Source organism: Arvicanthis niloticus, chromosome 3, assembly GCF_011762505.2.
Source record: "Arvicanthis niloticus isolate mArvNil1 chromosome 3, mArvNil1.pat.X, whole genome shotgun sequence".
Lineage (NCBI taxonomy): Eukaryota > Metazoa > Chordata > Mammalia > Rodentia > Muridae > Arvicanthis > Arvicanthis niloticus.
In genome coordinates, this window is record NC_047660.1 from 108,423,908 (window position 1) to 108,525,055 (window position 101,148).

The following is a 101,148-nucleotide window of genomic DNA, read 5'->3' on the forward strand; positions in this document are numbered from 1 at the left end:
CAGGACAGAACCTGAAGGATTTCCCAGGGAACCTCTTCATAGCCCAGGGACTCCCCCAAAGGGAGCTTTTTCTGTTCTTTCCTGTCCTATGAGGGCTCCTGACTCCCCTGGCTGGCTGGCTATCTTCATAAACTACACAACCTTTGAACTCCTAAGGAGTATTCTATAGATCGAGTCCCCAGCCTCCAGATCCCAAGGGACACCTCCTTGACACCCGCCCCAGCTCAGAATTCTGGACCTGGTGCTGACTAGGGGGTGGGAAGCGTGTGGGACATACGTGGGCGAGAAGGGACAAGGATGGGGCGGGAGCGGGGGGGGGGGGTGTCTCTGGCCTGGCCTGGCTGGCGAGCGAGCAGCAGTGACAAACGGGCTGTGCGGGGCCGAGGGGCGGGGGGCGGACGGCGGCTGATTTATCTGGGTTATTTATGCCACGGACGAGGCAGGAGAAGCGGTTAATGAGAGTCCCGGAGAAGGGGGATGGGAAGGACCGGACGTGATCTGAGACAACTGAAGAGGGTTAGCGTCCCACCGCCAGGCCCTGCCCCCACTGTCACCAGTACTCTCTGCACCCCCACAGGGCCCTTCCTGGGCTATCCCAGAGAGGCATCCGCTCCTCTGCCTTACACTCACACCATCTATCCCTAGTTGGGTATTCTCAAGTGGAGGTCATTGGTCATTGGAATGGAGAGGGTGGGATTCAAGTTTAGGGAAATCCTGAAGGAACTAGGGGAGGGGATGTGGAAAAGGAGGGCAGGAAGAGAAAGATACACATCCTGACTGACTAGAAACAGATGAAGTTTGAGGGGTCAGTTGAGAGGGCTGAGGTAGAAGAGGGAGGGTGGGAGTAGGTGGGCAGCCCACAGACCCTGAGCAGACGCTAGAGAGAGGGTAAGACAGGGAGCCCCGAGATGGGGGTCTGAGTGACAGAGAGGCTAGGCAGGAGGTGGCGCTGGTCAGAGAGCAGGAAGGAGGGAGAGAAGATCCCGAGAAGGAGGGGGAGAGGGCTTTGCAGCAGCGAAAGCTGCTGGGAGCAGATAAGGCTGCACGGCAGCAGGAGGGATTAAAGCTCCGAGGGGCATGGTGGTGGGGGGGTGCCGAGTGGGATGATGGGAGGGGGCAGGGAGGAGAGGGTTGAGGGCAAGACACCCGGCCACAGAGACGAACAGGGAAAGGAGATCTTTGAGGAGGCAGGTTCAATCAGGGGCTATTAACTAGGAGAGGAGAAAGAAGGAAACTCTTGGTCATCCGTTCTGGGAAGGAGGACTTTCGTGTCATGAACAGTCCTACACCCCACACATGCCCGGGGTGGCAAAGCTAAGTCAAGCGATGAACTGGGGAGGATAGAGGACTGCCGAATAATAGGGTTGGCAGAGGCTGGCCCCAGGAGCTGTTCAGAACGGATCTGGAGATACTGAGGGCACGCAGCGCCTCCTTGCGGTGGCTAGTGGAACACAGGAGAGTCAAAGGAATAGGTCATTGATGCTCTGTCCACTGGCATAGACACCCCACCTGAATAGCGCTAGGCCTCTTTATGAGGAGTACAGCCTTAGAAAAAGAGTACGTTGCTACCCAGGGTGGGCTACCAAGGCGTCCCTTGTCATCCCTTGACCTACTAGAAAGGTGTTCTTGGTGCCAATAAAACCCTTTGCTTTGCTTCCCTAAACCTAGCCTAGGACAATTCAGAGATGGCTTGGTGATAGAAGGCAGCCTTAGTGGGAAGAAAGGGAAGGAGAGGGGGGTGCGGGAGGGGAGCGGAGGTGGCAGGCGGGGCTGGGTAATTGCGTGTTTGCCAGTTCTCAGTCTCTGCACACAGGGAGCGTGTGTTGGTGGGTGTTGCTTCCCTTTGAGGAGTGTCTGTTGGCAGAGGTGTCAGTGTGTCTATCTCAGGGGTCTGGGCTCTCCTTGGTTCCCACCCCCTTTTTGTTTTGGGGATCATGGCTCTGGGCACACCCAGCTGTGTTCTGTGCTGATGCGGCAGATGTGGCAGGGCCCCAGCTGTGCCTGCTTCCCAGAGAGGGGGAGGAGGCTGCAATCTGCTCCCCCATAATGGCTGCTAAGTGCCAGGGGGAGGGGCTAAGAGAGAGGTAGGATTGGGACCTGGGCAACCCCAGTAGGACATGAGAGAGGGTACTGCTTCCCCCAGCCCCACTCTGACCTGTCCTCCCCAACCCTAGCCAGCGTTCTTGGCTGTCTGTCTCTCTCTCTCTCTTTCTCCTGAAGTCCATCCAATTTTTTCTCCATACTCAGTCCCTGTCCTTAGCTCTCACCCCATCCAGTTTGATGCCAGGGATCCGCCCCCCCCCCCTCCCCGGCCCCCAGCTCGCTCCCCTTAGCTGATTTTACAGAATAATCTTTTTATGGAAACTGGGGGAAAAAAAGCACTAACGGCAGGGAGCACACCCCTCCCCCGCATCCCTCCCCCTGCTCACCCCCCCCCACTCCCACCCCAGTTCCTTCTGGCTTCTCCCTTCTCAAACCCACCCCTGAACCAGTATCCTCCTACACCTCTACCTCCATGAGGCTAATGAAGGTTGGATGCAGGTCCCCAGAGGAGCAGAGAAGGGGCTCCCTGCTGCCCCTCTTGAGGCAGAGTGCTCCCACATCATGGGCTGCGAGCTGCCCCCTTGGACAGTTGGGGCTTTGGCTTCTTCCAGTGCAGAAAGAGTGCTTGGAAGGACCGAGGGCATCGCCCCTCACCCTTGAGACACTTTGCACCTGCGACCCCCTCAGCCTAGGCAATGCTTTGAAGGTTTCCCTATGCCATGCCACCTTCAAACAGTGACCCTTTCCCCTTCCAGAGCCTCTTGCCATCATGTCTCCACCCCCACTGGGTCTAGGAGGGGGGTCCCGGGGGCCAGGGCCTGACACAGACTTATTGGATTTCACGGTGTTTTGCTGAGAAAATAATTAAATTATCATATTTATGATGGAGCGGCCATGGCCTCTGCCAACCACTTGGAACAGAAGGGTCAGGGTAGGGGGAGGAGAAGAAAGGAACCCATAGCTTGGCCTTGTGGTCCAACCCTCTCCTAGACCCTTCCTTAGGGAGGTGACCCCAGGCTGATGGTTGCGGATGTGACAGGTCTGGGTTGGAGGCAGGGCTGGGAAGAAACTAGGGAAAGGGCCTGTGGAGACTCAGGTTACAGGTTAGGATTGCTAAGGCCATCTCCCCCAGCTCTCAGCCCTCATGGCATGGGAGGTCATCTCTTGGGTAGTCCCCAGGTCAGCTTGGTCCAGTTCCCATATATCTTTCTAACTGCCTGCCTGGAAGGCTATGAAATCCTGAGATCTGTCCCAGACCTGGTGCTGACAAGGTCCCGACACCAACACCCTGCTGCCTGCCACCCAAGCCGGCTGCCAGGACCCCCTCCTGTCTCCCACCCAAACCCTGCCCCCCTATTCTCTTCGGGTAATTAGATTCCTCTCAATTAGCAGATTACGATCATTACCAGCTCATCTGGCAACTAAACTCAGCACCCACAGCTGTGGAAAGGGGGGTGCCAAGAGGGGCACACTGGGGTCATGGGCAAACAGAGAGAACAGGGCTATGACCTGCTAAAAGGTATCAGACTGCCAAGAGGTAAAGGGACCTCTTCTAAATCAGACCTCTGCCAGAGGAGTTGGGGGACCGGGACGGATCCTGGAAGACCCTTGGGTAGGGGCAAATCCCCCAACTCCCCAGAGCCAGCCTGGGAGCAGATGGAGCTGGCAAAGCGTTAAACAGGCCAGGGCTGGGTCTTGGCATGGAGCTGAGGAGAGCAGGCTGCTGGGTGTTCAGCCTGCGTCCAAGCCTCCCAGCAAGTGTGCCCACTGAAAATCCTTCAGCTTTCAGCATTCGGGGAAAGCCAGGCCCAGGGAGGCAGACAAGCAAGCAGGGTTGAAGGTCGTGGGGGCCAGGAGGCCAGGAGCCTGGAGGGCCTTCCTCTCAAGCAGCTAGTGCAGAAAGCTGAGGCAGTGGGAGGGGGAGATTTACCAAGACTCCGAATTCATTATTCATGAGCCAGCAGCAACGACTCCAATTTAAATGCTAATGTGGGGGGGCCTGACTCAGCTGCCCCTCTTGTACCTCCACCCCCAGCCCAGGCACAAGCAGAGTCCAAGATGGCTCCAAGGTTCACTGGGGTTTATTTGGGAGTGGGGAGGGAGGCCAGGTGTCCCTGGCCACACACATGGCTCCCTACAAGGTGGCTTCCTCAGGTCCTTTCTGGACAGAGCTGGCCAGGCAGGCAGCAGCCCAAAGGAGAGTGGGCGGGAGTCCTGGGGGCCTTTTGGCAGTGTCCTCACAGGATGATTTGGTTGGTGAAGCTTCGACTTAGCTCCTTATGTGGTAGAACAATGGAGTTCAGGATGAGCACCTCAGCAGGGATCCGTACTCGGCAGCCTGAAGCATGGATGAGGGCACCAGGAACAGGTCGTCAGAGGTGATGAGGCAGAGCTGGCGCCATGGCTAGGCCTGCCCATCTGTGCTCCAGGCCTCACCCCCCAGTGATTCACCCAGGCTGGGTACATGGCATGATCTTGGTAAATGTTTGCTTAAGGAGTACACACACACACACACACACACACACACTCTCTCTCTCTCTCTCTCTCTCTCTCTCTCTCTCTCTCTCTCTCTCTCTCTCTCTCTCTCTCGTGTGTACACGCACACAATACGTACAAGAACAAACGTTCCCTCTAGCCATCACCTGTGGAGCTTCCTAACCTCACCCCCAGACCCCAACAAACCATACCCAGGATAGTGATGGCAGGAAGCAGCTTTCCATCTTTGAAGAGGCTCTCACTGTCCATGCGAGCTCGGGGGTCATTGGGATTGGGGTCATTGGGAGTCCCCTCTACGCGGGCCCAGCGCCCCACAGTGCTCCCCCAGCCCACAATGCTGTGAAGGACACAGGTGTGTTCCTGTTAAATAGAATGGCTCAGGGTGGGTAGAGAAGGAGGCAGGCACAGGAAGGTAGATGCAGAGCCTGGGGGCGGGGCTCAGCCCTCTTGTTCTGGAAGGCATACCTGAGCCTCTCCCTCAGCCTCTTGGGTACCACACACTGTGTGTGCCTGGTTCCTACCTGCAAAGTGGCTCCGTGGAGGACAATGCTCTCTCGCAGACGCACACCCTCGCCTATGGTCACCCCCTTCCCAATGGAGACATTGGGGCCCAGCTGTGGAGAAGATCGTCATACTTTGAGGGACTTGGGAACGCAACAGGGTTTCCAAAGCAGGGAGACATGCCAGCACCTGAGCTTAGTCCCTAAGTATCCCCACGAATCCCAACAGCCTTTCCCTGAAGTTGGGGCCACGGCTTACTTACCACAGCTGATGGGGCCACTTTAGCAGTTGGATGGATGTAAACATTTCCTAGAAACAGAAGAAACAACCTAGGGGCAGATACCCCAAAACACATCTGGATAGGGATGGGAGGAGACTGAACCTTCACTTCCACACCTGGAGTGAAGAGTGTAGGCCCAAGGGTGTGGGGGAATAAAGGGGAATAATGGGATGGGGTGGGTACCTCTGATTCGTGGGCCCCCTGGAGTGTGTCTGGCTAGCCGTTCTGGGTGAGTGATCTGGTATCGCCCCAGATAGAGGCGTGAGGCATAAAGGGCTGAGCTGGGGACCAAAAGTGGGAGGGGCACTCAGGTTCCAGTAGGGCCTGTGCCTACCACCCCAATGCCACACTCCTGAGTCTCAAGATCTGTGGCACAGGCTCTTCCCCAGCCTCCCCCCCTCCCGACCCCCCACATACCCTGCAGACTTGATCTGGCTCCAGATACCATCAGTGAGGTGCACATAGATTTGGCCCTGCCCAGCCAGGGCCGAGAATACATCCTGCTCTAGTCGGATGGTCCCTGCACCAGGCCATGAGCCTGAAGACTCCTCCCTGGTGGAGAAAGGAAGAGACATCAGTTCCCTAGGTGAGTTTGAATACGGAGTCCCTCCAGGAAGGAATAGAAGGGGCTTTTGCCACTCTCCAAGCCCTCCTCTAACTTGGCTCCTTTACCAAGGTCTATTCAAATCTTAGGCACCTCTTCTACTACCCTTGATTGACTGCTTTCACTGGGGAGCCCCAGGCCTAGACCCCATTCCTCCCATCTCCGCTTATGCCCACCCTCCCCCCATTCACCCATCTAGTTCTCCTCCCTCACTAGATGGCACACACACACACATACACAAAAACCAAAAACCAAAACCAAAACAAAAAAAAAAAACTCACCCCAGAGCAAGGCAGCTGGTGAGGGCAGAGACAGTCACAGAGAGAGGGGGGAAAGAGATGGTAGGTAGAGATGCCAGCTCAGCGGAAACAGAGATAGAGAGGCCAGGAGAGATGGAGAGAAGCAGAGACATGGTGGAGTGAGAAATGTTGTCAGCAGATGAATGAGGCGTGAGATGGGAGCTGGGTGGGGAGGGGGAGACCTAGTAGCCAGCTTTCAGGCTTGGGAGGGACAAACCTAATATTAGCGGACAAGGCTCTGGGCAGCCTGATCGAGTGTGTGTGTGCGCGCGCGCGGGCACGCGGGCGCGCGTGTCTGCACTCGAGTGCATGTGCACCCAAGTGTGTGTTGCCGTCTGTTCTCAAAGATGTCTCTGGGACAACCAGGGCTGGGGAGAAGTGGACCAGAAGCGGAATGGGCAGGCAGTGACAGAGGAGGAGCTGGGGTGTATAAGGAAGAGGGACAGAATGAGGTTAGAAGGGGAAGGGCTTAAGGAGGCAGGCTACAGATGACAGTGGGAAAGGGCGAAGGGAGAGAGCCGGGGAGCAGGGTGACATGGAACCTGCAGAGCCTGGCAGGGGGCACGGGTCTGGGACAGGGATGCTTGGGGTTGGGTCACAGGGTCATGGAGCCTGCCTCACAGTTGCCCATCCTGCTGATTACGCTGGAAAACATCCCGGAGAGGCTTCAGGGCTTCTGGGGAGAAAAGGTAGATGCCACAGTTGATGATGTCACTGATAAAGGTGCTGGGTTTCTCCACATAGTGCAGGACCTGAGGAAGTGAAGGCAGAGTTCATAGTGGAGGGCGGACCTCCACACCACCACCTCGCATTACATCACCCCCAGGCCCCTCTACTGCCAGAGCAACTCCTGAAGCTGACACCTTGGCTCTACCTGGCTTCACATCCCGGGGGTGGGGTGGGGTGGGGTGGGGTGTGTTACCTGTGCTCCATCCTCCCTAACCACTGGTATTTCAGGGAAATAACTGGAAAATAACCAGCCTCTGGGACATCCTTCTCTGCCTCTTCCTCTGGAAAACCTCCGTTTGGAACCCAGTTGACATTGTTATTCCTTGTCACTCTGCTGCCAACTCCACTTAGCTCTTCAGACCTGACACCCCTAACCTGTGGTCATACCTCACCCAGGCCACTGTGCCAAGGACTGGCTTTTGACTGTCTATCCTGATAGACTGAGGTTTCCTGAGAGGTGGAGAATGTGGTCTGTGGTTCTGTTTCCTTCATGTCTAGCTGGTGCCTGCCACGAAACTGCACACACATGTACATTCCATGGAGATTTAGCTATATTAAACTATGAACAGGTAAAATGGTTTGTGTGTCAAAAAGTCCATGAGATTCGGGGGCAGGGATTTTCACACACAGGGACAAGGCTCCTCTGGCCTTAGAGACTATGCTCCCACCTCAGTAATTAGAGGTCACCAAGCTACTTCCTGCCTGTCTTTGCACAAACTGTTCTCTCTGCCTGCAGCCTCCTTCATCTCTGTTTCCTGAAGGAAGCCTTGCCCCCTCATGTCAGGCTCTTACTGGGCCTCTCTCTCTGTGTGCCGTAATGCCCCATGCATGCATTTATTAAAACATCACTCCTACAGAAACGAGCTAGCACCCCTTCCCCTGTCAGTCTCTCTTAAAGAGCTACAAGATGATTTACTAGGGAGGGGTGAGGGGTGGGGATGGCACACAGACTGTCCTATCTGTTTGATATGATGGATTCCTCTTGAAAGTATTCTCAGCATTCCCTAGAGGTGCAGGGTATGGGGTTGATTTTACAGAGAGGTAAGATCATTCCACGCTCACCTCATGCGTCTGTGGGTTCTCAACGATGCAGCCGTAGTTGAGGGATTGTGTCCTGTTAGCCTGAGAGACAGACGTATCCATGACAGCGACCTGCCTCCTCCAGGGCGGCCAAGGCTGTTCCCTCTTCCTTTCCTCCCTTCCCCTCTCGCACCTGGCACGAAGCTCTGACACTGACAGGCCGTCAGCAGGGTTGAGAGCTGACAGCTGCCCGCCCTACTCCAAGACCTACAGTGGCCCCAGTCTCTCTACGGCCTTCAGCCCTCCCAGCCCTCTCACCGTGGTGCCAAGGAGTAAGAAAGGGTGGCGCTGGCGCCTGTGAGCATCCAACATGGCACTCAAGGGGAAGTCAGAGCAGACGTCAGCATTGAGCACGAAGAAGGCCTCAGGCGCCCCAGCTAGGATCTGGTCCCGAAAATGGTAGAGGCCACCCCCTGTGCCAAGGGGAGCAAACTCCTGCAGGTACCTGTCCCCAGGAACCCCAGCCAGCTCAGTGAGATACCATGAGCCAGGGCACCTGACACACCCTCCTCTGATTCCTCCACCCTTGTCAGAAGTACTTCTGGCCTAGGCCTACAAGGAAACCTCATATTAAGCAATTCTGATGCCCAAAATAAGTACCTCTTAGGTATGGCCTGAACCCTGGTGAATAGTACTGACTCAACCCATTCCCAAGAACTTTGAGACTACACACACACACACACACACACACACACACACACACACACGTTCAATAACCTGACTGGAAGGTTAAACTCCTGCTGGGCAGCTTCTAGGAACTGGGTGAGAGCCTCATCAGGCTGGTAGAAGCCAATGAGTAGAATCTCCTGCATCCCAGGGACCTAGAACAAAGGAAGAGGTTGGCAGAGAAACTTCTGATGGGAACTGGGAAGGTCTGGGCACTGGCTAGAAGACACAAGTTGAGCTCTGGTGGGTATCCTGGGTAATCAGCCAGTCTGCCCTGCTTTTCCGTTGAACAGTGAGGAAGTTAGAACACTCAGCACCAATTTTTCCATTTCTTGTATAGTCTCCCATGCACCTGGACTGGAACGACCTTGTCCATGAAGTAATGTATAATCTACTCATCTTTTCTGCCTTTGCTTCTTTGTAACCCCCTCTCAGCACTGGGGATTGAACCCAAGACCTCACACATACTAAATAAATGCTCTGTCTCTGAGTTGTTATCTATAGCTCATGTATGTGTGTCCCCGTGTGTGTGTGTGGGGGTACATATGCCCTTGTGAAAACATCCACACGGAGGTCAAAGGACAATCTCGGATCTCTATATGGATCTGTCTTCAGGAACAGCCCACCTTGGTTTTTTTAAGTCAGGGTCTCTCACTGGGGTCCGGGACCTAATGATTGGGCTAGACTGTGCTGGCCAATAAGTCCAATGATCCCCCTGTCTCTACCTTCTCAGTGCTGAGACTGCAAGTCCATCACAAAGACTGGATCTTTTAAAAGGGTGATGGGGATTGAACTCATGGCCTCACATTTGTGCAAGCAAGCACTTACCAACTGAACCATCTCCCATTATATATTATTCTAAGTTTGATTCCGGCATAAGATGATAGGGTCATTTATCAAGGGTCTGCATGGAATTAGGCATTTTACAGCTTCGACACTCTACACTCTACACGGGAGGTTTAATCTCCTTTACAGTTGAGAAAACTAGAGATGAAAGAAGTTGAAATTTTGCTTGCTCCAGGACTCAGCAGGAGGACCAGACTCAAACTCAAACCTTGTCTATCCCAGTAAGAAAGCAATAAAGAAAAGCAGCTACAGCACAGGGCTCCCCGCTTTATTGTCAATGCCCCTGCTGTGACTCTAACTCACCCTTTAAGATCCCAGCCTGACTAGGTGTGAAACCTGAGCAGCAAGAGGCAGGGAAGTCAACAGGGCTGGCTGCCCGGCACACCTGAAGCACTGCCACTCACACAGACACCTGGGAACGGCAGCCCGTGGAAAAAGACCTCACCTCGGCTGGGAATTGGAAGACAGACACACAGCATGAAAGAGATGAGCAGGAAGCATGGAGTGAGGGGAAGACCTACAGGGTTACCTGGGCACAGGCTTCTATGTGGTGCTGGATCATAGGGACACCTGCCACGGGAAACAGCGGTTTGGGCACCTCAAAAGACAAAGGCCTGAAGCGAGTCCCTGAGAGAGGACAGGAGAACATTTTAGCTTCCTATTTCCTTCTGTCCCAAGCCCATCCACCATTCCAGTCTACCCACCCCCCCATTCCCCATCTCCTCACCCTTCTGGGGGCCTCCAATGAGGATCACAGCTTTAAGCATGATGACCGTTGTTACCTAAACCTCAAACCACAACAGAAGAATTACAACCAGATCTCATACCCCCAAATCACAACACACAGTCCTTTCCTAGGGGGTAAACTCAAAAGTTCAATATAGTCCCTCCTTGGGCACACCACCACCAGTTCATCCCAATCTAGAACTCAGTTGGCTTCAAAAACCTGTACTCCTCCCTTTTATCTCTAATGAATTCTCTTTGGCCATTAACAAATTCTGTAAACTCGGGTATTCAATGGAGCCCCTTCTCTGACTGAAAATCTCAAAAACCTGAAACCTCCAGTCCCAATGCCTTGCAAATGACTGCTTCCTCTTTCTAGATGTTCAGCTCTGAATCCCAGCGGGGAGTATGGAGCCACAAACCTTGAGTGAGCTTAATTTCAATCCTATGAATAAACCCCAAGTACTGAACTAACTAACACTAATCTGCATTTGAAGAGCACCAACCCTAACACCTCTAGGTGTCGAATGTGAATCCTACAGCTACCTACATGTGCTTGAATCAAAAGACAGGTTCCCTTGACATGTTAAATGCTGAGCCTACTACTCCAGCAGTGCGCATACTGACCACTGGTGCGGAATCTCTGGATTCCAAAGATTGATTGCTGACCTTCTGGACCCCACAATTGAGTGGGTCCAATAGACGTCAGTTTCTCGTAGCCACTGGTTATAGAACCAACACAAGTGTGGGCATGAGGAGAGCAAGACAGGCCCTGAGAGCCCTCCCTATGTCTAGGGTCCGTCGCTACCCCTACCATGCCCACCAACCCCCTCCACCATGTAGGTCCTTTTACCACTAGTTCCCTTTACGCCAGCTCTGCCGCCTGCCACTGCTTGCTCCTTCCGCGTACGTGTCTCCTTACAACCCGCGAGAGCTCCTTCGCAGGGGCTGCTGGGAATTGTAGTTTTTAAAACGTCCTCTCTCCAACTCCAGTAAGACAGTTGGGAACCGTGCTGGAAACCTGAAGTTAGGTCAAGGCATCGTGGGGCAAGGCTTAATGAGTAGAGAGAGGAGTGAGGATGAGGCTAAGAAATTAGGCCTGGAAACTAAGATTGAGACCTAAGCTTTTCCAGTATGGGCTCAGGGACAGCAGAGAACTAAGTCAGACTTCGAAGAATCTTCTGGGTGGCCAGCTTTGGAAGGGGCAGGGGCTGGAGTGCCAACGGCCAGGAGGGGCCGCACCTAGACTGAGCAAAAAAAAAAAAAAAAAAAAAAAAAAGGAAGAGTCATAGCTCCAAGGTTTGTGCGGCTGAGAAGTTTGACTCTGAGAGAAATCCTATTCCAGAGTACTACTGTTTGTAAAATCGGACTAGGCGCGCTTTCCAGATTTCCTAATGACGCCAACATTCTCTGACCTTGGCCTTGTGGGTCTTGGAAATAAGTATGGAGCGGGGGCAGGGAGAGTAAATGGCGATGGGAAACAACAACCCGCAGAGGGTCAGAAGGAAAGCAGTTTTATTAAGCAAGGCAGAAGGGGGTTTTGGAGCCCACCAGCACCTGGGCTTGCAGCCAGGGCAAAAGGTCTGATGGTCCCTTTCAGGCTACGTCCACCGGAGCGAAGCACTGGGCCATGTCCAGTGCGGTAGTCCTGGGGAATGATAAGGCACTGGTGGCATTGGTACCAATCTCAACACCCTGGGGAAGGTGTGGAGAGACAGAGGGTGAATCTGTGGGTCAGCTTATCTGTGTAACGAGCTTAGTTAATTATAAAGCTCTGCTCTTTGCAGTCCAGCGACCCTCGTCTTTCTGCAAAGTTTCTGGGAACAATACCACACAGGTTCCAGTCTCACCACTGCCTTTGCTGCAGATCCTAAACCTCCCTGTCATAGTCCTTGATGTCCTATCCGTGCTTGGTCTGGCAGACATGGAGTGGGCAGTCAGTGCTACCATAGTGTCTTTGAGGTCCCTTCTGTACCTTAGCAAGGACTTGATGAAGGGCAGGGGAACCCAACCATGGGACAAGAGCATCACTTCCCCAAGGAATAGCTGGCCCTAAATTCACATGGTGCATTTGAATTCACAGTATGATACTGGGCAGATGACTAGCCTTTAAATTTTATCTCTTTAGCTATTAAACGGGACTTAGCCCTGTCCTTTTTTCTCTGGGTCAAGTGGAAGATCAAAAGAGATACAGCTCTCACAAGTCCTTTGGAGACAGCTTTGTGTAAGGAAAGGACCCTGGGTTGGGTGCCAGAAAACTAGATTTCAAATCTTGGCTCACACTGTGACCTTGAGCCCTGGAATCCTAGGATGGGAGCCCAGGGTTGACTTCTCAGTCTGGGTGGGATCAGGTCCTGAAGTAAGGGAGGAAATTGCTAGGCTCCTCATACCGTCCAGTCACTGTGGAGGCTGGGCTCCTCATCACTGGACTAGGCCCAGCTACAAATGCATTCCCACCTGGACACTACCACTGCAGATGCCCACAGTGTGGCGCTGTTTTGAGTGTAGGGCACGTGAGCCTTGCACAAGGATGCCCATGGCACTGGCTACGCTGATTGCTATCCTGGTCCAGATGGCCAGTTCAGCATCTTGCACTACTAGAGCCACCGCTACATCTGTGTCACTTAGGCAGGATGGCATAGCTCCTTGCATCCTTACTCCAGCAGATAAACAGGCCTGGGAAAGTTGAAATTCATCATGTCAGCTTGGCTGCACTGCCTTCGCCAGAACTGTGTCCTTCAGAGGTCCCAGAAGCCAGAGCAAGCCTTTTTCTCTCAGTTCCTTCTGAAACATCTCCATCCCTCCAGGCTGGGCCAGTATTCGGAGCTCTCAGAACTGAGGCCTGCCCTCAGCCCAGTACATCTCTCCGCCCCTTTCCCTTCCTTACCCCACTGACAACTAACCTGGGAACAGGTAACCCCTGAACTGTTTTCCCCAGAGCTGCTCTCCCATCTTTGTGACAGGACAGGGTCTGGATGGTTAGCGTTATAATTGACTCCTCAACCCCTAGGTCTGCTGAAGTCCTTTGAGGGCATAAACTTGTGCATGGGGTACAGGATCACCTGTGGTAAAGACCATCTCTGGATCTCTGGGGGGAGGGGGGGAGCTTGAGTGGAGTGCTGTCAATGCAGGCTAGGGCACCAGGTGGGAGAGTTGTAGGTGCTAGCTTCCGAGTGTAGGTACTTGGCACCTTTTGATCAGAACAATCTTGATAGCACTCTGCTGACATAAATTACCTTGGCTCCTCCATGTTTGGAATAAGCAGTTCACATGCCATTTCCAATGGAGATGAGAAAGAAACTGCAGATCGAAGGGGGACGGGAGAGGATTTTTTTTTTTTTTTTGCCATTTATCAAGATATGAGTTCAGGCACCTGATTTTGATAGGAACGCATTTGCGATGTGTGAGGGATTGGAGATCCTCGCAGGCAAACTGTGTATCTTCCTAACTGGGCTGATGGGTGGGCGAGGTGTCTCACTCTGCTTTTAACATCTTGTTATTTTATGATGATGAGCTTTGCCTCCTCCTGAGGTCCTGGAAGCCAGGATGGCTGAGGAAGCTTGAGTCAAGGCGTCCTCAAACCAGTGCCAAAGCTCTCTGCTTACAAGCAGAAGTTTGTTCCTTCCATTGTGCCAAGAGTAGAGCTTCAAGGCAGAACATAGGAAACCGAGCTCCTCCTTTTCTTTCTTTCTTTCTTTTTTCTTTTTTTCTTTTTCTTTTCTTTTTTTTTTTTTTGGTTTTTTGAGACAGGGTTTCTCTGTGTAGCCCTGGCTGTCCTGGAACTCACTCTGTAGACCAGGCTAGCCTTGAACTCAGAAATCCGCCTGCCTCTGCCTCCCAAGTGCTGGGATTAAAGGCGTGCGCCACCACCGCCCGGCTAGCTCCTCCTTTTCTTACCTGGGACCTGGTGACCATTCTTTGGTGCTGCATGGGCGTGTCCAGTCATTGCCCAGCAGACTGACTGACTTTCTCTCTCTCTCTCTCTCTCTCTCTCTCTCTCTCTCTCTCTCTCTCTCTCTCCTTTTATTTATTTAATGTATGAGTGCTCTGTTGCATATACGTCCTCTTGCCTGAAGAGGGCAACAGATTCCCCTATAGATGGTTGTGAGCCACCATGTAGTTGCTGGGGAATTGAACTCTGACCTCTGGAGGAGCAGCCAGTGCTCTTAACTGCTAAGCCATCTCACCAGCCCCCTCCCAGCAGACTCTTTAACTTGCCATAGAGACAAGAAGGTCTAGCCTGATGTATCCCTCAACCCTAGAAAAATGCTGGACACGGCTTGTCTTGAGCACTCACAGCTGCTCCACACATTCAGATCTGTGTTTAAACCTCAGAACCTGAGGCCAGGACCCCTCCTAGTTCCTTCTCCAGCTCTTCACGCTGTTTCTTTTACCTAATCACTGAGAAGAAATCTGTTTCTCCCTAAACCTGGAGAAGAACTAGAGTAAAGGAGGCGGAGACGAGCCTGGGATGTGGCTGGTCCATTCTAGAGCCCAACATTCTTCAAATTACAAAGAGAAAGCATAGGAGCAGAGGTGGGTCCTTGGGGTCCAGAGAGAGGGGGGTTATGGGAATTCAGTATGTCTCCCAGCATCCTAGAAACTGCAAAGTGGCTACAGTCTCCCTTCAACTAGCAATGCAAGGGGGTGAGAGGCAAGGGGGGATTGCAAGGCTCCAAGGTGCTTGGTGGTATAGACAGTAGACCACCGGACACATTGTCATTGCCTAGAGAAGGTGACCCTCCACCCAGGACTCACTCCAAGCCACCCAGCCTCCTCCTCATCCCACCCAGAGACCACACATAGGTCCTGCCGCTTGCTGTTTTTTTTTTTTTTTTTTTTTTTTTAAATTTTCCTTGTGACAGACAGACAGACAGAGAGCTGCACAGACAGCTGGATGGCTGAGGGGATGGTTGGGACAACATAGGCAATAGGGACTGGGTAGAAAGGAAACTCCACAAAAGGCAATAAATAAATAAATACAAACGGGAAGAAGGGCAAAGGCCATGGAGGGGCAATGAGGACATTCCGGGCCGGTGGAGAATGCCCAGAACTGCATCGGCTGGGGCAGGAGGCCAACTCGAATGGCCTTTGGCATCTCTTTGCCTTTCTCTCTTTCTAAAGATGCAACTGCTGGCCTGCCCTGCCACCCCTGCACCCACGCCTGTTGCCCTCCACCTTTCTGCCCTCCCTTATGTCTCTGCCCTGGCTCCTGGCACAGTCTCTATGTCCTGTCCTCCTCCTACAACATACTCCCACATCACGGGATCCTTCTTCCTCTTCAGCCATGTCCTCTTCTGGGTTCTCCCTGAGATAGAGCACTTCCGCTCCAGCCCAGAACCTTCCTCAAGCTCCTCCCTTCCTACCTTCCGTCTCGTTCTTCACTTCCCAACTCTCTCCTTGCCTCCTCCTGCTCTCACCCTTGCCCAGCCTGGCCAGTGGGTCTCCTGCTCTGGTTGTGGCCGGGGTGACATCCAGCTGAAACCCCAGGGCCTTGTCCTCTTAGGTCCATGAGGTAATAGCCTAGCCAGATGTTGCTGCTGCTGCTGGTATCTGAAGCCCCTGCCCGCCCAGCTCTGCATGGGCTCTGGAATGTCCCTTGGCAGCGTGAGTGAGAACCCGAGTTGAAGCCCGTGGCCGGGCTGTGGTCCATGCCACCTAGGGGCTGCCAGGGTAGGAGCGGAGCAGCACCTTGTGACGGGTAGCAGCCTCGGCCCGACGTCGCCGCTGCTCGCCCAGGAATTCCTTGAGCCTGTTGGTGGTGAAGGTGAGTGTCTGGCGGCGCAGCTTCATCAGGTAGGCATCTTGCAGCCATGGGTGGGCCAAGCAGTCCTGCAGTGAGGGCCGGCTCCTGCCAGGCACGCCAGGGGTTATGAACCAGGAAGGAAGCTCTGGGAGAAGGCAGGCTGTTCCCTCCCTCGGGCCCTTTACCAATCCCGATTCTGATAGTGAGCAGTTCATGGGCTGTTTCCCAGTCTCTACAATAGGGAGAGATTCTGCCTTTCCCCAGGCTGTTACAATAGGGAGAGATTCTGCCTTTCCCTGGGCTGTTACAGCCTTTAAATGGCAGGCGATGTGACAGCTCCTACTGCTGCTGGTCTATATGGAGGAGTTGGGAGTCTTTGGCCAAGTGAAGCTATGCATTCAGAGATGGGTAACACTGGAGGGTTGGCAGGCTGGGGGCCTACTCACCAGGGATGTACTGAGAGGACTTTTCTCAAGAAGAGGGTGGCACTCTGGGATGTGTTAGGGTACAACTGGAAGGCATCAAAGCGACCCCCAACAATCCGAGCCTCTGTTTCCTGGGGGTCTGGCTCATAGAATGGCGAGTACCCGCTAAGCCTGTTGTGGAAAACAGGTGAGTTGGCATCTCAGATGCCCCTCCTGTTGCCTCTACCTTAGAATAATGTTCAGTTGAAAGGCCTCAGAGACATTTGTGTAGGGCATCTGAGAGGTACACACTATTCATGGACAGTGCCACTTTGCTATTTTTTGTGTGCTGGGGAGACAGGGCATGAAGGATGAGGGGTGGGCAGAAGTAGGCTGAGATCTAGAACAGGTAGAGGGAGGGACCATGGGCAGAGGAAGCACGGGGCTGGACCAGGGTCAGGCCACTCACATGATGTAGGTGAGCACACCTGCTCCCCAGATGTCCGTGGCAGAGCCAATGGGTTCTCCCTTCACCATCTCAGGAGCTGTCAAGAGACAGAGGTCAAATTGACCTAGGTTCCCTGTGGCAGGGGAACAGGGAGAGGCAGTCTGGGTTCGGGGGAGGGTTCTGGGGTCCAGTTACCATAGCATGATTAAAACCAGAACAACAGGCCTTAGAGGTCAGCAGGCAGGACAAAAGTTGGGGGTGATGTGGGCCATGTGCTCACCGAGTAATGGAGATTCCAGAAGACCCAACACACAACTTCACAAGCTGCCCTGGATCAGCTCGGAAGCAGCACCCTCATTCACACAGAGCATGGCCAACACTAAGATTAAGAGCCTTTGAAATCAGCCTGGCTGGCTCTAATCCCAAGCCTGCCCCTTCTAACTATGGGACCTTGGGCAATTTACTAAACCTGCCTGGCTGTCCATTGTCTCATCTCTAAAGTGTGGCTTGTAGAATAACTCTGAGGAATAAGGATAATAAGTATCAGTTAGCAGGTAGCTAAATGACTGGCTTTCCTGCTCTGTAAGGTTGTAATTGATTCTCTCGTCTTTCCAGCTTTTGCAAATCCCATTGCAGTTATTTGTAACTGTCTAATTGGACAAATACTTAATGTCAGGGCGCTTCTCCTTCCTCATCTGTAAAAACAGAGTACTATTGTGCCGAACTCCGGGGCTATTGTACAGATCAATAGAAAAAACTCGCTCATTATTTACATAGCAGTTAATGTATATGAATGGTACATGAGTGGGTGAAGGGGGTGAGCCTGGCATGCCCTTGTGGCAATTCTTCAGCTCTCTACCACGACTGGCTGCTGGTCCTCTTACCCATGAACTCCAGAGTGCCAGTGCGGTGGCCAAGCGGCTTCAGGGCCTGAGGGTTATAAGGCTGAGCACTGCCGAAGTCCACAATCTTAAGGGCATTGTCAGCGGCCAACAGTAGATTGTCCGGCTTGATGTCCAGGTGCAGCACATGATGGCCATGGAGGTAGTCCAGGCCTTGTAGCAGCTGCACCACATAGGTGGCCACATCATCTTCTGAATACCGGAATCTAGCGGGGCAGGGGGTGGAGTGTCACCAGAGGCAGAACAGGTGGTCTTTCAGTTAGCCTTGTCCCCATTTCTGCTACCCGTACCCCAGGAACACCCAGCTACCTGTCGCTGAGCCCACAGAGAAGTTCCCGGTTGCCACAGCTCTCAGCGATAAGCACAAGGTACCGAGGGGTGATGTAGGCCTCGTGCAGGGACATGAGCCGCTCGTGGTGCAGAGTCCGAAGCACCTCGTATTCCTGCAGCACGCGTCGCTTGCCCTCCGCGGCATACGGCACAATCTTGGCGACAAACGTTCGGCCCGTAGCATTCTCCCGGCATGACCGTACAACGCCAAAGCGGCCCCTGTGTGTGTAGGAGAGACACCACACACTCAGGGTGGACACTACCATTGTGGGAGCTAAAATGAGAAGCAGGGATCACGGGAACAAGAACACAGTGGTTTTCACTGTGGGCTTCAGAGTTCAGTTCTAGGAACAAAGATTCTAGCTCTTCTGTCCCTCTACTTTTGGGAGAGCACATGACCTCAGTTTTCTCTTCTGTTAAAGGGGTGATGGTGACAAGGCTGTGCCTTCCTCTTACAGTTGTGAAGATTAAATGATAGCACATGGCTCGAGATCAGAGCGGTAGCTAACCAAACTCAAATGGTCCTAAAGACCAACATCTTAGCATCTTTTTTTTTTTTTTTTTTTTTTTTTTCAAGACAGGGTTTCTCTGTGTAGTTCTGGCTGTCCTGGAACTCACTCTGTAGACCAGGCTGGCCTCGAACTCAGAAATTCAGAAATCCGCCTGCCTCTGCCTACCGAGTGCTGGGATTAAAGGCATGCGCCATCACTTAGCATCTTCTTCTAAGTCTAGCCAGGACAGTCGGCTCTGCTCTCTGAAAGCGCATCCCTTGTTCCCTGTGTCCCATCCACTGTCCCACTTTCCCCTCCCCACCCCTGCTGCTTGCCTGGCCTTCTCCTCTAGGAAGGTGTAGGGTTTCTGAGGAGGGCCCTGTCGAAGAGTGGTGCTTTCAGGTGTTGGGGAGCCTACCACCTCCTTGGCTGGGCTGAGGCCCCGCACAGTCACCTTGGTGGGCTCAGGAGGGGGCTCAGGGGCTGGGGGCTGTGGGGCTGGAGGTGCAGAAACGAAGGAAGTCACCATATACAAGGAAGTTGAGGAAGGTGCTGGCTTAACCCCTTGAGGACTAGAGGTTGGGGTCAGAGTTCCAGTGTCGGGGACAAAAGACTTGGGTTCACTTGGGGTGACCAGGATACTGGGTGGGGATGGCTCTGCTTGCTGGGTGGCCAGAAGCCCCCTGTGCTTTCGTGGAGGGGTTGCGGGTGGTGGACCCACAGCCTTGAGAGAGGACAAGGCCTGGTTGGCAGACATGGAGGAAGTTGATGGGCTGAGAGTGGATGCCTGGGAGGCTGGGGGAGCAAGAGCGGGGGTGGGGGCCAGTGAGGTAGGAGAGTCAGGCGGTGGGGCCCTGGTAGGCCCTGAGGTAACAGGGGCATCTCGGGGAGCAGCAGCCGGCTGAGCTGGAGAATCTAAGAGGAGAGAAAGAAAGTCATCATGTAGTGTCCTGGGAGTGAAGCTGTGGTGGGCCAAGGAGTAGAGAGGTCCTGGGTTTGGACACTACCTCCCTACACCTCCGCTGACCTTGAGTGCCTCGAATGAAGACCTTATCAGAAGGGTTGCTGAAGGGCCCCTGCCCAGCACGATTGGAACAGGCCACACGGAACCTCACAGTCACACCGACAGGCAGCTGAGTCACATTGTAGTAACAGTCGGGGATGCCTGAGCTCACAGGGTGCCAGACAGATTCTCCTGCAGGCAGCACAACAGAGGGTTAAGGCCATAGAATGATGGCCCCAGTTCTCCATGCTATCTATAAAGGGTCCAGAGAAGACGCCTCTATTTAGAGAGGACACTGGCCTCCCCAAGCAGCCCCCCTACACCTGGTCTGCCACTTGCCTCCCCCCTCCCCTTCATCCTGCCTTGCCCTCACCATCTACCCGCCGCTCCAGAGTGTAAGTGCAAGGTGCCCGACTGTCTCCTGGCTTCCACAGCACCAGCGCTGTGTCATGGTAGGTCTGGGGCACCTCTGGAGGAGCTAGCTTTCCTGGGATGCCTGGAAGGAGGAGAGTCCCCAGCTGAGGATTCATCAAGCTGTAACCCATTTCCTCATCCCTGTTACATTGGTCCTGCCCTCGTGCACCTCCACCCCCCACCCCCCCAGCCACTAACTCACGGGCCACAGCCACAGTACAGGAGCTGGTAATGCTGCCCAGGACATTGGTAGCTGAACACTCATAGAGCCCAGCATGCCGCTTGCCAGCCCGGGGTATGCTCAGCAGCTGCCGTCCGTCTTTGCAGGACACAATGACCACTGAGGGCTCTGACCGAAGGGACTGCTTATCTGGGGACAAGAAGGCATAGACGGAGCCGCCGCTGAGTAAATCCAGGTTTCCCTCACTTGCCCTTTATTTCCTTCTGACTCCCTGTGGCCCAGCCTCTCCTATGCCCTTTACTGGGAGCTGCCTGTCACTGCCTCCCCTCTCTATGGAAGATACAATCCATTTACCTTTCATCCAGGAGATGCGGGGTGCTGGGCAGGCTGCCGGTAGGCAGAGCAGGGTGGCTGCTTCCCCCTCCAACAGCACCTGGTCCTTGAGTTTGATGTGGAAGACTGGGGGAAAATCTAAAGGAAAAAAAAAAAAAAAAAAAAAGACAGCTCAGGACCCTGGCTGCTTGCTGCTGAGGGAGAGACACATGCCTGTGAGCTCTGATAAGAAGGGCCAGTCGGGAACCCAGTTAATGACTCCTCCGGGCCAAATGTAGAGGACTAGAACCTGCCCTGAGTGCCTTCAAGGATTTTCTTGCGGTAGGCATCACCTTCTCCAGGCCCTCGGGACATTCAGAACCATCTTCTCCCTGACTGATGACTAGGTGCTTACCTCACGTGTGTAAATCACTTAGAGCTGAAACCAGCACTAAATAAGTGCTCTATGCGCGTTTGTTAAAATAAAAACAAACACAGTTTGAAAAATGACAACAGTTAAGACTCTGCAATTTAAGCTCCCTCTGGGCTACTGCAGGGCAGATGAGAAGGCAAAGGAGACGCAGTGGCCTGAGCTAACAGGAGCTAACATGGACTGTGCGCAGTGTCTGTGATCCAAATGTGCAGTCTTGGGGCCAGTGAGACAGCTCAGCAAGTAAAGGCACCTACCGCCAAGCCTCAGGACCTCAGTTCTGTCCAACAAATCCACACAATGGAAGGAAAAAAATAGACTCCTGAAAGTTGTTCTCTGTCCTCCACACACATGGCATGCCATTCACACAATACATAAGTGTTTTTTGTTTTTTTTTAAAGTCTGCAGTCCACCATGGCGCACACCTTTAATTCCAGCACTTGGCTGGAGGCAGGAGGATCTCTGAATTTGAGGCTAGCCTTGTTTACATAGTGAATTCCAGGACAGCCAGGGTTACACAGAGAAACAGTCTCAAAAACAAGACTCTGCAGTCTCAAGAAAGCTGAAGCCAGCGCCCCCTATGGGCATCCCCTGGAAACGTTCCTGTCTCCTTGGGAGGTAGGGGAGGCCCCCGACATTCCTGCATACTCATTCAGGCCACTAAAAAGAGCAAGAGAGAAGAATAGAGACCCTAAGCAAGTCACGTGCCCCTTCTGAAGCTGCATTTCTAATCTGTGAATGAGAGGCTGAGACCGATCAAGCTTGGGTGGAGAAGGTCAGCTGTGAGAATGAAAGGAGACACCCAGAGTCCACGGGGGAAGTGCTCCCAAACGTAGCCTTTCTTGAGGTCGTTACTGTGATCTCTTTAATGTGCCCAGCAGAAAAGGCAGGAGCTGAACCTGGAAAAAGGGATTGTTTGAGCAAAGCAGAAAAGCTGCCTGGACCCTGGCTGGTGACCTTGCCCAAGGCAAGGGGCTTGGAGTTCTGTGCCAGTTCTGCAGGGCTGAAGCTCCTCAGAGGCACGGTGATTTGAATTTGTGGTCCCTGGGGGGGGGGGGACACCAATCTGGTTTAGGTCACAGGGGGTGGGGCATGTCTTCTTCACCTGGGGAGAGAGAGCTAAAGACCCCTAGGAAACCAGCCTCCTAAGAACCAGGAGGGAGCTGGAATTCAGCGGGAAGTACGTGAACTGTGTCTCTTCTCCCTGTACCCTATTGTTCCCCAAGGAGGGGCCTCAATCTTATCCTCCAGGGAACTGCCTCTTCAGTTGCTGCTAGCAGTCCTAGTGGGGATACTGGGGAGGGAACAAAGCAGGCTAGCATAAGAGGTAAAAGGTGCCCTACTGTCATTAGCCCAGGACCAGCCCCAGTTGATAAAGTGGACATGGGAGGGGCTCCTTCCTGCAGGGGGAGAATGAGGTCAGAGGGCACTCACTGCTCAGCAGGGAATCAGCTGCCCAGAAACTTGGAGGCCCCAGGTGGGAAGGGATTAGCAACCCTGCATTTCTCTGCAGAAGCTCTATCCCCCTACCCTCTGCCAGCCAGCTTGTGCCCCACCCCCTCCCACCAGCCATACAGCCCCACAGCCCTGACCAGGGCTTAGAAACAATCCTCTCAAGTCCAGCTGAGTCAAAAGCAAGTTTAGATCCATTCTACCCCAAACTGAGCCAGGATAGAGTTGATGGCTTTTAAAGAGCATGTGCGCATCCTGGCTTGGTGGCTTCCTCCTGAACATCCTGCTGGCCTAGAATCCTGGCCGCCTTCGGTCATGCTTCTTTTCCAGGTAGGAGGACACCAGGTGGAATACCTCCTTCCCTGCAGCCCCAGGACATTCACACAAGCAATCGACTGTGGGATATTGCAGGCCTCTACTCAAGCAAAAGAAAAGCCTAATGGCCACTTTTCTCTGAAGACTTGCCTTGTGGGTGATGGGGTGGGGGTGGGGCAAGCAGAAGCTCAGAGTTGTAAAGAACGGGAGGGTGCGGTCCAAGCTGGGATACAAGTTGTGTCTTTGAGTGCACGTGGTCTGAGACTCTGGGTGCACCAAAAAAGCAGGATTTTGAGCAGCTTTAAAACTACACTCAGATGCAGAAACCTTCCAAGAGACACAAGGCCAGCCAAACAAAGGCCTCAGTAGAGTGGCCTGGAGATGCTCTAGCTGCTCCCCTTACTAGACCTGAGATTCGGACAAGCTACTCAGCGATGCTTCACTAAGCTATTTCCCCAGCGGTAAAATGGGATTCGGAGGATCATCCTTCTAAAGAATGCTGTGGTGTTAAACAAGACAGCGTTTGTGACATGCTTAATAAGACACTTGCCTTCGCTAATTAATGGCAGCTGCTACTGTAATTATCGTTGTTGTTTTCCTAACTGAGGCCTCTTCCATGGCTGCCCAAGGGCCTCATGGTGGTCCGTTTTTACCCAGCCCTGAGAGCAACCCAAGGCGTCTTACCTGACTCACTGGGCACATACTGGTGACCCAAGTCCTCTTGGACACTGGCGGAGAGGTTTGGCTGCGATAAGCCCTTGTCCTTGCGCAGCCTGGAAAGGCCCCACCGGTGCCGGCTTCGGCTTTCCCCTGGAGCTGTACACACCCAGACTCATGAGCTCTTGTGTAGCCTTTACCACATGGCACCCACATCCCTGTAGCCCCCCCCCCCCAAAAAAAAAAAAACCCAAATCCAAACCAAACCAGCAAAAAACCTTGTCCCTCCTCTTCCTAGCCTCTGCCTCTCCACTGCCCTCTCTACCCACGCCTGTGCCCCCTTCCGGCTTCTAGAGCCCCCTTCTTTCAGAGCCTGTCGCTAGCTCACCACTCCCATTACTCGCCTAGTCCCTCCTTACCTGAGGAACCCGATGTGCCGCTGGCCTCTGAGCCCAGAGACTCAGCGGAAGGTGTGGCGGCACCAGTCTGAGAGGCCAGCTGATTGTGCGGAACACCGAGGCGTCGCAGGCTCTCCCCTTCGGAAGTAGCCCTGCGCAGCCGTCCAAACAGCGGCGTGCTGCGACCCGAGGCGCCCCCGGAGTCCTCGCTGCTGCCGCTGCGCTGCAAACGGCTGGACAGACGCTCCAGTGTGGAGCTGAGTCTCCTGCGAACCGCCAGCACCGGGGAGCCCCGAGCTGAGCTGCCACCCTCGGAGCTCTCCCCGTCTCCACTGCGGGACTCCCAGGCAGGGTGTCGCTGCCCGGGCGGAGTCCGCCGCAGCTTCTGCGACAGGGACAGTGAAAGGCGACGCACAAGGCCCGGCTCTCCCGCTACCCTGAGGTCCTGCACGGAGCGGGAGCGCTCCTGCCGTCGCACCAGCTCTAGAGGCGTTCCCGCCGGGCTGGGCCGGTATATGCCATCGTCCTCCGCCCCACGGAAGGGACCGCGCTCCTCCGAGCGCGAGCGGCTCAGTAGCCTCAGGCCCCGCGACAGTGGCGATTCGCGGCTGCGCTTGAACTTAGCCTCGAACACAGCCTCTGATTCGAGGTTCTCGATACTGCCGCTGAGGCTGCTGCCTGGCCTGGGGGGCACCGTGGCAACTCGGGCTTTCTCAGCTAGCACTGGAGGAGTTCTGGCCGAAGGCACGCGCTTCTCAGAGGCTCCGGGCGGTGGGGAAGCCACCCTGGCAAACACAGCCGCGTGGGGCTTGGGCTCTGATGGGGGCACAGCGGGGTCCTGTGGGGACAGGGTGGGACTGGACAGCTGGAGCGACTGCATGATCTGGGCATAGGGGGTGAGAGGCTGCGCTGGCATTTGCAGAGCCAAAGGGGGTTGTGCTGGTTTGGCAGCTCGGACTGGTTCTGGTTTGGGCTCTGGGACCTTTTCTGGAACAGGCTGAGGTGTTGGAGGCTGGGGAGAGTCTCTGGATGTGGCAGCGGCAGGTTCCGGGGACTTGGTGACACTGGGTTTGGGGACGCTGGGCCTTGCAGGGCTCGGTGGCTGGGTCTCGCTAAGAGCAGATAAGGAGGGAGACTCCTGCAGCCTGCGAGCCCCAAGCCTGGCTACGGGGATTTCGAGGGGTGCCCCCGCGCGGCGGTGCCGACCCCGGGGTTCTGCCTCACCCTGAGAGAAGCTGCTGCTCTTTTGCAGGCCCCGGGACTCGGGAGGGGGCTGGTGGTGGGGAGCAGCCTCGCTGGAGGCAGCCCGCGCCATCCTGGGATCCCGTGCACGACCACCCAGGCTCTCCAGCAGGGGTCCCCTGAGGCCGCTGACCTTGCCATCCTCGGGGCCTCCCCTTAGCAGCCGCTGACGCAGGGCCTGCAGCCTCTGGGCATACTCGCCCTCACCCAGGCCTCCCCGAGTCAGGCGGGTGGCACCCGGGCTGGGGCTCCTGCGCTGCGGCAGCTCCACAGATGCTGCCTTGTGCAGGCTCCGGCCCGGCTCCCGCGACCCGACTCGGGGCAGGGCACTCTCAGCAGAGCTGCCCCTCCGGAGCTCTGGCCGCCTGGGGCTAGGCCCATCAGGGGACTCCTGGCCTGGAGAGGGGAGTGCCTCAAGGCTGGGGGCCTCTTGGTCCTTAGAGGGAGCCCTTCCCTGTTCTTGCCAGTCCATGGGGGTGCCAGACCCAGCTTCCTGGGTCCCCAGAGCCTCATCTTCGGTGGGGATGTCGGTGAGGGATACCCGAGAACCAGAGAACTCAGGCTGCAGGGGGCGGGGTACTGAGGGAAGTTCCTCCAACTCTTCCTCTTCTGAGTCTGAAGAGGATGAGAGTCCCCCACTCGGGGGTTGTCTTCTAGGCATGGCCACCCACACCCGCTCCGGGGGAGCCCGTAGCAGTTCCGGAATGGGGCGCAGCACCAGGTGGCACTTGTAGCTGATTTGAGAGCGCTGTAAACAAGGTTCTACAGTCAGACCAGAAAGGCCCAGAGGCTTAACTGGTTCCCAGGCCCCTTTCAACTCTGGAGAAAGATATAGCAGTGGGAGGGCAGCTCAGGCAGGAATGGCGGGGGTGGGGGTGGGGGGCAGGGAGGCAGATTCACCGTTGAAAAGAAATATTGTGGGAGGAAATTAGTGTGAAAAGGACAGAGGCAGGTCCGGGACAAACTCACCTGCCACCTCCTCCGTGACAGAAAGAGCTTCAGGTGATCTGTGCTCACTTCTGCACCCTTTGCTTCTGTCTGCAAACCCAGGAAAGAAGGCCTGAGGGACAGCACTCTGTCAACCCAGACCTTTGTAAAAGATAACGTCCACTGTGGGGCTTGGAACAAGAAGTACTGATTCCTGAGGGTCTTGTCCAGAGTCAGGCCAGAGCTAGAGCTGAGACAAATTCTTTGACTACAGGAGGAGAGGCAGGTAACAGGCAATGCCTGAGGGCAGCTTTCCTTCTGTAGCCCCCCCTAGCTCCTTCCTGTCTGTCTCTGTGTATGACCAGCATCCCAGACATCTGAAGTCCTAGTGGTCCAGATTCATAAACGCTGCCTGCAGCAGCCCACCCGGGCTCACTCTGATGCTACTTGTTTCTGATCCGAGGAAGGAAACTCTTCAGGAGTTGCTAGCAGAATGGCTTGTCTTTGGCTGACCCAGCACAGTGTTCAGTGACAAGTATTTTATTTTGCAGGATGAAATGCGTTATGTTCAGTGCTTTGTGTGCGAGGCAAGCAGTCTGCCACTGAGCCATATTGGCATCACGCAACGACGAGTGGATTTAGATGCCTTCTCTGGACTCATTTACTGACCACCTTCTTAACAGGGCCTGCCGCTGTGTTCTGGGATGCTGGGGCTTGAAGATGATAAGAACCATTCACATGAAGTTCCTAAGTGAGTGAGCCAGGCCACCCTGTCAACAGTGTGTGGAACAACCCAGGACAGAGATGGCCACACAAAAGGGAGGGAATTAGGCCAGGACTGGTCTTGTGTACCAGTAGGAACCCTGAAGAGGAACCCCCTCCCCAAGGATAGGAAAAGGAGTCCAGGCTTATGCTTAGAGTCTATGCTACTCCAACTTGATCATTGACTTGGGCCTCAGTTTCCTTATCAACAAAATTGGGAGTAATACCACAATCTTTTAGAGATCTACCGTGAGGCTAATAAGTCACACGTATATAAACCGAATATCATAGTTAACATGCACAATAAATGTTTGGACTAGACTCACTTTGAACCAAGGATGTTCCAGTGTCTCTTCTGCAGTAGGTCTCCTGTAAAGGAATAAGAAGTAATACTCTGTCATTCTTTCATTCATGCACAGTTGAGAAAATGGGACCTCTTAAGAACTGGGGATTTGGTGCTAGAGGGATGGCTCAGTGGTTAGGAACAAATGCTGCTCTGCCAAAGGATTGATCAGGTAGATTACAGCTGTCTGTAAATCCATCTGCTGGGGCTCTGGGGCCTCTGGCCTCCACAGATCTCATCACTCATATGCACACAACACTCATGTGCAGACACACACCACACACACAAAACGATAAAAATTAGCTAAGCAGTGGTGGCACACCCCTTTAATCCCAGTATTTCAAAGGCAGAGGCAGATGGATCTCTGTGACTTCAAGGCCAGCTTGGTCTACAGAGAGAGTTCCAGGTCAGCCAGGGCTACACAGAAACATTCTGTCTTGAAAAAAGTCAATCTAGGGGGCTGGAGAGATGGCTCAGTGGTTAAGAACACCAACTGTTCTTCCAGAGGTCCTGAGTTCAATTCCCAGCAACCACATGGTGGCTCACAACCATTTGTAATGGGATCTGATGCCCTCTTCTGGTGTGTCTGGAGACAGCTATAGTGTACTCATATACATTAAATAAATAAATAAGTAAGTAAAAAGTCAATCCATCAATCAATAAAAACAAATCTTTTGAATTTTTTAAAAAAGAGTCAGGGGTTGCCTACCTACGGGCAGGGTTTGGTAGGAGTAGGCAGGTGGTTGGGGGGCAGTCTCTGCAGTTAAGGGCTCTTATACTCACAGTCGATCCTGCACCAGCACTTTGATGAGGAAGCCCCGGGCCTCCCTGCTCAGACTCAGGAACGTAGTCTCCTCAAATGCCACATTGTAGTTTCGGATATTCATGAGTGTTGTCCGGTCATTCTCCCCAACAAATGGGGAGATGCCAGTCAAACTGCAAGGGCAGAGTGGGCTATGGTAAGAGACAGGCAGCGTCTTGAGGTGAAGCACAATGCCTATGGTGAGGGGCCAGGAACAGGTGGAGACCCAAGGCTGTGTGGACACCAGAGGCTGGGCAAATCTGGACAGGAAGTCAGAGTTTTCAGTCTTGTCCTGCTCCCACTTGAGGTCCTTGGATAGGCAGAGAGGCAGTGGTGCCTTGGGAGCCGATTGCCTGTGCTTTGGAGAATAAGTTCTGTCCCTCCTCCAGTGTGGCTTTCCCATGGGGTGGTGTATCCCCCTTTAGCCCAGACTCTGGACCTTCTAGGGTCAGGTTGTTCCCTGCCAAGATGTTGTTCAACCTGCACTGGCCTTTGGATCCAGTGTGCCTACCTCTTGTGGAGCTGAGACATGCCAACCTGAACAACCAGACTGGTGCATGTGAAACCCCTTAAGTATGGAAGTGAAGGGAGAGGGATGTGGCCCTTGTGAGTGTTAGGGGTCAGCCAATCAGGAGACTGCAGAGGGGTCCTTACCAGAGGAAGGCAACGACGCCCACGGGCCTGTGGGAAACCAGAAATACATGTGAGAGGCCAGTCCACTCCAAACAGAAATGAGTAGCTACCACCATGCTGATAAGGATGAGTCCTCCCTGGGAAAACTACATAGGAGTGTCTACTTCCGGTAGGAACTCAACCCAAAGTCAGGGGCCATGGCAAAGTTGGCTGAAGCCCAGAAGTCTGATGACCAATAAGCTTATACCACCAAGGCCCAGAAGGACTGGGTTAGCCTCAAATGATGAAAGATGAAAATCACTTGGGCAGAAGGGAAACTTTAGGAGCCATGCTACCCTCTGACTGTCAGAAGAGGAAACCCAGTTTTCCTGAAGCTCTTCCCAGCCAGTGAGCAAGTCCCCAACGTGACCAGCATGCCAGCATTACCAGATGTCAGTGACTCCAGACACAGGGCTCTGGTTGACAATCTCAGGTGCTACAAACTCCGGTGTGCCATACTGACAGTACTGGGGCTCCCCCGGAGTGAGTTCCTGGGCGTTCCCGAAGTCACAGATGCGCACCTGCTCCTCACCCCCGGCACCATCCCACACCAGCAGGTTCTCCGGCTAAAACCAAGGCATGGGAACTGGTTAAAGAAGAACACCCCAAATGGTAGCCCTACCTCCTGCGTGCTCGCCACACCCCTCCTCACCTTGACATCCAGGTGCAGTACATGGCTCTGATGCAGATAGCATATTCCCTCTAGTACTTGCCGCATATAGGTCCGAGTCTGTGGAAACAGGGAGGTCAGAGTCCGTGGGGGAGGCGGAACACTCTGCTTGATCATCGCCAGAGATGTGGCAAGAGGTCAGGCCATGCCCGGGCGTGGCCTTCAGACGGTTCATGAAAGCTCATCTGTGGCTCACCACACAGGATGAAGGATGCTAAGACTCAGGGTTACCATATGCCGTTGCACAAAGTTGTGCACAGTACACATACAGAGGAGAGTGGTTTGCATTACACTAAATAGAACCATGCAGTATACAGCTCGTACACCATGCAGTGAGATCAAAATCTAGGTAGTTTTCATAGAATGTTTGAGTTAGGAAAATCGGGAAGCAATGGAGTTAGGGCCTGAAATGTGTCTGTTGTTGTTTACAGAGGACAGTCTTGTCTTGTGGAGTGGGGGATTGTGCTGTCTATGTTCTCCACCACCAACCCTGGCTTCCTTGTGGGCACAAATGGCGTGTAAAAGACCCACCCGCCATCCTTAGAGTTCACACAGGTGAAAGACGGTACACAACCTTGCCCCTTCCACCCACTGCCCTCACCTCAGACTCACACACGGTGGGCTTCCTGGCCATGCGTTCTAGAAGCTCTTCTGTGCAGCTGTGTCATAGGTCAAGGAGTAAGGGTCAAGCACTAACTGCCCTGCTCAACCCCAGAACGGAGTCCAGCCCGTGCTCAGAGCTCCTAGGGCCCGCGTTTCCCACAAAGCACATCTGACATGGTCAGACGGGTCAGATGCTGTGTTCTACTTTCCTGGCAGCAGGTTCCACAGATAAGGAGACCTGCTTGAACTCAAACTCTCAGGCAAGTCCCTTACCCATTCATTTCTTCCCCAAAGAGTGAAATGAAGGTGACAGGTCCTCTCCTGGCGTATGAAGCATTTTATAGGGCTGGAATTGTAGTAGAATCTTATTGACTACAGATAGAACCTCTTGGTGCTGTTTGAGAGTAACCCAGAGGTCCTCATAATGAAATCATCTCTCATTTTGCTGAGGTCTGGACTTGAACAGTGAGGCCGTGAGGCTGGTGTGTAGGTCAGAGTCACCCTGCTCCAGGAGGACCACGCCAACCGCCAGCATGGTTAGCTCAATGAGACTTAGTTGAGCCAAAGGTTTTATACAAGAGAAAGGTGTGGCTTTCTGAAAAGAGCCCTGGTGAGTGAAGCAAGGTCTGGGGTCTCATCTGGAGCAGGGTCCTGTCAAATGGGCAGACGCAGTGCACTGCATCCCACGATGGGACACAGAGTTTGCTAGATGCAGGACCTTAGACCACACTAGTTAGCCTCTTTCTGCCTCTTTCATCAGCCATAAAACAAGGATGAAGTTCTTGTACACCAGGTAGACATACATGAGGACTGAGTACGTACTAATTATAAAACCCATACAGCATTGCCAGGAACACACTAAATGCTGTGTAAACTTAAGATTTTTTTTTTTCTTTTTGAGACAAGGTTTCTTATGTAGTCCCTTCCTGTCCAAGAACTCTCTCTGTAGAATAGGCTGGCCTTGAACTCGCAGAGATCCTCTTGTCACTATCTCCTGACAACTGCAATTAAAAGTGTTTGACATAGCCTGGACTGGGTTATGAAGATAAGAATGACCATAAGCTTCTGATCTCCCTCCCCAGCGCTGGGATCAGAGGCCTGTGTCTCCACATGCATTTTTTTATGCAGTGCTGTAAACTGAACCCAGGGCTCTGACCATGCTAAGTGAGCCAGAGCCCCCTCCCAGTTGTGGCCTTAGCTCAAAGGACCACTTTGCAAAGGGTAAAACACATTCCAAATTTGCCTTTACAAAGAACAGTCTTTCATCCCCGTCTTGTCCCAGGATACAGCTCCGTGACAATGACAAGTCCCCTGCGCCTCTCAAAGGCTTCGTGGAAGTAGAGCACACAGTCATGCTGGAGTCGGGCCAGCAACCGGGCCTCACGTCTTGCTGATGCTTTAGGCTTAGCTTGGCTAGGGATGAACTTGGCTGCAAACTCCAGGCCAGAGCTCCGCTCCACTACACGCCGAAGGTAGGAGAAGGCACCCCTGGATGACACAGGAAAGGTAACAAGATACTGCTGTTACTATAGCACTGACCCTCCATCCTTCCTGGCCCTCAGATCCAGCAGCCCCCTCTTGGTCTTTGAAGCCAGCTCTTCCTTGTCCCACACCTGCCGATCTCTTGGTGAATGTCGTAGTAGTCGCTAAGTCTTCTTCCTCGGTGTTCCTCATCCTCTCCAACCCCTTCAACCTCCATGGCTGTTTGAGCTGAGGAGGAGATAGATGTCTCCATGTTGGGAGAAGGTCAAGAAACAGACAAGAGCAGAGATGGGCAATGTGGAACAGATTCAAAAGGACAGAATGCTGGTACAGGGCAGGGTACTGTCTGTCCCCTCTCCCCAGAACACTAACCCACCTGAATGCACAGACAGCTCTGCCTTGCAGGAGACTTCGCCTGCCAGGTTCCGGGCTGTACAGGTATAGACGCCTCCATCCTGGCTTCCTGCACTGAGCACCACCAGGGAACACTCGTTCTCCTCATACACGAAGCTCACATGATTGCTCTCGGCCAGCAGCACCTCATCCTGCGGAGGGTGGAGTCACTTGCAGCCTGAGTCTGGCTTCACTGATACCTGGGCCTAGTTATTCCTCCACACCAAACAACTCTTTCATCTGGACCTGAAGGCCAAGAGCCTGCCTATCAATCCCCACTTCTGTCTCTACATAGTTCCTCTGACCCTGGGACCAGAATCAGCTTCTCCATTATCTCTTGTTAATAGCCCCTTAGCTGTGCCAGGTGATGGTGGCACACACCTTTAATCCCAGCACTCACTTGGGAGGAAGAGGTAGACAGATCTCTTAGTTTGAGTCCAGCCTCATCTACAGAGCAAGCTCCAGGACTGCCAGAGCTACACAGAGAAACTCTGTCTTGGAAAAACCAAAAACCCAAACCAAACCAAACCAACCAACCAAACAAGATCCTTAACCCTTCAGTTGTCCCCCAGAGTCCATCCTCCTCTTCCTCCTCTTCCTCCTCTTCCCTTCTTCTTCCTCCTTCTCCTCTTCCTCTTCCTCCTCCTCCTCCTCCTCCTCCTCCTCCTCCTCCTCCTCCTCCTCCTCCTCCTCCTCCTAACCACTCTCTGCCCAGACACTTTGAAGGCCTTCCAGGACTCCACAAACTCCCCACCAGCTGCCTCAACCTGCATTACCCGCTGACCTTGTACCACATGATGTCCGGCAGTGGTTTCCCCTCAACTACCACAGCAAAGCGAGCGGTTTCTCCAGGCCCCACCTCTACATCTTCCATGATAGATTCAAACCGAGGTGCTTCTGCAACACACAGGGGCAGGAGAGGACCGGATGTCATCACCACAGGGGCCTGCCTTCTCAAGCCCTGTCCTCATCAGCAACTCATAGAGAATCTCAGGCCCTGCCTTCCCAGCTTCCCCCTCCCCTGAGGACTCCAGAGTTCCTAGCTTGGCTCTCACTGTAAATCCTAACAAGACGCTTTTCAAGGCCCTGAAGCACAGTCACTGATACAGGTTTCTTGGTGCGACCCTTAGAATTCATTTGATGGCTTTGAAATAAGGACGTTTTTATACACAAAAGAAATCTGGATGTCATATCTCTCTGGTTTGGCTATTCAGCCCTTCCTTTCTGCAGTAACATGAGGCAGGTGCAATGTGGCTCAGAGCTGCCCCCTATGGGTAACTGCTCTTCTCAACACCCCACCTGGTGGCCTCAGACTGCCTGAACTTGGTTGGTCCCTGCAGGAGGAAGCTGGGGCTGTGACCTAGACTTCAGCTCCTGAAGGGCACAGCCTCTATCTTGAGGCTTCTCTCTCTGATTCTTATTTAAATTGTCTAGGAAGCCCTCTACCTTCTGGGAAATGGCAAGCCAAACAAACAAACAAAAAAAGCACTGCCCAGATATTAACTGGACAGTCTCAGAATGAAGTCTCCACTTAATTCTCTCGCAAACCACACAGCCACACCATCCTCTGCAAAGCTGCCTCTAGTTCTCATGGTAGACTTAAACACGCTTTGCAGTGTGCCTTGTGAAGGCTGTGAATCCCAGGCCCTGTGTTCTGAGTGCATCTCGAGGACCCCAGAGGAATGAAAGTAATCAAGCCCCTAAGGGAAAGAATAGAGCAGCTGAGTATAGATTGCCACCACCATAGGGACCCGCCTGGCTTTATATAGACAACAGGAGAGGCTATTAAGGGGGTAGGGAAGAGGCTGTTATGTGACAGTCAAGAGAAGAGGTTGCCTTTCTACCTACCCTGCCCGGGTCCTGGTGAAGCAGGACAGAGAAGAATGGGGTATCTGCTATAGGACAAAGGTCCCTTTTGGCTCTGGGTCGTTAAGATAGTCTTTCTCCATTATCATCCATGCCATGCTAGGATGCAGGGCTCCTAGGCCTCTCCAAGCCCCAAATTTGGCTACACCTGAAAGGGTGGACAAATCTAGCAGATACTATGTCTGGAGACAGAGTGGTGACTGAGTCAGAAATGCAGGGTAGGAACTGGACAAGAGTAAAACTCCTGAAATGGAAACCCCATCAACACAGGGCCAGGAGGGCCCCAGCTCCTCCTCATCCCCTCTGTGGCTGCTCCATCCCTCTCTGAACTGACTCCCCTGTCTGCTGAGGGAGGAAGCAATTTGTCAAGGTCAAAACTCTAGAGGTTTTTAAGTGAGCTTCAATGATTTTTTTTTAAAGCAACAGAAAATGTCCATTTGCTCATAGATTGTCTGTGCTAACTAAAATGTCACTGTGTTTGCTTTTGGCTGGAACTGTATCCACTCAGCAGGTAACAATAGTTCAGGTGGATCTGAAGTTTAAAAGTGGCGGTTACAGATGCTGGACTTAATTAGCAATCCAAAACACAAAACAGCGGCTCCTCAATGCATGCCATAGCCCCAGAAGCTCTGAGTTTAAAGGAGAAATTCCCCCCCAAAAAGGGGGGACTTTGTTTCTGGACCTTGACATGCTTAAGGTGACAGAGGTGAAATCCGAGTGGCTGTGCTGAAGGGCAGCTGGGAGCCTCGGAGCTGGCGCAGGCGACAGGCTGTTCTTGAGGGCGTTTGCTTTTTAATCAGTTTCTCCTTTCATGCTGTTTTTGCTGAGACACTGTTTCCTTACTGATTTTAGCACAGGAACGAATAGTACTCAGAGCTTTGCAGTCTGGCATGGGGACTTGAACCTAGCTCCTGAACTTAGAGTCTGTGACCTTGGGCCAGGTTACTTAACACTTGACAGTCTTCATCTGCAAAATGGGGATGACAACTAACCCCATCTCACAAGGCTGAGGCATTAAATGAGGTGTGTGAAGTACTTCACGGTGATCCTGGCACTTACAAGACGCTAAACACTATAACATTGTAAACAATGTTGTGTATGCAGGTGGGTGTCAGTGCGAGGGATCCAACCTAGGGCACTCGCCTTTAATCCCAGCACTTGGGAGGCAGAAGCAGGAAGATCTCTGTGAGTGTGAGGCCAGCCTGGTCTACAAAGCAAGTTCCAGGACAGCCAGGGCTGCACAGAGAAACCCTGCCTCAACTAGACCTCCTTCACTTGTAGCCCAGGTTGCCTCAAAATCACAGTCATCCTGGCTCTGCTCCTGAGTATAGTTATAGAACACGTCACCATGCGTGATCAATAAATATTAACATTACTACTGCTGTTATCACTAGAATTGTTACTAGAATGACAGTAACCTGAGTGGGAGGACATGGGATTGAATCTCCAGCAATGGGAACATGCCTCAAAAGGATGAAGAACTTGTCACTTACCTGCCAGCTCCAGGGTGACCGAGCAGGCCTTTGTGCCGTGGCGGTTTCGGGCACTGCAGGTAAGGGGCCCCAGGTCTCGTCGGCTCACCCGGCAGATCCGAAGACAATATTGGTCGTCATCGGGCTGACTTAGTTCATACACACCTGTGCGCGGCTCGAGGAGGGCTCCCCGGCAGCTAAGGGAGATATGAGGAGTGGTCTTGCCAGGTGGGGTTGGGGATGGATGATCCCAGCTAGGGGGCAATGGTGAGTAAGGACTCATACCTCCTCCAGACAACCTGGGCCTCCACATGGTTAAAAGTGACGGTGACACAGGCAGGCTGGCCTTCTACCACATACACAATGTCCTGCTTGTCCAGAACAGCAGGCGCCTCTTCCAGGGGTGGGCCTGGCAGAGGAGAACACAGGCTCTGTGCTGGGCTGGCACTGGGGCTATGGTACCCTTAGCACCATCATCCCCTGGTCCTCTCCCCCCTCCTATACTTCTTTAGAGTTCCAGTTTTACAGATGGAGAAGCTGAGGTTCAGAGAAATGGAACATAGGCAGGAAGCACCCAAAGAAGTAGCTGGACCACTGCCACCACTGATGGGGTGGGGTCCACGCTACAGTTACCGAGTCTAGATAGCCTTTGAGCCTCCACCACTGACCCCGCCCCCACCCCATCCACACAGCATTGGGCTCACCATGTTCTAACAGCTGTATGGGTTCCGACGGTGCTGAGGGCTTGCTGCTGCTCTTGCCACTGGAGCTGAGGACCCGGAAGATGTGCTGGATCCCCTTCTTCAGCCCTGTGGCTGCCCACTCAGGCTTCCGAAGGCCCGTGACCAGTGCTGTCCACTGGTCCGAGCCTAACACCTGGTGCTGCACAGTGTATGTCAGGGAATCTGGATCTAGCGGGAGAAACAGCTAAGATGTTCCTTGATCCCACTTCTAGAGTACTCTCCACTCCTGTCCCCCACTGTATGCTCAAAAGCCTAGAGCTTTCTGTGCCCCTGCCTGAGCATTCTCTGTTCATACTTCATCCCCACCCTGTGACCTGTATGACCTTCACCTACCAATAGCCATGTCCAGACTCCTGGGTGGGTTCCATGACAGTGTGACCATCCTTCCAGTCACAGCCACTACTTGTGGAGCGCCATCTGGAGGGCCTGGAACCACATCTGAAAGCCATGGGTGGAAGGCGGGAGGTGGGAGGGTGCTTTAGAGCCTCACAACTCCACAGGATCACCAACGCTTAGAGAGCTAGGCCAGAGGCTCAGCCACAGGCACAGGAAAAGGCCAGCTCCTCCCTCGGGAGTGGAGAGGGAGCTGGTGTAGAGTACCCTTCCCCCAGCCTCACCCCTAGTTGGCGCCAGTGGACACAGCTACTAGCCAAGATGCTTGCCTCACCTGTGACATAGAGATGGGCATAGCAGGCCGCTTTGCCCAGCTTGTTGGCGATGACACTCTTATAGACGCCAGCGTGCTGAGGCCCCACAGCTGGGAACACCAGGCGATGTATGTCCCTGTCTGTGGGGGAGGAACAACGACACGTGACTGATCAGGAGGATACTTTATGGGACGAGCCTTTGGCAACCTAAGCCTGGCCATACATATGTTACCCACTGAAGAGAGAGGGTGAAGTGGGAAAGGACAGAGCAGCCACCAAGAGGCATGTGCTTCTTGGAGCCAAAGCTAGAACCTGTTGCTTCAGCATTCCAAGCCTAGCCAGTTGGCACCTTCTCCTCATACAGGGTTTGTCTGTGTTTGTATGTCGGTGTGTCTGTGACAGCTCCCTCATTCCTGTACCTCCAAGGGATTACAACTTCCAAGTCATTATTCTGACACAGGTTTCTTCGTGGATCCCGCCTCAGTCTCGTCTCACCCTCATCTCCAGTGGAAATGGAGGAAAGCCCACCGGAGATCAGCTAAACCAGAAGCTCCAATATCCATCTCACCATCTGGCTGTAATTCCTTCCCTACTATCTGTCTATCAGGTCCCTGGACAGGCCTGGACAGGCCACGTGGGTTCCACCTCGGAGTCTGTTCGCCATGCTCCTCCATTTCAGAATGTTCTCAACTCTTACCTGAAGCTTCCTTCTTTAAGACACAGTTCAGGTGCATGACCATGAAGCCTACCCTGCCATGTCCCCACCCTCCTCCTTCCAGTGCCCTGATGCCCTCCCTGGGTCTCCAGTGCCCTCCAGTAATGTTCATTGCTGGGTACCAGTTCCCGGTGACTTTAGATTCCTCCTCCCCACTTCCAGGAGTCACAACTCCTGTCCAGCTCTGCCTGGTCCACCTAGAATGCAATGCCTTGCATGCAATTAAGTGCCAACTATATGTCATATTATAAATTATAGTAAGAGTTGCCTGCTCTGTGTTCATCCGATGCCAGGTACCCTAATCCTTCCAACAACCCTACGAAATGATCCCCATTTACCCAGGAGGTCAGAGACATGAATTGACTTGTCCAAGGTTACACAGCTAGTAAATGATGAAGCAACGGCTTGAACTTGAGTTCCATTTCATCTCAAAGCTCTTGCTTTGCACTCCGCTCTATCAATAGTAAGGATGCTGCCGTCTGGCCGGACATGAAGAAGTGGTGGCCTGTGCTGTTCTCCTTCACACCAGGGCTGTCTCCAAACACTCCTGCCTTCCTTTAGCACTTATCTCACTGGGAATGGCTATCAATTCGTTTATCTCTGCCTACACCATTTAAAGGGGAAGAGATACCAGAGGCTGCCAGTGACCCCAGACACAGGTACAGCAGAGACACCAACTCCAATCCTGAGCCAGACAGACATCTATCCAGGGCCTCCAATGGGGACACAGGAAGGTCTGTGACTAAGCAATGACGGCTTTGGATGCTGCACTGGTAGGGATGAGGTGAGGGTAGAGTTGGGGGAATGAGATGTGAGTGATTAAAAACAATCTAGCTTTCTTCCTTCATTCCTCTCTCTCATACTTCCTTTCCTTCCCTTTCTCCTTCCCTTCCCTTCCCTTCCCTTCCCTTCCCTTCCCTTCCCTTCCCTTCCCTTCCCTTCCCTTCCCTTCCCTTCCCTTTCTTTCCCTTTTCTTTCCTTTGACAGGGTTTCATGTGATCCAGAGCAACCCAGAAATCTCTGTTTAGTTTAGAATGACCTTGAACTTCTGGTCTTCCTTTCTCTACCTCCCAGATGCTGGCATTACAGGTGTATGCCACCATGCCCGGCTTAGACAGTAGTAGAGATCACACCCAGGCCCCCCAAGGATGAGGGTAAGCACCTTACCAACTGAGCTACACGCCCCCCCCCCAGTCAGGAGTCAAGAGCAGTCCTTAAGAGGTGGGCTTGAGTCAGGAGGTCCTTGCTTACCTTTGAGGAAGTGTCTGTACCTCTCTAAGCCTCAGTTTCCCCATCTGTAGACAGGTATAAGAGTACCTGCCTATGGCAGGGTAAGACTGTCCCTGCCAGGTCTTCAGGATTTGGGGTGCATCACATAGAAAGCACCTATTACATTAAGGGGCTCTTAGCTCTAGAAGAGAACCATCATGAATAGGCAGGAGGAGCTCACATGAGATTCATGTTGCTTCAACAACAGAACACAAGTGTTACCTCGGGAAAATAACCAAGCAAGAGGACTCCAACCCAAGTCCTGACTCTCTCTTTCCTGTTTGCTATTTGCCAGTGAGCCTGGGTCAGCTTCCCTTTAGCAAGACCCTGCACATGCCAAGCCTTCCACTGAGATTTCTCAGGCTTGGGGGCAGCTCTGCTCTATCAAAAATGAGAATAGACGTGATTAAAAACTGTAATAAGATAATAATAATTTGCTGACCGATTGTGATCTAACAGGCTCTGCTCTGGGGCAGTGGGAGCGGTGGTGGTGGTTTGCGTGCGTGTGTTAGTGTATGTGTGTGTGTCTGTGTGTGTGTTTGTGTGTGTATCTGTGTGTGTCTGTGTGTGTGTGTCTGTATGTGTGTGTGTCTGTGTGGGTCTCTGTGTGTGTGTGTGTCTGTATGTGTGTGTGTCTGTGTGGGTCTCTGTGTGTGTGTGTATGTTTGTGTGTCTGTGTGGGTCTCTGTGTGGGTCTCTGTGTGTGTCTGTGCGTGTATCTGTGTGTGTGTCTGTGTGTGTGTCTCTGTGTGTGTGTCTGAGTATGTGTCTGTGTGTGTGTCTGTGTGTGTGTCTGTGTGTGTGTCTGTGTGTCTGTGTGTGTATCTGTGTGTGTGTGTCTGTGTGTGTGTCTGTGTCTATGTGGGTCTCTGTGTGTGTGTCTGTGTGTGTGTGTGTCTGTGTGTGTGTGTCTGTGTGTGTGTATGTGTCTGTGTGGGTCTCTCTGTGTGTGTGTGTCTGTGTGGGCCTCTGTCTGTGTCTGTGTATGTGTCTGTGTGTGTCTGTGTGTATCTGTGTGTGTGTTTGTGTGTATCTGTGTGTGTGTCTGTGTGTGTGTGTCTGTGTGGGTCTGTGTGTGTGTGTGTGTCTGTATCTGTATATTGAGCTGATTTCATTCTGATCACAGCACAGTTGCAAATGAGGAAATGCACTCTGGATTCTGTAACCTGCTTGCAGTCCCCATGTTGGTCAGCAGCAGGCTGTGCTGCGTGCCCAGTAAATGCTAACACAGCCACTCGGGGGTGACTCAGCAGATGGCACTGTGGGGACTCAAGAAGAAACAGACTGACCTCAGAGCCCTGAAAGGCTCTGTTCCCCAGACCCTTCCATCTCAAACCAGACTACGAAGAGAAGACTCTGAGAGGGTCCTAGGGGGAGGATTTAAAACGCCGAGAGGTTGCTGGTCTCTTCCTGCTCACATACATTGTGTCATGCGTCGGTCATCACTGCTTTGAATGCGGTGGCCGTTGTGGAACCAGCTGATGGTGGGATAGGGCAGGCCAGTCACTTGGCACTCCAGCATGGCCTCCTTAGCGAGTCCCACTTCCAGATCTTGCAGTGGCCGCAGGAAGTCGGGAATAGACAGCCTCTCTAGGTCTCCGTGCTCTGGCTCCTCAGGGATAGACGGCATCTTCTCCAGCTTCGAGCTGTAAGAACCACATGGCTACCCAGACGTACACAGCTATACCCTCCTAACTCAGAGCAAGGGTCCCTCAGAGGCACTGCAGGCCATGCCTGGGGTCCTAGGTGGTACCTGGGGCCAGAGGCGGCTGTCCGAGGCTCCTCCACGTACAGCTGGGCAGAGCAGTGAGCCTGGCCATGAGTGTTGGTGGCACTGACTTCATAGAGTCCCTCGTCCTCACTGCCCACCCGGGCAATGTGCAGTGAGTGTAGACCCCCATCCTGTCGAAGCCGCAAGTTGTCACCCTCATTCACGGGATGGCCTGGGGGCATAGGACACAGATGCAAATTTACTAAGGCAGAGGGACCTGTCCTCTGGGCAAACCCTGTCGCACCCACGATGTTTTCTCAGCATATTCAGAGTAGGGAACCATACCAAAATGAGTCCAGGTAACAGAGGGAGGCGGGGTACCGCTGATCTTGCAGTCCAAGCGGGCAGCACGGCCTTCTAGCACCTCCACATCTTCCAGCAACCGGGTAAAGAGAGGCGCCAGCGACGGCCGGACCGTCAGCCGGGCACTGCAGGTCAGTTCATCTGGGAGGAAGTGGGCAGCACTGGGTCAGAGAAGGCTGTGGAGGCCCAGACACCTAATCTCAGGTCTAGTCCAACCTTAAGAGTTTGAGCTGAGCCCTAGGAAGGTTCAGCATGAGGGCCAAGGCAGCGGGGACAAGATTCAAAGACCAGGCCTTCCTAGGAGGCAGAGGGATCAACAAGGATGGGCAGCAGCGTGCCAAGGTGGGACGGAGACACTATGGAAGCACAGGACCTGATTAAGCTCCTACCTTACCATGTTCATTCAAGGTGAAACACAGCTTGACTCTGAGAAGGTTTGTGAAGATAAGCCCACTGCCCAGACTTTTCCCTGTGTCTGGCTCATGCCTACACTCTGTCCCACCTGTCACACACCCAGAGCAGATGCCCTCATCTCTGCTCTTCACAGAGAACAGGAGCAGGCCAGAGATGCCATTGATAGTAACAGCAGCTGGCATCCCAGAGTTACCAGCCTTTGACTTGTATGGGGCTTTGTTCTCTGTAGAGGTGATCTCACTAATCCTGCCAATCCCCCCTGCCTGGTAGGTATTAGCACCATCCCTTTTCACAGAGGGATACAGTAAGGCTCACTCAGGGGAAGTGACTTGTCCAAAGACACATGCTTGTCAGCTTGCAGGGCAAGAACAGAGATGCCCTGAGTCAGGTTTGTTTGCTGTAGCTCCGTGGACTTGCTCTGTATGGGTATAGGGAATGTAGAAGCATTTCTGTCCCAGGTATCATTCTAAGTCATTGTTTCTCAACCTGTGGGTTGCAAACCCCTTGGGGTCCAATGGCTCTTTCACAGGAGTCGCACATCAGATATCTACATTACAATTCATGATAGTAGCAAAATTACAGTTATGAAGTAGCGACGAAATAAATTTATGGTTGTGGGTCACCGCAACATGAGGAACTAACTATTAAAGGGTCACAGCATTAGGAAGGTTGAGAACCAGTACTCTTAAGAGCTCATTGTTTGGGCAGCCAGAAGCCCATACTATCTCCTGACCCTAGCAATTAAGAGTTTCATTTCCTGGACACCTATTCTGTACCCAGCTCCTTCAGTCCCCTCCCCAGCCCTGGGGACCACAGTAGCCCTAGCACCTGAGTGAGTAGTTACCTTTGGCTGTGCTCAGCTTGCAGGTGTAGACACCACTGTCGTCCTCATGCACAGAGGTGAGCAGCAGCTTGCATTTGCGGCCATCAAAATGCATCTTGCATTTGAGCAGCGCAGGCTGCAGCAGGCGGCCACGGCACAGCCAGTCCACCTCGACGTCAGCTGGACCTGCCACCAGGCACTCAAACAGCGCCATCTCCCCGGCCCCCACGTCCACGTCCTGCAGGGGGGCCAGCACGGCCAGGGACCGGCTTTCAGGGTGTGCTGAGGGGACGGCAGCCACAGGGGGCACAGACAGAGCAGAGACACACAGGGCAAGGAAGACACACGCATACGCACACACAGAGAGACAGACAGATACAGAGAAAGAGATGCATTTGGTTCCTCTGGAGACTGGGAAAGCCCATCCGCCCCAGGCAAGACAGCAAGGAGCCCCTAGACCTGGCTCTGAGATGGGAACCCACGTTGGACCCCTGGGAGGGAGAAGGGATGAGAGGTGAATTGGAACTGAGGAAGGGGATCCGAAGCAATGGTGGCAACCATGGCGGTGGCGACGGCGGCGGCAAAGAAGACACGGCACACTAGCTGGGTACAAACTGGACTTTATTTGAGCTACGAAATAGTGTTTCCAAACCTCCACCCCCAGTATGACCCTGCTCCTGTGTTCAATCTGGCTACCTCTCTCATTCCCAGACAGAGCATGTCGGGTGTGTCTGTGAAGAAGGGTACCCCACTTGGTCCTAAGCTTGCCAGCAGCCAGGGCTTAATCCCAGACCTCTAACTTTTGGTCTCTTGTGGAATAAAAAATGTTGTGCCATTTAAAACCCATTTCTGGAATGGTCAGTGTCCTGCTCCTTCCCAGAGAGCTTCCTGTCCCACTGTATCAGCCTCTCTGGGCCCCTGCATCTCATTGATGCTGTGTTCTGTCATCTTATTCTGTCTTATCCTACCTCAGTTCAGAGGCTTTCTTCCCTGACTGTCACAGACACACAGACAGACAAACAGATAGACAGACAGTGGCCTGTAGCGGCATAGCACATGCACTCGCTGGGTGCTCCCTATGGGGACACCTGGGGGAGCTTGGCACCCCTCATGGCCGTCCCTTCCCAACATTCAATCCTTCTGGGGGCCTCCTGGTCTGCACAGCCACATATCCACTTGGGGAGGGAGGGGGGGAAGATCCACAGGGGCCCACTGGGTTACCCCAGGGTGCTGTACAGGCTAAGGAGGGAAAGGGTGCATGGGCTAAGTCCGGGCCGGCGAGCCGGCTGGGTCTGTGGGCAGGAGGCAGTGAAACACAGCGAGGTCCGAGAAGTGCCTGAGACAGGGGTGCAGCTCGGAGGGTAGCGGGGGCAGCGTAGGTGGCCCCCTGAGCTCACTCGCCTGTGTACAGACAAAAACCTCAGTCAGCAAGCGGCAGGTTAGTGCGGCACACACACACACACACACGCACACGCACACGCACACGCACGCACCACGTGCACACACACCGCAGACCTCGCTAGGACCCCTCTAGATATCAAGCTGCCTCTACAAAGGTCACTTCTGGCTCTCTATAGATCGGCACTGGGAGGAAAGGCTTAGTAGCTAGCCTGGTCCCTGGGGTTCCTCAGGCAGAGATCCTGAGCAACAAAGGGGAGAAGTGTTCATAGCTATTAGGAGCACCCCAAAGCCTACGGAATGCTGGAAGGAATCCCAAAGAGAGAGAAGCACCAAGACACAGGTTAACACAGAGAAGTGAGGCAGAACCCAACCCCAGAGAAAGAAGAGGGCAGAGGCTAAGAATTTAGAGCTCAAAGAGGTGGCAACCATAGGAACGAGAGGAATGTGGGACAGTGAGGCAGGGAACCTGACCGAGGAACTGAGACTGCAGTTCTGGGTTCTAGCAGGAGCTTAGCAGTGCCTTGGACAGCCCCTAGAGCTGGCCTTTGCCAGGCATGAAGGAATGGTGCCCAGTGAGGGGCAGGGAAGGACAATGGTGGGACAAAGGGTGGAGGAGATGTTCCTAACCCTATGACATCACATGGAAGGGAAGGTCAAATGGGTGGCCAGCCTCTGAGGGGCGACCCAGCAGCTTCCAATGGGCAGCCTAGATAGACCCCGTTATTCCTGCTGCCCCGGGAGCCCTGCCGTGTGTCCCCACCTCTCCATCCTTCAGGGCTCTGTAAACCCTGGCACCCCTGATGTTTCTCCAGGTCCCATGATGATGGTACCCTAAGGGTCCCCTTCGAACGGGTCCAGCCATCAGCCACTCCCCACTGCTTTCCCAACCACAACAGTTTTGCACAACAATCAAATGTGTAGGGAGAGTGAGAGGGCACAAAAGGAGGGCAAGAGAGTCCGGTGAAGCACAGAGCAGGCGGTAAAGGCTTAAGGGTGTGGGAAGGGGGTGGCTGGCTGTAGGATGCAGGGCTTCCAGCTACTGCTGGGAGTTGTCATGATGGACCATGGGGAAAGCAAGTGGGGGGGGCAGCCAAGTATAGGATTATTTTCTGTGTGATCTTGGGCAAGTCACTCCCTTTCTCTGGAATTTCTTCCGTTGAGCCAACTACAATATAAGCAGTGGGACCCAGGGACTTCCATGGCCCTTTCAGTGTGACATCCTATAACTGAGGTTGTATGTGAGCTGTCAGTAGGGTAAGGATGGAAAAAGGTGGGGATTTCATGAGTATACGGTCTCTCACCTCGGACCTCCAGGCGGGCCTCGCACTGCCGAGCGCCATATTCGTTGACTGCCTTGCAAGTGTAGAAACCAGCATCACCCCGCTCAGCAGCCAGGATCCTTAGCCGGCAGAGCCCACCCTCGGCCTCCTCTGCAAAGCGCCGCTGGTCTGGGCGCACGGGCTGCCGATTCCTTAGCCTGTCAAAGAGACAAAGCCAGAAACTGAAGCCCTTACTTTCATTCACAACCACAGAGGGTGGTAGGCTGCAGAGCTGCCACCTCCCTTCCCAACTGGCTTCCTAAATCTATATGGCCGATCACTGTACCCTGGGGAGCCAAAGCCAGGTTTACCCTGACTCTACTTGGATCTCTCCCATCTAGGAACCTGGTTCACCTCTAAACAGTTCTTAAATGTCCCCGTATCTTACTTCCACTTATTTGTAACAGAAACATAGATTCCCACGCCCTAAAAAGATATGAAGAACAATCTTTTTTTTTAAAAAAAATTCTAATTACACTGGAGACCACATAATCATTTAAAAGTGAAGACCAGAACCCCAACCAGTGTAGAGGTGGAGACAGTGACATGCAGAGGAATGGTCTAGCTCAGAAACTGTGTGTGGGGACTGGGTCTACCATAGGCTGGGGACAGCATGGCTTGGCTTCAAAAATCATCCTCCATCAGTTTACGGTGTAAGGAGGATCAGCCTATTACAGGGCAAGAGGTATTACTCAAAGCTGACAGACATGAAACCACTCATCGCTCCAGCAACAGAGGAAGCCCTGGACAGGCAGGGTGATGCTGTTATCGCTGAAATGGGATCCAAGGAAAGGTCTCTAAAATTCTGCTCCCTTCTACCAAAGCCGGCTTAGCCTGGGAAGTGGTGGAGGTTGGAGGTGGGGTATCACTGGTGGGTGGTATAGGTGGTTGTTACTTACCAGGAGACCACAGGCTTGGGTTCCCCCTGCACTCGGATGCTCATAATGACATCTTGACCTTCTCTTACTGATTGGTCCATGAGCGAGACCTGAAGGAGAATCCCAAAGCGTCAGGGGTGACAGAACATAGCACTGGCTGCTGAGAGCTGGGGGACCTGGGACAGAGGTCTCTTCCACACCAGTCTGTGGCTGTCTCTGGGTAACAAGGGTTAACGGGGCGAGGTTCTGTTACGTGTAATGCTTAAGAGTGGACTCAAGAACAAGGGGGTACACATAGGAATGGTGTCCACAGAAGGCTGGATACCAGTCTTAGGAGTCTGACCTTGAAGGTTGGGGGTGCCTTGGAAGAAGAGTCAGAGGAATCACGATCCTGGCTGGGACTGAGCTTCATGGTAGGGGTTCGGGGCCAGGTCTCCCCAGGCTCTGGGAACTCCTCTGGGGGGCTCAGGTACTCCTCATCAGAGGTGATGGGGCTGCTGAAAGGAGAGGTGGACCCACCTGGAAGAGAGATAGAAGGTATCAAGGGAAAGGAAGATGATTCCCCTGAGAATATTGCAAAGAGGAGGCAGCTCCTGCAGGCCCACACCTCCTGGTGACCATGACCACTTCTTCTCCCTGAGTCTGATTCTTTCTCTGTCAAGGCCTGCTAACTGACTCTGATGATACTCTACAGAGAATAGGCTGGAGCAAACGGTTTGGCCAGCAGAAGGGCCACTGATGGCTTTAGGGGCAGTCCTGAATTCTACTCAAGCAGTTAATTTATGTTACTAGCATGAGGCTCCAAAGGAGGCCGTAGAAGCCTCTGGGACCCCCCACAACAGCAGGATGAAGCACTGGTTTCTTAGGTGAGCTGGGCCTGGCACAGAAGGGCGGCACACACCTCAGACAAGCCCCATCTTGACCTCTGTCCCGGGCCAATGAGGCGGCAGTGTCCAGGCAGCCCTTCCCCCTCTCCCTTCTCAGCTTCCCCAGGGGCACCTGTTGGCCCCACCCCTACAGCAGGAACCTCAGATTCTCAGGAAATGGGAAAGCAGAGTTAGATCAACCATAGAAAAGAGTGGTTCAGACTAAGAAAAGAGGAGGGGGACACCTGAGTCTGCTTTGGGGGAGGGGTGTCCCCAGGGCCCTGAAGCTCTCCCATACAACTGGCCAGGGGCCCAGCTTCGCTGAGCTGGCGCTTATCCGACTGCCAAATACAGACATGAATCTGCCACAGCCCCCTGGCCCCTCCTCCTGGTTCCCCCACCCCAAGCCCCCAGCAGTACTGCACCCCAACTCACCCTGAGGCTTTGTACACGGACCCCGGCCTGCACCTTCCTTATGTCTCTGCCCTGGCACCAGGCCCTCTTACCCACTGCCCACTGGCCTTAGCTCCCCAGGGAACAGGCGATCAGCCTGCCCAGCCCCACTCACTCGCTGACCCAGCAGAGGCTCCGCACTGAGCCAGCCCTGGGGGGGAGGGGAAGTGAGCTTAGGAGGGGGGAAGAAGGAGGTGGGGGTGGCCAGCAAGAGGTTGGACAGCAGGCAGGCGCTGGCTGGGAAGGTGGTGCCTGCTGAGACCACAGGGAGCAGCCCCTGGAGTGGTGGAATAGAACAGGGGAGGGGCGGAGCCCAGACCAGCTGAATTTAGCCACTGCTCATTCCAAGCAGCCAGCCGTCTGCCTTTCCTCTCCTTACAGCTTGGGACACTGACAAGAGCTGAGTCCATCAGAAGCCTGGAGCCTGGACTCCAGGTGTGGGGACCCAAGTCCTCAGAGGGGATACAGTAGGGTGGCACTGCACTGTGGCATTTAATATCCTTGCCTGGGCCGTAAGTGTTGACTGATACAGCATAGGAAGCGCTATGCTTTGCCCAAACCAACAAGACTCCTGACCTGGGAATACATAACTAGCCAGTTTTAAACCCTAGAACAGGCCACAACCAGCTTTTTTCAGACACAGAGAACCAAAGAACTGTCGGGGCTTTGACCCTCCTTCCCAGATTTGTCCTCTGTCAACCTAAGGAAACTTAGTACATGGCTGCAACCTCCCGGGTCTTGCACTGGGCAAGTCCAGGAGAGCAGGTACTTCAGGACACAGACCTGCACCCAGCTCAACCATGCTGGCAAACTGCCCTTCTCCCATCGGCCCACCAGGGCTCAAAACTAGGAAGTGCAGGCCTTTCCTCACCAATGCTCACTCCTCACCAGCATCCATTTGCACCCAGTGGGTGGAGAAGGGGCTTGGAAAGAATAGAGGCAGAGGTGTTGAGCTGAGGGCACAAGTCCCTCCCTCTCCTCTATCCCCTCACTCCACCCACGGCCACATTCCCAAGTTATGACCTGTGTTCCCAGCACTGCCAGTGATGAAGAGGTGTGGGGGCCAAGAGGACAGCCCACTTTCAGGCTGGCTGTCTCAAAGTTGAGGAGGAGAGAGAAATCAGAATGGCATTTGTGGCTGGAGGCGTGGCCGCCAGCTGATACTGAGGTCATAGGCACAACCCTTGAAAGAAGGGACTCCTTTCCCTCTACAGAGTTTAGATTCCTGGCTCCAGGGTCACCTCCAGGTTGGACAGTGCTGAGGCAGCTCCCAAGCTAAGAAAAAGAGGGCGGGGCAAAGATTTAACTCTGATTGCCAAAGGTCTATGCGTGCTTCAGAGACCCCTGGTGGCCAGTAGGGAACTAGCACTTAGGTGCTAGCCAGCCAATCAGCAGCAAGTCTAGGTCAAATCGCTTGGCTAGATTGCTGGCCAAACTGCAGGCACAGGCTCCAGAGGAGTATGGATGAGTGCTCTCTGAGAAAAAGAAGTGGCCTCTGTTCTGCCATAAAGCCAAAGTACATCACTAAGCTGTAGAACCCCACCCTCTGCTGATCTCATGGGCGAAAGCAACTTGGTAGCCATTTTTGTAACATTCCAAGCCTGATCCACCTACAAACACAGATTTCACTGTGGGAGAGAACACCAGCAAGGGCACAGCGTTCGTTTTCTCCCAAATGTTCCCATTAAAGGACCACTTCTTCACATTTGACCCAGCTCTCTATGAGCTGACTCACTTCATATAGCTGTCCTTTGGGCAGTTCTTTCAGGCCAGTATCATTCAGTAAGAACTGGCATTAAAATCCCACAAGCAGGAATTCCCCCAGACCAGTCCATCCAGTCAGACCTAACATCCCAGCTGTCTGTAGACTCTTCACTACAAACACAGCTTCTGCTGCCACCCAGTATCTAGCACACGGATGACATCATCCAAGACCCTCTACATCAGGAGAGTGTGAGTGATACTTGAACCACCCACATGGGTACCATTTAGGGCTTACTTTGAAATACAGATTCTTAGACCTTAGACGGTCTACAGAATTGATTTTCTGAAGTGAGGAGTCAAAAACTGTAATTTGTTTTCAAAAGCACTCAAGAGATTCCTAGGCACATGAAAGTTTTGAGAGCTAGGCAATCCTCAGGGGAGGATAAGAACTCTACGAGGTGATTTCACTGAGTCTCACAGCTCTTGGCCATTCCACTTCGGAGCAGGGCTGTAAACCCATAAGTCTAGTTCTAGAGCCCGTGTGTTTCCAGTTACAGCAGCTAGCTTCCCAGTTTGAGCTAGATCTTTAGTTCCATGCCAGTGATTTCAAACATTTGTTGTTTTTTTTTTTTCAAAATTCTTCTTGTGTGGTTGGGCTTTTGTTGTTGTTGTTAGGTTTTTTTTTTTTTTTTTTTTTGACAGAATATCTCTGTGAAGCCCTGGCTATCCTGGAACTCAATTTGTAGACTTGAACTCAGAAATCCACCTGCCTCTAGCCCTGGTTAAGTTATGATCTCAGCCTTCACAGTAGCTAGAATTACAGGTTGGGTCACCAGGTAGAGCAAAGTTCTGTGTATCTAGCACATTCTCAGGGGGTGCTGATGCTTTTGAGGGCTCGGGGGACCACATCTCTAAGGTTTCTGCTGCCATCCCAACCTCCCCTCTCAGACAGAGCCTTATTACTCTGTGTGTCCTCCCTGGTGTCCACGGGAGCTCCCATAGCTTGAACCCCCTGAACAATGCTTCTCTCATTCCTCTCTCCTCATCTCCAAGTCCTGTGGTCCACACACCCCCACCCCAAATCTAGCAGTGTCTCCAGACATGGCTTTGAGGGCCAAGGTGTGGAAAAGACAGTCGTGTAGTTAGGGGACTTTGGCTTGATAAGAAAGAGCAGCCAGATCCACTTGGGTAGAACAGAGGACAAGTGGCAAGGGAGGAGCCAATGAAGGCCAGATATATTGGTGACTCTTGGCTCTGGGAATGAGGGAAGATGTGGTATTTAAATTAGAGCTTGTTTTAGAGAAACTAAGGCAAATAAACTATGTGAGGTAGAAAGTGTAGGCTCAGAGGCCTGCAGACTATTTAGGAATGGACATGGGTGACAAACTAAGAAAGGGGCAACAAGGCTATGATGGCACACGCCTTTAATCCCAGCACTTGAGAGGCAGAGGCAGGCAGATCTCTCTGAGTTCGAGGCTAGCCTGGTCTATAGAGTGAGTTCTAGGGCAGCCAGGGCTACACAGAGAAGCCCTGGAGAGACAGAGGAGAGAGAGAGAGAGAGAGAGAGAGAGAGAGAGAGAGAGAGAGAGAGAGCCAGCCATGTGAGGCCAGGAATCTCCCAGAGTAGAAGGAGGAGGCCCACTGAAGAACTGGCCTTTGCCCTGAAGGCCAAAGAGAACCCTGTATGGTTTGTGGGGAAGGAAGAATGAACTGAGGATTAACTAGCACTTCCATGTGGCCAAGCCTTCGACTTTGACCTCCATATGTGCTGCCTTGGTAGGTCTGTCCCACACAGGCCCATTTGAAATGGCTGCTATGGTGATCTCCAGAGAAGTGAAGGGGAAGGAGGGGTGGGCTTAGAGGTGGGACTTGTCTCAGTGTGTTGGCATGAACATCTATCTCCCCAGAACTCCCTAGGGCAAGAAGAAACACTGCTGAGAATTGTTTCAATTTTAGTTCCAAATGTATGAAACGCTGGTGAGAATTTCACTTGGTCAGCCTGACCCAGCCGGGCAAGTGTTGAATTTCTCACATATGACTGTGGTGGAAAGCTCTGGGTCAGGTAAGCTGTTTGTATCCATACTAAATTAGGTGACATTCTTCTGGGTGACAGATAAACTCCATTCTAAGTGGCAGCCTTGGGGAGTCAGCCCACAGGCACCCCTGATGCTGACAGTTGGGAACAGGGAGGGAGGGGTGAATCTGATTGAGAAGACCATGGTACTTTTCTTTCTTAAATTTCTGGATCCCAGTGAGATGGATAACAGGGACTGTGTGGTATTCTATCAGTGGTCACTGTCATTGCTAGGAAGGAACCTGGAACCATGCATTTGGTGCCCTAGAACCCAGACCAAGAGAAGAGGGTAGAGGTTGGTGGCACATTTTTCTTCTTTTCCTTTTGCATTCATGTTGCCCAATAAATAGTCTCTTTCCTAACAAGGTAAAGGAGATCTTAAATATAAGACCAAGATAAGTCACAATGAACGCGTTCTCCTGGTCCAAATATTGGAGGGCAATTCTCCATCCTCTTATAATCTCACCAATCTTACCAATTACATAGCTCATCCATTAAGATGATGCTTACATGACAGACCAAAAGCAAGAGGAGAAGGAGAAGGAGGAGAGAGGGAGAAAGGGAGGGAGGAAGAGATAGAGAAGGAAAGAGATAGAGAAGGAGAGAGAGAGAGAGAGAGAGAGAGAGAGAGAGAGAGAGAGAGGGAGGGAGAGAAATAAAAAGGAAATGAGGCCAGCTAAGGTCCAAGATCATGGCTGGTTCAAACACATGAGGCGTGCAGGCAGTGGGATAGAGGATGGAGAGCTCTGAGCCTCCTTCCTCTGCCTCCTCCTGCCAGAGTTTACAGTGGAAAGGACTTAAGAGCATCAGGAAACAGGACCAGGGCAACACAGGACAGAGACGGAGAGTCAGGAGAGAGGAGACTCCTCCCCAAATCTGGCTACTCACAAAGGCCTGGGCAATCTCCTCCCTAGAATCTTGGGGAATACCTTAGCCCCAATCTCTTCAGAGTAGCAGGGAAGGGGACTGCACAGTGCAGTGGTTAGGGATGTTCAGCCAACAGTTGCCCTAGCTCAGCATCTCACTGAGGTGAGAGGAATTAGCAGCTGAGACCATTAATACGCATGACAAATAACATGACATTATGCAAACATCGAAGTTCCTAATGGGACTGGCCACACTTGCTAGGTGCTGTGTGCAACTGGTGTACCACGCTGCGGAGTACAGACACAGAATGCTTCCCTGGTTGTATGAAGGTGTGGTGGTCAGTGCTGTGCCCTGGAACACTTTGCTAACACTCCCTAGTCTCAGTTACCTTATTAGTGAGTGACAGGGACACAACAGAAGCTACTTCAAAGAGCTGGGTTAAATGTTATTTACGTGATCAGTGGTGGGTCTAGTACATAGGAAACACTCAGCAAACACCAAAGAGTTCTTACTTTTATCCCAGACTCACACTAATTTGTTACTTGAAGAAGCAATTTCCATTAACATACCACTTATTACTAATAACATTCCCAGGCTGCTAGCCTGGCCTGACTATGAATCATATTTATTTTTTTCCATCTGTAAGATAAGAGCATCAGATGCATGTGCGACACACATATATATCTCTGTCCACTCAGACATAAACACCATGCACACATACAGGACTCAATACAGCCCAAGGAAAGAAACATAAAAAGATTTTGGGGGGAAAAAAAGTACATGGTATTCTGCAAACAGAAGCAAACGCCCAGATACAGGGCGCCTGGCATTAGTAGGTACTCAACAGAGGCTTGTGGGATGGATGTGGCAGCTAACAGAAGCTTCATCTCTGTTTAGGCACTCACCTCACACTCCAGGGACCCCCTCCATTTATACCCCACTTAGGGTTATTCAATGGGTGAAACTGACTCAGGGCTCAGGCAAGACTGCCTCCATGTGGCCAATGGCTATATTCTCTAGTTGCCGGGGTCCTGGTTACTGTCATTCTCAACCAAGAATCAACACCTGTGGGTTTTCAAAAGCAGGCCCTGATGGGGTGGCTATGGAGCATCCAACTTGGTTTCCATGGCCCTGTGTGTAAGGGTGGGGAGGTAGTAAGAAAGGTCAATGGTTGAATGGAGTTCTCTCCCCACAAGACAGTACCACTTCCTTCCACATCCTCCCTGTACCTCCACAGCTGGACAACCCCATCATCACTACCTACGGACACCTGGTCTGAGACCCCCTCTATTGGCAATGTCTTTGCCACCACTGGTCCTGCCTGCTCCAGCTACTCTCTGGGCCCTGTGGCCTCCATCCAACCACTTTAGACCAAACAGTGCCTTGTAGGGTAAGAAAGTCGGCTTACTCCACAACCAGTGCAGAGTCTGGACCTGCCTGCCAGCCTCTTGGGTCCTGGAGCCAGTCTGACTTATGGGGCCTGCTGTGATGCTTGGTATAGCCCAGTGACGCAATGAAAGTTTTCTGGCTGCCCAGGATGAAGCAGGCACAGAGATGCCATGATGAGCTGAGGACTCAGCGGCTGGAGGGCACGGAGGGACTGGATGGAAGGCTCTGGGAGAACAGGAGTGGAATCCCCAAGGCACAGAGAGTATGAAGAAAAGGGCAGGGAAGGACATGGCACTTTCCAGATCCTCACAGGAAGCCGAGCTCATGTGCACAGCATCACCCGCAAACGCTAACAACTAACATTTGTCTACAGCTTTACAGTCCATAAACCTCATTCGCACATTCACTTCCATCCGTGAGGATGGTATAATTATCTCTGGTTTACAAATGAGGGAACTGAAGCTTGGGAGGTTCAACGTGGCAAACACAGAACTTCCAGTCAAGTGCTGACAGCTGCCGTGCCCCAAGCTGCTTTCCAAACCTTAAATGGCTCCCAGGTGGCCACCAGCCAGGATTGGGGCACTTCATACCCTGCCCCTTGGCAGCTCTCAGCCCAAGCCAGGTATTGACTGGAGTTCTGGAGCCAGGCCTGGGGCCCCTAGGAGAGCTGGGAGCTTAGTCAGAGGCCAGATCCCAGAGGAGATGGAAGGATGGAAGCAGGAAGTGGACGGGTGGGCATGATTCAGCGTAGTGGGAGAGTGAGGAGAGAGGAGAAAGCCTCAAACAGCTCCAAGGAAGGGGTGTGGAATGAAGGAAAAAGACCACAAGCCAGACGTGCCACCAAAAGGAGCTAACACAGCCCAAAGGCTGATACCAGAGCCCACTGAGAACTCCCAAATTGGGAATTCGTTAAGGGCTGAAGCTCTGGCATGTGCATCCATGGGCTCCAAGCTTGTCTCCGCAACACTGAATGAAAGAAAGACAGAACACGAGATGTCCTGATTCCCAGCCTCCTCCAGGGCCCTGACCCTTCAGATCAAGCATCCCAGAACACTGTTCTCTGAGCTTTGGCCTCCTAGAGGCTTTGCACACCCATTTGGAAACATCCATTTGGTAACATCTGTGGGTGTCACCATCATCTTTTCCTGCTTCAATACCCTGCCCATCCCCTCCTCTCCCCACTACCCAAGATCAGCACATTGTTAGACGTAACCACCTAAATGAGTTAGAACTGCCATGCACATAGATACTGGTCCAGCCCTGCCTGAACCAGAGAGATACTGACTGGGCTGAAACTCAAAGGAAGTAGTCTGGCAGCGAGTGAGGGCCTTTGTAAATAAGAGACAGGACAGCCTCAACATGGCTGACACTGAGTATTCTCAGTGCTGCCTCTGTAGGGTCAGAGATCCCGATGGGAATGGATGCAGCACTTGGACTCTCTTTGTTACTTTCTGTTATCTTCTTGTCCTGGGACAAAATGGATCTCAGAAGCTCTTGGTGCCTCTTAAATCCCTTAAAGTCATTCTTTTTCTCATAGTCTCAGAGACCATTGGCCTTCCCACCAGACCCCACTCAGAGACACATAATAGCAGTGATTCTCAAACTGTGGGTCTTGGCCCCTTTGGGGTTTAAATGGCTCTTTTACAGGGTTGCCTAAGACCACCAGAAAACAGATATTTATGTTATGATTCATAACAGTAGCAAGTTACGATTATGAAGTAGCAACAAAAATAATATTGGGGGCGCCACTACTCTCTAGGATGTTCAAAGATGAATTTCACCAACTTCATGGAATTTTCTGGATGAGAGTATCCCTGCCCTGAGACTAGGATCACTTAAACTGCTTCCTCCAGAGAGAGTTGGACCCAGCACAAGGGAGGATTGTGCACACTGGGAAGCCAAGACTTGGAACCCACACCCTCATGTTCAACAGGAAGGATCCACAGCTTACCCCAACCAGGACCCCTCTGGAAGGCTCCCTACCAGGTCTCACGGCCAGTGATGAAGCACAGCTAGCCTGGCCCAGTTCGTTGGTGGCAGTGGCTGTGTAGCTCCCAGCATCAGCAGCCTGGGCCTCTCTGAGCAGCAGTGTGTGCCGCTCACCTTCAGCCCGGATGAGAAGACGACCTTCACTGTGCAACATGGACCCATCCTTTTTCCAGGACACTGTAGGGAAGGAGGAAAAACCAGCTTGCCATGGCCACAAAGGGTTTGCTGGGAACTCTCGTCCTTGCCCGCACCCCACAGGAGCACAGCCTGTTGTTTTTCCACCCGAATAGTATTTTTATACAATTTTAAAATTGAGACAGGGTCTCATCTGGGGTTAAGGATGCCCCACCGTATCATGCTGTGCTGTAGGGCCGACTCAGAACCATGTGTATGATAAACAAGCACCCTGCCAACCAACTACATCTTCAGCCTTCTTCCCTTTGGGGAATTTTGAGGAATCTGTCCTCACTCCAGAAACTAGGCTGCCTAACCCAAGAAATTTGGAGGTAGGGGGACAATCTTCCAGGATACACCAGAGCTGGGGCAGCCCCATGGTCTGACAGTTTTTCTCTTCCCCACCATGCGGTAAGAGGATTCCAGGAAACCTATCCTGTCCCCATACCATATTCTCCTCACCACAGCCTGCCAGCCTCCAGCTTTCCCTGCAGCTCACCTTGGGGTGGGGGGTTGGCGGTGATAATACACTTGAGTAGCACGTCAGCTCCTGGCGCCACCACCATGTTCTGCAGGGGTATCTCAAACACTGGTGCCTCCAGGGGCTCTTCCCCAGCAGAAACATAGGAGTCGTCCGAGGACTCTGCCAGACACAAGAGCAGGGGTAGAAAGGGTAAGGGAACATGAGACTTGTAGTGGCATTGGGGAGACATTTGTAGGGAGAGGGGATGTTGGCAATACAGAATCCTAGAAAACCAAAACCCAGCATGAGGGGTTTCTGGACGGCAGGGTTTGAGAGAAGCAGAGCTCTTGAATGTCCGGAGACAAAGGGAGGTAAAGCCAGAGCACATGTTCTTAATTAGATCAGGGTGGCAGAGACCACCTTTCACTCCCAGTTCCTGCTGGCACTGGAGGGAGTGGTGTATGCAGTGGGTGTCTTCGCATGAACTGGCCATTTTGTATGTCCTGGCAGATCTTTGAAAGCACTCTAGGGGCCACAAGATTGTCTAAGCACCAATGGGCAGAGAACAAGCTACTAGCCACCTAAGACCTAATCAGCAATAGTAGGTTCACAGGGAAATGTGGAAGTGGGGATGGCCAGATAGTAAACTTGTAAGGCCACCAGATTTCCCGAAGAGGCGGTGGTAGAGGGACCAGACAGTCTGAGAAGATCAGCTTTGGTTCTGCCCCTTCAGCAGGCAGTAACACTTTGCTTCAATGAGAACAGGGTACCAGCAATACAAAAGGAAGTAAGATATGGCGCCTGCTTATAGGACACTACACACAGGGAGATGAAGACTGTACTGCTGTGGATCTCTCTAGGCATCTTCTGAATGTATGCTGGAGGTTGAGCTCAGAGCCTCGTGCATACTGGACAAAGGCTTTCCCACTGATCTCTCCCTCCCTCCAGCTCCTCCCTTAGTGTTTTCTGCCTCTAACATTCTATCAGCTAGATAACGGACATTGTTGGCAGCCCCAAGGGTAGCGAGGACCCCAGGTTGGCCGTCTTCTTAACTATATCACCCTTAACAACTGAGACCATCTGTCTGAACCTCAGCTTTGTTATGGGGACGATGGCAGGATAGCATTTGGTGCTTTGTACAGCTGGTGTACAGACAGAGAGGAGGTAACATCTCTATGGGTCTATTTGACACATCTGGAACACTTGTGGGAACACGGTAAGTGTGCTGTGTACGATGGAGGGAGCCTATCCGTGTCTAAAGAGTCTGAGGTGCCAACACACAGATGAAACAAGGTGGTAAGGGCAATAATGCAGGTACTGGCAGGACCTGGGGCACACTGGGGGAAAGCAGCAGGGGGTTAGGGACAGTAGGATTCTGTCATCATCCATGGGACAGCGAGGCAGGATGCAAGGATGGGACAGGGGAGGCTAGAAGGTGAGTGTGGCTCACAGTGTGGCCACAAAGGGGTAAGGAAACCATGTTGGAATTGGGACGTGGGGGGCAACAGAGTAAAGGGTTAGAGAATTTTTTTTCCTCAAGAATTTTAGAATGCCTGTTCCCACAAATGGATAGGGGGCCATGAGAACGCCTTAGGTTCCAGCCAGGGCCTCCTCCAGCTGTTGGTCCTTGGCCCCACTGCCTAGCAGGCCACTGGACCAGAGAGGACCTACAGCAAACACCCGGGCTTTGCTCAGTGCGCACACTTCATGTTGCGCCTCATCAGTAGCTGATCCTAACTTGTAGGTACCTTTACTCCAATCCCTGCCTGTGTCAAAGCCTGCAAGCAGTCTCCCTGCTCCCTGAGCTCTCTCAACTGGCATGTCAGGGGACATTCTCAGCCCTTCCTGTGCTCTTACCGAGCTCGGGGGATGTAGGCCGAGCACGGCGACCTTTGCCTTGGCTGCGGGTCCCTCTGCGGTCCCAGGGCCCCCAGGGACCATCCTCCTCAGGTCCTCTGCGAAGCCTCTTCTCAGCCTCAGGTCCCGCTCTATTCTTCTCCAAGGTTTGGGGCAGAACAGAGTCCTCCACTCCCGGAGTGGCCCAGGGCAGAAAGCGAACTGCTTGTGCAGGAGGTTCCCGTTTGCGACCGGAGGGGGCTTTTGTCCTGCTCTCCGTGGGATCCGCGGTGAAGGGCGGCACAGGGCTTCTGCACTCCTGGATGGCTCTGCTCCTGGTTAGCGGGAATTGTTCCCGACGCTTGATCTCCTGCTGCGGGCCTTCCCCCGGTTCAGTCCTGCCCAGCAGCCCTCTGCTTCGGGGCTTCCCAGGCTCGTCCCCAGATTTGCCCGTGCCACTGGGAGGAGGCGACTGGGTGGCAGCAGGGCTCACAGCCCGTGAGGTCTTGGGTGTGGAAGGCCGGGAGAAGAGTGGGGGCTCTCCGGGGTCCCGAGGGGATGGGGCGCGCTGCAGCGTGGCTCGCAGGGACTCGTGCGAACGCACCAGCTCCTCCCGCGACGTAGATCGGCGGATGCGACCCAGCTCCTGGGCGAAGCGGAGCTCGAGGTCCGAGGTTGCACTGCGTTGTCGCGTGCGCTCATCCAGCGAGGCCGCTTTTTGCTGGAACAGACGACGCCGCTCTGCCACACTGCCCCGAGGTGACCGCAGCTCCTCCTGCGAGGCCCCGGGTGTACCCCACGCCGCGCCGCCCTCGGACTTCGGCTGCTCCAGCGAGCGAGCCTTGCGCAGGGGCACCCAGGGCCGCAGGGGCGCTGGCGGCGAGTCGCTGCGCTCCAGGCTGCGACGCCGCTCTTCGAAGAACTGCAGCTTGTCCAGGATGCGAGAGCCCGCGCGCACCAGTCGGGGCGAGCGGCCCAGTGCTGACAGGCGACCCGAAGCCTCGCTCAGTGGTGTCTGGGGCCGGGACTCCACCGTGCCCGCCAGCGAGGGCCCTGATGACTTAGGCTTTTTCCCTCGCTTCTCTTCGGTGGTGATGTCCTCAGGCAGCGAGGGCTCCTGAGCACGCCGATGGGGCGAAGTGGGAGTAGCTGGGGGCTGGGCACTAGGTCCTGGTAGAGCCCTCTTTCCCACCCGAGGAGATGGTGGGGGAAGCAGAGCGGACTTGGAGGGAGGTGGAAGGGCAGGGCGTGGACGAAGGGCATCACTGGCTGGTTGAGGCTGAAGGTCAGGCTCCTCTCTGCGCAATCCACTCGGAGGAATGCTGCTGCAGAACCAAGGCCGAGAGGGGTGGAGGACTCAGGGGGCCTTTCCTCCTAGACCCCTAGCTTGTGAGAGGGATTGAGCAGTGGGGCATGCTGGGCAGGCTTGGGGTGACAAGGGCCAGATTTTCCTGCGTCCCCAACTCCCGCCTTCCCCCCTCAGCCCCCCCCCCCGCCACCCCCCTCCCCCAGAGCACAGCCAGAGCAGGTGCTGGGGAGAGGCCAGCGGCTCAGGCACCAGAAGACTGAGCTATTGGCTGGGTCCAAATACAGACCCAGCCCCAGGGGTTCTGGCCAGCCCCCTCCCCCCAGCCCTGGAAGCTGGGGCACAGCAAGTACTGAGCTTGAGGGAGAGAAAAGAATGGCGGCTGAGGCGGACCCAGAGATGAGATGGCAAGGGAAAACACAAGGGCTGGATGGGGAGGGGCTCCTCTCAGGAATGTGCCTCCTACTCATTCCTGCCCCAAGCTGGTCCCCACAGGAGCCCTACCCAGTCTGGACAGGATACTTGTCCTTCACAGTGAGCAACTGCCTCCTCACTAGGCAGAGCCTTTAGGGAGCAGTATTTTATCCCTGTGGTGACCTGAGTCCATTCCTTAACCCCAGCACCCATAGGTTCTCGATGGATACTGCATACGGCACCTGGGATCTCTGGGAATGAACTATCCAGACTCCCATACCTCTTGATCAGTTTATTCATAGTATAGGCGTCTGTCTACCCCTCACTGGGGAAAAAAATCTGAGCCCTTGAAAAGCACAGAAGTCCTCCCTCAGAATTAGCCCTGCTCAGAAATAACTACCAAGTGGGACTGAACAAAGAGTGTGGGAGACGAGTGTAGAAGCCTGTCAACCTCAAGTACCTTCTCATCAAACAGCGTTTTGATGCCCAGGAGCCTCGGTTTCCCCTATCTGGATGGGGAAAGGGCATGTTATGCAGGGAGATTGGCAAGAAAGGTATCTGAGAGCTGTTATCATACCTAACATATTAGAGAGAGCGGAAAACTTACAAGCATGCTCATCGAATACTTAGTGTGTGCCAGGCATGAATTAAGGCATCACTTGCATTGAGCTTTAAAAAAAAAAAAATCCTTACAGAAGTCCCTCAACGGAACAATTGATACTGTCCCATTTACAGATAAATAAACTTGAGGTTGGTTCAAGGAGGTCCAGTGCCCTCCCAAGATGGCAGCTAGGACTTGGTGTTAGGGACGGAAAACAGATAGCCTGATTTCTAAACCTTTGCTCCTGACCAGCTGTCTTGGTTTCTGGGAACACAGAAAGGAGAAGAAATAATACAGTGCCATCCAGGAGCCTAAGTTCTTTGGCTGCTTCAATATAAGGATATTTTAGACTACCTGAGTCACCACCCACTCTATAGACCCACCCCTGCCTGGAAGAGGAGGAAGGGGTAAGGGCGGGATGCCAGCAAGGAGGCAGTCTATGAGGGAGGTGTGGGGGAGGGGGGCAAAAGTCCTTAAGGAATGATCTCTGGGAACTGGGTGAGGCCTGAAGAGAAATTGGGGACAGCAGAGGAGACCTCTTGCTGGCAGCTCCTAGCTCCAGGCCAGACTGTACCATAGATATCACTAAGGAAATGGGTTCCTCTGAAGTTGCCATAGCAACTCCAGGCTCAGGCTGGGGCCTGGGAAAGAAGGGAAGGGAAGGAGTGCCTGATAAAGGCAATAAGATAAGCAAAGGCACTCCGAGGCCCCTGCTCGGACCTAGGCCTCTAGCCTGTCCTTCATTAACCACTCCAAGCACCCTCTTAAACAACCCACTAGGGCACCTTGTTTAAACTTCATACGTCCACCCAACACCCACACTCATCACAAATCAAGCACCCTTTCAATTCCCCAATTACCCCATCACATCTATCATCAGCCACTCCCCACTTCTGACATAGCAACCCCCCCCCTTCTGCCATCCCCCAAATCTCCAAAAATGGCTTCAACATCTCCACATGTCATCCATCCCCTTGGGTCCACATTGGCCATGGACCCAACCTCAGGTGTGGTCCATGAGATCCTCACATCCCCCATCACTGCTACTCCAACCCTCCCCCTCCACCCCAGCTCCTTATTTCCACCCTCTCCTCATTTCTCAGCCCCCCTGCCTCCCCACAGCCCACGTCCTCCACAGGCCCCTTGTCCCAGCTGCCCCTGACCACCTCACTCTCTTCTCTCTCCTGGGTGCTGTCTCGTTCCCCTGCTCTCTCCTGCTCTCCCGGGAGCTGCCGTGCAGAAAGGTTCTGTTCCTCCCAGAAAAAGGCCCACATGGGAACAGGAATGTGCAGGGAGAGGAAAAGGCAGCAGCTGCTGAGACAGCAGGCACGGAGGGGGCCTCTGGGGGGGGGGGATCCTAGGACAACTGGAGCCTACATGGGCGAGGCAGGAGAGGGGCCCTGGCAAACTGGAGCTCTTAGAGGAGCCGTGGAAGGGACAGAGGGGGTCCACAAGACCACGAAGACCGCACTGTGAGCCAGCACGGGTGGGAGCAGGAGGCCGTGGGTGGGAGTGGTGTGGGGAGAGAGTGTAGCCAAGGCTAGGCGTGGAAGCGGTGGGGAATGGAGTACACAGAGATGGATGAGGCAGAGAAGACTGGGGTGGAGGCTGGAGGAGCAGTGATGGGGCCGCACAGGACAGCATGGTGAGATGAGACAGTGTGAACCCAGGCGAGGCAATTACTTACACGTGGATTGAGAGCGCCCGTCCTCTGTACAGACTGAATGCGCTGCCATACAGGTCACTGGCCACCGAAAGGCTATCCTCTGACCCCCAGCTTGCGCCCACCAGATTAGCTCGCGATGCCCGCACCAGCGGCTCCACCCCCAGGTGCCGTGGCCCGGCCCCGGTTGTCTGTGCTTGCCTTGGGCTGCCTGGGAGGGGGCGGGTGCCACCCCCGCTGCCCGCTTCCTGCTCCAGGACCGTCTGCCCGCTGCCCCACCAGCTCACTTGCTCCTCTGAGGTGCCTGTCACGGAGGTCGGGGGTGTGTCCAGAGAGGTGCCCACCAGGGTGTCAGAGCCCCCTAAAGAAAGGAGCACAGTGAGGCAGAGGCACCCTTTGTAAGAAGCCAGTCTGCTTGCTCTTGGAGCACCCAGAAAGCTCACCCGTGGGGGTGCTGAAGGCCCTGTCATCCCGAAGCTCCAGGCGCTGGGTCCCCGGCACATCGCTGATGTCATCCTCAGCAGTCTCCGAGTCTGGATAAGAAGGGGTCTGTGTGGGCAGGGACCTCCTCCCTATGCCTCCAACTCTTCCCTAGTCGCCTCCTGCCTCCCCCACAGTAAGTTCCATCTTAACCACAGGGAGAGTTCCAGGACCCAATCTACTCTCTTTTGCTCCTGACATCCCCTTGACCAGCCTGGGATGCTTAAGGTAGCCCCTCCCATGCTGGTGCCCTGGCTCCATCTCTGGACCATTCATCCTTGGATGCTCACCCTTACATCCATGGACCCCTTCAAATAAGCCACCCCCCACACCTACTTAATGGCTTACCAGGGCCTCATCTACCCTCACCATGTCCACAACAGCTTAAGGTCTTGAATAACCGCATCCCATATAACAAACCCTAACTTGTAGGGCTCAAAAGTCTAGGTTCCAGTATCCCAGGAACAAAGAGGAGTCACCTCAGAGTTGTACTGTCAAGGCACGCAACCAACAGCAGGACCAGGCTGCCCTGAACCCCAAACCAGCCGGAAGGCATCAAGGTGTAACTGAGGCATTGTGAGGAGAAGCCCAGACTGGGTTGGGGAAGGGAATGAGGGGCTAGGGCAGGAGCCAGCTTCCTACCGTAACTTTGCTTTCTGCAGGAGCGGAAAACTTCGCTTCCATAGGAGCAGCAGGAGAGAGATGTGGACAGACAGTTATCAGAGTGTTTGTGGGATGGGGAGGAGAGGGAGAGCCCCAGCCCCAGAATGTACCAACACGGGGGAGCCATATGGTTGGGTTGTCATCTCAACTGCCCAGTGGTTCTAGTACCCTTAGCACTTACTGGTACTCTCACTAGCCACACACACACACACACACACACACACACACACACACACACACACACACACACTCACAGACTCAGTGTTTGCACTGTATTTCCACCTTTCCTCACAAATGCATTTCTATCTGTCTGCACTGGGCTTTGGCAGCCATCTTCCCCTAAGAATTCCTCTACTACTGAATGGTCCTCAAAAAAAAAAAAAAAAAAAAAAAAAAAAGAAAAAAAAAAAGAAAATTAAACAACAACAAAAATACAGTGGTTAGGTTAGGAATAAAGATCCCTGGGCATTTTTCAACATCCTAGAGTCTATCATGTTCTGTGCCTCAGTTTCCCTTTGAGTACCAAAACAAGCAGTGGCCATGTGATCATTGCCAGAACGTGGCACTTGGTCCCACAGGACAACAGAGAGCCCAGGCCCATGATGGATGTGCTAAGGAACCCCTTCCCAAATACTGGGGCTTTTCTCTGCTGCAGGGAATAATCCTTATTGGTGGTGAATAGGTGGGGAGGGGATTCCATATCTCATGGGCTATCTTCAGGGCCATAATGCCTCATGAAGGGACATGGACCGAGAAGTGGGCATGGGCTACAGCAGCCAGAAGTCCACGCACCATGGGTAAGTCGGCCAAAAGCCCGGCGGGAATGGCCGGTTTTCTGAAAGAGAAAAGCCAGAATGAGTTGTTGAGGGGGAGGCTCGCTCCTGAGCCCATTCGCATTTCAATCTACTGTTATCAAACAGGAACTCTACCAGGGACCAGGGAAGAGAGACCAGAGCCACTAGCTCTCCTTCCTCTAGGGTATCCAGCTGGGCTCTGGGGGAAAGCCGGGGAAGGAGGCGGTAGAGCAAACCCTAGTACTTCCTAAGGGATAGAGACTCAGCCAGGGGTCAGAGCAGCACGCCCAGAGATACAGGGGAGGAGACAAGGAAGTCAGCGTGACCCAGGGAAAATGATGTGGGGGCGCTAGAATTAATAGAGATGGAGGGCCGAGGACACAGATTCCTGCTGGGAAGGGCAGATACCTGGGGGTAGGTGTCAAGCAGGCAGGATAAGGGCTAGCAAAGGTAAAGTTATCGCTCAAAAACCAGCGTCTCCCTAACGCAGGAAGGAGGCCCCAGTTCGTAGAGGACAGAGCTTGGGGAAATTTATTGAGCTCAGAGCGGATCCATGCGCTTTGCTTTCAGGATCTCCGGAATACCCAAGGCTGCAGATTGGGGGGCCCAGGGAAAAGCCGGGCGGAGACTGGCTAGGGCTGGATGTGGGTGAGATAGCAAAGCAGCCAGTGGGCGCTATGTGCGGAGGCTGCAACCGGGGCCTCCAGGGGTCAAGGGGGTTGGGGTTGATGGGGGCTTCTGCCCTTCATCGCGGGGAGGGGCCTGCGCTTTCCAGTCGCCGGCCAGGGCGCCCCCTCCCCAGGAACGTGCCTGGCCCGTCGCCCCCACTCTGCAGGGCTGGGGTGGGGCCAGCGCTACTCCATCGCCCCCTCCCCTGGGCCCAGCCGCGGTGACCCGCCCTCCCTCGGGGCGCCCAGCCCTTCCTGCCCCCACCCAGAGCCACCCGCCCCCGGAGCCCTCACCTGGAAACGCTTCTTCACCCACAGCTTCTTCATGGCGGGGGAGGGGGCCGGGCCGGCGGCCGGGCGAGGAGGGGACAGGCGGGGGCGGGGCGGAGTCGGAGGCGGGGCCGGGGGCGAGTTGGGGAGCGGGCAGGAGCCGGCGCGGGTGGCGGAAGGAGCCGCCGGGCCTCGGGAGCCCGGGTGGGGGTAAGATGAAGGCGGCGGCGCCCAGAGCCCGCCCTTCCTCCGCCAGCCTGCGCCCCACCTGGCGACCCTTCCTTTTCTAGCCCTTCTGCCCACCCTGGGAAAGCACTCGCCTGCTTTCCAGCTCTCCCACGAAACACCTCCCGACGCTGAGAGCCCGCACCCCCACCCCACATCTGCCTTTCGGGCCCCAGGCACATGGGGAAACTGAGGCACAGAAAGGGGTGCTGTAGCTTTTAGTTCAGGCCACTTTCGTATGCAGCGAGAGGCGGCCTCCTTGCCGCATCCCCTCTCCTCCTGCAGGCTGGCTATGGAAGGTCAGCAGCATCTTCTCTGGCGTACTCCGCAAACATGCGCACACGCACACTGTCAGACAGCACCCAGCTCACCTCAGGGTACAGCACCGGGTGGGGGCGTCTAGGTCATGCTTAGCGCAAAGGTTGGGATTAAGGGTTGTCTTGGACTCAGGCTTCTTAAAAAGGGGCCTTGCCTCTCTTGGCTCTGGATGTTCCTGTGATGTCCTCTCCCATCCAACCACCCATTCATCTGTCCGTCTGTCCATCCATACACACACACACACACACACACACACACACACACACACACACCCCGGCTTGGGCAAAGGTTACTTATAGATATTTCTAATAATTAAAAATCAGCTTATGATCTCACAGTTGAGCTACTTACAGGATTTTTGGTGTGTCCCCTCTACTGCCCAACCCATCTTATTCAGCACCACACACACACACACACACACACACACACACACACACACACACATATACACACACTGTGTCTAAACAAAGTTCCAGCTTCCTTTCCTAACGATAGTGTAGCTAGGTTTCATTAGCAATTGTCAAGGGCCTGGCACTTTACACGTGCCAGCTCATTTAAAACAAAGACAGGAGCCTGAAACTCTTAGAACTATTCCCATCCCTGTTTAACTGACAAGTGGCTGAGGCTAAGAAAACCCAGCCACTACAGGTCTCATCCCAGCATGCACTTGGTGTCAGTCCCAACTATGACAACAATAACAAGTGCAGCCTTCTTGGTCTGTACTGGGCTAAGTTATGCTGAGGACTTTGTGTGGGTAACTCATTTAATTCCCATAAGCAATTAATTGTCCCACAAAGCCATTACTTGTCCCAGATCACAGAGCTAATAAATTGAGAGAACCTGGATTCTCTGACTAGATTACTGACCATTATGTCATAAAGAACCGCATGCTAGTTCTTTGGTAGGCCTCCTGACCTTATTGCTTTAAAACCTTGGCAGTGAGATAAATACGGACACAGACCCAATGAATTTGGTTGGGTTTAAGATGAGACAACACACATTCAGTTGCTGACAGCAATTCCTATCTCGGTTGTTTGTTGGTTTGTTTTTCTACGTAGCGCCTAAAGTTGTTTACATTTGAGACCCCCTTTTAAAATTATCATTATTTTGGTTTGGTTTTGAGACAGGCTCTCATTTTATAGCCCTGGCAGGCTTGGAGCTTACTATGTAGACGGGTTGGTCTTGAATTCAGCCTATCTGTGCTGGGATTAAAGACATGTACCACCATATCTGAGGGGCTTAAGGTCCCATCTTCTACACTCTGGCTACATACAGGTGTTCTTGTCTCTCAGCCCACCAGTGGCCAACAGTACACGTGGAGACATGTGTTTAAGGATGTGTATTGAAATAGGACATTTGTCCACCCATACTAGTTCCAGCCAGAAGCCCTAGGCACCCCCCCCCCCCAAACACAGCAGCTCATAGATGGAGGAGCTGAGTGGACAGAGGGGGTAACATGAGCCCCTGTTCCCCCAGGAGAATCCGAGGGGCTGGCACATTCCACAGCAAAAATAACCAATGGGCAGCGGGCGTGAGTGATGGGACAGCTGGGCTTGCAGAGCGGCTGGCAGGATCTTGTGTTCCTGTCCTGAGTCTGTGCAGCAGCCTGAAGGACTGAGCTGGAAGGTACGGCATGAGCCCCCTCATTTGTTCTTCATGGCTGTGCATCTGTACTGGTCCGCCACTTTCTCATGTCAGCCCTGATAGCATTCCCCTTAGCCAGAAACAACGCTAAAGGATCCTGCCTGTCCTGATCTCTTGGCAGACTGTTCTCTGAGCCACACATATTACTTGTCTTTTCTCGGCCTCTCTCCATTCAGTGTCTCTCTTTTCCTTCCCCGCAGCTCTGTTGCTCTCATACTGTGCAGGGGATGGTGTCTCATGTGGCGTGTTTCTCCTTGCTAGAAACGAATCCCCAGGAGGTCATAGGTTTTGATTCTCCCCACCCCTATTCCTGGGCCTTGTACCCCAAGCACCTAAAACAGTAGATAGATGGTACACAGGAGACACTTGATAAACAGAGGAATGAGGCACAGAGCTGCGAGCAATAGGCAAGGAGTGGTGAGGAACATGGTGAATCTTGTAGCATAGTTCCTTTTATCCAGCCTTTCTTCCTTCTCCATTCTGCCCCAGCTTAATCCCAAGAAACTGCTGGAGAAGTGACTATCCCCCATTCTGCCCAGATCTTCAAGGAGAACTTGCTCTGATCAGCAAAGTGAGGAAGGCCTCTCCGCTCCTCTCTTGTCCCTCCCAGGGTTCCTCCATGGTTCCACTCTGGCCCCTCCTCCCCTCTTTGATTAGCACTTGCTGTGCTATGCACACCTGGCTGATGACACTGCTCCCATTTCCAATTCCACAGTAGTTTCTCATGGCTTTTTTTTTTTTTTTTTCAGACATTCCAAGTCCAGGTGGGAAAGATGATAACTATAGCACGGACCTTCCTGGAGGTTCTGGTGTATTCCTCTTCTTTCCAGGCCTAAACTGTCTTCTTTTCTGTCTAACTCTACCCTCTCCTTCCCATGCCTTCAAGCATCCAGGATGGTTCACTCCCATCTGTTGAAGGTTGGCCTTTCTGATAAACGCTCTTCAGGTCCTGGCTATTACACTTCAACTACTACACACCAGCTTCTCCTGCTTGCCCCTTCTCTCTGCTGCTCCGTGCCCATTGCCTCTTCTTAAGCCACACAAGCTCCATGATCTGAAGGTACCACTTATCCTGGTCACTCGCCAGGGAGCCATGTAAAGATGGATGGAGCCAGATGCTTCCAAAGAAAAAGCCTGCCTGTGCTAGAGGCAGGTGGAGGAGGATTGGGAGATTGACAGGAGAAAGGTGGGCATGAGAAGCTCTTGGCTTACTCTTCCTGCACCTTTCTTTCATGGACAGGCCATGAGGACCCAGACTCAGAGACCTAGCTTTTCTGATCTAACCCTGCTGTCTCATTTACAAGCCACTCAACCTTGGACAAGAATCTCAGCTGTCTTATATATTAGTAAAGTCCAAACAACAATCAGAAAATCTGGAAGATTAAATCATTAAACAAGATAGCACATCTTAACACGTTTAAGGGTTTTACTAGCATCCTGAGTTCCTGCCGTTTTCCCTCCTCTATTTCCCATTTATTGCCCTAAACCCTTTATGTTTACCACCCAAGTTTTCCCATCATACAAACCTCCCATCCGGCAGCAGACTTATTTTCCAGTGTCTTGCCAATACCCTTCCATCCTGAACTAACGTCCCAAGCTTCTAAAGTGCCAGGAACCTTCATATCACCCTGTCTGTCCCAGCCAGAAAGCATTCATGGCCAGGAAACTGCTCCTTCCGTCTGTAGCCAGGTCCTTTTTGGCTTCCTCGAGTTCTTTGCATCTCTGTGCTCTTGATTCCGGACAAGAGTGTTTTCTATGAAGTCTGAGCAATGCGGGGCTATTGGCTCAGCTTCCCTGGACCCAGAGCTGTCACCGAACAGGAGCAGGAGGGATGGGCAATAGAAGGGGCAGAGACCAGGCTCATCTAGTTAACGCTCCAACATCACCAAAGCCACCTCTACTTCTCATCCCCTGGCAGAACTGTTCTGCCACCTTATATCTGTACATATGGGCATGTTCTCAAAGGTGGCATGCTTCAGCTCAGTCCTCTCTTCCTGTCTAAAGTGAATGTCAGGGACTTTAAACCCAGCCCACAGCACTCAAGGCCTTTCTCCACTCAGCCCTTCACCCCTGATGTTCACGAACACAGCCCCAGCCAGGAGGTTGTACGCTTATGTCTAGGTGTATCCAGTCCACACTTACTATGCCTAGCACACCACCCTGATTCAAAAGCAGCAAGGAAACAACCCTGCTGGGGTAGGGGAGGATGCCTGCATCTTCACAGATGACAGCTAACTCTATGATCCTGCTTCTCTTCTTTCCTCCCTCCATCTCTCCCCTCTCCTAGAACATCTTGAGTAGTAGAAAGGCCCAAGATCACCAACCAAACAGGATGCTCAGTCCTGACATGTCATAACCAGCCCTCACCTCAGCAGACCTCCCTCCTCTCTGGTCCACACCGTTCTCACCTGTACAAGGAAGCACTTGGAGCTGCAGCTCTCTGTGGACCTGTCCAACAGTTGACAAGCACCATGACCACCATTTTCCTCCCCTGTCCCTTCCTTTCTTGACCTCATCTCTCCATCTTTCCAGTTGTAGTCTTATTGATTTATCTATAAGTTATTTTATCTATCTTTAAGTTATAGTTTGTTTTCAGCTTCTTTTACTCCAGACTACAGGTAGATGAAAAACTACAAGAGTCTACTTCAGGTCAGAATTTTTCCAGAACATGATCTAGCCCCTGGGACCAGGTTAAAGTAGTCTCTACTGGTAGCTTCTAGGCCAATTGCCTGGGCCCTGGAGCCATAAGAAGACTCTAAGAAACAGTCAGGGTGATGCTGGGGAGAGAAGACACTGATAAAGACAATGGCTGGCTTCCATCTCCTGTTGCATTCCAACGCACCCTTCTTCCCCTCCACTGGACGAGGTCTTTTATCCCTGGACGTCCTCCTCAGATCCCAAAGGTTGACTATCATATTGTACCATGGATCGGAATGAGACATCTCTCTAGAAAATGACCCAAACAGCGGCACCTCCTCAGTTCCCAGCCCTTCGCTGTCTCCCCCAAATGAAACCCACTCCCTCAGAATTCCATTTATTTCAAAGTTTGGTAGGTCTAAGACTGTGTTTGCTTTAGAGAACCATTTGGCTCAGAAACTGAACAAAACCCCCAGATTGACCCAAGGACAATCTAGCTGGTCTCCACCAGCTACAACAGGACCATCCACAAGACTGAGGGTCCTGCCCCTCCTCTTCTGCCTCAGTGCATCAACCTAGAACCCCACCTCCACAAGAGGCAGGGCACCAGCCCAAAGCATCCCCCTTCTGTGTCCTCTGAACACTCACGTGGGAGCCTCAGGAGAGATATCTGATTCACAGACTTTCAGCGCCATGTGCATCTGTCCTAGGGCTGTGTGTTTGTATTAACGCCACAAGTCCAGAGCCTCCCACAACTCACAAGTGCCCGAGACACACACACACACACACACACACACACACACACACACACACACACGTGGATTCTCAAACAGCTACTTCTCATGTCTAGCTTCAGTTCAAGCTCCTGATACCCTGGGTCCTGCTCATACACATCTGATCCCTCCCACTTTGCCTAGTCCTGACCACACCATTCTTGCCCCAGGGTTGATCATGGAGAGAGAAGGTCTGGCCATCCTCCTCCCACGTGGCCTGGAACAGGAGAAGTGGCCTGTCTTTTAGAAAAATACACACATCTGAGAGGGGCTGGTCACTAGGTCTCATGTCTGTCTTTGGAGCAGATTGTCTCCAGGGGGCTTTTCTCTATTAAATTATAAGAACTTTTGCACTATTATCCAAGAGGTCTGTGTCGGTCTCAGGCTAGACCCACCAACTGCTGACCTTTGACCTTTGACCTCTGACCTTCATGTGGGAAGCATCTCTACCTTGACACACTTTCCTTGCCTTTCCCTGTTGATCTGCCCTTCAGAGTGAGCACAGCTGAGAAAACGGGCACCTAGGAAGATGGTGAGGGACTGCAACCTGCATCGCATGACCTGGGCAGCTGTCTCTAGCCCTGTGCCCCCAACCCTGCCAGGCAGGCCCCACCTCCGCATTACCTCTGACCTCCAGCACTGTGAGCACAGCCTCACAGGAGGCCTGGCCCCGCTCATTCTGGGCGCTGCAGCTGTACACGCCGGCATCCTGTGCCCCGCAGCTCCGCAGCCACAGGCAGCTGGGCTCTGGGGCCGGTGTAGGCAGAAGCTGCCCATCCCGGAACCAGCTGAGGCTAGGCTGGGGTGTCCCGCTCACTATCACTCGCAGCCGCACATCACTGCCCGCACACACAGCCGCGTTCTTCAGGGGCCGCAGGAAGACCGGCGCTCCGGCCCCTGCCCCGGTGACGAGGACCCCTCTGCCGGCCCCCACCTTGGCTCTCTTCGGGGGCACCCCGGGGCTGGGGGGTGCCCTCGTGCCGGCGTCCTCGCCTCGCGTGCCCCGGGCTTTTTGCATGGCCTCTGTGAGCTGGACTAGGGGGGCAAGGGATGCTAGAATTGGGAGGCCAGGGGACACCCCAGGGGGTATGGTGCCTTAAGAGATGAGTCCTGTGGGGCCGGCGGCCGGCCTTCCTGCTGCCCGCCTGCTTTCGGCCTGTGCTACCCAGAAGGTCACCAGGGCGGCCGGCGATTGCGCCTCGGGGACTATTTTTAGGGCCCCCGGCTCGGGTTGCGAATGAGCAGTGGAGGGAGGGGGCAGCAGAGGAGGGGATTTGGACTCCATGTGGCTCCTTCTCTCCTTCCCGGTGCCCCCATCGCCAGAGCTGGCCTGAAAGAATCTCCTCCCCCACGATGTGTCGGTCCTCCCCCCCTAGCTTGTGAGATCTGGGGAGTCGAATTACCCCTGGGCTTAGGCCCGCTTCCTTTCTTCAGGCCCCAGTGCCCCGGCCTCACTAGGCTGGTGAAGAGGAAGAGGAAAGGTCCAGAGGGAGATGCTGAGAGGCACATGGAGAAACAGGCCCCAGTGGAGGTGAGCAGCCACGACCAATGGCCTCTCCCGGCACCCCCATAACAGCTGGTAAGCACCATGAACCATAGCCTGGAGTTCAGGTGGATTTTGGGCTCCCAGCTGGTCCTGTGCTCACCACACCACCGCCCTACCTTCACCAGCTAGGTGACATCTGATGGTCTTTCAGTTTGCCCTCACCTATAGGAAGGGTAGTTGGCTAGTACTGTGACCAGCAACAATAGCCTCAAGGGGAGACAGAGGGACGGCATGAGGATAACATGGTAAAAGAGGGGCTGGAAAGCTTGAACTGCAAATGAGGATAAATGCTCGGGTTGGTGGATTCCATCCTCAAGGCAGGGAGGGCTCCGCTGATTCCAAGCTTTGGAGATTCCTTTGTCCAATTTGTGGAGGTTAGATACACACACATGGGGTAAAGACAGGGGTGCAGTCTGTCACCATCTTCCCAGGTCCCCACTTTTCTCAGCTGTGCTCACTCTGAAGGGCAGATCAACAGGCAAGGGCAGGGAAAGGATCAAGACAGAGGCTTTACACGTGAGGGTTGAGGTCAAAGAACCTGAGACCCACACAAACTTCTCGGATGATAGTGCAGAAGGTCTTCTCTTCTAGTAGAGAGAAGCCTCCTGGGGATGGGGACACACACACACACACACACACACACACACACACACACACGGATGCACATAAAACGGGTAAGTCTGGTGGTCTGGATGTTCCGTACCAAAGTTGCTTTCTTGGTAGTTATACAAGATGTCACCACTGGGAAAACCTGAAGGAAATGTCCACAGGATCTTTCTGTCTCTTCTTTGTTATTTCTGACAACTTCATGTACTGAATATGAATTTACATTTCAAGGGACTTGCATAGGATTCCTGAGGCCCTCAGTTTCATTTTCAGATGTGTGTGTGTGTGTGTGTGTGTGTGTGTCCCCATCCCCAGGAGGCTTCTCTCTACTAGAAGAGAAGACCTTCTGCACTATCATCCGAGAAGTTTGTGTGGGTCTCAGGCGCGCGCACACACAAACAACTTTACAGATCCAGAACTAACCTTGAGCTAAGGGATAAACACTGGGGAAAGGCTTAAAGCCAGGGTCATTCACGGATGAAGAGGAGTATTCTTGATTTTTTTGGTTTGGTTAAATAAAAGAATCACCTTCATTCTGGGAAACTGAAGTCAAAGTGTGTGTGTGTGTGTGTGTGTGTGTATGAGTGTGTGTGTGACTGTGTGTGTGTGTGTGTGTGTGTGCACGTGCATGCACAAGCTTGAGAGCATGAGCGTGCATTCCCAGGTGCACAGTACAGAAGAAACAATTTAAACACTGAATTATGTCCATAAAGATTAAGGGCCTTAGGGAATATTTTTTCATGTAGTTTGCATACATTAAAGCTGACTCCGTGATGTGCAGGCCTCCGGTTTTTGACAAATGCATGAAATTGTGTATTTTCTACCCCAGGGACATACAAAGCAATTCCATCACCCTAAATATTCACGTGTGCATCCTCTTTGGAGTCAGCCACACCTTGTCTCCCAGTCCCTGGCAACCACCAATGATGAATTGAATTCTACAATGTAAGTTGAATTCTAAAAAGGTTTTAAAAAAAAAATGTGAGAGAAGGCATAAGACGCAGAACACCAAGAACAAAGGAGTAGATACTATTTGGTCTGGTTTTGAAGCTCACAGTCAGGCTGAGAGGCTGAGGAGGGTGGCTCCGTGGTAAAATGCTCATTGTGTAAGCGCGAGAGGGCCAGTGTTTGGGTCCCCAGCAGCCATGTAAAATCCTGGTGGGCGATACTTCTCTCTAACCTCAGTGTTAAGGGGCAGAGACAGGTGTATCCTAGAGGCTCACTGGCTAGCTCACCAGCCTACATGAACTAGAATGTTCCAGATTCAGTGAGAGATCCAGTCTTAAAATCTAAGCTGAAGAGCAATAGAAAAGACGCTCCACATCGACTTCTGGGCTCTACACATGCACGCATGGCCGGGTACCTCTCTCTCTCTCTCTCTCTCTCTCACACACACACACACACACACACACACACACACACCTCATCACTCCAAGCCATTTAACTAACACCACTCCTCACCCATTACAGGGAAGGCAGCAGCGGATGGTCTGTAAATGTTGGCTCATTGACTAGTTGGTTAGTTAAATAAATGAACCATGTGCCCTTGAACAAGTCACTTAAGCATCTCTGAACCTCAGTCTCCTCATCTGTGCCTGGGAGTAGCCACACTTGGGGTGTGTTTGTTTCTTCAGCGAACATTCTTGGGTTTATCTTATGAGGGTGGCACTATTTCGTTGACCAAGAACAGAGCCATGAGCAAAACAGACATAGATGTCAGTCCCTGGGGCTGCTTACACTGGAGAAGACAGACATTTGACAGAGCAACAAAGAAAATGTAAAGACTGAGGCAGACGGGCTGGAAAGATGGCTCAGTGGTTAAGAGCACTGACTGTTCTTCCAGAGGTCCTGAGTTCAATTCCCAGCAACCACATGGTGGCTCATAACATCAGTAATGAGATCTGATGTCTTCTTCTGGTGTATTTGAGGACCGCTACAGTGTACTCATATAAATAAAAAAAAAAATACATTAAAAAAATAAGACAGATGGAGAGAAATACTTTAGTGTAGGTAACTCAGCAAGTGCTCGGGGTTAAAAATGTGGTGGGGGTGTGCTATACAATAGAGTGGATGGATCAATATGGTGGTACATGCCAGTAATCCCAGCACTTGAGGCAGGAAGATTGGGTGTTTGAGATCAGTCTTGGCTATACAGCGAAGGCCTGTCTCTAAAGCAAATTAAACAACAAACAAATAAAATAAAAATAATATAGGGTAACTGGAGTCACCTCCACAGTAGCTCTGGAGCCAGTCTTAAAAGGATGAGGAAGGGAAGAACACACAGGGCTGTGCAGGACCATTTCAGCCCATGTGGGATCTTCCCAGTACCTGGCAGATACTGGGAAGAGCCAGAAGGCCAGCAAGGCTGGAGGGAATGAACGCAGCATCAGGGTAAAATGGATCATACAGCTTGAAAAGGCCAGATGGCCCGGCATCTTGCCGGTCATGGTGCTTTTGTTCTCGGTGAAATGGGAAGGCATTCTGGATTTTGAGAAGAATTACATGGTCTGACCTATGTTGTGATGATATTAAATTATATTAAATATTAAAGTGAATATTAACTATTTAAGAGGCCCTGGCACAGAGCCTGGAACACGGTTTATATCCTGCCTGCTATGTTCATTCAGAGGTATACCTTGACTTGCTCCCAAGGGTCTATGGGCCTGGATAGAGAAGGCTCAGTCAGGCCCCTGCTGGTGGCTGGCGCCCTCTCCTGGATCAGAATGGACCAGCTGACAACTGGAAAGGTCAGGCTGCTGCCAGGCCAGTTGCTCAAGACAGTTGGCTGTAAGGTGTTTGTCCCTCAGCATGGGCCTCAGGGTGCCCTGTATTCTGGCACCGGGCTGGGTGCATGTGCTGCCAGGTTGCCATGTCTTCTGATCAGAAGTCTGTGGTGTCATGGAAAGATATATGGGCCCCAGAGTCCCTGTCTTCCTTTGCTATAGATGACTGTGTGACCTTGGCAGACCATGCCACCTCTCTGGGCCAAGGAACATTTGACCTAAGCTGTTTTGCTTGCTTGTTTGTTTGTTTTGAGAAGCGGACCTGAGAGTTGCTATGTAGCACAGTCAGGTCTTAAGTTCACAATGCTCCTCAGTCTTCCAAGTGCTAGGAACCACTGTGCCTGGCTCCTCTGAGACTTTAAAAAGGTGATTTTTTTTTTTTTTTGAGATTTTATTTTATTTTTGTTTATGTGTATAAGTATTTGTGAATGTACGTCTGTGTACCATGTGCATGTAGGGCCCACAGAGGCTCGAAGAAGGCATTGGATCTCCTGAAACTAGAATTATAGATGGTTGTGATCTTCCATGTGGGTGCTGGGAATCAAACCTGAGTCCTCTTCCTGAGCAGCCAGTGTTCTCAAGTGCTGAGCCACCTATCAAGTCCTGAGTCTTAATGACATACTATGTGCACATAAGTGGAAGGGAAACTTAGTAAATGTCCATTGAGTTGGTGAAGAAGTGGGTGCTACTAGCTCTCCCTAGTGAATATTTAATATAGAGAAAAGTAAACAAACATGCCCAGTGGGTATTCATTCAAGAAGCATTTAAATATTTAATGAGTCTACTGGGTACCAAGTACTCTTTGGGGTCCAAGGAATATAATAATGAATAAAACAGATAAAAACTGTCTTTGGGCAGCTGACATTTTTCCTTATTGAATCAAAGGTCACTGGCTCATTTGCATACGTGCCCTGGTGAGCTGTGTAGAGATGAAGGAGGAGGGAGGAATGACCTCAGAGGCCAGGGCTGGAGTTCAGCCAGAGTGGACAGATGGGATAGAAGGATGCCCACTGGGATGGAGACACCTCTGCAGTCCTTCCTGCTCCCTTCTCAGAGAGAAGTCAGCTAGCCTGAGTCTGGCCTTTGGACTACGGGAAACCTCTAAAAGTCTGTTCCCTTCTTGATGTACAGTCTTAGAGAAAATCCCACCGAATCTCAAGGATCCAGGAGAGATTCTGTCACATAATCATGTGAGCCGCGAACCTTCTACGGTTTGTTTTGTGCATTCCCTGGGTCACGGTTAGCTCATGGGAGCAGGCTCAGAAAAGCTGTACTCAGAATGTTCCCTTTGGGTGTGGAGGGCAGCACCGGCCTCCTGCCCGAGGAGAGGCAAGTGTAGTTACAGGTGACAGGTGAATGAAGGAAAGGCTTTTCTTCTGAGCATTCCCTAATGGAGGGGCCTCCAGAGATCTGCCACAATGCTGGGCTGGGAAGAAGATTCCCTGATTGAATCTGGGACCCCCAGCTCCCTCAACCAGTCTGATCTGTTATTTGAGGACAGTGAAGCTAACCCTCCCCCTTCCCCACCCCCAACCTATGTTTCCTTTCGCTCTGTGTTTGGAGCAGATGAGAACCCATAATTCACTCAGGGAGAAGGAGAGACAGCAGGACTCTAGAAACTTCTTTCAGACTCCCCTACCCCAACCCCACCATTGCAGCCTTACCCACCAAGACGAGGCCCTCAGTCCAGGGGTTCTCAGAGCAGTCAGCACACACAATTGAGTTTAAGTCAGCCATTCTAGTCCTTGTTCTGTGAGAGCTTGTCTATAATGCTGACTCTGTTAGAGCATGTGGGAGATGGAAATGATGGGGGTGGGGTCACAGGTGGCTGTGGTGGAGACTTGGGCAGATCCTCTCAATGCACCTGCTTCAAGAAAATGGGGACTGGTAAAAACAGAGGTGCATCCAAAAAGAGGGGGAAAGACTGCCCAAAAGGATTTTGGAAGTTTTTGGAAAGCTATTGTAGGATGGTCCATAGAGACTTTAAAGCCTCAGTAGAGTCATTCGCCTGCACCTGTATGAATTCATCACCATTTTGATTTTTATATTCTTCCATACCCCTTCAGCCACTTAGATGTGGGGCGGGGAGCGATATAGAGCCTCACGTCCAAAGGCGTACCTTGTCCCTTAAATCTTTCTTTGACCTGAAACATGTCTTAGGGAGAAGTGGGAACAGGGGTAAATCTCATGTGTCACCCTCAGACTCTTTTTTTTTTTATTTATTTTTTTTTGGTTTTTTGAGACAGGGTTTTTCTGTGTTGCCCTAGCTGTCCTGGAACTAACTCTGTAGACCAGGCTGGCCTCGAACTCAGAAATCCGCCTGCCTCTGCCTCCCAAGTGCTGGGATTAAAGGCGCGCCACCACTGCCCGGCACCCTCAGACTCTTTAGGCTGATCAATTGTCTCCAAGCTCTTTGTTGATTAGGTCTCCCCTTAGACTGAAATGCCTCCTCAAACATACTCCAGCATCCCCCACATATGTGAAGCTTGTATCCCGTTAACGTCTTAGGCAGTGTGCTGGATGGGTTTGTGTGTCAACTTGACACAAGCTGGAGTTATCACAGAGAAAGGAGCCTCCCTTGAGGAAATGCTTCCATGAGATCCAGCTTTATCAATTAGTCATCAAGGGGGAGGGTCCCTTGTCGGTGGTGCCATCCCTGGGCTGGTAGTCTTGGGTTCTATAAGAAATCAAAGTTGAGCAAGGAAGGGGAAGCAAGCCAGTAAGTAACACCCCTCCATGGCCTCTGCATCAGCTCCTGCTTCCTGACCTGCTTGAGTTCCAGTCCTGACTTCCTTTGGTGATGAACAGCAATGTGGAAAGTGTAAGCTGAATTAACCCTTCCCTCCCCAACTTGCTTCTTGGTCATAATGTTTTGTGCAGGAATAGAAACTCTAAGACAGGCAATTCCTTTTTCTTGACAAAACTTTCTAAGTCAGCAGTTCTCAGTCTGTGGGTGTCAGATATCAGATACTGACATTATGATTTGTAACAGTAGCAAAATTACAGTTATGAAGTAGCAATGAAAATAATTTTATGGTTGGGGGATCTCCACAACATGAGGAACTGTGTGAAAGAGTCGCAGCTTTAGGAAGGTTGAGGACCACTGATCTACGTTATCATGGTCTCATAACACATGTACATGTTTTATTTAGTTGATTTCTCTTGTCTTTGATAATTCCTATACTCCCTTCTCATTTTCCCTAACTATCTCAAAATTTCCTTTTGTTTGTTATTGGGTGTTGTTTGTTTTTTTTTTTTTTAACACAGGACCTCATTAAGAAGCATAGGCTGGCTTCAAACCTGAAGTCTTCTGGCCCCAACCTCTTGAGTGCCTCTGTTAGGATTACAGGCAGCACACCTGCCCTGGCTGCATTTGGTATTTTAATTGAGACTGAATTCCATTGGAATTGCATATGGATAGAGGGTGGCTTGACATTCTCTTAAGAGAGCTGGGCTTTTTAAAAATCCAAGTAAAAAGTCTGTCTTTGCACTTCTGTGAACAATGTTATTTTCCCTGGATTGGCTTCTGTGTGCTAAATAAATGGTTAAAGGGTACTTAGACTGAAGCACCGAGATCAAGAGTTTAAAGCTGAATGACTGGGTACAGAGGGAGTTTGGGGCCAGTCTGGGTTACATGAGATATTGTCTCAAAAAGAAAGAAAGAAAGAAAGAAAGAAAGAAAGAAAGAAAGAAAGAAAGAAAGGAAGAAAGAAAGAAAAGTAAATGGAAAGCAACTAGTAGTATATTGGGGAAAAGGACTGAGGGAACTTCCTTCACAGCCAGTCTGTAGAAGAGAACTGTCCCCATCTATGCTTGGCCCAGGGAATGGCACTATTAGAAGGTGTGGCCCTGTTGGAGTAGGTGTGTCATTGTGAGCATGGGTTTAAGACCCTAGTCCTAGCTGCCTGGAAGCCATTCTTCCACTAGTAGCCTTCAGATGAAGATGTAGAACTCTCAGTTCCTCCTGCACCATGCCTGCCTGGATGCTGCCAAGCTCCTGCCTTGATGATAACGGACTGAACCTCAGAACCTATAAGCCAGCCCCAATTAAATGCTGTCCTTATAAGAGTTGCCTTGGTCATGGTGTCTGTTCACAACAATAAAACCCTAACTAAGACATCTCTCTGCCTTCACCCAGATGCCCAGATGATATTAAGGAGATAACCTGGACAGAAGGCTCTGTGGCTTTTTAACAGAAGCCTCTTCTCCAACATCCCATGCTCCCCAGACTGTAGAGCCCAGAGTCTTATCGCTCAATCCAGCTGAGCAAGAGTCTGACACAGTCCATCCCAGGGTAATGGGGGTATGACAGGGTCTAGGGCCCCCGAGACACAGTCAAGATGATGACAGGGTCATAGAGGTTTGTGCTTGTCTCTTTATTGTTTCTGTCCAGGGGCCCTGTGGTAGGAGAGGCAGGCAGGGGAGGTGGTACCCTCCCACCAACCTGAGCCCACTCTCTGCCTCTCTCTTCTTTTCTTTCCAGCTTCTCACTCATCCTCTCTCCTTCTGTAGCTCCTGCTCCCACATCCAGCACCTTCCAGTTCTCTCTCACAGCCCCTGCTTACCAAGCCCATCCTGGGCTGGGATGGGGAAGAGAGGGGCCATGAGGACATTTTTCAGGCCCCCACTCTCCATCTCAGTTTGCTGAGGCTTCATTCTGTCTCTAACCCAGGCTGGGGATGTCCACAAAGCTCTGTCCTGACCCCACATATCCCAACACCCTCTCTGGTACCCTCTTCTAAGCCAGGGGTCACAAGGGTGGAAGGGAAAGGGTCATGACTTGAGCTGGGTTCTTTCTTAAGAGCCAGGCTTGACAACTGCCAGTAACCAGGGCTCATGGGAGGGTCTGTGGAGGTGGCTGAGGGGTTTCCTGGGGCTGGGGAGCATGAAGACCACAAAGGGGTGATCGGTGAGGAGGGGTCAGAGGCTGCGAGTGGAGAAAAGTGCCCAGGTGTGACATCCGAGAGTGGAAGAGGCTGGCTTCAGGAGGCAGTGAGGACAGGGCCAGGACACTGAACTCCTGGCTTACAGCACTTCGTGTTGTTGCTGTGTGGCCTCGCTGACAACCTAAGCAGGAGGAGAAGGCCAATCTATCCACTGCTGGCTAAGAAGAGCCTCACCCACAGTTACTTCATCCCAAGGCAGCAAGGCCCACTCAACCCCACCCAGAGTTGGGAGCCACCCAGCTGGTGAAAGACACCCAGCTGTCAGACACCCCTATTACTCCTAAGGACAAGGGGTCCAACACGACTCACCTCTCCATCCCGGGTCTCAATGGTCTTGATCATCACTGTCTTTTTGGTGTGGACTTCAGAACCCCTTTGCTCAGGGCTGGTTTCTGTAATAGACCCACCAGATGCTCAGCCAGGCCAAGTTAATACCTAAGCTGCACCATGACTGGAAATCCACCCCAGGCTGCATTTCTCCAGGTACTAGCTGATTTTCACCTTCTTCGTGACAACTGTCTGACTTCTTCGAGACCTTGTCCTTGAACTCGACACCCAACAGATGATTTAGAGCTATGGGTCAGTCTTGCTTCAAGAGCCAAAAGATTGTGCTGTGGGCTGGTACAGGATAGTAGGGGACCCAAGGTCCAGGATCAATATTCATGTTTCCTTCCTGCCTTGCTCTCTCTCCACCTCTGGATTTTTAGAAGAGTCCCAAATGATGAGTTTATGTCTGTGGACTCTCCTCTAAGACAGAACCTCAAAGCCCAGGCCTATAGACTTGCTAGAAGAACTTACAGAGTCCAGGATGAGCTGTTTAATGTCTTAATGCAGCTGGAGCTAGTCACTGATTCACGGACCCTACTGTGCCTCAGTTTCCTCTCTGGGAAACAGCAGGCATGAAATTTCCCTTACTGTGGCTCAGAGCTGCTGATATGCGGCAAACGTGATTTAATATGCAGAACACATACTTGGTATCTGAATAAACAAATAAGTGAAAAAAAGAAATCTGAGTTTCATAGTGGGGGTCACATTTAGTTCCGTGGTGTCAGGAGTTTGGCGTTCATGAGTCCCTGAGCAAGCAACTAGCCTGTAATGAACATTTGACTCGGTGGAGCACAGCGTGTATTTTTCCTGATGGAAATGAACATCGAAGACATAAAAGGTTTGATCTAGGAAAGGAGAAGCTGCCAAGATCTCCGACTTGCTTTCCTAATGTATCATTAGTGAATGCTTTTCTGCTCTCTGGGGTTGGGAAGCCACTTGATCTGCATATTATTAATGTCAGGATGGCAACGTGCCCTCAAAGCTCGTTCACCTCATTGTTTGGCTTTGCTAAAATTTGGCTTCTTTTTTTTTTTTTTTTTCAAATGTGCATCCAACATCTTTCTCCCACAAATGGGGCACTCAACAAACAGCCAGAGAACGGTGTGCCAAGTGCTCTCTGGCAGCATTCCAGACAGTTCATGAGCAAGGGGTACCTTCCTGCACAGAGAACGAGATGCTCCTACTGCCAAGGGGACACCCCTGCAGCTTCCTGAGTTTGAGATTCAGGACATATTTGATTCTTGAGAAGCAATAAACCAGAAGACTGGGGGGATTGTAGTCAGAACAATAGAACAGAGACAAGCACCAGCATCACCACCACCACCTCGGTGGTGCTCTATCTACAGTCTTCTTTTCCTTTCATGCCTGGCTCCCTCCAGGGTTCTATTCTTCTCTCCTGACAGGCTTGAGTGTCCCAAACAGTCCCTTCAGCCCTCCTCTACCATCCAGCTCACACTCACCTCGGAAGTTGAGAGCAGAGAAGGTCTGGATAGGCAGGTTGATCCTGAAGAGGGAGAGACCATGTCCCCAGAGGGTTAAGAACACTCCAATCTCCCCCTGATATCCTGCTCATCACTCTTTAGTCTGGTTCTCCACAAACATTTCCAGTTGTTCCAGCTGTCCCAGCCCCACTGAGCCTGATACTCTTACTCTTCACAGTGCACAGATCAAGAACCAACTCTAGCTGTCCCAGAAATTGCCCCTTCTAGAAAGTTCACCCATTCTAATCCTGATCTCAGGCACGACTAACCCTACTGCACCCTTCAGGCCCCCAGATCTTTCTTGCTCCTGGCACTAGTGGGGGGCATGAATGTTAGCTGTGAAACTCACGTTGTACCCACTCCCCAGGCAGGCTAGATCCAGGAGTGAGCCATTTAGAGGATCTGGCTCTAGCTACCTTAAAAGGTCATTCATGTTGTGTTAGATGTACTTTCTACAAAATGCAGGGGCTGGGAATGGAGCCCAGTTGGTAGATAGATGGCTAAGCATGCACGAAGCTGTGGTTCAATCCCCAGCACCACAGGCACCAGGCATGGTGGCATAGCATGTTCAGGTCCCACCATTTAGGGAATGGAGACAAGAGGAATGGGTGTTCAAGGTCATCCTTGAACTACATGGCGCCGGGCGGTGGTGGCACACGTCTTTAATCCCAGCACTTGGGAGGCAGAGGCAGGCAGATTTCTGAGTTTGAGGCCAGCCTGGTCTTCAGAGTGAGTTCCAGGACAGCCAGAGCTACACAGTGAAATCCTGTCTCGAAAAACAAAAACAAAAACAAAAAAAAACAAAAAAACAAACAAACAAACTAAAAATAACTACATGGCATGTATGAGGCCAGACTGAGCTATCTTAGACCCTTCTCAAAAGAAACAAATAAAAACCCTGAATTCTCTGTGTAAATCTATACCTAGACATGCTGCCATGCTTTATGATTACTGATGGGTACCATTTGTTGGCATAATTGGTCCGTATTAAATTGACATTAAACTTACATGCAACAAAAATATTAGAGTACATCTATCTAGTGAGTTTTGAGAAGTATATTTCCATGTAACTGCCAGTACAATCCAGATTTATAATATTTCTTTCTCCCAGAAGATTCCCTTACAGGTCTGTCTCTCTCTCTCTCTCTCTCTCTCTCTCTCTCTCTCTCTCTCTCTCTCTCTCTCTCTGTGTGTGTGTGTGTGTGTGTGTGTGTGTGTGTGTGTGTGTGTGTGTGTTGGTTTTTGTTTTTTTGAGGCAGGGTTTCTTTATATAACCATGGCTGTCCTGGAACTCACTTCGTAGACTAGGCTGGCCTTGAACTTAAAAGACCCACCTGCCTCTGCCTCCCCTGCACTGGGATTAAAGGCGGGTACCACTTCTGTTGGGTCACAGTCCTGTTTCTTGTGTCTAGAGTTTGAGTTGATTGCTTTGAGCACATCATCTGTGTTTTCTCCTTTGAGCATAAGTGACTGTGTGTGTTTATATGTGTATTCACCTTAGCCTCCTCTCTAAGGCCATCTGTGTGCATGGATTCCCGCTTCTCCATTTCTCTGTCTGTCTCTAGCCCCGCCCCCTCTATCTCATCATTTTCCACTTTGCTTTCATGGCTCCCCTGACTGGCAGTAATATTTTATTACTGATTGCCAAATATGATTTTATGCTGTGGGTTCTTAATTCTAAAGGTGGATAAGGGAATACTTAGACTCATCTCTCTCTCTCTCTTTCTCTCTCTCTCCTCTCTCTTTCTCTCTCTTTAATAAAAAGCTGTTAATTACATCGTGCTTTACCCAGGTGGCCCTCGTTAATTTTCTGCAATGGGCAGAATGGTGGCCTCTTGTATAAAACTGTTTCTGGGTCTTGTTGAGATATAGGGTGAACTGGGCTCCTAGCACCTAAACCCTCACCTGCTCTCCTCGCCCTCCAGCAGCTTCCGGTAGGTGGCGATCTCCACATCCAAGGCCATCTTCACATTGAGCAGGTCCTGGTACTCCCGCAGATGGCGGGCCATCTCATCCTTTAGGTGCCGGATCTCCTCCTCCAGGCGCGCAATGTTGTCCTGATAGCCACTGGCCTCGCTGGCGAAGCGATCCTCCAGTTCCCTCATCTGCCTCATCAGGGAGTCGTTCTGCAAGGGATGAGGGGGTCCAAGTCAAGGGTAGGCTCTGAGCATGTCTAGGGAGGAGGGCCTTAGAGAACCCAGATGGAAATGAGACCCAGTGTTGGAAGTTGGAGGCACCTCCACGCGGTCATGGTCAGGTAGAAGAACCCTCAGAGGTTTTTTTTCTTAGCTGTGGAACCCTGAGCTCTAGTAAAGTATTACGTGGCCATTCAGAATAAACCACCTAAAAAGGAGTGTCTATACCAGGCATCCAACCTTACAATGAGACACCCCAGGACTCATCTGATTCCTTAGTACCCAACCAGGAATCCATCCATCTGGTTTTACCTCTCTGTGAGTTGAGGAGATGAAAGCCCCCAGAGGGTCTGTAATGGGCCCTTAAGTGTCACAGGGTGAGGGTCTGAGCTAAGCTGCAGGCAGAAAGAAAGCTGAGGTTGTAGGGTGAGGAGGGACTCACAGTGCCCTTGAGGGCATCAATCTCGCAGGTGTAGGACTGTATCTGGTGGCGGTATTCCATCATCTCCTGCTTGGCCTGGCGCAGAGCGTCATTGTTCTTATTGGCTGCCTGAGTCAAGTCTGAAACCTGAGGGCAGAGAAAGGGTCTCTGAGATGAAGAGAAGCAGGATGCAGTGTAGGCAAGGGAATATAGAGAGTATAGGTTCATGCTACTCCATGGATGCAAGTACAGGAAGCATTTCACACGGAGATAGAAGAGGATAGGTGCCAGAGTTCCTAGGCTAGACCACCCACCTTGGACTTGTACCATTCTTCAGCCTCAGATATGTTCTTAGCTGCAATGGTCTCATACTGAGCCCGGATGTCCCTGAGGGCAGCTGTGAGGTCTGGCTTGGACATGTCCATCTCCACCTGGACCTGCTGTTCCTGAAGCTGGGCCTGAAGCTCACGGATCTCCTGCAGAGCACAGCGGGGACTTCAGTCCCCTTCTGGACACCCCCCCCCCCAGCTCCTTCACACACCCCCTCATTTCAGAGTTAGCCCTCCCCCCTTTCTAGTTGCCTTCACCATCACCCAAGGGCCCTGGTACCTCTTCGTGCACTTTCTTAAGGAATGCAATCTCCTCGTTGAGTGACTCGATTCTGCGCTCTAGGTCAATTCTAGCTAGAGTGGCTGCATCCACATCCTGGATGGAGGAAATGACAATGTCAGGTCAGGAACAGCTCAAGTGGGGACCAGAGAGAGAGGAGAGATGACTGCTGGGGACCAAAGAGGGCTCACCGCTCGGAAGGCAGCCAGGTTGTTCTCTGCTTCTTCTCTCAGTTGGATTTCCTCCTGTAGCCTAGCCAGGACAGACAGACAGACAGACAGACAGACAGACAGAGAGAACTAGTGAGGGACAGAGCCAGCTGTAGAAAACTACTGGCTGGGGACCTATCTGGGAGCCAGCTCAGGACACAGGGACAAGTGTTGGTGGTTGGGTAGAAACAAGAGGCCCAGGAAAAAAAAGCAGCAGAGGCCCCGCCCACGGGGGGGGGGAGCAGGAAGTGGCTCAGTCTCAACCCTGGAGCCACACCCTTGAAGTCTTGTGTCCCAGATAGACTGACCTCCCCCGGGGTTAGGAAGTCTGTTTTATTTTATCCACTTCTGTGTTCCCAAGCTTAGCCTGACCCATGTAGGAGCTAAATAAATGTTTGTGACTTTGGTGGCAAGAAGGTGACTATGCTCAGCTGGGTAAACAGAAACAGGACCGTCGGTACGGAGTCTTTTCTGTCTTAAAAAAAAATTTTTTTTTAAAGTTTCTAAAACAAATCTTGTTATGTAGGCCCGGTTGGCTTTCTACTTGCTCTGTATCTCAGGCTTGCCTAGAACTCATGGCAATTCTCCTGTATCATCCTCCCAAGTGCTGGAATTACAGGGGTGTGCCCCTCATATCTGGACTACTCAGCCTTTTTTACTGAATCATGGTGGAATGGGCCACAGCTCTTATGCATTGTCCTCTTCACTCAAGCCTGGCCATTTACCTAGTGCCATAGCATTGCCTCAGCTAGGCCCAGGGCTCAAGCTCCCCACCCAACCTTCCCTTGGGCCTCATCACAGCTGAGCTGAAAGCTACTGCCTGGCTTCCCTCCTGCTCTTCCCAGCCCATCCATCCTTCCGGGCTCCCATCAGCCTCTCTTCTCCTTCTGACCGTGCCCTGGTCCTTTCCTTGGTTATGGTCATCACCACACTGTCACTCCAGTAACTTAGCACCCTTTCAAAGGCAGCTGCCCACTGTGCACTAGGCAAGGTCCCCCCAGTTCTCTCAGTCTACCTCCCCAAGACAACTACTCCAGTGTTACATAGAAGGAGTCACGGAAAGATCCGGAGTCCATCTCTACTTAGCGAACACTGTGGAATGACCTTTTCCAAACATGGGCTGAGAAGGGTCTCAGGCTCCGGGAGGTGGGTGCCTGCAGGGGAATGGGGATGAGGGGGAAAGATGTGGGAGGCGCTGGGCCCTCACTTGGCTTTGAGCCTCTGCAGGTCGTCTATCAGGTTGTCACGCTCCACGTCGACCCGGGCGCGCTGGTTGGTGAGCACCTCCACTTGGCGCCGCAGCTCGCGCATCTCCTCCTCGTAGAGCTCGGCGACCCGAGTCGGCTCGCGGCCCTTGAGCCTGTTGACTTCGGCGGCGAGCGCGGCGTTTTGCTGCTCCAAGAAGCGCACCTTTTCGATGTAGTTGGCGAAGCGGTCATTGAGCTCTTGAAGCTCCACCTTCTCGTTGGTGCGCGTGGCCAGGAACTCCTGGTTCACCGCGTCGGCCAGCGAGAAGTCCAGCAGCTCGCCCGCGCCATAGGATGGCGCTCGGGTGTTCCCCAGCCGGCTAGCCCTCAGCGACCCCAAGCCTCCGGCCCCGCCCGACGTGCGCGACACCTGGTACACGCGGGATGTCATCGAGCTCGAGGAGCCCTTGGTACCGAAGCCTGCTCGAGGGAACACAGGAGAGCTCAGCGGGGAACCCAGCGAGAAGCCGGGGGCGCCGCCGAAGGTGCGGCGGTAGGAGGACACGCGCTGGCTGGACGAGTAGGCCTGGCTCATGGTGGCGGCGTGGACGAGGCTGGGAGGACGCACAGAGGAGGCAGCGGGCGGGCAGCCGGCTGGAGAGTGGATGTGAAGAGGGGAGACGGAGCCCCTTAGCTGTCCGCACTATTTGTAGCCCTCCTGACATCACCCCCCGCTGCCCCTCCCCTGACAGCTGCAGGATCCCTCTGTCCTGCCAGGAAAAGGGCGGCCGCAGGCGAGGGGGCGGGGAGGCCAGCTCCCCCGCAAGAGGCCTGCGCCCCTGGACAGCCCCAAGAGGACAGAAGACAGGCAGGCCTGCTGGCTTTCACAGGGTAGGGAGCTGACAGGAGACCCCTGGCTGGCCTCTTTTTTTTTCCATTTGGATGCCTGCCTTATCCTGGGGAAAGCGGGCTCTGAGAATTTCATTTGTTTGAGGCCGTCTATTTTCTCCGAGGCGAGGTTTTAGGTTATTAGAACAAACAAGAAGGACCCCCGAAGTGTTTTATTTGCAAAAGTTGCCTAGAAAATGCTGAGGTTTCCAACGACTATAGACAAAGCTCAGACAGGAGTCTGCCAGCCTATCAAAGGAGTCTCTGGGTAGGCCTGTAGGGTAGGCACATGTTAGTCAGAGAGTGACCCTGGCCAGTGCCTGATTTCGAACGCATACCGCATACCGCTTACACCTGGGTTTTAACTCTGAGCCTCAGTTTCTCTTAGGAGAAATGTAGGCCCTTCTGCTTCCCTCAAGTTTATAACCAGCAAGATAGTTTCCAGAAAGATTCTGATGGCTGTCTCCGAGTGTAGTCACACCCCCGCATTGCCTTTGCCTGACTCCTGCGCCCGTCTCCCTCGCCCCCTCTCTGATTCATCCCCCTACTCACACCGCCCACACCCACTCACACCATGGGTTTGTGTTTTGTCAGGAGGTGCATGTCAAGCCAGCCATCTCCCTGGCAGCAACAGCTGCCAAGGCGAAATACCAGAGCTGGTATTTATAGAGGAGAAGGAGAACACGGGCTAGGAAGCAAGGTACAGGAGAGTCGTTCTGGGGACCAGGAGCCAGGCACCTGAGGAGATAGAGGCGTCAAACTTCAGTCACTCCAGGACCCCAACAAAGATGAAACCCTGGAGTGTGTTTGCTTTCCTTTTCCTATCCCGACTCCCAAAGCACAAGGCATTCGCTGACCCCCTAATGGCATCTATGCTTCTCTGTGCACATTACTGTGGTTCTTCACTTAGGCTTGACCCTTCTAGAATGAAAACCCGGGTAATAGAGTACTAGATTAGAAGTCCATAGCTCAACCCTAGAAACAGAGCACTGGGTTAGGAGCTGTTGTCCTACCCAGGGCTGGTCAGAAAGAAAGAGGTGCTAAAAAGCATGTCCTTGACTCTCAGGATTCTTAGTCATTGAGTGAGGCCAGGCGGCTTTACATCACTGTGCAATAAGCCTTTGAACAGGCCAGGGAGACAATAAAGCATAAAACAACAATAACAACAATGCCTTATATGTACTGATCTCTGCTGAGAACACCATGCCTGTGACTCCCCAGTTCTCCAACAGCACCATGAAGCCGGGGCTGTGTAAATGCCATTTGTGTAGCCTAGCATAGTGAAGTAGCCTGACTACAGGGTCTAGGTTATTTCTCTGCCAGTGGAATGAGCCAATTCAAGCCAGATTAGATTATGTTAAAGGCAGGTTTATTGGGGAGCAGCTCTCAAGGGAGTTCACTGGTCCCAAGTATTGAGGCCAGGGGAGTTGCCATGGGAATGGGAGGGGAGGGAAGAGAAAGAGAAAAAGGGCTCCAGCTCAGAGAGAGAAGGAGAGGAGAAACCGAAATGTCTGGATTATGTAGGGATGAGCCTCTGGGGAAAGGGCAGCCCAGTCCCTGGGCTGGAAAGTTGAAGGTTGAGGGCAGGGTATCCCAGGTAGGAGCTGAGGGATGCTGGGAAAACCTGGAGACCAAGTCTGCCTTGGTGTGTGAAGTATGTGCCTCCTCTGTTCCTTGTCCCCAGGTCTGAAACCAAACACTAGGCTTTGGCTCTAGACTGGATGCGTTTACAGCAAGGGGACTGTGAAGGACGGCTACAGCAGTCTTTTCAAAGCCTTTCACATTAAGCAGCTACTTTTTTTTCCCCGAGACACATTTATGAAATGGATGGGGAGCTCCAGATATTCTTATCCAGGCTTCAAGTCAGTGCAAGCTGTTATGTTCTAGTTATTTTGGGGCCTCCGCTCCCAATCTAGATTGTATGCCTCTAGAGAATTTTGGGGCTGTATGGATCCTTTACACATCCTAGGCAGCACCTTCAGTTGTCATTGTCATTGTCATTTTCTGGCCCTTGTCCTTCTGGATGACACTTCACACCTTCTCGCAGCACAGAGTGGCTACGTGACTCAGATCTCCGCCATTGCATCGCCTGACTGTAAGGGGTCAATCAGAGACCTCTGGAATGTATGAATAAAATGGTTAAACTGGTCCCTGCAGTGGCCTTGTTTCCTGACTTCTGTTGAATGGGGTGGAAGATGTCAACATGATACACATGGAGAGCTGGGGAGGAGAAGCTGTTGGCCTGGGTGTGGTCCACAGCTCCAACTCCTAGGCCCTTGTCACGCTTTGTCCCCTATTTGGATCAAGAAACTCCTTTTTCCATTAGATTCCATAATTTTCTTGATGTTGGCTCTAGTCATCTGCAATCCAAAAAGCAGGGTGTGTGAGGACACTGCTATGGATGCATAGGACACTCCTAGGAAGCTGCTAAGAAGGACATTGCTGGGGCTTTGTGAGCCATCCCTAGTACACAGAAGGGATTGGCCTTCAGGCCAGCCCTAGCCTTTAGTTGCTTGGTGAAATGAGGCAGAAAACAAATAAATAAATCGCATCATCTCTAGTCAAAATCAACAACTACCAGGCTCTTGGCTTCAAACCAATTGGGACTTTTTCCAAGATGCGGTTCCACTCCTGAGGATCTACCACCATGGATAGCAGTAAAACTACACCCTGGCGCCTGAAAGGCAGGAGAAAAGGGAACGCCCCAAAACATGCTCTGAGAAGGCGCTGGAGCAAAACCTTGGTCTCCCGAGAGAACTGGGAACTGCTGGGAACTGGACACTAAAAATAATCATTGTCTTCCCAAATGGGCAATGCCCATGATCAAAACACAAGGTATATATATATATATATATATATATATATATATATATATATAAAAGTTTAAAGTGAACAGTCATGGGCTCCCATTTTTCAATAGTTAACTATTCCACTCCGCCCCCTAACCCCTGCCCCCACCCCGCCCCTGAGCCACACAACCAAGTTTAGGTGGTGGCTGCTGTTATCTTTGATCATACATATGGAGCTGACCTTTATTTTTTCATTTTGTAGCCTAGACTTATAATTCTCCTGCCTTAGCTTCCAGAGTGCTAGGATTACAGGTGAGCATGACCACACCTGGCTTTTTTCCCCTTTTAAAATATTGTACATGCTGTTCTGAGGCAAGTTGTTGTCAGTGAACACAGGTGTCTTAGAAAGTGGCCTGTTTTAGTTCCCTCATAACTGAGTCCTGTTTTTATCATTATAAAATATATGTGACATAAAACTGGCCTTTATTTGCTTGCTTTGTTTATTTGTTCTCAAAGCCAATCATGGTGGCCCATGCCTTTATTCCCAACAGAGGCAGCCAGATCTCTGTGGGTTCAAGGCTAGCCTGGTCTACATAGTGAATTCCAGGACAGTCAGAGCTACACAGAGAAATGTTTTCTCAAAAAGCCAAACCAACCAACCAAACAAACAAACAAGCAAAAACCAAAACAAAACAAAAACTGTTAAAATGTAAACTGAGGCGAGAATCTTAAAAATTTTTTTAATTATTTCTATGTATATGGGTGTTTTGCCTGTGTGTATGTATGCATGCATATATGTATGTATGTGCTCCACATGTATGTGGTGTCTGAGAAGTCTAGAAGAAGGTGTAGGACTCCCTGGAACTGGAGTTACAGATTGGGGTGATGAAGACCTCAGGCAGCAAGTGAGCAAGATGAGGTGAGCCGGAAGAAGAGAAGACAGGCTTCAGAAAGTAGCTCATTTAATTAGGGGTGGGGCACAGAGGTTTTTTTAAACCTTTGGGGATGATTGGGGCTATCTGGGTCATGTACAGGATTGGTGGGACCAGGGTGCTGAGGATGCCTCATTTGCATAAGGAGGAATTCCAGGTGCTGCTGCCATGACCTTATAAGGAGAGAGGAAGTTTAACCTGGCTGCAACCAAGTGACTTCCTGTGGTGTGGGCAAAGGTGAGGGGGGCACAGAACTACAAGCACCAGGACTTACAGGCCCGAGGCAGGGGAGGGAGGGGTCCCAATTCCTACCTTTCTGGAAATGAGATTTCTGGGGTTGGACTGGCTCCTCTCGGTTCCACGATTCCCCACCCCACAACTGTGAGCTTTGATGTAGATGTTGGGAATTGAACCGTGCTCCTTTAGAAGAGCAGACAGTGTTGTGTTCTTAACTGTTGAGCCAACTCTCCTGTCCCAACAAATCTTCTTGATTCATTTGAACTGTATACTGGGTATACAGTTCAGTTGCCTAACATACACAAAGCCTTGGGTTTGATCCCTACTACTGCATAAACTGGGCACAAGCCTAGACTCCTGGGACTTCAGAGACAGACGCAGGAGAATTAGAAGTTCAAGTTCATTTTTGGCTCCATAACAACTTTGAGGCTAGCCTGGGCTACAAATTTGAAAAAAAAAAAAAAAACCAAACAAACCAATAATTGCTGGAGTTTATTGGTGCTAACAATGGTTTCTGACTTAGGCAGTTGCAAAAAGAAGTGGTTCCAGCTAAATAAAGGGAGCATGATGGGGAGGCCCTTACTGGTCAGACACAGAGGGAGAGCAAAGACAATGGTTGGTTGGTTGCTGCTCTGGGGTTGTCTCCCTTTGTCTCTTCAATTAGAAATCCCAGTCTGTACCTGTTGGCTGTTTCTGTTTATTTGAGCTACGTTCTCTAAGCTCTTTCTTTCCTTCTTTCTCTTCTTCCTATTTCCTCTCTCCCTTTCTTTGTTTGTTCTGAGATGGGGTTTGCAACACAGCCCAGCCTCACCTTGAACTTATTCTATACCCCAGCCTGACTTGGAACTTTCCATTCCTCTGCCTTAGTCTTCCACGTTGCTAGGATTACAGGTCTGTGGCACCAAGCCTGAATCTGTTTCCTTTTAGTATGGTCTTTGAAAAGAAATAGCTCCAATTAGGTTTCACATATATTTTCGGAGTAAGCAAGGATTCCATTACTTATGAACCCTGACCGGCTTTTTCAACTCAGGGATTCTTCAGCCCATTTAAACACCATATTTTATTTCTGTCTCCATGGATTTGATTGCAGTAGGTAACTCATGTGCATGGAGTCATAAAATATTTGTCTCCTTGTGAGTGGTCTATTTAACTTAAGCCATACAATTTCAAGGTTCCTCCATGTTAGAGTAGGTTTCAGGATTCCCTTCTTTTTAATGGTCGAATAATATTCTCTCATTTGTAATGTTACTCTGCTTGTCTCCTCATCTTCCGATGGTTATTTGGGTTGTTCCCACCTTCAGTTACTATGAATAATGCTGGACACTGCACGGTAGAATATTGACCTGCCCGGCAGGACATGCCCATTAGCACAATAGCAACATGACCACTGTTGGGGTGACTAATTGCTTTCTGGTTGGATTTGGGGACTGTTCCACAGGAGGTAATTCATGCCGGGTGATGTCATCATAGTCTAGAGCTCATGGCTGGGGCCAGGGGGCTGGAGGGAGGTCACAGGCTTGATTATTGTTGTTTTGATGCCAAATTGCCTTCTAAATATTTGTATAGACTTGCAATTAGGGCTGTTCTCAACCTTGGTCAGAGAAGCTTCTTTTTGCAGTGGTGGTGGTTAATACAGAGACTCATAACTGTTCAGACTGCTGAGAATGAATGACAGTTGAATGTTCATCCCTAAACAGGACAACCTCTTCCCATGTTGACCTCTTCCTGAGCCCAGGCTCAATGAGCATCTTGGAAGAGGGGGCAGGAAGACTGTAAGAAATGGAGACCAGAAAGGATTGATGTGAAATTCTGTCTTGTGGACATGGCATGGATATTGGCCATTGCTCTCATGAACTCACAGACACTGTGGCTCCCTGTGCAAGATCAGACCAGTCAAAGTTCAAGAATGAAGGGGGTGGAGGGAGGTTCATGAGACCTCACCCCTAGCTGAGGAGCCATTGGCAATTAATAACTTCTACAGGAAAAGGAATCAGTTTTCTTTGGGTGTATGGCCACTTGCATATTGTCCCATGCTCCAGTAGGAAGTCTGCTCTGGGGGTGTGTCCCAATGCAAGTGTTACCACCTTGAAGGGAGAGGCATCCTGGCAGTCAGGAGCCAAGGAATACCACAAAGTCACACCACACAACAAACCTCACAGGAGAAATTTACTGCAAAGGAAAAACCCAGGAGGGTGGCTGCCTCTGCTCAGGTGAGAAGCAGCAGAACACTGTAATCACAGTCAAGAGTCCATGGCTGGGAACTCATACTCACCTTAGCATAACCTTCCTCCCTCAGCAGAAGGCGGAGTTTATATGGGGTTTCTTGGGGACAGAGCTTTCCAGGCTGGAGATTTCCAGGATGGGGATTGGTAGCATTTCAAGTCCTGAGCTTGGGCTTTTTACTCTGTAGGGCAGAGCTTGGCCCCTTGTGTCTGGAGGGACTGAGTCCTACCTTTAGGCTCTTAGGGTGTCCATGGTTGGAGGGTGATGGTTAGAGGTCCTCAGGGGCGGGGCCTGGCCACTGGTTCACCTCCAGGCTCCTATAGCATGAGCAGTGTACAGCCAGCATTAACTGAATTCAGTGGGGTTTGTTTTTGTTTTGTTTTTTAAAGAGCATAAGAAGTTGAGATGGAGATGTGTTGGAGGGAAGAGGGTCCAGAGCAAATTGAGTGGGAGAATGTAGGGGTGGATACAACCAAAATACATACTAAGGGCCTCGTGGTGCAGTGGGAGCATATCTACCTCCGAAATTCAGTGTACGCGTGAATAAAATTCCCAAAGAACAAAGATAAAAATGACATTTAAAAAAGTTTCTTCAGAGTCAGTGCTGGCACACACACTTGCGAGACAGAAGCAGGTGAATCTCTGTGAGTTTGAGGCCAGCCTGATCTACAGAGTGAGTCCCAGGACAGCTATGTCTACACAGATAAACCCTGTCTTAATAATAATAATAATAATAATAATAATAATAATGATAATAACAATAATAGTGGTAGTAATAATCCTCCCAGCGCTCATTATGTTCTGGTCTTGTTTGTTTTGTAACATCTGTCCTAATGAGTATGAAGTGGTACCTCACTGTGGTTTTAATTTGCATATCACTGATGATCAATGATACTAAGCATCTTTCTGTGTTTGTTGATCATCTTTGGATCTCCTTTGGATAAGTGTCTGTCCTAGTCGGGATTTCTATTGCTGTGATGAAACACAATGACCAAAAGCAAGTTGGGGGTGGGGGGGAAGAGTTTATTTGGCTTACACTTACACATTGAAGGAAGCCATCATTGAAGGAAGCCAGGACAGGAACTCAAACAGGGCAGGAACAAGGAGGCAGGGGCTGACACAGAGGCTGTGGAGGGATGCTGCTTACTGGCTTGCTCCTCATGACTTGCTCAGCCTGCTTTCTTATAGAACCCAGGACCTCCAACCCAGGGATGGCACCACCCACCATGGGCTGAGCCTTTCCCCCACTGATTACTAATTGAGAAAATGCCTTACAGCTGGATCTCATGGAGGCATTTCCTCACCTAAGGTTCCTTCCTCTCTGATGACTCTAGCTCATCCAAGTTGACACACAAAACCAACCAGTATAGTGTCTCTACATATTCCCAGCTTGTCTGAAAGCTGACTGAAAACTCACAGAAATCCTCCTGCCTCTCTCTCCAGAGTGTTGGGTTAAAGGAGTGTACCACCATGTCTGGCTCAGTGTCCAGTGTCCTTTGAGACACAATCGCCCTTTAGGTTTTGTGAAAACCAATTTAAAAATCAATTTATCTCTCTCTTTCACATCCGTTTGAAGTCATATCCAAGATATCATTTCCAAATCCAGTGACACGAAACTTTTCCACTATGGTTTTTTTTTTTTTTTTTTTTTTTTTTTTTTGAGACAGGGTTTCTCTGTGTAGCCCTGGCTGTCCTGGAGCTCACTCTGTAGACCAGGCTGGCCTCAAACTAAGAAATCCGCCTGCCTCTGCCTCCCAAGTGCTGGGATTAAAGGCGTGCGCCACCACCGCCCGGCTCCACTGTTTTTTTTTTTTTTCCTAACAGTGTTATGGTTTTTAACGTCATGTTTAAGTATACTTAATTTCTATATAGGGCATAAGGTAAGGGCCTCTGGTTGGGTCTTGCATATAGCTAGCCAATATTTCCACCACCATTTGTGGAAACCTGCCCTTTTCTCATTGAATGTCTTGATTCCCTGTTGATAACTATGTGACTACGTGAGAATTTATTTCTGAGTTCTGTTCTGTCCCATTGACCTATATATTTATATTTTTCCTAGTACAACATTGTTTTGATAACTGTGGCCTTTTGTAGAAAATACTTTGTAGTATTTTGAAATCAGCAAGTCTAAGTTGGTTAGCTTAGTTCTTTTCCAGTCTTTGTTTCATTTTCTAGTTGAAGCCCATTGGAAAACCAAAGACAGCTTAGGATATGTTTTTCTTTTTCTATAAAAAAATGAAGTTTTGAAAGAGATCAAGCTGAATACATGCACAGCTTTGGGGGATATCAATATCTTCATAATATTTCAGTTTATGAACATGAGATGTTCTACATTTACTTGGGTATTTATTTCAGCAACATTTTATAGTTTGCAAACCTTCATTTTGGTTATTGTTACAAGTTCTAATCAATGAAGTTGTTATAATTTATCATCAACCAAGAGGGCTATGTGACTCTTCCTCTTCCGGTGTCCTACAGGCATGGCCACCGCCGTCACTGCAGCCGGCGCCGGGGAACCTCTGTCCCCCGAAGAACTGCTCCTGAAAGCTGAGGCAGAGAAAACCTAGGAGGAGCTGGAAGAAGACAGGATGACGAGGTAGATGAGACCCTGTCGGAGAGACTCGGGTCTGACGGAGATGTTTCCCGAGAGGGTCCGGTCAGCGCCAGAGCCACCTTTGATCTCTTGCTCTTCGAGGCTCAGACAATGTACAGATTTTCCGGGGCAGTTTTGTGGATTGGGACCACTTCCTTCATGATCCTGGTTCTTCCTGTTGTCTTTGAGACAGAAAAGTTGCAAATGGAGCAACAACAGCGACTGCAGCAGCAAGGGCAGATACTTTTAGGGCCTAACACAGGGCTGTCAGGAGGAATGCCAGGAGCTCTACCTCCACTTCCTGGGAAGACCTAGATTTTTACTTCGGTATTTGTCCTTGTGAGAGAACTTTGAAATTCATTTGTGTTTGAACTGCTGATTGTTTGAACTTTTTATTTATTTATTTATTTATTTATTTATTTTTAACCTTGGCACATCGGTCTATTTGAACGTAGTGGGAACTTTCTCCGTTTCTTGGGGAGAGACCCCAGGTACACCTGTGCCCTTCATAACAAATGTCCTCACTTACTTCCTGTTCTCGCTCCGATGCTGGAGTAAAGCCATGTGGCGGTTATCCCATTCTCTTTAATAAATCGCTCCTAAGGAAGTTCTTGCGTGCCCACTGTGGCAAAGAAGTAAGCACCCCTGACCATAAGGACTTTTTTTTTTTTTTTTTTTTTTTTTTTTTTTTTTTTTAATGGAAATGTCTAGGACATGTAAACAGTGTGGGACTGACAAGATCCATTACAGCTGTAGTACAGAACAGTCACCAGGAGTCCCTGTGTGCGGGAGAGAAGGGAGGCTGGCTGTAGCTTTAGCGTGTGTGTGTGTGTGTGTGTGTGTGTGTGTGTGTGTGTGTTGGGGGGACGGGGGGGGGGACGGGGGGGGACTGGGCAGAGCGGACACTCATTTCCTCTGCACGTTTTGGCTCTTAGACCTGCGTATGTATAAAAAAGAAGTCAGTGTTCACTTTTTGTATTTAAATATTAAAAGAACTCAAACTGGGGGGAAAAAAGAGGGCTATGTGTGAGAGCTCTCCCCTTCCTTCTGCAATGTGGAATGCTACATTGTGTGTAATGTCTCACACAGCAGGAACAAGTCTATGTGTTTATGATCCTTTTAGTGGCTCTTGAGTTTCCTTTCCCATATGTTCTCTCTCTCTCTCTCTCTCTCTCTCTCTCTCTCTCTCTCTCTCTCTCTCTCCTGTTGACATCAGGGTAGTGTTGGGCTCACAGACTGACATAGGAAGTATTCTTTCCTCCTCTAACTTACAAAAGGACTAACATTAGTTTTTCTTAAAACATTTTTCAAAATTGACGAGTGAGGCCATCAGGGTCTGCACTCTGGGCCTGAGGTATCGGCCCTCAGAGTTTAAGCTTTTCACCTCAGTGTCTTCCCTTGTATTTCATTATGGATCCGGCATAGTTTATTCAGCAGGTTCCTTATTTTTGGGCATTTATACTGGTGCCAGTTCTGTTAGTATAAGCACACCTTTGAATAAGAATATTTTAGTAAATTATTTTTCATGTAAACTCGTGACCATGACCATGGCTCTCCCTGGAGCTCCTTGGTCCTGGAAAATGTGAAGGTCCACCAAGACCAACCTGTTTGTGCTGAGGTGAGTGGTAAAGTTCCTTGCACGATGACCTGAGTTCAATCCCCAGAACTCACGTTATGGAAAATGAAAGCTTAGGTAACTGATGTATGCTTGTAACTCCAGCATTGAGGAGGCAGAAGCAAGTGGATCCTTGGGGCTTGCTGGCCAGCTACTCTAGCCTACTTAGGAAGTTCCAAGCCGGTGAGAGACTCTGTTCCAAACAAACAAACCAAAAATTCACCCCAAACCAAATCTAAAGTGATGGTAATGAAGAATGACAACAGAATTTGTCCTCTGGCCTTCACATGTGCATGCACATCTGTACATATCTGTATATGTGAACATGCACATACATTCTTACTCTCGTTCTCTCATGTGGGCACACTTGCACACACGCCCATCTTGATATATGTGTGTGTGTGTGTGTCTGTATGTATATCTGTACCTAGAGCCTATAGAGGCCAGAAGAGATGTTGGATCCCCAAGACTGAAGTTATAAATGGTTATGAGCCTACATATGGGATGCTGGGAATTGAACTCAGGTCCTCTGCAAGAGTATGCAAATGCTGTTAACTACTGAGCCAGATCTCCAGGTGTGTGTGTGTGTGTGTGTGTGTGTGTGTGTGTGTGTGATCAGAGGATAGCTTTTCTTTCACCTAGTAGGGCCCGAGTATTAAATAAAGTCAGGTCATCAAGCTTGGTGGCAGGTACCTTTGCCTAGCTCAACAATCTTTGTTTTATCTAAGACAGGGTCTCATATAGTCTAGGCTGGCTTCAAACTTGCTATATGGCAGAGGATAACCTTGAACTCTGATCTTTGTGCATCCACCTCCCAAGTGTTGGGATTACAGATATGAGCTCCCATGCCCAATTTATGTCTCTTAAAGTTTCCACCACCTAAGACTGGAGCCCTGCTACTACATAACGTTGTCAGCCACTGCTTAACATGATTACAGGGGCCAAGCTTCCAGCTCGGGAAGCTGTAGAGAACGAACCATGTCCAAACCAGCGTGCTTCCAAAGTCACGGTTTGCTCCTTTTCCCAGGACCTACACCCCCACCCCTCTGTCTCCTGTCAGCTGTCTCAGGAGCAGGTCCTGGGAACGCTGCACAGGGGTGAACTCTGGGGGCCTGAGCTCCTGTCAGCCCTCTTGGTGGCAGAAGTGATTAGAGGCACAAACACAGAGCCCAGGGTAGAGTTTCAATTGGAGTTCAAGATGGGTGCTTATCCTGGGGTTTCCACCTACAGCCATGTGTGCTACCTGACAAGTGCCATTTTCTCTCTGACCTTGGAATGACCTTTGTGAGAGTGAGGAGCCAGGACAGATCTTGTTTAGGTGGGATAGTGCCCTCAATTCTGACAAGTTGAGTCTCTGGGCATCAGAGGAAAGGTTGCCTCCGGACACCTGCGGAGAGGCCCTCCAGGCACTGCTTGCTGTCTCCATTCACCTTCCCTTTCACTAGCAGCTCCTAAGGCTGCCCCAGTGCAAGCTCCTGAGTGACTGTAAAAGGGAAGGAATGTCCAGAGGCGATTGTTTCTTCCTGAAACCCTAGGGGAGGGGCCAGAGCTGGGGGGCCCAGCCAGAATGGCGTCAAGATTCTCCCTGAAACTCATCTCTCTTTTGCGGCACTGGGGGTGGGGGAGTGGCTTAGTCAGAAAACTCCATACTCTGCAACTCCCCCCCCCCCCCACTTAAGACGTCTCCCAAACACATTGTCTTGTTCTCAAGCATCTGTGCCTCCTGCCCCCTCTTCTTCCACTGCCTCTCCATCCTCCATCCTCACCCCCAGCCCTGCCTCAGACCCCCCTCCCCCCTCACACACACTCCTTTTACAGACATGAAGTACCCTGGGTTTTCTGCCAAAGTAGGAGATGTCTGGGGCTAATCTCACCTCCTTCCAGTCCAGCTTCTACCAAATAGGACATCTGTGTCCATGAGGGAAGAACGGGGTGAAGGAATGGAAGTGGGGGGAGTGGAGGAGGTGGAGGCCTGGTCTTAGGGTGATGCCTTAGGGACTATCAGTGCCACAAAGTTCAGATGTAATGGAAACAGAGGTCATAGTTGAGGTTAGAGAGGGAAAAGATGCTCCAGTAGCATCGGGGCAGGGCAGGGGTGGGGCCCCTGTAATTCTAATGCTTGGGAGGCTGAGACAGGAGGATCCAGAATTCTTTTTCCAAGACTGGGTTTCTCTGTGTAGCCCTCACTGTTCTGGAACTTTCACTCTGTAGAGCAGGCTGGCCTTGAACTCACAGAGATCTACCTAGCTCTGCCTGTATCACCACATCTTGCTTAATTTTAGTTTTTAAAAGCATCTACTTGTTTACTTACTTGGGGCTATGTTACCACATACATATGAAAGTCAGAAGGCCAGCCATGGCTCTCCTACCATGTGGGCTCTGGGGATTGAACTCAGGACACCAGATTTAAGTGCCTTTACCCACTGTGCCAGATAGCTGACCCATAAGCTAAATCTCATTGACTTCTCTGAGCAGTGTGGCCTGGAGTCTCCACATTAAGAGAAACCAGATTATAGGTGTATCCCCTAGAAGAGACATTATCCCACCACATGTTGACATGGCTTCTCTGCCAAGCCTCTATAGTACTACCATCCCTCCTGGGGTGGATACCCTGGTTCCTTCCTTTTCCCAGGTTTCTTGGCTTAGCCTTGAAGCCACTGGCCCTCCCCACAACTAATGCAGACTTCCCAACAGACTGTAGGGGAAACCCCTGGACTCCTCTGTTTATCATTAGTCCTGTCCAGCCCTGAGCTTGACCAAGGGACAGATGAGGCAGAGCTGTCAAGGCTGCCACCCCAAAGAGAAAAAGAGGCCCCACTCTCTGTCCAACCTTGGAAGAGCTTTTGTTATTTATTTGTTCATAGTTTGGCTTTTTTTTTTTTTCTATTGATCTCAGATAGGACCCCTCTGTGTAGCCCTGACCAGCTCAGCCTGGATCTCCCTCCATAAACTAGGCTGGTTTCAAATTCACAAAGATTTGCTTGCTTCTGTGTCCTGAGGGATTAAAGGTGTGTACTACTGTTGTGGGTGATATTTAAATCTCCAACCCAAATATGACCGGTCAATGAAAACACAACTCAGTAATTATGGATATATTCTGTAAGCCTAGATTGGGCAGATGCCCCTACACTACTCTGTTCCCCAGCTATGAGACCCTTATAATTTGAGGATTTTCCAGATCCTGTGTCTGTCCTTCTACCTCCTGCTTTCCAGTTGTCCTCTCTCTCTCCTCTCCCCAGCCTTTATTTCTCTACCTCCCCTTCCTCTGCCCAATCACTGGCTTCATCCTTTATTTTACAAATTAAGATGGGCAGAAGGTTCACTAGAAATCACCTGTGTAACGACTCACACCTCCTCTGCAGCCCTTCACAGGAAAGGGGAATTAGTATCAAACTACAAGGCCGGGGCTACCCACAACACACTACCACACCAGGCATGGCATCAGATTTAGTGGGCTGCAGAAAGGATGGAGTCAACAACGGGTGTGCACAGGGCAGGGCCCGTCAGCCACCACCAGAGCCAATTCTTAGGACTCCACCAGAAGTTAAGCCCTGCTTGCCTTTCCCTTCATGTAGAAACAGACTGGTGGCTGTGATCCTGGGTCATCACTCAGCGCTTGCCTCTCCCTGATTCATCTCCATTCCTTTCATCTTTCCTCATCAGCCCCTTTGGTTCCAACTCCTCTAGTTTGGTCATATTCCTGCTGTTCTGGGCCCTTTCCAAATTTCCTCTGAAGCTCTGGGTGCTTTAAACAGGGCCCGGCGGCTGGCAATGACCTCACAGGGCCACTATGCACAAGCTGCTATTTATAGCTGTGTAGGATCACACTGCTCTTCGTACTGCCCAGTGTCATGGTCATCTTAAGGATCCACTTAGACTCTTGGGCTTCTCTGACACTTCAGATCACATCACACAACAGTACCCTGAACAGTACTTGTCGGAGGGAGGGATACTTATTCTCTGAACCATTTAGGTACACACTGAAACTGGTTCTGAAACTCCAGAGAACACCAGACAGGGGCTTGCTACGTAGCCTCTCCGCCTGCACACCAAACTGCACTTGTATGTTCTTACGGCCCAAAC

At 51.7% G+C, this 101,148-nt stretch overlaps 3 protein-coding genes and 1 pseudogene across 16 annotated transcripts; 1 reads left to right on the forward strand and 3 right to left on the reverse strand.

Annotated features, from left to right (window-relative positions):
* Window positions 1-4,106: 4,106 nt before the first annotated feature.
* Gmppa (GDP-mannose pyrophosphorylase A) lies at window positions 4,107-11,209 on the reverse strand. 3 transcript variants are annotated; one of them, XR_013109471.1, is made up of 14 exons: window positions 11,121-11,209; window positions 10,272-10,332; window positions 10,074-10,171; window positions 8,750-8,853; window positions 8,291-8,477; window positions 8,015-8,074; window positions 6,845-6,975; window positions 6,206-6,220; window positions 5,738-5,872; window positions 5,504-5,601; window positions 5,303-5,349; window positions 5,061-5,153; window positions 4,731-4,876; window positions 4,107-4,381 (listed from the first exon to the last, which is right to left on the reverse strand). XR_013109471.1 is itself a non-coding variant. In XM_076931618.1 (14 exons), exons 2-14 carry the CDS (start codon window positions 10,309-10,311, stop codon window positions 4,281-4,283), a joined length of 1,278 nt encoding a protein of 425 aa, XP_076787733.1. In that variant the 5' UTR covers window positions 10,312-10,332; window positions 11,121-11,209; the 3' UTR covers window positions 4,107-4,280. The 3 variants fall into 3 exon arrangements, 2 of the variants coding, with proteins under 2 accessions (XP_076787733.1, XP_034354629.1); XM_076931618.1 differs by having other exon boundaries at window positions 4,731-4,899; XM_034498738.2 differs by lacking the exon at window positions 6,206-6,220 and having other exon boundaries at window positions 4,731-4,899.
* A 3,865-nt stretch (window positions 11,210-15,074) lies between these two features.
* Speg (striated muscle enriched protein kinase) lies at window positions 15,075-70,726 on the reverse strand. Of its 12 annotated transcripts, none has more exons than XM_076931622.1 (43): window positions 63,966-64,040; window positions 63,002-63,044; window positions 62,189-62,218; window positions 61,510-61,599; window positions 61,268-61,427; window positions 57,104-58,407; window positions 55,283-55,426; window positions 54,604-54,786; window positions 45,611-45,786; window positions 45,289-45,377; window positions 44,372-44,547; window positions 41,691-41,951; window positions 40,415-40,573; window positions 40,112-40,301; window positions 39,781-40,004; window positions 36,395-36,514; window positions 36,061-36,165; window positions 35,689-35,895; window positions 35,270-35,393; window positions 35,006-35,181; window positions 32,431-32,543; window positions 31,630-31,798; window positions 31,385-31,481; window positions 31,059-31,259; window positions 29,770-29,827; window positions 29,151-29,228; window positions 28,886-29,064; window positions 28,481-28,507; window positions 27,808-27,960; window positions 27,008-27,050; window positions 25,962-26,030; window positions 23,772-25,740; window positions 23,380-23,511; window positions 20,541-20,657; window positions 20,208-20,375; window positions 19,965-20,087; window positions 19,616-19,783; window positions 18,924-19,503; window positions 18,077-18,316; window positions 17,750-17,973; window positions 16,887-16,962; window positions 16,460-16,609; window positions 15,078-16,118 (listed from the first exon to the last, which is right to left on the reverse strand). In XM_076931622.1, the coding sequence occupies exons 1-43, from the start codon at window positions 63,996-63,998 to the stop codon at window positions 15,926-15,928; spliced, it is 9,321 nt and encodes a 3,106-aa protein (XP_076787737.1). In that variant the 5' UTR covers window positions 63,999-64,040; the 3' UTR covers window positions 15,078-15,925. The 12 variants fall into 12 exon arrangements, with proteins under 12 accessions (XP_076787742.1, XP_076787735.1, XP_076787736.1 ...); XM_034498734.2 differs by having other exon boundaries at window positions 61,091-61,427; XM_034498733.2 differs by having other exon boundaries at window positions 15,079-16,118; window positions 61,091-61,427; window positions 62,189-62,223.
* An 8,102-nt stretch (window positions 70,727-78,828) lies between these two features.
* On the reverse strand, window positions 78,829-86,486 carry Des (desmin). The gene is made up of 9 exons (XM_034498461.2): window positions 85,809-86,486; window positions 84,584-84,644; window positions 84,393-84,488; window positions 84,098-84,259; window positions 83,805-83,930; window positions 83,133-83,353; window positions 81,207-81,250; window positions 79,729-79,811; window positions 78,829-79,540 (listed from the first exon to the last, which is right to left on the reverse strand). Exons 1-9 carry the CDS (start codon window positions 86,381-86,383, stop codon window positions 79,499-79,501), a joined length of 1,410 nt encoding a protein of 469 aa, XP_034354352.1. The 5' UTR covers window positions 86,384-86,486; the 3' UTR covers window positions 78,829-79,498.
* Window positions 86,487-95,337: 8,851 nt separating this feature from the next.
* On the forward strand, window positions 95,338-95,889 carry LOC117705695 (mitochondrial import receptor subunit TOM22 homolog pseudogene; annotated as a pseudogene).
* The last annotated feature ends 5,259 nt before the right edge of the window (window positions 95,890-101,148 follow it).

Coding starts and splice junctions, on each gene's coding strand:
- Gmppa (XM_076931618.1), bottom strand. CDS start 10,311: ATGCTTAAAGCTGTGATCCTCATTGGAGGCCCCCAGAAGG. Junction 10,172..10,271: donor CATTGGAGGCCCCCAGAAGG/GTGAGGAGATGG, acceptor GTCCTCTCTCAG/GGACTCGCTTCAGGCCTTTG. Junction 8,075..8,290: donor TCTTACTCCTTGGCACCACG/GTGAGAGGGCTG, acceptor TCTGTCTCTCAG/GCTAACAGGACACAATCCCT.
- Speg (XM_076931627.1), bottom strand. CDS start 70,556: ATGCAAAAAGCCCGGGGCACGCGAGGCGAGGACGCCGGCACGAGGGCA. Junction 23,512..23,771: donor CGGCACATCGGGTTCCTCAG/GTAAGGAGGGAC, acceptor GGGTGTGTACAG/CTCCAGGGGAAAGCCGAAGC. Junction 16,610..16,886: donor GGTGTGCTCACCTACATCAT/GTGAGTGGCCTG, acceptor TTTCCACAACAG/GCTTAGCGGGTACTCGCCAT.
- Des (XM_034498461.2), bottom strand. CDS start 86,383: ATGAGCCAGGCCTACTCGTCCAGCCAGCGCGTGTCCTCCTACCGCCGC. Junction 84,645..85,808: donor CTGCAGAGGCTCAAAGCCAA/GTGAGGGCCCAG, acceptor TGTCCTGGCTAG/GCTACAGGAGGAAATCCAAC. Junction 83,354..83,804: donor TTGATGCCCTCAAGGGCACT/GTGAGTCCCTCC, acceptor CATCCCTTGCAG/AACGACTCCCTGATGAGGCA.